The sequence below is a fragment of the Nicotiana tomentosiformis genome, chromosome 2, assembly GCF_000390325.3.
Source record: "Nicotiana tomentosiformis chromosome 2, ASM39032v3, whole genome shotgun sequence".
NCBI classification, from domain to species: Eukaryota; Viridiplantae; Streptophyta; class Magnoliopsida; order Solanales; family Solanaceae; genus Nicotiana; species Nicotiana tomentosiformis.
The window spans coordinates 32,810,022-32,954,200 of record NC_090813.1 but is presented as its reverse complement, the minus strand read 5'-3'; the positions used below and the strand labels follow the sequence as shown (position 1 = coordinate 32,954,200).

Sequence of the window (144,179 nt, the reverse complement as noted above, 5' to 3'; positions counted from 1 at the left end):
ATTCTTGGGGCACGTGGTGTCCAGTGAGGGTATTCAGATGGATTCTAAGAAGATAGAGGCAGTTCATAGTTGGCCCAGGCCATCCTCAGCTACGTAGATTCGAATCTTTCTCGGCTTGACCGGTTATTATCATCGCTTTGTGGAGGGTTTCTCGTCTGTTGCATCGCCCTTGAATAAACTGACCCAAAAGGGCGCTTCTTTCAGGTGGTCGGATGAGTGTGAGGAGAGTTTTCAGATGCTCAAGACTTCCTTGACCACAACTCCAGTTCTAGTTTTGCCATCAGCTTCAGGCTCTTATACAGTGTATTGCGATACTTCTCGGATCGACATTGGGTGTGTGTTAATGCAAGAGGGTAGAGTGATTGCTTATGCTTCGCGCAATGATTTGGAGTTAGCTTCCATCGTTCATGCATTGAACATTTGGAGGCATTATCTCTATGGTGAGTCGTGTGAGGTATTTACTGATCATAGTAGCCTCCAACACTTGTACAAACAAAAGGATCTAAATTTGAGGCAACAAAGATTGTTGGAGCGGCTAAAAGACTATGATATCACCATTCTGTATCATCCCGGGAAGGCCAATGTGGTGGCTGATGCCTTGAGTAGAAAGGCAATGAGTATGGGTAGTCTTGCATTCATTCCCGTTGGGGGGAGAACTCTTGCAGTTGATGTTCAGGCCTTGGCCAAACAGTTCGTGAGATTGGATATTTCGGAGCCCAGTCGGGTTCTTGCTTGTGTGGTTTCTCGGTCTTCCTTATATGATCGCATCAGAGAGCGCCAGTATGATGATCCTCATTTGCTTGTCCTTAAGGACAAGGTTCAGCATGGTGATGCCAGAGATGTGACTATTGTGGATGATGGGGTATTGAGGATGCAGGGTCAGATTTGTATGCCCAATGTGGATGAGTTACGTGAGTTGATTCTTGAGGAGGCCCACAATTCGCGGTATTCCATTCATCCGGGTGCCGCAAAGATGTATCAGGACTTGAGGCAGCACTATTGGTGGAGGAGAATGAAGAAGGATGTAGTGGGGTTTGTAGCTTGGTGCCTTAACTATCAGCAGGTGAAGTATGAGCATCAAAGATCGGGTGGATTGCTTCAGAGGTTAGAGATTCCAGAGTGGAAGTGGGAGCGGATCACCATGGATTTTGTAGTTGGACTCCCACGGACTTCTAGGAAGTTCGATGCTATTTAGGTGATTGTGGATCGGCTGACCAAGTCCGCGCACTTCATTCCAGTTGGTACTACCTATTCTTCGGAGCGATTGGTTGAGATTTACATCTGGGAGATTGTTCGCCTTTACGGTGTACCAGTTTCCATCATTTCAGATAGAGGCACGTAGTTTACATCGTAGTTTTGGAGAGTGGTGCAGCAAGAGTTGGGCACTCAGGTTGAGTTGAGCACAACATTTCACCCTCAGACGGACGGACAGTCCAAGCGCACTATTCAGATATTGGAGGACATGTTGCGCGCTGGTGTCATTGATTTTGGGGTTTTTTGGGATCAGTTTCTACCACTCGCGGATTTTGCCTACAATAACATCTACCAGTCAAACATTCAGAAGGCTCCGTATGAGGTTTTGTATGGGAGACGGTGTAGATCTTTGGTGGGTTAGTTTGAGCCGGGGGAGGCTAGACTACTGGGTACTGACTTGGTTCAGGATGCCTTGGACAAGGTTAAATTAATTCAGGAGCGGCTTCGTACGGTGCAGTCCAGACAGAAGAGCTATACCGACAGGAAGGTCCATGATGTGTCTTACATGGTGGGGGAGAAGGTTCTGCTGAAGGTTTCACCCATGAAGGGTGTTATGAGGTTCGGGAAGAAGGGCAAGTTGAGCCCTCGGTTCATTGGGCCTTTTAAGGTACTTCAGAGGATTGGGGAGGTGGCTTACAAGCTTGCCTTGCCACCTAGCTTGTCAAGTGTGAATCTAGTATTTCATGTTTTTATGCTCCAGAAGTATATCGGCGATCCGTCTCATGGTTTAAATTTCAGCACTGTTCAGTTGGATGGTGATTTGACTAATGATGTGGAGCCGGTGGCCATTTTGGATCGGCAGGTTCGTAAGTTGAGGTCAAAGGATATAGCTTTAGTGAAGGTGCAGTGGATAGGTCAGCCCGTGGAGGAGGCTATTTGGGAGACCGAGTGGGAGATACGGAGCAGATATCCATACCTAGTTGAGACTCCAGGTATGTTTCTAGACCCGTTCGAGGACGAACGTTTGTTTGAGAGGGGGAGGATGTAATGACTCGGCCGGTCGTTTTGAGAGTTGTAGCCCCGTTCCCCCATTTACTGCTCCATTTATTCTTTATAGCTGTTATATGATTATCAGGTTAGTTGGTTCGGGTCCGGAGAGAATTCAGGGTGAATTGAGACACTTAGTCTCTTAATTGAAAGCTTAAGTTGGAAAAGTCGATCGGATGTCGACTTATGTGTAAACAACCTCGGATTTGCTTTTTGATAGTTTTGTTAGCTATGTTGGGTGATTCTGGACTTAAAAGCGTGTTCGAATTATGATTTGGAGGTCGGGAGTAGAATTAGGCTTGAAATGGCAAAAGTTGGAATTTTGAAAAGTTCGACCGGTAGTGGACTTTTTGATATCGGGGTCGGATTCTGATTCTGGAAGTTGCAATAGGTTTATGGGGTCATTTGTGACTTGTGTGCAAAATTTGAGGCCAATCGGATGTGATTTGATAGGTTTCAGCATCGTTTGTAGAATTTGGAAATTTCGAAGTTCATTAGGCTTGAATCCATGTGTAATTCATGTTTTTGATGTTGTTTGAGGTGATTTTAGGATTCGAATAAGTTTGTATGATGTTTTGGGACTTGATGGTATGTTTGGTTAAGGTCCCGGGGGCCTCGGGTGAGTTTCGGGTGGTTAACGGATCATTTTTGGACCTTGGTTGATGGCTGATGTCTGCTGTTGTGTTTTTCTGGTTTCCTCTTACGCGTTCGCGAAGGGTGTTTGTAAGCTGGGAATTTTTGTTTTTCACGTTCGCGAAGAAGAGGATGCGAACGCGAAGGTGTGGTCTATGTGTGCATCGCGAACGCGGGAGTGGTGTCACGTTTGCGAAGAGGAGTGAGGCAGCTGGGGACACCCAGCCTTTTGGTCTACTCGTCCGCGAGGCATGGGTCGCGTTCGCGAAGGTCAGAGTTGGTAAAGCATCTCATTCGCGAAGCGTGGGTCACGTTCACAAAGAGTTAAACTGATAGGCAGTCAAATTGGTCTATCCGAACGCGAGAGGACGGTCACGTTCGCGAAGAAGGAAATCTGGCAACAATATTTAATTTCAAAAACCAAGGTTTGAACCCATTCTTCATATTTTGAGCTACAGACCACGGATTTGGGCGATTCTTGAAGGGATTTTCATGGAGTTGATTGGGGTAAGTGGTTCTTACTTGGTTTTGGGTAAATTCCATGATTATGTCTTTAATTCCATCATCTAATTTGTGATTTGGGGTGGAAAATTAGGAAAAAAGAGGAAGTGTTCTTGAGTTAGATTTTTGAGGTTTTGAATGGGATTTTGTTATCGGATTTGAGTAAATTTGGTATGGTTAGACTCCTGATTGAATGGGCTTTCGGGTTTTGTGACTTTTTTCGGATTTCGAGACATGGACCTGGGGGCCGAATTCGGGCCAATTTTGGATTTTAGGCTATAATATAGTACTTTTCTTGTGGAATTGGTCCCTTTAGCCTATATTGACTGTATTGTACCACTTATGGCTAGATTCGGGACATTGGGGGATCGATAAATCATGCTAGATATCATGTTTAGGCTTTATGCGGGTACTGTTGGGGACCCTAGTGGTCGTTTCTTGCTGTCATCTCACTGATTTCATTGATATTTTGTACTCAGTCATGTTCATGCATTTCATATCATATCTCAGTCTCAGTTGTTATTTCTTGATACGTCATATCATTGTTTTGGGCTATATTCACTGTATTGTACCACTTATGGCTAGATTCGGGACGTTGGGGGATCGATAAATCATGCTAGATATCATGTTTAGGCTTTATGCGGGTACTGTTGGGGACCCTAGTGGTCGTTTCTTGCTGTCATCTCACTGATTTCATTGATATTTTGTACTCAGTCATGTTCATGCATTTCATATCATATCTCAGTCTCAGTTGTTATTTCTTGATACGTCATATCATTGTTTTGGGCTAGTTTTCATGATATTGTGAGCCCGTGAGTGAGAGTGGAGATATTGATGACTAAGAGAGGCCGAGAGCCTGATTTTGAGTGACAATTATGGGATTGGGCTGCATGCCGCAGCGGTTATACTGATTTATGATAGCGCTTGGGCTGAAGCAGCCCCTCCGGAGTCTGCACACACCCCAAGTGAGCGCGGTTGATATTATTGAGGGATGGATCTTCCCTGGACGTGGATCTTGTCCGAAGCATTTTATACCTGGAGATGGATCTTCTCCACTGGCTAGATTTGCCCTACTAGGTACTAGGTGACTGATGGTCAGTGATGTATATATTCCGGGATGGATCTTCCCTGGGCCGTTTTGGGCCATATACAATACTGAGTGATTGAGCATTTGAGAGTGTGAGCACATGAGGCTGTCAGCATGGTACATCACATACAGCATGCGCATTGGCATAGTAGAAGAGGAGGAGTTATATTTTTCATATCATTCATGTTGATCCATTTTACTATTTTAAGATATCTATCGAACTTGAAAGCATGTCTACATTTCTGTACTGTTATTTTTTTATTGAATTGTGTTGGTTGAGTTCGTCACTACTTTCAGCCCACAGTTTGGGCTTGTTACTTACTGAGTTGGTTGTACTCACGCTATACCCTGCACCTCATATGCAGATCCAGGTACTTCCGGTTACGGCGGCTGCTGATTGGGGAGACAGGATCTCGGAGACTATCGAGGTAGCTGCATGGCATTCGCAGGCCTTGACACTCCATCATTATCTTTATCTGTTCTTCAGTTTTTACTCCTTAGACATTGTAGTAGACTGTATTCTGACATAGATGCTCATGTACTCGGAGGGATTTGTATTGTGTTGTGGTTTTATTTTGATTTTAAATGGTTTCTTAAATATTTACTGCTTCCATTTTATTTTCAAAGTTTTTACTGGGTGATCATGGCTGAGTAGTTGGCTTGCCTAGTTCCACGATAGGCGCTATCACGACGATTGGTTTTGGGGTCATGACAAGTTGGTATCAGAACTTAGGTTACATAGGTCTTACGAGTTATGAGCAGGTTTTGAGCACACATGTGCATATCTTTTTCTTCTAACAAAAGTATGATTAACTAAATAGAAGTTACTCTAAGAATTTATATTAATTTACAAGTTTAAATTAGTTTCTAATTTAACTTTTACGATATTATGTCTAACATATTAAACCATATACTATCATGAGTTCACTTATTTAAAATGCTAATATTTAAGTTAATTACTAATTTAGTTATTAATTTAATTTATATTTGCTATTCATCCTAAATTCAATAGATCGGATCATTAGAATATTTATGTTATGGAAAAAACAGACAATTAATAATATTTTAAGTTATTGCTTTTTGAATTGCAATTGATATGTCTATTTTTATTACTAGCACTTGAAACTGATTTGATTATCCTACGGAAATAAGAATTGATGCAAATTTGTGTTGATATTCCCTCAAAAAATATATCTTACACACAGTTATTATTCATAACTATCTTTAACATTATGCTCAAATTTTAAATATAATAACTTTGTCTAAACTTTTAGCTAAAATTATTCAATCCCCTATTAGTATATAATATTTAATCTAGAGAAGTTGAGACATAAAGAATATTTTAAGGAGTAAATATTCATTAGTTAATATACACAAAGCACACCTAAGCAGTTAAGATTTTACAAGGGTTTTCCTTGATACTTGAGAACATTGATTAAAAAATTTAAAACAAATTATGCGGCGAGATAAAATTGTATAATATTAGATTCTTCTTCTTTCATCATAGTTTTAATTGCAATGTTGGGCTCGTGTGCAACACGGGCTTTACTTCCCTAGTATTAATAATATACGGGACATATGTCTATCATATATACATTTATCCTTTAATTATAGTAAAATGACATATATTTTTATATTAATTTATAAGTACTAAGATTAAATTATTTGGTTTGACGTAAACATCAAAACCACCCATCGGGGTGCGGCCTTTTTTAGGACCTTGCGTGAACGCGGGATGCTTTGTGCATCGGACAACAATTTTTTTTTGTGAACACCAAAATTGTTTTCTCACTCAATATGTGTGTGCATATGTATACGGAACATGTATATGTATTGTCACGACCCGAAATTTCCACCTTCGAAATCGTGATGATGCCTAACATTTCACTTGCTATGCAAGCAAACGTTATAATTATTTTAATCATTTTTAACAATTTATTTTAATTAAGTAGTAAAGAAACCAAATAACTAGAATAATGTCTGAATTAAAGTAAACAAACCAAAATGATAACGATGTCTAAACACAACCCAGAACTGAAGTCACAAGTGCACGAGCTTCTAAAATAATACAAATAAGGGTCTCAACACAATAACCTTGTCTAAAAGAAAGCACACATCTAAGATAAAATAGAAGAGGATTTCAGAGCTGCGAACGATGTGCAGCTATACCTCAAGTCTCATTTGATAGTTGAATACTAGCAAATCAACAGTACGCTGCTAGGACCAACTCCGGTATCTACACAAGAAGTGTAGAGTGTGGTATAAGTACAATCGACCCCATGTACTCTGTAAATGCCGAGCCTAACCTCGACGAAGTAGTGAAGAGGCTAAGGCATGTCGCTTACATTAACCTGTGATGACCCAAAAGGTCGTCTTATATTTTAGAACTCGAATATACGCTCTTAAGCCTTAAAAAATCTCATTTTTACCCTCATCGATTTGCGTGCACAGTCCGGGTATGTTTCCGGAAAGCTTTTATGTTAAAAATTGATGAAAATAAGAATTTATACCTTAAAAGTTAATTTTAGTTGACATCGGTCAATATTTTTGGTAAACGGGCCCGGATACGTGCTTTGATGGTCCCGGTAGGTCCGTATCAAATTATGGGACCTGGGCGTATGCCCGGAATCGAATTCGGAGGTCCCTAACTTGAGTTATGAATTTTTAATGAAAATTAAAAGTTTGAAAATTAGTTATTTTTAAGAATTGATTGATGTTTGGCATTGTCAGTACCGGGTCCGTATTTTGGTTCCGCAGCCCGGTACAGGTTTATTATGATATTTAAGACTTGTCTGTGAAATTTGGTGAGAAACAGAGTTGATTTGACGTGATTCGGACGTCCGGTTGAGAAAATAGAAATTTTAAAATGTTCTTGAGAATTTCATTTGATTTGGCGTTAAATTCGTAGTTTTAGGTGTTATTTTGGCGATTTGATCCCGCGAGCAAGTTCGTATGATATTTTTAGACTTGTGTGCATGTTTGGTTTGGAGCTCCGAGGGCTTGGGTGAGTTTCGGATAGGCCACAGGATGTTTTGGATTTTGGAAATCTATTTTTTTTTCTGCAGAGTCTGGGTTCTGGCATGTCCTTCTTCGCGTTCGCGAAGGTCCTCTCGCGAACGCGAAGAGTAAACTAATGAGGCAGGGATTTCTTCTTCGCAAATGCGAAGCAATGGGGGTGTTACCCTTCGCGAACGCGACAAGCCCATCGCGAACGCGTAGTGTTAGGCACTGGGGAGGGGGAGTCAGCCTTTTCTTCATCGCGAACGCGAATACTGTCTCACGAACGCGAAGACCAGGGAAGGGTAGCCTACGCGAACACGAGCAATGTATCGCGAACGCGAAGGCTTGGCAGCCTATACTCTTCGCGAACGCGACAGCGCTCTCGCAAACGCGATGAACACTGTCGCCCAGCACTTAACAGAATCCAAACACGGGTTTAAGCCATTTCTTCAACATTTTTCAAGAACCAAATGGGTAGAGGCGATTTTCAAGTCATTTTGCTTCCCCAAAGTGTTTGTAAGTGATTCTAAACCATTTTCTTTCAATTACCCATTATATTTCTTAAATTATCAACTTAAAATCTAGAGTTTTCATGGTAAAATTAGGGGTTAGGGTAGAAACTAGGAATTTCGGAAATTTGGGGATTTAGACCTCAATTTGAGGTCGGATTCCAAAACCAATTATATATTCGGGCTCGGGGGTGAATGGGTAAATGGATTTTGGTTCGAACCTCGGGTTTTGACGAAGCGGGCCCGGGGTGAATTTTTTGACTTTTTGGTGGAAAATTTGAGAAATTTAATTTATGCAATATAATTAATTCTTTTAGCAGTATTTGATATTATTGAGTCATCTTTGAATAGATACGAGTGGTTTGGAGGTGAATCCCAAAGGAAAAGCTATGATCGAGAATTAAGTGGCCTTCAGAACGAGGTAAGTGTTGTGTCTAACCCTGACTTGAGGGAATTAGAAACCTTAGATTAATTGCTAAGTGAAATCCATGTGAGCGGCATATATGTGAGGTGACGAGTACTTATGCACCGCCAATTTACCTGTTTTCCATGTTTCTTTATTTTTCTTATATTGTCTCTTTCCTATGCCAAATTGCTACGTGTTATACTAGTATTTTTTAATTTATCGTTCTTATCATGTTTGCGGATTTTCTGGTGATAATTGAGTTTAATTTCAAAGTTGAGATTGATATTATGGAACCAAATGTTGAAGTAAGGTTTGTACTTGTTATTCTATCTCACTGTTATTATTTATGCATTGCATTATGGTAAGGGAGAGTATTAATGCACGAAGGGTGATGTCATGCCATATTGTGAGTGTTAATGCACGAAGGGTGATGTTGTGCCATATTGTGAGTGTTAATGCACGAAGGGTGATGCCGTGCCATATTGTGAGTGTTAATGCATAAAGGGTGATTCCGTGCCGCTTCTATTAATTTCATGGTGAGATTGAGAGTAAAAGTACGAAGTGTTAATGCACGAAGGGTGATGTCATGCCATATTTTGAGTGTTAATGCACGAAGGGTGATGCCGTGCCATATTGTGAGTGTTAATGCACGAAGGGTGATGCTGTGCCATATTGTGAGTGTTAATGCACGAATGGTGATGTCGTGCCATGATATGAGAGTTAATGCATAAAGGGTGATGCCGTGCCGCTTCTATTAATTTCATGGTGAGATTGAGAGTAAAAGCACGAAGGGTGATGCCGTGCATTTTTCCTTACTGTATTCACTATTCCTATTGATTTATGGTATATTGACTACTCCGGTGATCATTTTGTTGTAGTTATTTATCTTGTTTTCCCCTCAGTATGTTCCCCTCCCGACAATTCCTGTTTAATTCTTCATTTCTATTATTTGTATATACACTGTTAAATTGTACAGATTAATTTGTAGGTGCCTTGCCTTAGCCTCGTCACTACTTCGTCGAGGTTAGGCTCAACACTTACCAGTACATGGGGTCGATTGTACTGATGCTGCACTCTGCACTTTCTATGCATATTTTGATACCGACTCAGGTTGATCGAGATTTTGTTATTGGTCCGTTGTTCGGAGACTCAAGGTAGATCTGTCGGTGTTCACAGACCTTGAAGTCCCCGTCTATCTTTTATGCCCTACTGTTTTCTTTCATTCAGACAGTTGTATTTCTTTCAGACTATTATTTGTAGTAAATTCTATAATGCTTGTGAATTGTGACTCCAGATTCGGGTGGTAGTGATTAATACAGTTTTATAATATTCTGCACTTATTATATTTCATCTTAGTTAATTATTATTAATTACTGAATGGAAATAAGGAATTGGTTTAATGATTCTCTAACGTTGGCTTGCCTAGCAAGTGAAATATTAGGCGCCATCACGGTCGTAGGAATTCCGGGTCGTGACAAGTTGGTATCAGAGCACTAGGTTACATAGGTCTCACGAGTCAAGAGCAATCTTAATAGAGTCTGAAGGATCGATACAGAGACGTCTGTACTTATCTCTTAAAGGCTATGAAGTTTAGGAACAATATCACTTCTTTCATTCCTTATCGTGCGGCATTGATTTAGCTTGAAACATATATCTCGTATTCCTTTGTATCCACTCGTGTATGACATTGCGCACTCGGTATCAGTTGTGTGTCAACGGTTCGTCATGCCGCAGGTGGACTACGAGAAAGCCATTGATGCTCAAACATTGCCTCAACGTGTGGTTCCCATTGAAGATGCGGGTGCATTGAGAGACTACCCAGTGAATCATGTGGGGGGTACAACGGACCTTGGCATGTGGTTGATTTATACAAGCTGTGAAGGTTAATATTATGGATCATCGGACGTGGCGGACTATGACTTCGCGCCGAGTGGGGGGAGTCCACTATCAATGGATGGATTGCGGGGTCATGTGTTATATCAGTTTTGGCCTGAAATGCATATATGTGGTACTGAAAGGTTCCCCAAAAACATTTACAAATGTTTAAGTCCTGATATTTTGTAGAGGATAAGGTTGGAACTTGCGGTATGTCCGCCTACTTAATAATCCTCTACTTCAGTACCAAAGGAGTTAGAGAAACAACTTTAAATTTATAGAATGTCTACTCAGTGTGGACGCTATGGTTGCGGATTTTAGGGTGCTTCGGAGGAAGTATAGTGGTTGACAAGATTCTGGACTATGTGGTTCGTGCCAAGATTTGTCTGTATGGAGCTCTACTTTTGTGATCGTTGTGTATAGTTACCTCTGAGAAGAATCGAAGAGTATGTTAAGAAATGGGTCAGCTCAATAGTGTTAAGTAAGCATAACAAAAGAAGAAATTGGCCTTGGGAGAGATAATTCTGCACAGGTGTCCATGGCAAGCCTATGAAGAGGGCAGACCAGCCAATGCAACACCACCCATTTGGCTCAGTTCTCATAAACACTTTTGAAAATATTTGTTCCCGGACTCTCCGTAATGCATGGCGCATAGTGTTTGAACGGTTGCGTCAGGTCACCATGATGGTGTCATAATATGCCATCAGGTTTAATAAGTTAGCCTGTCATATTCCTACTTTGCTTCCTACAGCCAGAGAGTGAGTCCACAGACTCATTGAAGGACCCAATTATAATCATAAAATTTTGTACGACTCGGGAGCTACAGGCTTATACTTCATTTCCGCTAGTGGTAGAAATTTCCAAGATAAGGAAACCAAGATGTTTCGAAGTTCTGGGGGATTCAGTGGATTCTACTCTGCAGGTAAAAATCATTATGGCAGGGGCTCGGGCAGTCCGCTAGCCCAGTCCGCACATCAGATTACCTGGGGTGCTCCAGTAAGTTCTTTTAATGCACCACCGGCATGAGTTCCAACAAATGGTTATTCTGGTTATCTGGCACAGACTCAATATGTGCAGCTAAACCCGCAAAGGGGTTGTGATACCAGGCACATCATGAGAAAATTGTCCCAAACTTGGGAGAGATATATTTCAACAAAGCACTCAGGCTATAATTGTTTTATGGTATGGCAGATGTCGCTACATCAGATGGTGTCATTACAGGTACGACTTCGATTTAATATAAAGGAATAATTTTCTTAACTTGATTCGGTTCTGAGTATCGAAACGATTCCTCCTATTGTGCTCCACTTATGAGTGAGCTTCGTGATTCTATAATCTACTTATGTGTTTACTCCTGTTGGGAGGTTCTATGGAGATAACTACGCCTATCATTCCATGTTGGTCACTAATAAGAGCTATGAGGCTAAATGTGGCTTTCTGTTACCCATTTCGGAAAGTTTTGATGTAATTTCCGGATAATTAATTACAAATTATGAATTATATGCCCTACCAGTGTGGGGTTCATTATGCGTTGTGATTTGGTGTAACCGAATTTTTTTTTTAAAAGAAGAAAATGGAAATTTTTGATTGGCACGATGTGCATATTATTTATGATTCAAACTGAGGATGAGATCCTCACAGTTTAATATAAATTGATATATTTAAACCGGGCTACGAGCTGCGGTGGAAGTTATATAAGGATGAGATCCTTGTGAGCAAAATTCTTGTGTTTAAGTTCTCCTTTGTCAAATTAAGGTTGTACTATAGCAATAATAGGGATTCATGCCTATTAGGCCTAATTGAAAATTCTTGTATGAAATTCTCTGGGCATACTTGCCAAATTCGTGTTGTAATTATTGAGTTTTAACCTACGAGATAGGTGCCCGCCCAGGTGGTATTAAATATGACTCGTTAATTCGGGTAAATAATTATGAGGTCCGATTACCATCAGTTGAAGATTAGGGCATCTGGTGTCCCTAAGACAGTTTTTCGGACTCGGTATGGGCATTACAAATCCCTAGTAATATCATTTGTGCTCACCAACGCCCTAGCAACACTAATGGATTTGATGAATCAGGAGTTCAAGCCCTATTTGGGTTCTTTTGTGGTTATATTCATTGACGATATCTTGATTTACTCCAGCAGTCGAGAGGAGCATGGGCAGCATCTTCGGAGTGTGCTTCAGACTTTGAAGAATAATCAGTTATATGCCAAATTTTCAAAATGTGAGTTTTGGTTAGACTCAGTTGCCTTTTTGGGGACATGTTGTATCGGCCAAAGGCATAAAGGTGGATCCTAAGAAGATTGAGATTGTTCAGAATTGGCCTAGACCTACTTCAGTTACAGAGATCCGGAGTTTCCTGGGTTTAGCAGCTTATTATCGTCGGTTCGTGGAAGGGTTTTCATCTATAGCAAGCCCATTGAGCAGACTAACCCAGAAAGGTGTCCCATTCAGGTAGTAAGACGAGTGTGAGGTGAGCTTCCATAAGCTCAAGACAGCTTTGACTACGGAACCGATATTGGTGTTACCCACAGGTTCAAGAACTTATATAGTATATTGTGATGCATTTCATATTGGTCTGGGTGCGGTATTGATGAAGGGTGGCAAGGTTATTGCATATGCTTCGCGGCAGCTGAAGGTTCACGAGAAGAATTACCCTGTTCATGATATAGAGATGGCAGCCATTGTTCGCGCGCTTGAAGATTTGGAGGCACTATCTTTACGGCATTCCATGTGAGGTATTCACTGATCATCGGAGCTTGCAATATTTGTTCAAGCAGAGGGAACTCAATTTGAGGCAGAGGAGGTGGCTGGAGCTATTGAAAGACTATGATATCACCATATTGTATCATCCCAGGAAGGCCAATATGGTGGTCGATGCTTTGAGTAGAATGTCAGTCAGTATAGGTAACCTTGCATATATTCCAGTTGGTGAGAGACCGCTTGCATTGGATGTTCAGGCCTTGGCCAACCAGTTCATGAGATTGGATGTTTCTGAGCCCATCCGTGTTCTAGCTTGTACAGTTGCTCGGTCTTCTTTGTTTGAGTGCATCAGAGATCGGCAGGATGATGATCCTCATTTCCTTGACCTTAAAGACACAGTGCGGCACGGTGGTGCCAAGCAGGTTACTGTTGGAGATGACGGAGCTTTGAGGATGCAGGGTCGTATTTGTGTGCCTAATGTGGATAGACTTCTTGAGTTGATTCTTGGGGAGTCCCACAGTTCCTGGTATTCTATTCATCCGGGCGCCGCCAAGATATATCAGGACTTGAGGCAGCATTATTGGTGGAGGTGAATGAAGAAGGACATAGTTGCCTATGTAGCTCGGTGCCTAAATTGCCAGCAGGTAAAGTGTGAGCATCAGAGACCTGGTGGTTTACTTCAGAGGTTAGATATTCCTGAGTGGAAGTGGGAGCGTATCACTATGGATTTTGTTGTTGGACTCCCATGGACCCAGAGGAAGTTCGATGGAGTTTGGGTAATTGTGGACAGGCTGACTAAGACAACACATTTCATTCCTGTGGCAGTTACCTATTCCTCGGAGCGGTTGGCAGAGATTTACATTCGTTAGACCGTCCGTCTTCACGGTGTGCCCGTATCTATCATTTTTGATCGAGGTACGCAGTTTGCCTCGCACTTTTGGAGGGCAGTTCAGCGTGAGTTGGGTACGCGGGTTGAGTTGAGCACAGAATTTCATCCTCAGACGGACGAGCAGTCCGAGTGCACTATTCAGATCTTAGAGGATATGCTCCGCGCTTGTGTTATAGACTTCGGAGTATTGTGGGATCAGTTCTGGGCCCTTGCAGAGTTCGACTACAACAACAACTACCAGTCAAGCATTCAAATGGCTCCCTATGAGGCATTATATGGTAGGTGGCGTCGGTCGCCAATTGGGTGGTTCAAGCCGGGAGAGGCTCGGTTATTGGGCACAGACTTAGTACAGGATGCCTTGAAGGTCAAGATTATTCAGGATCGACTTCGCACAGCTCAGTCCAGGTAGAAGAGTTATGCCGACCGAAGAGTTCGTGATGTTGCATTCATGGTCAGAGAGAGAGTGTTACTTCGGGTATCACCCATGAAGGGTGTAATGAGGTTCGGAAAGAAGGGTAAGTTGAGCCCTAGGTATATCGAACCTTTTGAGATTCTGGAAAGAGTGGGAGAGGTAGCTTACAGGCTTGCGTTGCCACCTAGTTTAGCAGTTGTTCATTCGGTATTCCACGTGTCCATGCTTCGAAAGTATCACGGCGATCCGTCCCATGTGTTAAATTTCAGCTCTCTCTAGTTGGACAAGGATTTGACTTACGAGGAGGAGCCGGTGGCTATTTTAGCCCGGCAAATTCGCCAGTTGAGATCAAAGAGTTACCCTTCAATGGAGAGGTCAGCCTACTAAGGCAGCTACTTGGGAGTCTGAGTCTGATATGCGGAGTAGATATCCCCACCTTTTCACCAACCCATGTACTTTTCTATGTCCGTTCGAGGACGAATGGTTGTTTTAGAGGTGCAGAATGTGATGACCCAAAGGGTCATCTTATGTTTTAGAACTCGAATTTGCGCTCTTAAGCCTTAAAAACCTTATTTTTACCCTCATCGATTTGCGTGCGCAGTCCGGGCATATTTCCGGAAAGCTTTTATGTTGAAAATTGATTAAAATAAGAATTTATGCCTTAAAAGTTGATTTTATTTGACTTCGGTCAACAATTTTGGTAAACGGGCCCGGACCTGTGCTTTGATGGTCCCGGTAGGTCCGTATCGAATTATGGGACCTGGACGTATGCCCGGAATCGAATTCGGAGGTCCTTAGCTTGAGTTATGAATTTTTTATGAAAATTAAAAGTTTGAAAATTAGTTGTTTTTAAGATTTAATTGATGTTTGGCATTGTCAGTACTGGGTCCGTATTTTAGTTCCGGAGCCCGGTACATGTTGATTATGATATTTAAGACTTGTCTGTGAAAGTTGGTGAGAAACGGAGTTGATTTGACGTGATTCGGACGTCCAGTTAAGAAAATAGAAATTTTAAAGTGTTCTTAAGAATTTCATTTAAATTAGTGCTAAATTCATTAGTTCTAGGTGTTATTTTGGTGATTTGATCACGCGAGCAAGTTCGTATGATGTTTTTAGACTTGTGTGCATGTTTGGTTTGGAGCCCCGAGAGCTCGGGTGAGTTTCGGATTGGCCACGTGATGTTTTGGACTTTAGAAATCTGTTTTTTTTTTTTTGCATAGTCTGGGTTCTGACATGTCCTTCTTCACTCTGATGAGGCAGGGATTTCTTCTTCATGAACGCGAAGGCTTGGTCGCGAACGCGAAGCGATGGGGGAGTTACCCTTCGCAAACGCGACAAGCCCATCGCGAACGCATAGTATTAGGCACTGGGGAGGGGGAGTCAGCCTTTTCTTCATCGCGAACGCGAACACTGTCTCGCAAATGCGAAGACCAAGGAAGGGTAGCCTACGCAAACACGAGCACTGTCTCGCGAAAGCGAAGGCTTAGCAGCCTGTACTCTTCGTGAACTCGACAGTGCTCTCGCGAACGCGATGAACACTGTCGCCTAGCACTTACCAGAATCCAAACACGGGTTTAAGCCATTTCTTCAACATTTTTCAAGAACCAAACGTGTAGAGGCGATTTTCAAGAGTCATTTTCTTCCCCAAAGTGTTGGTAAGTGATTCTAAACCATTTGTTTTCAATTACCCATTACATTTCTTGAATTATCAACCTAAAATCTAGAGTTTTCATGGTAGAATTAGGGGTTAGGGTAGAAACTAGGAATTTCGGAAATTTGGGGATTTAGACCTCAATTTGAGGTCGGATTCCAAAACCAATTATATATTCAGGCTCGGGGGTGAATGAGTAAATGGATTTTGCTCCGAACCTCGGGTTTTGACCAAGCGAGCCCGGGGTCGATTTTTCGACTTTTTGGAGAAAAATTTGGGAAATTTAATTTATGCAATATAATTGATTCCTTTAGCAGTATTTGATATTATTGAGTCATCTTTGAATAGATACGAGTGGTTTGGAGGTGAATCCCAAAGGAAAAGCTTTGATTGAGAATTAAGTGGCTTTCGAAGCGAGGTAAGTGTTGTGTCTAACCTGACTTGAGGGAATTGGAACCTTAGATTACTTGCTAAGTGAAATCCATGTGAGCGGCGTATATGTGAGGTGACGAGTACTTATGCGCCACCAATTTACCTGTTTTTCATGTTTCTCTGTTTTTCTTATATTGTCTCTTTCCTATGCCAAATTGCTACGTGTTATACTAGTGTTGTTCAATTTATCGTTCTTATCATATTTACAGATTTTCTGGTGATAATTGAGTTTTATTTCAAAGTTGAGATTGATATTATGGAACCAAATGTTGAAGTAAGATTTGTACTTGTTATTGTATCTGCCTGTTATTATTTATGCATTGCACTATGGTAAGAGAGAGTGTTAATGCACGAAGGGTGATGTCGTGCCATATTGTGAGTGTTAATGCACGAAGGGTGATGCCGTGCCATATTGTGAGTGTTAATGCACGAAGGGTAATGCCGTGCCATATTGTGAGTGTTAATGCACGAAGGGTGATGTCGTGCCATGATATGAGAGTTAATGCATGAAGAGTGATGTCGTGTCGCTTCTATAAATTTCATGGTGAGATTGAGAGTAAAAGCACAAAGGGTGATGTCGTGCATTTTTCCTTACTGTATTTACTATTCCTATTAATTCATGGTATATTGACTGCTCCGGTGATTATTTTGTTGTAGTTCTTTATCTTGTATTCCCCTCAGTATGTTTCCCTCCCGACAATTCCTGTTCTGTTCTTCATTTATGTTATTTTTATATACACTGTTAAATTGTAAAGGTTGATTTTTAGGTGCCTTGCCTTAGCCTCGTCACTACTTCGTCGAGGTTAGGCTCGACACTTACCAGTACATGGGGTCGGTTGTACTGAGGCTGCACTCTGCACTTTCTGTGCAGATTTTGATACCGGCTCAGGTTGATCGAGATTTTGTTATTGGTCCGCTGTCCAGAGACTCAAGATAGATCTGTCGGCGTTCACAGACCTTGAAGTCCCCGTCTATCTTTTATGCCCTACTGTTTTCTTTCAATCAGACAGTTGTATTTCTTTTAGACTATTATTTATAGTAAATTCTAGAATGCTCATGAATTGTGACTCCAGATCCGGGTGGTAGTGATTAATACAGTTTTATAATATTCCGCACTTATTATATTTTATTTTAGTTAATTATTGTTAATTACTGAATGAAAATAAGGAATTGGTTTAATAATTCTCTAATGTTGGCTTGCCTAGCAAGTGAAATGTTAGGCGTCATCACGGTCCTGTTGGTGGAATTCCGGGTCGTGACATAACTTGTACGCAATAATAATAATAATAATAATAATAACAGAAATAGAGGTAAAACCATTAAATCTTATCAATAACTGAAGTCAATTCTGCAGTCATAAACCTTCAATTAATTTTTGTTGCAGCGTGCAACCCGCTCCAACAACATAAACTTAGAAAACAATCCGTTGCGGCGTGCAACCCAATCCAACAATATAATCTTTTAATTTAATTCCGTTGTGGCATGCAACCCGATCCAACAATATAATCTTTCAATTTAATTCTGTTGCGGCGTGAAACCCACTCCAACAATATAAACTTTCAATAAATTCGTTATAATCTTTCAATTTAATTCTGTTGCGGCGTGAAACCCACTCCAACAATATAAACTTTCAATAAATCCGTTGCGGCGTGCAACCCACTCCAACAATATAAACTTAACATAAATCCGTTGCGGCGTGCAACCCGCTCCAACAATATAATTTAATAATTCTTAAATGTAAAAATACTCCAATAAATACCAATATTTAATAAGAAATTATTAGGCAACAAGGCATATAAAAATTATGATTTATTAAGGAAACAAGTAATGACAAATATCAATTAATTGTGGAAATCAGGGAGAAAATAAGCAATTTAATATTTAATATGCTAAATGTCAAGTAGCAATTAAGACACATAGGTCAAATAAGCATGTGGCAATTATAGCAGGAATTCAAGCCATAATATTGGACAAGGAATATGAGAAAAATAATTAATATAATAATTAATTCATGATTTAAAATAATTTATGGTTTTCAGATAAATATGCAGACAATCAATTTGACGACGTATAGGCACTCGTCACCTCGCCTATACGTCATTACATATGAAATTCACGTAACCAATAATTCAAGAGTTCTATTCCCTCAAGTCAAGGTTAACCATGACATTTACCTTGTTTTGCAATTCAAGTAATCACTCGACCACGACTTTTCCTTTCGAATTATACTCCAAACCAATCAAACCTAGCAATTTATTTACCAACAATTCAATTTAAACTTTAAAAATTATTCACAATTCAAAAGAGACTTAATTTAAGTCATTTTCGGAAAAGTCATTATGGGGCCCACTTTACGGAACCTGGCAAAAAATTACGGAATCTGGACACCCGTTCCGATACGAGTTCAACTATACTAAAATTATCGAATTCTAACATCGGATTGTCTTACAAATCCTAAATTTTTGCTTTTGGAATGTTTTACAAAAATTCTAATTTTTTTCATCTAAATCCGAAATAATGATGAATATAGACATGGATTTATGAAATACCATCAATATATGATAAGGAACACTTACCTAGTCCGAAGTCGTGAAAAACTCCTTCAAATCGCCCAAAAATCGAGGTTTTAAAACTCAAACAAAAATGGCAAAATGACTGATTTTCGATCCCTTATGTTTCTGTCAATTTTTGCTTCTGCGACGAAATGGCCGCATCTGTGCGTCACTTATGCCAAATGTGCATTTGCGCTGCCTTGCGCTTTTGCGAACGAAATGTCCGCTTCTGCGGACTCGTGGAAGCGTCCAGTTTTCCGCTTCTGCGGCTTCTTACCCAGTTCTTCTGCTTCCGCTTCTGCGGCCAAGGCTTCGCAGAAGCGAACACACCAGAAGCAGCAAATTCCAGAATTTGCTTAAGTCCAAAATTTGATCCGATTTCGATCTGAATCATACTCGGGGTACTCGGGACCCTGTCCGAATATACCAACAAGTCTCGTAACATAGTACGGACTTACTCGGGATCTCAAATCACGTCAAACAACATCGAAATTACAATTCACACATGGATTTGGACTTATGAGTTCATAAAACTTTCACTTTACAAAACCCGTGCCGAAATGTATTAAATAAATCCGGAATGATTTCAAACTTGGCGCACAAATCATAAATGTCATAACTGATCTATTCCAACTCTCAAAAATCTCAATCCGTGTCCGAAATCAATAAAGATAAATTTTTGGTCAAACTTTGGAATCATTAAGCTTTCAAACTTCCAATTTTCAATAAATTGCGATAACTCAAGCTAGGGACCTTCAAATTCGATTTCGGGCATATGCCCAAGTCTCAAATTACAATACGAACCTATCAGAACTATCAAAATACTATTCGGGTCTGTTTGCTCCATATGTTGACCGAAGTGAACTTAAGTGAGTTTTAAAGCACAATTCACATTTTTATTAATGTTTTTTACATAAAAGCTTCCTAAAAACTATACGAACTATGCACGCAAGTCGAGAAAAGCTGAATAGTGCTATTTGAGGTCTCAGAACACAGAAGTAAATATTAAATATAAAGATGACCTATTGGATCATCACATTCTCTACCTCTAAAACAAACATTTGTCCTGGAATGGAATTAGAAAAATACCTGAGCTGGTGAAAAGGTGTGGATATCTACTCCGCATGTACGACTCGGACTCCCAGGTAGATGCTTCTACCGGCTGCCCTCTCCATTATACTCGAACTGATGGATAACTCTTAGACCTCAACTGTCGGACCTGCCGGGCTAGAATAGCTATCGGCTCCTCCTCATAAGTCAAATCCTTGTCCAATTAGACTGAGTTAAAATCTAACACATGGGACGGATCACTATGATATTTTCGGAGCATAGACACATGGAACACCAGATGAACTGCTGATAAACTAAGTGGTAGTGCAAGCCTGTAGGCTATTTCACCTACCCTTTCGAGAATTTCAAAGGGTCCGATATACCTAGGGCTCAACTTGCCCTTCTTTCCTAATCTCATTACACCTTTCATAGGTGAAACCCGAAGCAATACTCTTTCTCCCACCATGAATGCAATATCACTAACTTTACGGGTCGGCATAACCCTTTCTCCTAGACTGAGTTGTGCAAAGTCGATCCTGAATAATCTTGACATTATCCAAGGCATCTTGTACCAAATTGGTACCCAACAACCAAGCCTCTCCCGGTTCATACCAGCCAACTGGCGAACGACATCGCCTCCCGTATAATGCTTCATATGGAGTTGTCTGAATGCTCGACTGGTAGCTGTCAAACTCCACAAGTTGAAAGAACTGATCCCAAGAACCTCCAAAGTTTATAACACAAGCGCGAAGCATATCTTCCAATATCTGAATAGTGCGCTCTGACTGTCCGTCTGTCTGTGGATGAAATGTTGTACTCAACTCATCCCGCGTGCCTAACTCACACTGTACAGCCTTCCAGAAGTGCGAGTTGAACTACGTACCTCGATCAAAAATGATAGACATGGGCACACCGTGAAGGTGGACAATCTAGCAAATGTAAATCTCCGCTAACCGCTCTGAAGAATAGGTAACTGCTACTAGAATGAAATGTGCTGACTTGGTCAACCTGTCCGCAATGACCCATACTGCGTCAAACTTTCTCTGAGTCCGTGGGAGCCCAACAACAAAATCCATAGTGATATGCTCCTACTTCCACTCAGGAATGTCTAACTTCTGAAGCAAACCACCAGGTCTTTGATGCTCGTACTTGACTTGCTGACAATTTAGACACCGAACTACATATGAAACTATATCCTTTTTCATTCTCCTCCACCAATAATGTTTCCGCAAATCTTGATACATTTTGGTGGCACCTCGATGAATAGAATACTAGGAACTGTGGGCTTCTTCAAGAATTAATTCACGAAGCCCATCAACATTAGGCACACAAATACGACCCTGCATCCGCAGAACTCCATCTTCCACCATAACAAACTGCTTGGCACCACCGTGCCAAATCGTGTCTTTAAGGACAAGCAAATGAGGATCATCATGTTGTCACTCTCTGATACGCTTATACAAGGAAGACCGAGAGACTGTGAAAGCTAGAATCTGACTAGACTCTGAAACATCTAATCTCATGAACTGATTGGCCAAAGTCTGAACATCGGCAGCTAATGGTCTCTCACCAACCGGAGTATACGCAAGGCTGCCCATACTCACAACCTTTCTACTCAAAGCATCGGCCACCACATTGGCATTTCCGAGGTGATACAAAATGGTGATATCATAGTCTTTCAACAGCTCCAACCATCTTCTCTGCCTCAGATTGAGGTTTTTTATTTAAACAGGTACTGTAGACTATGATGATCAGTGAATACCTCACACAAGACACCGTAAAGGTAATGCCTCCAAATCTTCAGCGCATGAACAATGGCTGCCAATTCTACGTCATGAACAAGATAATTTTTCTCATGAACTTTCAACTGTTGTGACGTATATATAATCACTCTGCCATCTTGCATTAATACTGCACCAAGCCCAATGCGAGATGCATCACAATACACCATAAACTATCCTGAACCTGTGGGTAATACCAACACTGGCGCAGTAGTCAAAGCGGTTTTGAGCTTCTGAAAGCTCAACTCACACTCATCTGATCATCTGAATGGGGCACCTTTCTGGGTCAATTTGGTCAGTGGGGATGTTATGGATGTAAACCCCTCCATAAACCGGCAATAATAACCTGCCAAACCCAGGAAACTCCGGATCTTTGTAGTTAAAGTAGGTCTAGGCCAATTCTGAACGGCCTCAATCTTCCTAGGATCCACTTTTGTGCCTTCTGCCGATAAAACATTCCCCAAAAAGGCAACTGAATCTAACAAAAATTCGCATTTTGAAAATTTGGCATATAACTAATTATTCTTCAAAGTCTGAAGCATAATCCGAAGATGTTGCTCATGCTCCTCTCGACTACTGGAGTAAATCAAGATATCATCAATGAATACAATCACAAAAGAATCCAAATAGGGCTTGAATACCCGGTTCATCAAATCCATTAATGCTACTGGGGAATTTATTAGCCCAAATGACATCACTAGGAATTTGTAATGTCTATACCGAGTCCGAAAAGCTGTCTTAGGGACATCAAATGCCCTAATCTTCAACTGATGGTAACCAGACCTCAAATCAATCTTTGAAAATACCTTGGCACCCTGAACCTGATCGAATAAGTCATCAATTCTTGGAAACGGATACTTGTTCTTGGCACCCGGTAATCTATACACATCCGCATTGAACCATCTTTCTTCTTTACAAATAACACTGGTGACCCGTGGTCAAGCAAGTCTTGTAATTTTTCCTTCAATTCCATTAGTTATAGTGATAGAATCCCCCACCGGCATGGACACGTACACAGAAGCACTCAAAGAATCACGAGGCACAACTAAATATGAAGCAAAGTTGGAGGACACATGGGATTAAGTAGATCCTGGATCAAACAAAATTGAAGCATCTCTATGGAAAACTGGAACAATACCTGTGATCACGGCATTGGATGACTTGGCCTCAGGCCTAGCTGGAAAAGCATAAAATCGGGGCTGGGCCCCACCAGTCTGAACTATATCTCTAGGACAAGCCACAACTTGCTGGCCTCCACCCTTAACTGTCTGACCTCCACCTCTAGCAGTCTGACCTCCACCTCTAATAGTCTGACCCCTGCCCCTAGCTGGTCGGGCAAGCGGTGGAGCAACCGGTGCCGGTATGATTGCACTAGAATCCTGCTGAGATCTATTTCTCGACAACCTAGGGCAACACCTCCTGATGTGACCAATGTTCCCAAACCCATAACACCTATCATGTTGTTGTGGCTGCTGAAGCTGACCCGAACGGTCCGGAAAAACCGTTGTAGTGACTCTGGAGCGGCGGTGCACTAATAGGAGCTGAATGTGCACTAAATGCTGCCTGCCCAGAATAAGGCGTAATATGACCGTGACTCCCTGAAGCACCGTGAGATGCCTGAAGTGCTAAATAAAATGGCCTGGGAGGATGGCCCCTACCATAAGTATCCCTTCTTCCAGATGAGGCACCTCTAAAATTACCGGAATGATGGGGCCTCTTATCTGGCACTGGCGCTCTCTCCTGCGCATGAACTAACTCGATCCGCCAAGCAATATTCACAGCTGTTTGGAAGGAAATATCACTCCCTGTCTCCTTGTCCATCTGAAGCTTGATAGTATAAGTGAATCCATCAATGAATCTTCCCACTCTCTCCTTTTCAGTAGGAAGTAAGACGATGGCATGACGTGCTAAGTACACAAATCGGGTCTCATACTGGGTAACAGTCATACTACCCTGCTGGAGACGCTCAAACTGCTTGCGGTATTCCTCTCTCAGTGTAATAGGAACAAACTTCTCCACAAACAGTTGTGAGAACTACTCCCAGGTAAGTACAGGCGAATCAGCTGCTCTAGTAAATACATGATCTCTCCACCACCTCTTGGCGGACCCAGTCATCTGAAATACAGCAAAATCGACCCCGTAGCTTTCAACTATCCCCATGTTCCGCAGCACCTCATGACAGCGGTCAAGATAATCCTGTGGGTCCTCAGTAGATGTACCACTGAAGTGAACGAGAAAGAGCTTAGTAAACTTGTCCAATCTCAATAAGACCTCAGAAGACATAGCGGGCCAATCACCGGACTGTGCCGCAACAACTGGCCAAATTACCCCAACTAGCGGGACTGCTGGAGCCTGATTCTGGGGAGCCATCTGCTCCAGAGTAGGAGTAGTGGGTGTTTGTGCTCCTCCCCCAGCCTGTGAGACGACTGGTGCCACTGGAAATGTACCATTCTGGGCCACCCCCTTCATAAGGCTCACCAAATGGACTAGAGCATCCTGAAGCACTAGAGTAGCTATGAATCCTTCCGGGACCTGAGGTTCTACAATAGGTGCTACTGCTCGAGCTCTAGACTGAGCTCTACCTCTGCCTCTACCCCTGGTCATAGTTGCCACCGGGGATTCTGGCTCATGTCCGACGGTAGGTGTATTACATGTTCTCGCCATCTGTGAGAGAATAAGAATAGAATGGTTCAATCATCGATTATAGAATAAAATCGCACGACAGAATAAGAAACAAGTGATATTGTTCTTAAACTTCATAGCCTCTGGAGGATAAGTATAGACATCTCCGTACCGATCCTTCAGACTCTACTAAGCTTGCTCGTGACTCGTGAGACCTAAGTAACCTATTGCTCTGATACCAACTTGTCACGACCTGAAATTCCCACCTTCAGGACCGTGATGACACCTAACATTTCACTTGCTAGGCAAGCCAACGTTAGAATTATTTAAATCATTTTTAACAATTTATTTTAATTAAGTAGTAAAGAAACCAAACACCTGGAATAATATCTGAATTAAAGTAAATAAACCAAAATGATAACGATGTCTAAACACAACCCAGAACTGATGTCACAAGTGCACGAGCTTCTAGAATAATACAAACAAAGGTCTGAATAAAATAAAGTTGTCTGAAATAAAACACACAATTAAAATAAAATAGAAAGGGACTTCAGAGTTACGAACGCTATGCAGCTATACCTCAAGTCTCCTTTGATACCTGAATTCGAGCAAATCTATAGTACGCCGCTGAGACCAACTTCGGTATTTGTGCAAGAAGTGCAGAGTGTAGTATGAGTACAACCGACCCCATGTACTCTGTAAGTGCCGAGCCTAACCTCGACGAAGTTGTGACGAGGCTAAGTGTAACGATCCGGTCGATCGTTATGAGTATTATAATCCCGTTCCCCCATTTACTGCTCAATTTATGCTTTATAGTTGTTTTATGACTTACCGGGTTAGTTGGTTCGGGTCCGGAAGGAATTCGGAATGAGAGAAAACACTTAGTCTCACAATTGAAAATTTAAGTTAGACAAGTTGATCGGATGTGGACCTATGTGTAAAAGATCTCGAATTTGAATTATGATAATTCCAACAACTCCGTGTGGTAATTTTGGACTAAGGAGCATGTCCGGAAAATTATTTGGAGGTCCGTAGTGGAATTAGGCTTGAAATGCCGAAAGTTTAATTTTTGGAAAATTTGACCGGGGGGTTGACTTTTTGATATCGGGGTTGGAATCTGATTCTGAAAATTGGAATACCTCTGTTATGTCATTTATGACTTGTGTGCAAAATTTGAGGTCAATCGGACGTGATTTGATAGGTTCCGAAGTCGTTTGTAGAATTAGAAATTTCAAAGTTCATTAGGTTTGAATTGGGATGTAATTCATGGTTTTAGCATTGTTTGAGGTGATTTGAGGGTTCGACTAAGTTCGTATGATGTTTTAGGACTTGTTGGTATATTTGGTTGAGGTCCCAAGGGGCTCGGGTGAGTTTCGTATGGGTAACGAATCAAAAAGTGGACTAAAATAGCTGCTGCAATTTTCTTCTGCTGCAAATTCCATCTCCCAGAATCGAGCCCAGAATAGGGCCATGATCGAGCCCAGAATCTCCCAGAATCAAGCCCTGAATCGTGCCCAGAATAGGGCCATGATCGAAGCCACGATTGAAGGCAAGATCGAAGGCCAGGGTCGAGGGCCATGATCGAGGGCCCAGGATCGAAACCACGATTGAAGGCAAGATCAAAGGCCAGGGTCGAGGGCCATGATCGAGGGCCCAGGATCGAAGCCACGATTGAAGGCAAGATCGAAGGCCAGGGTCGAGGGCCATGATCGAGGGCCCAGGATCGAAGCCACGATTGAAGGCAAGATCGAAGGCCAGGGTCGAGGGCCATGACCGAGGGCCAGGATCGAGGGTTAGTATCGAGGCCCAGGATCGGGGGATGTCTGGGCAGAATTATAAAGCAGGAACTTCGTCCTATTCTCCATTTTTGACAAATTGGAGCTTGAGGAGAGGCAATTTTTGATAGATTTTCCAGAAAAACTTGAGGTAAGTCCCTTGTGATCATTTCTACTCCATAATATTGAATTATCATCGAATAATCCGACTAGATTACATGACTTTGAGATGTAAATCGGAGATTGGAACTTAGAAATTTGAAAATAAGATTTGTATATTTGAGGGTCAAGTTGAGGTCGAATTTTGGTAAAATTGGTATGGGTAGACTCGTGGCTGAATGGGCTTTCGAATTTTGTAACTTTTGTCGGGTTACGAAAATTAGAATTTTCTTATGAAATTAATTCCAATGAATTTTATTGACTAAAATGAATTATTTCTGACTAGATTCGAGGCATTCGGAGGCTGATTTGTGAGGCAAAGGCATAGCAGAGTAAAAAAATTTCACGTTTTGAGGTAAGTAACAGTTTTAAATCTGGTCCTAAGGGTATGAAACCCCGAATTATTGGATTATGTGAGTATTCTGGAGGTGACACACATGCTATGTGACGGGCATGTGGGCGTGCACCGTAGGAATTGGGACTTGGTCCATTCCGTGAAACTATAAAGTTGTATACTTGTTGCTAGCTATATGATCTCTCTGTGTTATAGAGATTTGACTATAAATTATGTTATAAACCATGTTTAGGCTACATGTTGGTACTGTTGGGACCCACAGAGGTCATGTACATGTTGAATTATCTGCTTAATTATTGTTTGTACTCAGTCACAGTTTACTTGTTTATTTTATCTCAGTCTCTATTTTTTATTATTGATGCATCATATCATTGTTGTTTGGGCTGATTTCATGATTATTGAGAGCCCGAGAGACTGGAGAGATTTGTTACTGAGTGAGGCCGAGGGCCTGATTGTGAAATATTATATTATAGCACGTGATATGTCCGTGCGGGATATTATAGCACGTGAGTTGGCCGTGCGGATCCAAATATTGATACTATAGCACGTGAGTTGTCCGTACAGCACGTAAGTTGGTCGTGCGGATCCATAGATTGATACTATGGCACGTGAGTTGTCCGTGCAACATGTGAGTTGGCCGTGCAGATTATAGCGCTTGGGCTGTAGGAGCCCCTCCGGAGTCTGTACACCCCCAGTGAGCGCGGGTGCCCATTGAGTGTGAGTGCTGAGGGATGAGAGCCGAGTGGTTGAGTTGTTGTGACGAGTGGAGTAACTGTTGCCCGGAGAGGCTGTACTTGCTTTTCATTTGTTGTTGCACTTAGTTGCTATTTATCATTATTGTGAAATTCTCTGAAAGATTTTATATCCGGATTACATGAACTTGAATTGTATAAAATTGATTTGACTTAAACTGCCGGATTTGAAAGCATGTTTATTCTTTGTTGGAATTACTGAAAGTGAATTATAACTGTGTAGCTCGTCACTGTCTTCAGTTCTTTATTTATTATTGTTACTTGCTGAGTTGGTTGTACTCACACTACACCCTGCACTTCGTGTGCAGATCCAGGTGTTCCCAAACATAGTGGGTGTTGATTCTTTCGCACAACTAATTTTACAGAGATTCTGAGGTAGCTCCGTGTTTCGCAGACCTTGCCTCTCCTTTCCTATCTCCTTATTTACTGTATTTGGTCTCAGACTAGTATGGACCGTATTTTCCAGATTTGTAATCATATTAGATGCTCATGTACTCAGCGACACCAGGTTTTGGGAGTGGTTTTATCGGTATTTGTAGGATTTGTGGATTTTATTTAAATATTATATTTTTAAACTTAAAAGAAATTGTGGTTTATTGAGATTTTCGACTTGACTAGTTTTGAGATAGGCGTCATCACGACAAGTTAGAATTTGGGTCGTGACACTAAGGCATTTCACTTACATTAACCTGTACGCAATAATAATAATAACAGAAATAGAGGTAAAATAATAATAATTTGCTCGGAAACACGAAGAGTTTTCGGGCAAGGATAAAGTGAGCAAATACGAGCAATTTTTGCCCGTTTGGACACTCCATGGGAAATGTTTTGAAAAAGTTTGACCGAACCTTGCTTCGGAGGTTTCCTACATATCCTTGGCTATAAAGGAATCAGGTCAGTGTAGTTCTGGAAGTTTCGGTAGCTGGGCCTACCGAGAAGTAGTGATTCCACTACTGTTGCTACTGCTACTGCTTGCTGAACTCCTTATTACACCAAAATCAAAATGAAAAGAAACTAAGCAAGTCTATCAGCTATGAGTTACAAGATTCCTATATATAGGTCTTTAGGAATTTGATCTTGAATCTTCTATAGTTCTGTTGTCCATCTCGAACTACCGACTCGCATTCTTGAGGCGAGCATCTGTTACCTCTAACTTGATCTTGAAATAAATTCCCTCATTCTCCAGGTAGGCGTCTGATGCTGACTTAAAACCTAAAATGAATTTCCTCGTTCTCCATGTGGGCACCTGATGCTGAATTAAAACCTGAAATGAATTCCCTCGTTCTCCAGGTGGGCGCCTGATGCTGACTTAAAACCTGAAATGAATTCCCTCGTTCTCCAGGTGGGCACCTGATGTTGACTTAAAACCTGAAATGAATTCCCTCGTTCTCCAGGTGGGCGCCTGATGCTGACTTAAAACTGAAATAAATTCCCCCGTTCTCCAGGTGGGCGCTTGCTGACTTAAAAATGAAATAAATTCCCTTGTTCTCTCGGTGGGCGCCTGATTTTGACTTAAAACTGAAATAAATTCTCTTGTTCTCCAGGTGGGCGCCTACTGACTTAAAACTAAAATAAATTCCCTCGTTCTCCCGGTGGGTGCCTGATTTTGACTTAAAAGTGAAATGAATTTCCTCGTTCTCCAGTGGGCGCCTGCTGACTTAAAACTGAAATAAATTCCCTTGTTCTCCAGGTGGGCGCCTACTGACTTAAAATTGAAATAAATTCCCTCCCTCTCCAGGTGGGCACCTCATATTGACTTAAAACTTGAAATGAATTCCCTCCTTCTCCAGGTGGGTGCCTGATGCTGACTTGAATTTGATATGAATTCCCTCGTTCTCCAGGTGGGGCGCCTAATGCTGACTTAAACCTGAAATGAATTCCCTCGATCTCCAGGTGGGCGCCTGATGCTGACTTAAAACCTGAAATGAATTCCCTCGTTCTCTAGGTGGGCGCCTGATGCTGACTTAAAACCTGAAATGAATTCCCTCATTCTCCAGGTGGGTGCCTGATGCTGACTTAAAACTGAAATAAATTCCCTCGTTCTCCATGTGGGCCCCTGCTGACTTAAAACTGAAATAAATTCCCTTGTTCTCCTGGTGGGCACCTGATTTTGACTAAATATTGAAATAAATTCCCTCGTTCTCCAGGTGGGCGCCTGCTGACTTAAAACTGAAATAAATTCTCTCGTTCTCCCGGTGGGCGCCTAATTTTGACTTAAAACTGAAATGAATTCCCTCATTCTCGAGGTGGGCACCTGCTGACTTAAAACTGAAATAAATTCCCTTGTTCTCCAGGTGGGCGCCTGCTGACTCAAAACTGAAATAAATTCCCTCGTTCTCCCGGTGGGCGCCTGATTTTGAATTAAAACTTAAATGAATTCCCTCGTTCTCCCGGTGGGCACCTGATTTTGACTTAAAATTGAAATGAATTCCCTCGTTCTCCAGGTGGGCGCCTGCTGACTTAAAACTGAAATAAATTCCTTTGTTCTCCAGGTGGGCACCTGCTGACTTAAAATTGAAATAAATTCCATCCTTCTCCAGGTGGGCACCTGATGTTGACTTAAAACTTGAAGTGAATTCCCTCATTTTCTAGGTTGGGTGCCTGATGCTGACTTGAATTTGAAATGAATTCCCTCGTTCTCCGGGTGGGCGCCTGATGCTGACTTAAAACCTAAAATAAATTTCTTCGATCTCCAGGTGGGCGCCTGATGCTGACTTAAAACCTGAAATGAATTCCCTCGTTCTCCAGGTGGGCGCCTGATGACTTAAAATCGAAATAAATTCCCTCATTCTCCAGGTGGGCGCCTGATTTTGAATTAAAACTGAAATACATTCCCTCGTTCTCCAGGTGTGCGCCTGCTGACTTAAAACTGAAATAAATTCCCTTGTTCTCCAGGTAGGCGCCTTCTCACTTAAAACTGAAATAAACTCCCTTGTTCTCTAGGTGGGCGCCTGCTAACTTAAAACTGAAATGAATTCCCTCATTTTCAAGATGGGCACCTGATTTTGACATAAAACTAAAATGAATTTCCTCATTCTCCAGGTGTGCGCCTGCTGACTTAAAACTGAAATAAATTCCCTTGTTCTCTAGGTGGGTGCCTGCTGACTTAAAACTGAAATAAATTCCCCTGTTCTCTAGATGGGCGCCTGATGTTGACTTAAAACTTGAAATGAATTCTCTCGTTTTCCAAGTGGGCGCCTGATGCTGACTTATAACCTTAAATGAATTCCCTCATTCTCCAGGTGGGCGCGTGATGTTGACTTAAAACCTGAAATGAATTCCCACGTTCTCCAGGTGGGCGCCTGATGTTGACTTAAAACCTGAAATGAATTCCCACGTTCTCCAGGTGGGCACCTAATGTTGACTTAAAACCTGAAATGAATTCCCTCGTTCTCCAGTTGGGCGCCTGATGCTGACTTAAAACTGAAATAAATTTTCCATTCTCCAGGTGGGGCTTGCTGACTTAAAACTGAAATAAATTCCCTCGTTCTCCATGTGGGCACCTGATTTTGACTTAAAACTGAAATAAATTCCCTCGTTCTCTAGGTGGGCGCCTGCTGACTTAAAACTGAAATAAATTCCCTTGTTCTCCAGGTGGGTGCCTACTGACTTAAAACTGAAATAAATTCCCTTGTTCTCTAGGTGGGCGCCTGCTGATTTAAAACTGAAATAAATTCCCCATTCTCCAGGTGGGCGCCTGCTGACTTAAAACTTGAGATGAATTCCCTCATTTTCCAGGTGGGTGCCTGATGTTGACTTAACACTTAAAATGAATTTCCTCGTTCTTCAGGTGGGCACCTGATGCTGACTTAAAACTTGAAATAAATTTCTTCATTCTCCAGGTGGGCGCCTACTGACTTAAAACTTGAAATAAATTCCCTCATTCTCCAAGTGGTCACCTGCTATCACAACAACACAGACAAAACAGAGAAAGTTTTCTGCCCCAGTTTGTACCAGGAACATTCATTGATTGTTAGTTGAATCCCATTATCCAGAAGGGTCCTGAAAATTTAAAACTAGATCCCATTATTGAGGAGGGTCCTGAAAACCTGAAATTAAATCCCATTATCCAGGAGGGTCCTGAACAGTTGAACTTAACTCCCATTATCCAGGAGGGTCCTGAAAACTTAAAACTGAACTTATCTAGAACATGCTTTCCTCATGGGGAATTCCTGGCAAAGCAAACAAGATTTCTTGCCCCTGCTTAAAACAAAGAAAATTTTGTCAGTTTGAAAATGTGGTGGTTAGTTTGTGGCATCCTTACTGAAAGTGTCTGCTTCTGCCACTACCCCGCTTCATTTTGATTAGATGCTTCGAGCTACAAAGAATTGTTTGACCTTTTGATCGGACCTCGACCACAAAACCTCTGAATGTCTTGAATCCCTTACATTCAACTCATCGTATGGCACTTTTATTCTGACAACTATTGAACCTTTACATTTCCTACAAATTCATGAATCACTTGACCACCTGAACTTCAGTTACCACCGCATTGCTCATTCTAAATCATGTCACTTGTGATGTTCCTGGCCGAATTTTGCTTGGTGCAAATAAAAATCTGGTAATGAGCTTTGAAGTCCTTTCTTGCTTGCTTAACAAAGACTAATTTGATTGAGACTTAGAAAAATAGACCCAAAAGAAACGAAGCGAAGTGACTTAGAGAATTAGGAATTAAAAGGAAAAAACAGAGATGACTATTTGAAGAAAAATGGAAAAGAGACTAACCTGAATAAAGCAACTGGATCCAATGATCATGACATGCATTTCGGATTGATCAGCCTAATCCATCCAACTAATCACATTTCAGTTCATGCCATGTCTTCATACTTCAAAACCGGGGTTTCCATAATTCAATTTCTCTGTAAAGTCATGAACCCCATTCGGCTTGTAATGCCTCGAGGGGTTTTCACTAGCAAGCCTCTCTTATTTACTCCTCTCTCAACTCACTGTCGCCTTATAGTGCCCGTAAGAGTTTTCTCCAATAAGACTCTCTCATTTGAATTTTCTCTCGACTCACCATCGCCATATGGTGCCTGTGAGGGTTTTTACCAATAAGACTCTCTCATTTATTCACTTTTCCTTATGCCCATGAACAAAGGTGCTACCCATGAAGTAAATCATACCTCCATCTCACTTGACTTGGCATCCACAAAGTTGATCAGAAGGTCTTTCTTTGGACTGTAGTGTAGGTTTTGGACAGGGTTAGAAAGAAAGGGTGGCATGCAGGCTCAAAATAATTTAAGATGAAGGGGTTCAAAATTACAACTTTTGGAATCAGATCTTTTTACAAAACTAAAACTTCTGCCCCAGTTTCTTCGAATCTGGGGAATTTTGGATTTTTATTCTGATGGGACCGAACCGTGTAAGGCTGCCTACGTATCCTTAAAAGGAATCAGGTCGAACGTAGTTCAAACTAGTAAAAGTTGTTTTGTTTTTGTTACTTTGCTTTTCTTTTCCTTTTTCTCCTTTTTTCTCTTTTCTTTCTTTTGCTTTTCTCTTTTTCTTTTTTTTCTTTTTTTTTTGTCTTTTCTTTTTCTTTTCTATTTCCAGCTCTACTTCTGATTCCAAAAGAGGGGTGTGAAAGAAAATAAATAAGGCTCAAAAAAAGGTAACAAATGATAAAAGTGTTTGGGATAGCAGAATAAAATGCCTTCGTTATTCCAATTTTGAACATGCCTAGTACAAAATGCGATTGAAGATAAGCAAAGAAATTATACATAATATCTCTTGACTACATCAGAATTGATAGCCATATCCACACATTTACCTTCTATGTCTGTTAAATACAAAGCACCATTGGGCAACACCTTTGTCACAATGAACGGCCCCTGCCAGTTTGGGGCGAACTTGCCTTTAGCTTCAGCCTGATGTGAAAGGATGCGTTTCAATACCAACTGGCCCACTTCAAATTTCTGGGGACGCACCTTCTTGTTGTATGCTCTTTCCACTCTCTTCTGATACAATTGACCATGGCATACTGCTGCCAATCGTTTTTCATCAATCAAACTCAACTTCTCTAGCCGGGTTTTGACCCACTCATCATTATCAATTTCAACTTCAACCACGATCCGAAGGGATGGAATCTCAACTTCTGCAGGTATAACTGCCTCATTTCCATATACCAGCAAATAAGGAGTCTCACCTACTGAGGTGCAAACAGTAGTGAGATAACCCAGTAAAGCAAAAGGTAACTTTTCATGCCATTGCCTGGAACCTTGCACCATCTTACGAAGTATCTTCTTTATGTTCTTGTTAGCAGCCTCAACAGCTCCGTTTTCCTTAGGACGATACAGAGTGGAGTTTCGATGCATAATCTTGAACTGTTGGCATACCTCTTTCATCAAATGACTATTGAGGTTAGCAGCATTGTCTGTGATGATTATCTTGGGAATTCCGAATCGACAAATGATATTTGAATGAACAAAGTCTACCACCGCCTTCTTGGTTACGGACTTGAAAGTTACAGCTTCGACCCACTTGGTAAAGTAATCAATGGCCACCAGAATAAACCTATGCTCGTTTGACGTTGCTGTCTCAATTGGTCCAATGATATCTATGCCCCAAGTAACAAATGGCCAAGGTACAGACATTGTGTGCATCTCAGATGGCGGGGAATGAATCAAATCACCGTGCACCTGGCATTGATGACATTTGCGAACAAAGCTAACGCAATCTCGTTCCATGGTGAGCCAATAATAACCTGCTCAAAGAATCTTCTTTACCAAGACATACCCACTCATATGTGGCCTGCAAACTCCGGAATGCACTTCGGCCATGATAGTCGAAGCTTGTTTAGCGTCTATGCACCTTAGTAATCCTAGATCTGGAGTCCTCTTGTACAAGATTCCCCCACTTAAGAAAAATCCACTAGCCAGACGTCGAATGGTTCTCTTTTGATCACTTGTGGCATGTACCGGATATACCCCTGACTTGATGTATTCCTTGACATCGTGGAACCAAGGTTCACCATCAGTTTCCTCTTCAACCACATTACAATAAGCGTGCTGATCACGGACTTGGATATGCAGAGGGTCGTCGTACGTCTTATCTGGATGGTGTAACATTGACGCCAGAGTAGCCAAGGCGTCGCGATCTCATTATGAATCCTGGGAATATGCTTGAATTTTACTGACCTAAATCGTTGACAAAGATCATGCAGACATTGTCGATACGATATGAGCTTCAAATCCTGAGTATCCCATTCTCCCTGAATCTGGTGAACCAACAAATCTGAATCTCCCAAAACCAATATTTCCTGAATTCCCATGTCTATAGCTAGCCTCAAACCCAGAATGCATGCTTCGTATTCAGCCATGTTGTTAGTGCAATAAAATCAAAGCTAAGTTGTTACGGGGTAGTGATGTGTTGTTTCAGAAATGAGTACAGCCCCTATTCCGACACCTTTCATGTTAGCAGCTCCATCAAAGAAGAGTTTCCAACCTGGCTTTTCATCATGATCAGCCTTGTCAACATACATCACTTCTTCATCAGGAAAATAAATCTTCAGTGGCTCATATTCTTTATCCACCGGATTCTCGGCCAAGTGATCGGCCAGGGCTTGGGCTTTCATCGCGGTCCAAGTCACATAGATGATGTCGAACTCTGTGAGTAAAATCTACCACTTTGCCAGTCTTCCTGTGGGCATAGGCTTCTGAAAGATATACTTTAGAAGATCCATGCAAGAAATGAGGTAAGTAGTGTAGGATGACAGATAATACTTCACCTTTTGTGCCACCCAAGTCAGGGCGCAACATGTCCTTTCAAGAAGAGTATACTTAACCTCATAAGGAGTGAACTTCTTGCTGAGATAATAAATGGCTTGCTCTTTCTCGCCCGTGATGTTGTGTTGACCCAACACACAACCAAAAGAATTATCCAAGACCGTCAAATAGAGAATTAAAGGTCTCCCAGGTTCCGGCGGGGCCAGTACAGGTGGGTTTGACAAGTAACTCTTGATCTTATCAAATGCTTCCTGACACTCATCAGTCCACTTAACCGCAACATTCTTCTTCAGCAACTTAAAGATGGGCTCATAAGTTGTCGTGAGTTGAGCAATAAACCTGCTGATGTAGTTTAACCTTCCGAGAAGGCTCATCACCTTGGTTTTTTTCTTTGGCAGTGGTAATTCTTGGATGACTTTGATCTTTGACGGGTCCAACTCAATACCGCTTTGACTGACTATGAATCCCAACAGTTTCCCGGACGGGACACCAAATGCACATTTTGCCGGATTGAGCTTGAGGTTGTACCTACAGAGCCTTTGGAAAAACTTTCTCAAGTCTCCAACATGGTCGAACTGCTTCTTTGACTTTATGATCACATCATCTACATAAACCTCAATTTCCTTGTGTATCATGTCATGAAATATGGTAGTCATTGCCCTCATGTAAGTTGCCCCAGCATTCTTCAAACCGAATGGCATTACCCGGTAGCAATATGTCCCCCATGGCATGATGAATGCTGTCTTTTCTGCATCTTCCTCATCCATCAGGATCTGGTGATATCCCGCATAGCAATCCACAAAAGACCTGATCTCGTGCTTGGCACAATTGTCAATTAGAATGTGGATGTTCGGTAATGGGAAGTTATCCTTTGGACTTGCCTTGTTGAGATCACGATAATCAACACATACCCTAGTCTTACCATCCTTCTTTGGTACTGGCACCACATTAGCTAACCAAGTGGGATATCGAGTGACCCGAATGACTTTTGCATCAAGTTGCTTTGTGATTTCTTCTTTGGTCTTCACACTCATGTCAGTCTTGAACTTCCTTAATTTTTGCTTGACAGGAGGGAATGCCGGATCAGTTGGCAATTTATGAACTACCAAATCAGTGCTCAAACCCGGCATGTCATCATACGACCATGCAAAGACACCTTTATATTCGAACAGTACTTTAATTATTTCTTCCTTGATTTGTGGTTCCATATGCACACTTATCTTGGTTTACCTGGTATTATTTTGATATCCTAAATTGATTGCTTCAGTTTCAGTCAAATTAGGCTTGGGTTTTCCTTCGAAGTGTTTTAGTTCTCTACTGATTTCCTCAAATGTTGCTTCTTCATCATATTCTATTTCATCATCACACTCTACTTCTTGGATTATTATTTCAAAATTAGATTGACTTTTAAGATTTGGCTGAAAATTCCCCGTGCATGTCATGTCATTGAAACCAGCATAAAAAGAATTGTACAGAAGAAAAACAAAAAATGAAATGCTATCAGGAATAATGGAAAACGGGAAATTGTATTTCATTGAAATAAAAGGATAGAAGGGTTTGTACATCAAAACAAGCAAAAAATAAAAATCTGGATTACAACCATGGAATAACTCAGATAACAGAAAGGAAAGCAAAGCAAACTACCAAAACTCCTTCTGGGTGGGGAGAGGAGTAGCTTTCCAACTGCTAAGCTTCACATTTAGCCCAACAAGCTGTACATCGGCATTACTAGAACCTTCCCCGATTTCCACCATATTAACCTCATCAAACAGACTCTGGAACCTCTTGATTAGCTCTTCATCGAAGTCGACCACAGGTTTTGGGACCGCTAATAGTGGGCGTTTTGCGACCCCTGGCTTGATAAAAGACTTAGAGATATGTGGAACAGGCTTAGGAAATGACCATGCCTTCCTTTTCAAATTTTTAGCCTTTTTCACGTCCTTCCCTATGAGTGTGAATCCCAAACCAAATGTACCGAAACTTTTACGTGGACACACCGGATGCGCAATACACTGCAGAGACAAACCCAGACCTTTTCCCGGCACAAAACCATGCTTCAACATTTCATTTTCTACCATGATGGACGCGGAGGGTAGCTTCGGACCTGGAATGCATTCTCCCTCAGGAATCTTCTCGACAGACACTATTTCAAATGTTTTATCATCTTCAACTTCAATAAATGGAACAGTTGTGTCATTGTAAGCAGATAAGTTCTCATCACCGTGCACAACTATTTCCTACTTGTCCTATTCAAACTTTACCATTTGATGCAGAGAGGACGGGATTGCCTTGGCAGCATATATCCAGGGCCTGCCCAACAACAAGTTGTAGGAGATAGCCACATCTAGCACTTGGAACTCCATAATGAACTCAACTGGCCCTATTGACAATTCGAGCATTATATCACTGACAGAATCTTTCCCTCCTCCATCAAAGCCGCGAACACATGCATTGTTCATGTGGATCTTTTCAGTGCCATTTGCAAAGTGGACAGAGGGCAAATATTTGCACTAGAACCATTATCAACCAGTACCCTTGAGACAGCAGAATCCTCGCACTTCACTGTGAGATAAAGAGCTCGGTTGTGTTCGGTACCCTCCATAGAAAGTCCATCATCTGAGAAAGTGATCCTGTTTGCTTCAAAAATCTTGTTAGCAATCTTTTCCAAGTGGTTCACCGTGATCTTATCAGGAACATGGGCCTCATTCAAAATCTTCATCAGGGCTTTGCAGTGTCCATCTGAATGTATCAGCAAAGACAAAAGGGAGATATGAGCTGGTGTTTTCCTTAACTACTCTACAATGGAATAGTCTTGCATTTTCATCTTTCTCAGGAACTCTTCAGCCTCTTCTTCGGTGACTAGCTTCTTTACTGGGATATGGCCATTCTTGAATGGCTTGGCTTTCCTCAAATCCTCTAGGGTAAAACATCTCCCAAAACGAGTCAGTCCTCCGGTTTCATTGACTTCTTCCTCTACTTCTTTCTTTTTATATGTTACTATCACCTGTTTGTAATTCCACGGGACGGCCTTTGTGTCAACCATTGGTAGCTGGGTCACTGGCTTAATAATAATGGGGGTAATATGAGCCCCTTCCACGATTATGACAGGCTTGCCCGGGACCCCTGGCACGACCACTTTTTGCTTTTCCTGGTTCGCTTCAACATCAATCGTAGGCCCTTTTACAACCAATACAGATGGCTTCACGTTGAGCGTGCTTAGCTTCTCTGACGCCCCTTCAACTTTCAAGGGCATTGCTTTTGCAGAATCTAGAGCTTTAACTGGATTACTTTCGCTAGCCTGGATCATCATGACAGACTTGGAAGAATTCTTGGGCTCCCCATCCTTATGAACTATCTCAATCATATGTGTCTCTGCATAGGCCGGCGAAGGATTTTGGTTGATGTTTGGCGCCTCCGGGCTCTGGACCACAATTTGATTTGTATCAATAAGCTCTTAGATCTCCCTCTTCAAATTCCAACACTTCTCTGTGTCGTGCCCTGGGGCATCAGAACAATATGCTGATTTGAGGGAATAATCAAGGTTCCTTGGAGGTGGATTTGGTGTCTTTGGCTCAATCGGCCTCAAAACGTCCAACTGCCTCAACCTTTGAAACAAACTGGTATACGAATCTCCAAGAGGGGTGAAGGTTTCTTTCCGCTGGTGCCTCTCTTTTCTATAATCTGGCCTTGGTCGAAAGCTTGGACCAGTAAGGTTTCGGCCATTGCGGGTAAGGAGGAGGTTGCGCATATGACTGTGCGTGTTGAACATGGTATTGGGGTGGTCTGACTGAATATTGAGGGTCTTGTGGTGGGAAATAATGTTGGGATGGATTATATGGAGCTTGGGTATAGGCTTGATGTTGGGGTTGAGGTTGGGTGTACTGGTGAGGCGAACCCCTTGGGCCACACCATGATCCAGAGACAAACATAGCGACATCATCTTTCTTCTTTTTGCCTAACAGGCTTCCGGTGCCACTTTGAATTGCCTGTGTGGTTGCTTTTATGGCGGAGTAGCTCATGATCTTGCTTGACTTGAATCCCTCTTCCACCATTCCTCCCATATTTACCACATCGTTGAAGGACTTACCTATGGCTGAGATCAAATAGCCAAAGTAAGTAGGCTCTAGGGCTTGAAGAAAGTACTCGACCATCTCATCTTCTTCCATTGGAGGATTGACCCGTGCAGCTTGTTCTATCCATCTGAAACTATATTCCCTAAAGCTCTCATTGGGCTTATTCTCTACCTTGGTCAAAGATAGGCGATCCGGGACAATGTTTATATTGTACTGAAAGTGCCGAGGAAAGGCCTAAGCCAAGTCGTCCCATATGTACCACTTGCTAGCGTCTTGGCGGGTGTAGCATTCCAAAGCCTCCCCACTCAGACTCTGACTGAAATACGCCATTAATAATTCGTCTTTCCCACCGGTGCCTCTCATCTTGTTGCAAAAGCCTCTCAAATGGGCCACGGGATCTCCATGTCCATCGTACAGGTCAAACTTGGGCATCTTGAACCCAACGGGCAGTTGGACATCAGGGAATAAGGATAAATCCTTGTAAGCCACACTTACTTGGCTTCCTATCCCTTGCATGTTCTTCAAACATTGCTCTAAACTCTTTACTATCCTGAATATCTCATCCTGCTCCACGTTCTAGGATGGTTTCTCAGTTTCAACAGGAGGTTCAAAGTGAGGGGTGTAGGAATAGTGATCCGTAATTTTGAAAGTTGGTTCTGGAGCATAATATTGGGTATCTGGAGCTTGAAACGTAGGTTCACTAGAAGATCGGTGGAGGGTAGCTCGTGGAGGGGCTACAAAAATAGAAGCAGATGTCGGAGCAGGGTATGCGGTTATTTTGGCTAGTGGAGCATGAAAAGTTTGGGAAGAGGTGCCGAGGTAGTGGTGGAAAGGGGTAAAACCCAGTGCATGCTGAGGGGAAAGATCAACGGTAGTGGGATTCTGGGCTTGTGCCAGTGGTGGGATGAAAGCGAGATTTTCTGTGTAGTTAGCGGGGAATGAAGGTAGAGGATGCCCCCTGATCCAGGCTTGATACATTTCTACCATTTGATGCTTCAACCTGTGGACCTCCTCTTTCAATTCAGACTCCGATTCTACAATCTCCCTCGGTGGGTCAACAACACCTGTGTCTGACTCTTTGCTAGTCATGACTGCCTTGCACTTTGATCTGGTGTTATAGGGGTGACTTGCCAGGATGCCAACAAACTAACCACCTAAACAGAACCTGTCTTTTTATACACACACAATAACTTGGTCAGTTTTGAAGCATTTAACAGATAGGGAATCAAATATTGGGGATGCAATGCACCTAAGCAGTTAAACGTTTCTAAATGCTTTGCGACGGATTATGTGTTTCATCCCGGCTCTTTTCCCAAATTTCAAATCCTGATTTTTTTTCCTCTCCTTTTGTTGTGTTTCGCTCTTTTAATTCTTATTCTCTTTTCTTCCTTTTGTTTGGCCCATCTTTTCTTTCTTCCCTCCCTTTTTCTTTTTCTCTCTCTTTTTCTCTTTTTTTTCTTGTTTTCTTTTCTCTCTTTTTTATTTTATTTTAAGACTATGATCGAATCCTATAGAGATTGTCTACGTATCATGACGCCGCATGAATCAGATCATTGTGTAGTTCAGAGATATAAATGCGAAATGAAAGAAATTTTTTTGTTTTTTGTTTTTTGTTTTTTGATTTTTTCAATATTTCATTAATAAAAGACATCTTTTGGATTTTCTATTACAAGGACTTAAAAGTAGTGATGACAACAAAAGAAAAATCTACATACTCGAAATAAAGCAATAAACAGCTTTGACAAAGACGAACAAAACTCGAGGAAAGTAAAATACAGACTCAAAAACTAAAAAAAATCAAAAATACATAAGAGCCTCCACTGGTACTCGGGGGGTTGCGGGACATCAGCTGGTCTCCGCACGGGCCTACGGGCAATATCTTCTTGAAGGTGGTCTAGGTCAACTATCACCTGTCGAACGAATGTCATCACAGAAGCAAAAAACATAGACTTGGTCATGTCTTCACATTCATGGCATTTCATTACAACATAATCAGTTGTCTCTTTAATCATCATTCTGATGACACCCTTTTCTTGAGGCAAACGTCCAATCTGCTGGGCCCGGGCCTCCAACACTTGTGTATCTGTGTTGTTTTAGTCTTGTAACTGATGCAGGCTTTCTTGTAGTTGGTAAATCAATGCATAGCAATGCTCTCTTTCTGTCTTGAAATCCTTTGTTTGCTTGACCATTTCATTTTCCAGGGCAACCAGCATTTTCTGTAAAATTGCTACTTCTTTGTCATATTTCTGCTTCAACTAGTGGGCTAATCTAGCATGTTCTTCCGCACTTTTGGCCAACTTTGCTTGAGCATTTAACAAGCCCCTTTCGGCCTTTGTCAAGTCAAAACCATAATCATGCACTTTCCGCCTTAGGTTGGTTATAATTTTCTCATCTCTCTCACTTCTTACCGGTGTCTCGATGGCTATTTTTATTCTCTGGATTTGGGTTCAAAGGGCTTCATTTTCCCTAGCCAACCTCTTCTTTTCCCCTTCATCTTCAGCTACCTGCAAACTACTATCAAATTTGATTTTTTCAATTTGTTCTTCTAGTTTGTTTAAAGTAGTCCGGTATTCCTTTTCTTTAGCTAACCAAACCCATTGCTCTCGTGCTCCATCGGTGAATTGTTGGACATGGGGCCTTTTGGCGAGCTTTTCTGGCTCTTGATCGACCCGACTTCTTTTACCATACCATGTAGCGTAGTTGGATCCTACTTCACCCGTAGACAAATCCCGTACTTAAGTTTGTGGCTCCAGGAACCTACATTGGTGCCAAATCTGGCTAACCCTTTCTTCTGGGAATGTGGATTTTGGGCATAGTTCAATAACCTATGGACTCAAATCTTCATCATAGGGGACTGTTTGGTATCTGCCCAATTGGCATAGGACCTGATGCGGGTCATATGGCTGAATACTCCGAAGACCCATTAATAAAATAAAGCACACTCCGGTGGACATGTACATAACTTCGTCGACCGGGAGCCAACCGAAAGTCCACTCAATTCGATTTGCGTTTAAAGAAACCAAATACGCAAACCATGCCTCAATACCTTCTGGCAACTCATGACCATTTACCCAGTTTTCAAATTCTTCGATGCAATTGAGTCCGGTCAGACCGTAGTTCATGTAACCTGGGCGATGACAAAGATATTCTACCAACCACATTTGTAAAAGCAAGTTGCAACCCTAAAAAAACTTTATCCCGGCTCGACAAGCGATTAAAACTCGGTAAATTTCTGCGAGAATCATCGGTATAATAGTGCCATTAGCCTTTTTGACCATAAAGTCGGCCACTCCAGCGAGTCCCAATTCTATATGTCTGTCACTCCTTGGGCATATCAGAGTGCCTAAAAATGCCACCACAAAGGCCAAACCCCTACGTGCTTCCCATTTGTCTTTATTTCCCTGATGATTCAAACCAGTGTCCGGAGCCTCAAATCCATGGGGGTCCCCATACCGGCTGTATAAGAAACGGAATGTGCAGAATCCTCCGATTAAATTTTCATCTTTAACCTGCCGGCTAATACTGAGGAGGTCCAAAAACTTATGAGGGGTTACAGTTCTTGGTGCTACTGGATATTGATGCCTTAACTTCCCTTCGAAACCAGCATAACCTACTATCTCCTTTAGTGTATGGGTCAACTCGAAATAAGAGAAGTGGAAAACATTGTGTGTCGGATCCCAAAACGGTATCAAAGCTTCGATTATATCAACCCTTGGTTTAATCTCTAGAAGACCAGTGAGCCCACCTAAAGCCTTTGTCACAGAACGCTTGGCAACCTCCCCCAGGTCGTTCCACCACATGTGGAGTCCTAGTGGAATCTCGTCTACGACTCGAAAAGGTATATTTTTAACAGTGCGCATCCTGCACATTTTTATTTAAGGCGACTGATGAAAAACAAGTGATTTTTTATATATGTTTTTTTTTATTTTTGACCCCAAAAGAAATATAATTTTTGCAAAATAAAACTCAAATAACTCAAGGCCACCTTTGCAAATACGGCCCTTCATAAATGAAGATTTTAAAGTTGTGCTTGCTAAGTGAGCAAATTTAGAAAAAGAGCCATAGGTGGCTATTCTTGCAATACAGCCTTTCGACCTCCCGTCAGAACGTTTCTGTCCATTTGGACAGAAAATGGCATCCCCTAAATTTATTTATGCCAAAATGATGAATTTTTTATATTTTTTGGTTATTTTTGCAAAAACGGGGCCGGACCCGATGAGGGTTGCCTACGTATCTCACATCCGGTGAGAATCAAACCCGCATAGTTCGGTCAATTTTGATGCACAGACAAATATGATTTGTTTTGAAATGCTTTTCTCTCTTTGTTTTTGAAATTTTGACAGAGTAACGGGGTTTTCTTTTTGAATATCGGAATTGTCAAAACCATGCATTTTTCTATCCTACCTCACTCTTTGGTTTTTCTCTTCTATTTTTTTTTTTATTTTGATTTTTTTTTTCTAACTCAAGAAGCCGGTCAACATACAAGCCAAGCAAATTAATGCACAAGTAGCACGTAAAGAATGCATCAGGATGGTCCTTTAATGTTGGGTACACCTATCCTAGACGGACCCAACCTCTGTATTGAGTCTCCTAAGTCAAATGCATGTGATTCAAGCAAACGTACCTACAAGGGATCCGGCATGAGGCTGTGTTATTCTAAATTTAAATCCTGGGTGTATTTCTCTAGACCTGGCTTACCCGAACGGACAACTCGAGCCGAGGTGGGGCAGCGTACCGGGAATACAGAAGCTTCACCGGCTTTGCAACTTGTCTGAACCTCGTTCTGAAATTAGGATATGACTCTAACAGAAAAGAAGCCACGCGAAGCGCACGCTCCCCAGAAGATTTAGAAAACTCAGAGAAAATTTGAGTTTCGTAGCAGTTTATATACAGTTCACATAATATCAAAGCGGTAAAAAGCAACATTTAGCATATTGGGTTTAAACGCGTAAAAATCAGATGATAGACAAAAACCAAGTATAACAGTTATTCTAAGCTCGAATTCTGAACCCTGAACCAGAGATTCTGGGTTCTTGTCCCCAGCAGAGTCGCCAGAGCTGTCAAATCTCCTTTTTCCGAGGGGATATAGGAATAGGAAGTTTTTTCAATTAAAGTGACATTAATCGAAATGGGATTATTTATTTATTCAGAGTCGCCACTTGGAATAATTTATGGTGTCTCAAGTTACCGGTTTATTTTTAAATCCCAAATTGAGGAAATTGACTCTTATTTATGATCTGCGAACACAGAAGACCGGGTAAGGAATTCTGTTAACCCGGAAGAAGGTATGAGGCACTCCCGAGTTTTGTGGTTTTAGCACGGTCGCTTAACTATTATTAATTTACCTAATTATCTGATTTGTTATATATTTAAAACCTATTATGCATTTTTACTTTTCAACCGCTTTTAATTATGTATGAAATTATTTCTGGAATAAGTCACGATGTCGTACACTTGTCGTTTTGGCGCTCGTCACAAATCGCGCCACATGAAATGCACCCGCGAGTTACGACATGCTTATTTTATTATTGTTTGGAGTTATGGTCGGGTCACATGAAATTCACATCCGAATGAGATTTACGTATCGTGACCATACCATGGGAACCGTACCCATGGCCGCGATGATTTATTAATCGCACATAAAGCAAGCTACGATGTTTATGAATTATTTCTAAACTACTTTGATATTATTGCTAGGCCGTGACTTTTGGAAATTAATGTAGAAGAATGGTTCGACTTTTGGAGCAGTGATGGACTAATAGCTAAATGCTCTTGCTTGAAATTTTGTTAGTACTCAAAAACAATAATCCAAAGACACTAAATGTCACTTTCTCAATAGCACGGCAAAATAATGTAGTAAGCCAAATACATATGAAAGAGATTGTGCCAAGAATTAGCAAAAAAAACATAAAGCTGAAACATATACTGCAATAAGATTAAATCTTCCAACAACTTGTTTGGTCTCAAATAACCAATAAGTGAGATATATGGATAAGAACAAATGAACCAAAAAGAAACTAAAAAAAAATGAAAAGAATGAAGGAAACAAAAATGATATCATAGCTAAATCCTATTATTTGTATCAATAAAAGACGCAGACCCCAAACATTCTTAGTAAACCTTGCATTGACTTATATGACCCAATTTATTAACTTTAAAGTCCATGTTTGGAACAACACTATAAAATTATAAGCACAATAATAGAGAATGATGCATTAAAATCACTGCTAACACTCAAACAACAAAATCTTTGAGCCTTACAGTAGTTCACTTTCAGATTATGTTAAGCAAAGATCCCAATATTATTACAACTTTGTACCACTATGTAGATAGAATGATGAATACATACATTTAATTTCAAATTTCAAACTTGCTAAGCTAATGACCATATACAGAACACAATGAAAAAGAACATTGACATCAAAGATAAAACAAAATTCATGGCTGCACTTCACCCAAAATAATAGCAGATGGCTTCCAAACTTTCATATATAATTCAAGGGTAAAACAGGTATTCAACTCCATACCTGTTCACAGCAGATTTAGACTAAAAGAAATTAAAGCTCTGAAACTGAGAAGATGTAACAGCAAGGAGCAAAGCAACAGTAACAAACTAGCTCACAACAGCTTCAGACTTGACCCCGAAATCCAGAAATTGCTCAAAAACAGTATGATATGAGAGCAGAAAAATGGAAAATAAGAGAAAATTTTCTATTTTTCTTTTGAGAATGACTGCAGATTTGTTTTTCGAAAAACAAGGAAGAGACCCAAAACTAAACTGAAATTTCCCCACTCCCTTTTGTGTCCGTGAAACTAAAAAAATGAAAAGAAGAAACTCATCGATTAAAACAAACTCTCTGAAATTTTGTCCTCAAAATTTTTAACCGAAAATTTCTCTAATTTTTTATCCCCCCCCCCCCCTTCTTCCTCAAGACCTCAGATATATATAGCCCTGCCCTTCTTCCAAATCCGAAAATCCTCAACTCTTTATGTGGATGATTTTTGGGACAAATGAAAGGCATGGATCGATTGTCAATCAATCTATGGCCCCCATTAATCTAAAAATCGCCTCAAAAAGAATCTAAACGTGCAAAAATTCGGAAGAAATAATTCCGTTGTCAGAGTTAGTTAAGCTACGTGGCAAGAGGAGAGAGGAGGGAGCACGTGAGGCGAGTGGGTTGATTTTTTGGTGGGTTCGGGGGGTCGTTTGGCAGCAGAGAGCAGAGGAGGGGTGGGGGCGCCGTGGGAGATGAAGAATTAGGTTTAGATTTTTTTTTGTAGGTGTTATAATTGGTATTTTATATGAGGTGTGGGAGTTGATTGTGTCCATTGGATGGGGATGGATTGAAGGGCTCAGATTGAAGAAGGGAGTGTGGCAGGTTTGGACAGACGGGTCAAAAGCTGGGTAGGGGGAAAAGGTGTTGGGTTGGACGGATTTTTGGGGTAATTTTTGGGGCAACTGGGCCACTGAAAATGGTTGTGGCCCAAACCGGAATTAAGCAAGCTTTCTTTCTTCTTTCTTTTTTCTTTTTTTGTTTTTCTTGATTTTTAGCTTAATAAAATTAATTAAAATCCTAAACTAAGTCCTACATTAAATCTAACTTGTAACATTAAATTAATTATCTATTTCTAACATAAAAATAATTAATTAACTTAAGATTAATGAAAGAAAATTACTAATTTGCAATTAAAAGCTAAAATGTAAAAATGACCAATATTTTTTGATTTTTTGTTTAATAACGCAATTAACTTATGTAATTAAATCCTAAATACAATTAAGACCTAAAATGCTATGCAAGGAATTCTTTAGACATTTTTGGTATTTTTCATAATTTTAAATATTAAAAATGCAACTAAATGCACACAAAAATTAACCAGAAAATCCTAAAAATTCTATGAAAATTAAAATAATTAGAAAAATCTATTTTTGTGAATTTTATAGGAGTATTTTCAGTCAGGCAAAAATCACGTGCTCACAGCGGCGTGCAACCCGATCCAACAATATAAATTTTGAATAAAATTTGTTGTGGCGTGCAACCTGGTCCAACAATATAATCTTTTAATTTAATTCCATTGTGGCGTGCAACCTAATCCAACAATATAATGTTTCAATTTAATTCCGTTGTGACGTGCAACCCACTCCAACAATATAAACTTTCAATAAATCCGTTGCAGCGTGCAACCCGCTCCAACAATATAAACTTAGCATAAATCCGTTGCGGCGTGCAACCCGCTCCAACAATATAATTTAATAATTTTTAAATATAAAAATACTCCAATAAATAACACATTTAATAAGAAATTATTAGGCAACAAGACATAAAAAAAATTATGATTTATTTAGGAAATAAATAATGACAAGTAGCAATTAATTTTGGATTCATGGAGAAAATAAGCAATTTAATATTTAATATTCTAAATGCCAAGTAGCAATTAAGACACATAAGTCAAATAAGCATGTGGCAATTATAGCATGAATTCAAGACATAATATTGGACAAGGAATATGAGAGAAATAATTAATATAATAATTAATTCATGATTTAAAATAATTTATGATTTTGAGATAAATATGCAGACAATCAATTTGACGACGTATAGGCACTCGTCACCTCGCCTATACGTCATTACACATGAAATTCACGTAACAAATAATTCAAGGGCTATATTTTCTCAAGTCAAGGTTAACCACGACACTTACCTTGTTTCGCAATTCAAGTGATCACTCGACCATGACTTTTCCTTTCGAAGTATCCTCCAAACCAATCAAATCTAGCAATTTATTTACCAACAATTCAATTTAAACTTTAGAAATTATTCACAATTCAAAAGAGACTTAATTTAAGTCATTTTCAGAAAAGTCAATGTGGGGCCCACTTTTCGGAACCCGACGAAAAATTATGGAATTCAGACATCCATTCCGATACGAGTTCAACCATACTAAAATTATCGAATTCTGACATCGGATTGTCTTTCAAATCCTAAATTTTCGTTTTTGAAAAGTTTTACAAAAATTCCAATTTCTTCCATCTAAATCCGAAATAAATGATGAATATAGACATGGATTTATGAAATATCATCAATATATGATAAGGAACACTTACCCAGTCCGAAGTCGTGAAAAACTCCTTCAAATCGCCCAAAAACTGAGGTTTTTTTAAAACTCAAACAAAAATGGCGAAATGACTGATTTTCGATCCCTTATGATTCTGTCAATTTTCGCTTCTGCGACGAAATGGCCGCATCTGCGGCGTCGCTTTTGCGATGCCAAATGCGCATCTGCACTGCCTTCCACTTCTGCGAACGAAATGTCCGCTTCTGTGGACTCGCAGAAGCGTCCAATTTTTCGCTTCTGCGATGGACTTCACGCTTCTGCGGCTAAGGCTTCGCAGAAGCGAATACACGAGAAGCAGCAAATTCCAGAATTTTCTTAAGTCCAAAATTTGATCCGATTTCGATCCGAATCACACTCGGGGTACTCGGTTCCAATTCAGACCTCGATTCGGACTTATGAGTTCATGAAATTTTTACTTTACAAAACCGTGCCGAAACGTATTAAATGAATCCAGAATGATTTCAAATTTGGCGCACAAGTCATAAATGACATAACGGAGCTATTCCAACTCTCGAAAATCTCAATTCGAGTCTAATATCAATAAAGTCAAATTCACAGTCAAACTTTGGAATCTTTAAGTTTTCAAACTTCCAATTTTCAATAAATGACGATAACTCAAGTTAGGGATCTCCGAATTCGATTGCGGGTATATGCCCAAGTCCCAAATTACGATATGGACGTACCGGAACTGTCAAAATACTGATTCGGGTCCGTTTGCTCCAAATGTTGACCGAAGTCAACTTAAGTGAGTTTTAAAGCACAATTCACATTTTTGTTAATTTTTTCCTCATAAAAGCTTCCCGAAAATTATACGGACTGCGCACGCAAGTTAAAGATGACCTATCAGGGTGCGGCCTTTTTTAGAACCCTGCGTAAACGCGAAATACTTTGTGAATCGGACAACCATTTATTTTTTTTTTGTGTGAACACCAAAAACGTTTTCTCCCTCAATATGTGTGCGCATATGTATACGGAACATGTAAATGTATATCCATGCAACATGTTAAAAGATAGCAGCGCTGATGATGATCATAATTATATAAAACTTGATTGGGACGATCAATTAGTAATATTTAAAGGATGAAAGACGACAGACATACCCATTCTCAAAGAATGCTAGATCCGCATTAATAGGCACTCATATTCCTAGCTATGGGGCCTTATTATATAGTAGTACGTAATATTTTGCATCTTATTAAAGAGTCTAAAAGAAAACAAAACTTGTGTCGGGGTTGACTTCTCTGGATGCTGTGCTACTGAGAATCTTTTCAGACTTTGTTTCTGAAAAACATTTCCCAAAAAATACATTTTGTCCTAACTCCTACCAAAACACACTCCAGAAAACTTATACTATGGATCACTTTCGTTCTGTAATGCAAAAAATAAATACTAATAAAGAAACTCCAAAGATTCTAAACATTTGACAATGTTGAATGTGCACTCAGATTCAATACTCTCTCCGGTCCACAGTAAGTGACTAATTTATTTTTTTATTTTGGTTCAAAATAAGTGTACATTTATATAATCAAGAAAAAATTTAATTTGTTTTTATTCTTTTACCCTTACGTGCATATCCCTAAAAAGTTTTCTTACTCCTCACATTAATATTTAACTAAGGATAGTTTAGTCATACTAGGTATTTTTGTATAGAATTTAGTATTTTCTTAATGGGCGTGCCTAAAGTAAATTGGTCACCTATTGTGGACCGAAGAAGTCGATATTATACAATCAAGAAGTGTATGACTGAATTTAAACAAGTTCGATTTTTGTTTTCTTTTTTAAGTTTATTGATTAGGTTAAGGAATCCTACAGGTGGACGAATTTCTCAGCAAACAAACCTTAAAATGTTGACCTCTGTAATCTGAACAAGTTCCTTTTGAATTGGTTTACATATAGTTTGTTTTGATACTTGACTAATTAGTTCTTCTAGGATAAATCCTATTAGCTTAATCAATTTAGATAAACTTAGCCTGCATCATGATTATTCAGGTCAAATCGACTCGTACCACTTACTCAACCCATATACGACATTGATTTTCTTCATATACACCTCACTTAAATGCTGGAACGCTTTGATAATGGATTTAACTCACGCTGACAGTGTAAAAAATTTATACTATCATATGATTTAACATGTTGTGGGCTAGTTGTTACTTTTTTAAAAAAAGTTATTAATTGTTTTATATAATGACAATTACCTATAGTCATTTTTCATGTAGCCTAATAATATAAAAAACTTAAACTCTTAAATATTCATAAATTAAATTGATTAGTATTAATAATTGGTTGAATGTGAACAATCTATGAGAATAAGTATTTATCATGCCCACAAGGATTGGCTGTGTTGGTTGGGTGAGTGGTTTCCCACATGGAATACCTGGGATCGATTTTCCTCACTAGCAGCTTCCTCAGTCAGAGCTCGTTGCACCAGACGTGCCTAGTGTGGTTTACATTTCATGTGTGGTTTGCGAGGTATTGCACAGTGAGCAGGTTACTCAGTGCGCACCCAAAGGGTTGCTGCTTCGATTTTTCCTGGAAATTTTCCAAAAATAAGTATTTATCATGTGGTAGTGAAAGCAGCTAAGCAAATGTAGGTTAGGAACAGAGCCCGTGATTCCCGTCGCAAAGGAAGCTGCAAACATATGCAAAAACAAATTAGTTTTCCTTTCTTAAAGAAATTATAGAGATCAACATCAGCTAGCAAGGCATCACACATACCTGTATAAGCACTTCAGCAGTACGTACAATCAACTGTTAGCACTCTACTTAATTGACTCATTATTGAAGTTAAAACAATTTTTTATAATAACTAGTCTTATGGTACGCGCTTTGCGTGTGTACTCATATTAGATTATATAACTTTTTAAAAAATGGCATCGATATTATTAAATAATATATTTGTATTAAAAATATGAAATTTCCTTAAAATGATGGATATTGATTCTATTTAGCTAGTCTAATAAATAAATAAATATGAATTATTATGATTTTTGGTGTCCTGCGAGTGACCGAAGTAATCTGAACTATATTTTTAATTTTTTTTGTTATTTGTTTTGATTGTTGAGTATCATCTTAAAATATTATACAAAACAATCAATAAAGAGAAAAATATTATTTGAGTAGAAAAGTATAAGAGTTCAAATAATATCGAATCAATTACAGTTTTGTTATTTTTAAAAAATTATGGACATGTTACATTATTTAAATAAAAAAATAATTTATATAAGATAAAATCTCGATTGCTCTTAAGATCCTAATCATCAAGACTTTCAACATAAATCAAATAGGAAAGAATTCAAAAGGTAACAAAATTGATGAACATCCAGCTCTGAATCTTAATCACTTTTGTTTTCACTTGTCAATTAGGGGTTAGGCAAAGTTGAGACTGACCTCGGAGAGAGACACTTATAAAATTCTCTTGGATTTCATGTAGGCTCTTGCCATATGAAGCTTCTGCCTCAAGCCCCGGACGTATGCTTGGTATGCACCCAACACCTTGCGCACGAGCTTGTCCAAAATTTTTGCGCAATCGTGTGTAAGTAGCTTTGTATGTATATCATTAAAATTCCATTAACAATCATTTGACTCGTCAAAAACTCTATTCATTAATCATATTTCCGAAGTTGAAATTGAACACTAATATCGCGTCATGAAAATGAATTTGATAAAACCTTTCATCCGAAAATTTCACATATTTTAACTTTAGTTAGATCTTCATTATTCAATTCTTTATATTTTTACTTCAAATTTTGTTTTTTGATTTATTTCGTTTGGTAACAATATTTTTGTATTTGTGGGTTATGAAACTTATTATTTAATAGTTAATGTTAGTGTTAACAATTTATAAATAATTATATTCATTAGTGTTCTTTTAGTAATAGATTAGAGTATTGAATTATTCGTCAATTTATTACTTCTAATATCTTATTGGAAGCACACAATGGTAAGTTATATTATGTAACTTATTTTTCTAAGATTAAATGCCGCTTCCTAATTTTTTAATTTTTAATTTGATTGCTTCTAAAAAAATATCAATAAAGAAAATAGTAATCTTTTGAGCAGAATAATTAAATTGTTGTGTTAAAAATTTGTTTTTGTATCATTTACTTGCCGTCCAAGCCTATGTGAAAAAACGATGTCTTATGTTTAGTTTTTAAATTCTATCTATTAGAATAAAGTATTAGTTTTCCTATTCGGTTAGGCTCAATCTTTGAAATTTACATGTAGTAAAAGGATTTTTACTACAATTTGACGTCCTAAATACACTTGATGTAAGCCTTTATAAAAAAATTATGTTTGATATGTAAATAGGAAAAGAATTTATAGAAGGTAAACTCTTTAAATTCCTAAATATTAGGATCTTATACATAGTTCAAATAAGAAAAAAATTTATAAGTAATTTTTTTGTTGATTTTGAAGTCCTAATTATTAGGAAAGTAACTTAAATCATAATTTTATCTAATATGAAATTTATTTTTAAAGGGTAAAAAAAGGCGAACGACAGTTCGCTAAGGGGATTTTGTGCTTTTAATATAGTACTAGTCTCATAATACGCGCATTGCGCGTGAACCCCGTCATGCATAAACTTTTTAAAAATCACATAAATTTGATTATTAAATATGTATTTGTGCTATAAAAGCAAGTTCATGAAAAAAAATATTCACATTAATAATTAACTAACTCAGCAAAGGATCCTCACAAAATCATATGTGAAAACGTAACGCACGAACGGAAATAAATATAAGATGTTTCATAAAGCTAAAGTATAATTAACAGTGCAAATAACCAGGAAATAGTGATGAAAGATGACAAGGGGAAAGAAGAAAGAGACATCCAAGAGCTAGGAAGATTAAGACAAATAGTTATAGTCCACTGAATAACTTCTAAAAGCAATAGAGGGTTTTGATCATGTCTTAACGGTATGAGGAAGGCTAGCAGCAACTTGGCTGCCAATATGTTTTACTGTGAATGTGTGTAACTCTGAATTAATATTCACAAGTAAGAAGAAAATTGATATTTTACTAGTATCGTAAACTTTTGGTTAAATATGGTAATGGAAAATAATAGTAAAGTCAAGTAAAGCTTTCTGTGTAAACAAAAAAAAATGAAGTAAGCAATTTCATGTGACACTAGTCTAATAGCCATGAATTTTAAAATTTTAAACTACAAAAAAAGTAATCTAAATTACTAAAAAATGAGGATTTCAAGGTTTACGACAGAAATCTAACTATGTAAGCCGACAAATAATTACAGCATAACTTCTAAGCCTTGTTCTGTGCGGCAATGGTGTTTAAGCAACATAACAATTTGAATACCTTTATTTTATTGGAGAAAAGAGTGTTTAATGTGGAAAGTGGAAACCAACGTTTAATCAATTTCAGCATGAGCTTCTTTTTAAAAATTATTATATTTCTCGCCATTGCAGAAAAAGATACAGTTGACTCCCCATGCTAACTTATCTGTTGTTTTTTCTCCGTTTTACATTGAAAACGTATATTTTGACTTAATCAGTTTGAACGATTAATCATTTTCTTTAACTACGAAAAGTCGGAAATATTGGTAGTTATATGTAATTATATATTTGTCATGCTAGGCTAGATTGCTCAAGAATTAAACTAAATTGGACGGGCCAATGAGACAATTAAACGAGAAAGGGAGATTTTGGAAAATAAATTAATAAAAGCTGCAATATTCATGTTGGAATCTTTTGATAATGATGTTATATAAAAATTGAAATTTTTTAATCTTCATTAGGGTGGTCCCAAGACTTGTTTCTATAACTAAAACGACAAGAGTAACAAAAATTTTACCCTGAACTTAATTGGACTCAATCAATAAACAAGAGTATTTTAAAGTTTTACTGGCCTTTGTAATCAGAAAGTGGTGGAGAGTTATGTTTTCAATGGTGTTGAAGCAGTCCACAAAATTGCCTAAGTACTTGTTTCAGAATTTTTACGCAACACATTTAATGTATATTCCAATTAGTATCTACTATAGCTGTATTTATAAATAGGTTAAATTTAAAGTGTTATGGAATGATATACGAAAATATTTTCGTATGACCATTATTTTTCTTCTAAAACTATTTTGTACATTTTTCAGTGTTTCTTGAGTTATTAAGGTAAGTTACTTATACTAATCGTAGAATGTGTTGGTATGTGGTATGGAGATAGTGTTTGGTGATAATTTTAGTATTAATTAAACATTATTAATATTTACGTCTGTTTAAGAAAGTGTTGTGGAGTAAGAGTCAAGATAGTCAAAATAGTCCTATTGAAAAATGAATTATTCACGTAAATTAACTTTGTTCATTGGTTGGAAATATTTTCAACAACCACAGAATAAAAAAATGATTCAGGGAAGACATTTTGGACCATATCAAACAGAGAACGAGCTGCTTTTCTACAGAAGCTGTACAAAGAAGAGCTGGTCTCACATGATTAGTTTCATATCTTTTTTTCCTTTTTATTTTGCGTCAACATATATGTGGATTTACGTGAATCCAATAGCTATATATATTAAAAATTATTAAATATCTATAAATATTTGACCGTTGATCTAATTATTATTGTATATTTTTACTTGAGGTAGCACGAAATAACTTATACACTTCAAATTCTAGACTCATCTCTATAGCGTACTTATTACATCATGGAGGAATGGTTGCATTTACTATATATTCATATGCATGAAGAGTTAGATAGATAATTGGAGAGAGAGAGAGAGAGAGAAGTTTTCAATCTTCTAGGTGAAGTCCAGGGTTTGATTTTCAATTGTTTCTATGTAGAATATTTTTCTTGTATAGTTAAGTTCACTTCAAATAGAAAGAAGAACAAGTAAAGTTGTGCAGTTTACATAAGTCATAAAAAATTTGATCATAGGCGATGCATTTACTTTTTTCTTTCTTTGTTCCCTATTTGTAATTATATTCTAGGAATGATGGAGGATAGTGATGACACTGTATGTTCCAAGAGAAGCCCTAATTATTCAGAAAAAAATGAAGAAGAGGGCAATAACAGCTCGATCAAATTGCCTAAGGATGGAGGAAGTTCAAGCAACAGTAGTGTTGAAGTGGGCGAGAAGGTGAGGCCTTATGTTCGATCCAAGATGGTTAGACTTCGTTGGACAACTGATCTCCATCGCCGTTTTGTTCATGCTGTGGAAAGACTTGGTGGACAAGAAAGTAAGTTTCTACAATTTCCTTGATTGTTTTTTTGGAATTTTCTGCTTTTATTCACCTTTGTTTAAATGTTTATGTTTCTTCTTTTCTTTCTTTTTTGGCGCAGGAGCAACACCCAAATTAGTTCTTCGATTGATGGACATAAAAGGACTCAACATTGCTCATGTCAAGAGCCATCTGCAGGTAAATTTAGGTGCCTAGCTAGAACAAAACCAAGTATATCTAAAAGATTTCGTCATTCATATAAATTCAAGAAACAAATAATAAGGTTATTTTCAATGAATATAAAAAGTTTTATATAACTGCTTATCCTTTTATTTTTATTTTTCCGATTAGTATGTTTTCTTATCTTGGTTTGTTTCTAATAGATGTATAGAAGCAAGAAGATTGATGACCCAACACAAGGTATGCTTGTTATCCGATCCTTTTATCTTTTTAATTTTTAAATTTAGGGGTAATAAATTCACTAATTTCAATTCCTTACCTCACAGGTGTTGCAAATCATCACAGGCTTTTTATGGAAGGTGGAGATCCAAATATCTACAACTTGAATGAACTCCCAATGCTCCCAACCTTTAATCAAAGATTCAATTCCACTTTTAGGTATGCAAATTTATTGTGCTCATTATAGGCTTCTTACCTTTCCTTTTGCTTTTCTGATGGGCGCACAACAACAACAACAACTGCGCCTGAATTTCAAGCAAGTTGTAGACGGTTGCCTATATAAATCTTTACCGTTTATGTCGCTCTATTTAAGTTCATCTCAATCCAAATTAAACTGATGAGATATTTTTACTCTTTTACCCAGATATGGAGATGCTTCAAGGAATTGTCTACAAAGCACAGCTGAGAGGATTTTTGGCAATAATCATAGTAGGGCAGTTGATCAAGATTCCATTACTGGGATTCCTTCTTTCATTAGTGAAAGATCCACTTGGAGAATAAACGAAATGAAAAAGCTAACTCCATTATTCCAGAGAGCTGCAAAAGCTAAAGCAAGATTGAGTCTTTTGAAAAGGAAGGCTATAGATTGTGACCTAATTGACCTGAATTTATCTCTAGGAGTAAAGCAAAAGAATAACAGCCACAATCATGACGATGGGAGTACCATATCATTGTCATTAACCTCAGCAATATCTCCTTCAAGATTGAAAGAAGGTGCTCATTGTGCTACAAAAGAAAATGCAAGAAGAGGGGCAAGTACTCTGGATCTGACTCTATGAATGGGACATGATTCTAAGTGAGATCTTGAGGTACTTGTTTCTGATTAGAATGCATTTTGTTGAGAATCTCTTAATATGTACCATTTACCAAGGTAATATTACTAGTCCACAATAGTATTTGTTCTAGTATCTTTGTCAATACTCTCTTCGTTCCATTTTATTTTAAGCTATTTTTTTACTAGTCTGTTTCAAGAATCTTTGTCAATACTTTGTTCGTCCCATTTTATTTGACACTATTTTCTTACTAGTCTGTTTCAAGAAAAATGATACATTTTTATATTTCCTGAATATGAAACTTTTATAACCATACAAATGTTATATTATATTTTAGATCACAAGTTTCAAATGTCCTATGACCACACAAATATTATAGAATATTTAAGATCATAAATATTATAAGTTCTTATTTCTTTTTTAAATTCCGTATTAATCAAACTATATCAAATAAATTGAGACAAAAGGATTATTTGTTTTGCTAGTATATTACTTCATCTTTTTGGGTGCTTCTCCAAATTACAAAGATTATCTTTAAGAAGAAAGTGACAAAGTGAATAAGGGATAGGATGACCAATCTTGATAGGAGGAAAGTTATGGGTACTTGTGCAGGAATAGTGTCTAAACCTTTGCATAAGGGGTGTGTAAGTTAACATGAAACTATTCCCTTCTGCTGATAATAATTCCAAAATACTAAGTAACCTACAAAATTCATCTTTCCAATCTGAAACTTCCAAGGAAAATAAAAAAATTCTTTCAAAGACGGTTTTTGTTGCTCGAGCCGTGACTATTGGAAGAGCATTTCTTGGGTCAGAACATGATGTTTGTATGGAAAAGGACAAAATATTCAACCACATGGTACTTCACTTCTGAAGTTGTAATTCCAAGATTACAGGTAATGTCAGCAGGAATCATTCTTATATATAATACATTGCCTCTTATATGGACTCAAACTTCATGAATACCATATAAGAGAAACAAAGAATTTCTTTGAACAAAGGGTATTGAATGTGATGGCAATTTTAAATATATCCATGGGCGAAGAATCTCAGCTTACCATGTCAAATCTTAGCTAACCAACATTAATACTCCCTATATGTCTTACTTCGACTTGACATGAAGTTTAAAAATATATAAAAAAAATTGATTCTTGTGGTATTAAGCTAAAGGTGTGCATATCAAAAATATCCTTTGATGTGAAAAAATAAAGTTGATTTTTTGGAAGAGTAAAAATTATAGATAGTTAGAAGAGTTTCTAGAAAGTTATAGAGTAATATCTTTAATATTTGTTGTACTTAAAAAATATCTAGATATTCTAGAGTCTTGGATATTTAAGGAAGATATTAGTAGAAGATGATAGAATTGTCTAGATTAGTTTTGTATCTAGAATTATCCCTAGATAAGTATAAATAGGAGTAGTCTTAGGCATTTGTAACGAAGCCAAAAAAATCAAGAAAGCCTTCTTTCCTAACAAAGTTTTCCCCTCCAAAACTTTCCTTATCTTTTCAAAACTTCCTGTTCTTTAGTTGAATCTTCCTATTTTTAGTTAACGATCCTGGGCTAGTATAAGATCTCCAAATAATACTTTTCTTCTGCTATTCTTCACATGGTATCAGAGTCAAAGTTGGCTTCTAGATATATTTGCAAGGTCGGGTTAGTGGTTGATTCAACTGGTTTCTCTAAATGGATTTGGATGATCGTGCTAATGGACTGGGGATGGAGTTGTTGAACCAGTTCAACTACAAGGTATGGAAGACTTGTATGGAGTCATACCTTGTTGGTGAGGATTTGTGGGAAGTTTTCAATGGGAGTAACACAAGTTCTCCTACTGACGCACCAAAAAATAGCAATGCGCATAAGAAGTGGAAGCAGATTAATGTGAAAGCGGAGTTTATCCTAAAGAGGTTTATCTCTCCTAATTTATTTGATCATATTATAAGGTGTAAATCAACTCATGAATTATGGAGGACCTTCGATCGGCTGTTCAACAAGAAGGATGAAGCTCGGCTACATATTTTGGAGAATGAGTTAGCTAACACCACTCAAGGTAATCTCTCTACCGCCGAGTATTTTTTGAAGGTTAAAAATTTGTATTCCGAAATTTCTCTATTGAATTCGGACCAGACTATCTCTGAAGTATGAATAAGAAAAATTATTATCCGTGGTTTAAAGCCAAAATATATTCCCTTTGTTACATCGATTAAAGGATGGGTTCAACAACCATCTTTGGAAAAAATTGAGAATTTATTGTCGTCACAGGAGCTACTAGCCAAACAGATGGTTGGTGTATCTATCAAAGAAGGGGAAGGAAATTCTCTTGTCGCCGATAAGAGGAACTTTAAAGGGAAATCAAGAGATAACATGCACTTTCTATCCTCAAGTGGTTTAAGCTTGCCAGGAAAGAAGGGGAGTCTTCCAGTAACGGTAAAAAGACTTTAAAATATTATAGTTGTGGTAAAGTTGGACACATAAGAAGATATTGTCGAGCCAAAGAGAGCAATATGGCTCAAACCAAGAAAGCTGGTGAAGAAGAAGAAAAAGAAGAAGACTGGGGAAAGTACTTTGCAGCGGAGACTCTATCAATAAATGACATGGCTTCAATAAATTTTGAAAGAGACTGGATCGTGGATTCAGGATGTGGACACCATCTCACTGGACATCAATCCAAATTCTCCACCTTTCGTGAATACAACGAATATGATATCATTATTACAGCAGATAATACAATCCATAATGTGGAGAAGGAAGGCACTCTTGTGATCAACGAGAAGCAAAAATACACTATCACTCTCAACAGTGTCTTTCATGTTCCAGGTATGAAGAAAAATATTTTCAATTGCAAATGTTGTAGATGCTGGAAACTATTTGCTATTTGGCCCACGTGATGTGAAGTTCCTCCGAAATATTAAGGTGCTCAAGGGAGATATCATTCACTCAGGAAAGAGAGTTAATGATTTATATGTCTTATCTGCCTCTAATTTATATATTGAGAAGATGAGTAGCAATGATAACACACATCTTTGGCATGCTAGACTTGAACATCTTAGCATGGATAAATTAAATATAATAAAACGATTGCCTAACTTAAGAAATTTTGGTGGAGGAGAGGTTTCTGAAGGATATCAATATGGAAAGGATATCAATATGGAAAGGCACATCGTCTTCCATTTGACAGATCCTTGTCAATGTGCAATGCCCTACTAGAACTTATTCAAAGTGACTTGATGGGGTAACGAGAACTCCTTCATTCTCCGGCTATTCTTATATGCTAATTTTCATTGACGATTTTACTAGATTCACTTGGGTTTGTTTTGTGAAGCACAAGTCATAAGTTTTCAATAAGTTTGTGGAGTTCAAAGAAACAGTTGAAGGCGAACTCGATTCCAGAATAAGGCAGCTGCGAACTGATAATGGCAGTGAGTTCATTTCAGATGAATTTCTTTCCTTTTGTCGTCGACATGGCATTAAAAGAGAACTCACATGGACTAAAAGTATGTCATTCTTTTTTGTAAGAATACTAGCTGCGATAAGCCCGGGCTGTGGCCGGGCCCAAACTCACGGAGAAAAGTGGTCCTTTTGTTTTAATTTTTGTGACATTTTTTGTTTCTCAATAGTCTATTTGATTAACCTTTAAAATTAAATAGAATTAGATCAACAGAATATTCTAAAATTAAAATGCAGATATTTAAACACTATATGAAAAAATCACAGTCGCAATTCTATAAGAAAATATTTTTAAAATCTCGATCAAAATTTATATAATTTGAATTTCGAAAAAAACGAATTATGCCACACCAATTGAGTTAGGGAGTAATACTTTTGTTTGGAAAAGAATAATTTGCATCACGTTCTTAAGTTTCCACCAAATTAACTAAATTTCTGTATATCTTGTTTTGATATTTGACACGGGCAAAAGCTGAGAGCACAATAAATGTGCTCCCTCGGGTCCGTTATAATTATCATATTTATCTCTTGCACACCCCTTAAAAAAATATTAACTAAAAGAATAATTTGACTAAGTTATCCTTATTTATTTTTTGATCTTAAATACTTTTCTTTCTTTCATCAAATTTATCTCTAATGTGAAGAAAATTACTTTCTCCCTCAAACTATTTTTTGTGTTTTTCTTTCATATGTCTCTTCTAAATATTAATTAGGAGTTTTTTTTTTATAACTATTTTACTCTTATTAATTATATCTTAAAATATAATATCTGTTCATTGAATATTTAAGCTATCTATGCGTCTAATTGAGGTGTTTGCGGTCTTCAAGAATAATTACTACTAAGGTTAAAAGGGAAAAAATAATTAAGTTGTCTTGAACTTATAAAATAACAAATAATTTAAGACAACTATTTTTTAAAATCTCAACAATTAATTTGAGAGAAAAGAAAGTAATTAATCCTATTGATTTTTAGACTATCAAACACTTACACTACCAATTTGTTTGTAGTAAATCATGACAATAAAATGAACTGAAAATAGTACTTTGATAGAGTAAAGGACTACTAAGGACACGTGGCTTTCAAATGTGCTCCTCAAACCTCTGCTCTTGTTGTGGAGATAGGAAAATACAACATGTTGGGCCGTGTTCGTCTTTCCCTTTCGTACACCCAACTCCCGTTTCTAATATACACGGGCCCAACACAGTTAACATACGTTTCTGAATTCTTCTAGTAAAAAATTATACACAACCTTTTGAGAACACCATATTATTGCATGATATAAAAAATTATTTCATGTACCATTAGTAAGTTATAATTACACAAAATTTGAAAGTTTAAAAACCAAATATATCTTCTAAAGTTAATGCAACACTGTGTTCTGTCAATCTGAAACCGTCATCTGTTTGAAATCTCAAATAAATGTGATGAAAGCTTTTTAGGATAAGGTAGAACTTTTTCTCCTTTGCTAGAGTACCTGCAATGCATTTCAAATAAAAATTATCCAAACCTTTTTTTACATTATATGTAGGAAACAAACCAAACAGTTATATGGTCTTAAGCCAAACATCATTCTGAAAGAACCAATATCACAAAAAATTTAACTTGACAGTAAGAATTAGAAATGCACATGGTCAAAGCAATACACAGACCAATATTTTATGTAAAACACTAAATAAAGCTTCTTGTTTATTCCTCCTTTTTTATCATCATACAAACCAAAATCACATTTTATTTAATACCACTAAAACCATGGAAAAGTAAGCTGGGAAGTTATAGATTTAGGCAAGCCTCACCTTCAACCAGAGCTCTATCCCTTCCCACTAACAAAGAGAGAAACAATGCCCTCTCAGTTATCAAAGTAATTCAAAATCCTCCGTCTCTTCCATGGATGAGGAAGGCTCTTCTTGTACACCAATTTTACTTCTTCTCCATTTTCTAGCTCTATTGACTTCCAAGCAGATCAAAAGCTCAATAGTTCATGGCCCACCCAAGAACCATACAGCCTCCAATGTTGCAACAGCTTATTCCGAGTAAGGTTCAGAGATATTGTCTATGAAAACACAAGAGTAGTTCATATAGCTGATAATTCCACAGAAAAGCAACAGTTCTAAAGAAGAAATCTTCTCATGAGTAGAGGTGTCTTGTGAGCTCTGCTATATCAAAAGACAATTGTTAGTTCCACTCACGCTACTACTCCTTGAGGCATGCAATTTCGGAAGGTCCCTCGATGTTAAGAGTGTCACATGATAAGTTAGTTCGAGCAAGTAGGCAGTATGATAATTTCACTATATGAACACTATCGTCAAATCTTTTCCATCTTCTTCTTTAGTTTCACTGTCAATTTGTGGTTATACAATGAAAGTTTAACGACGTATTGATTAGTAAACTAAAATTGAACCACAGATACCCTCTCCCCAAGGTCAACTGTATGTGACTTCCGCGAATCTGGAGAAGTTTTTCCAAAAATTGAGAGCTTGAAACATCATTAGGCAGTTATATATGCTGGTAATCTTTTTTTTTATCCTTTATGCTATTTTTTCCTCGTTCACTTTTCGAAATACTGTCCCACTTTATTTAGATCCTGAGATTTAAGTCCATTTCTTTTTTATTTTCTTTCCTTGGAAAAATCACCCCTTGGCAGAAACAGATTTGTTGATATTCTACAGAATCAAATCAAAGTACAGGAAACGGTCTCCATATGCGCATGCTCAATGTAGATAGTCCATCTTGGATAAAAGAAAAGAACCAATAGAGAGCTGCAAGACATAGTTAATGGAAGATAGTCTCAAAGGAAACTAAGTGTTTAAGTATCAAAACCAGCTCCATTCTACCTCATTATTGTAGAATAAAGAGACAACAATGAAAACTACGCCTTAGTTCCAAACAAAGTTGGGATCGGCGAATATTATACGACAAAGACAATATCTCCAAAAATAAATTAGAAATATACCAATACATCAAGAATCAAGAGCAAAAGAAAAGTAGTGCATGTACTTGTATGAAGAAGTAAGGTTAATGCATTGACCTTTTAATAAATTTTTTGCTCGTTTTTCCCTGGAAGACTAAATTAGACATTGACAGTGCTGCTGCAATTTCAGAACGTCTGGGCTCCACGAAGCCAATAAATCTACCTTCAATTATAATCCAATCACCCAATCAAATAAATTAGATATTTAAAGAAAAGATGTTACCGTAGAAGTTGGTTCACCATATCCGACGACTCAATGTGAGACCTTTTATTATACTTAGTAACAGTTGCATCGATCATGGCAATAAAAAAGACGACTGGCATTTGAGCACCACTATCTTAGTAAATAATTAACGAAGGTACAAGTTATATAATTCTGCACTTCGTTTTCAATGTGCTTAATCACAGAAAGAGTTGATTCTTTTTACAGTTTGACCTTCAAGCATAAATTTAGGCTCCCCCACGATTTAATATTAGCTACACAATCAAATTTAAGAAAACTTAATGTAACAAATAGAAAAAATATAGTTCTTCTGAATGATAAATTTCAGTCACAACTGATCATCAGCTAGAGGAGCGCGCATCAATCTCTTCCAATATTGGCAGAAACTGATAAAAAGGCCATGCTACTTTGCAAATTTTACTTCACCATAAATTCCGAAAAAGCAATAGAGCAAAATGCACAAACAACTAAATTCATTGTTTAAAGACAGAAGGCTGCAATTGAAAGAGAAATTGCCATATATCTAAAATTGACTTGCATGCAACTTCAGGGAATCTCTAGAAAACAAATAACACCTACAATCGTTAATGATTCTAAAAGGCTCACCTTGCACTTTTGTCTCAGAGAATCTCTGCAGCACCGTCGTCATCGGACGAACTCAAAATATCAGGAGTAACATCACCAGAAGTTTTTCATCTCTAGCTATGGAATTTCAATGACTTAGTGTCAAAGGAGTCGGCTTTCTTGGCCTTTGGGTCAGCAGAACTAAACTAATAGAAATAAGAAAAAGAAAAAAATTAAAAGAAATTGATAGAGACAATCAAGAAAGATGAAGTGGAGGAATGAGAGAAACAAATGAAAATTCAATGAAATGCAACAAAATGTTGTTACCATGTCGACCATGGTAACTACATGCTCCCAGAATCCACCCGTGGAAGGTCGAAATACAACGCATTGTTACTTCACAGGGAAATAATCAAAACTTTTCATCATGAATTAGATCTTTACCAACACGTTTAATCTCAATATGGCGTTCAATTCTTTGGACCAACTCTGAGGTAAAACTTTGATTGAATGCTCAAAACCTTAAGTTCTAACCCTAGGTCAAATTACCAAATTCCTTAATGAAAATATAAGGCAATTGAAATTAGTTACAATTAGTGACATGCATGAGCAATTTCTTGCTAGAAATTCATTCAGAAGAATATAAACTATTATATACCCAACAATCCAAATTACCAACAAAGGAACTGAACCAAAATAAAGAAAAATTATCAAAACAGAGAGTCCAATCAAGAAAATAAATAGAATAAAGATAGGCAAACATTGAAATAGTGAGACCCATATTCTAATTACTGATAAAAAGGTGCAAGAAGCAAAGAGAGATTGCAGAAAAAACTCACCAAAGCGAAAAGCTTCACTGAAAGAGTGGAGTAGAAAGAGGAGGAGAGGAAATGTGAAAATGGGAATGGAACGAAAATGAGAGAGAATAGGAGTTCTAAATGTGTTACTATGAAAATTTGTGTAATTATAAATTTAACCCTAATTATAAGCATAATTTCAGGTATACCCTTGTTCGTCCCCCAAGTCCCGTTTCTATATTATATTATAAAAAGTATGTCATTCTTTTTTGTAACATAGACTAAAAAAGCAAAGACACATAAACTACTGAAACAAAGGGAGTATCTAGTATTGGTGTTGCCAATTCTCACGAGGCCATTGGATACAAGTAACAACTGAGTTTTCCTCTACGTGCCATAGAGAAGGAAAATAATGGTAGTATTCAAGTCCATTTAATCAACAAATCATGTATTCACATCTTTTCTGGATATTCAATCATTTGGAAATGTCTCTGACTAAAGAAACCATCAGCATTACGAAGCATATGTTCCATCTAGATTCATTTTTTTAAAGGAATTTCAGCATCCTCAAACTTCCTAAAATGGCCTCAAAGAAACTAAGTTTCATCCGTGATTACTTTACTAAAAGCTTATGCATTTCTTAAGAAGCTTTCAAAATTCAACAAGTAATCCTACTGGAAAAGTGATCAACACTCCCCAAGTAATTGCATAAACAAAAGCTTTTCATATTATTTTGATTTTAAAGAAGTAATGAGTAACCAAGTTAAAATATATACTGCATCGTTGTTACCAATTGACACTCATACGCACAAGGAAAAGGTTTGGTTTTTCACTCAAATACGTTGCTAATTCGTAGGTGTCTGTTCTTCGATCCAAACTGGTAATTCACTGCATTAATTTTAGTAATTTTCGCGAGTATTAATGATTCTACAGTGACATAGCTCCAGACATGGGCTTCTTCCCTACATTATATGGCTAGCCGGATGTTTATAGCAATAGGGTACCATTACTTAAGTAACTCGGCACTTGGGCATAGTATAGGTTTGCCACTTAATCCACTATCAATGTATCAATGGTGGTGTAAATATTTTCTTTTAAAAAAAGCATCAGATTTGAAAATCCACACCTTCGTATATACGAACTGCTTAGGCTGTATCAAAAACGAACTGCTTAGGCTGTATCAAAAACGAACTGCTTAGGATTTCATTCCGCCCCTCACATTGCAAAGAGAAAAGTAACAAATTAATGGTGGAAGAAAACATTGGAGGAGTGGAACCGTTTTATCTACCCACTCTTCGGCCAGAACAAAAAAGAACATTTTTGGCCCATGCAGGTCTCGAACCTACGACCTTCGCGTTATTAGCACGACGCTCTAACCAACTGAGCTAATGGGCCTTTTACTTTCAGAGTCTATTTAATTTTACATAACTGCATGTATTATTGGTTGCCATCGAAGCTTGCAATATTTTAGTACTTTTGTGAGACTAACAATATTTTAATAGGGAATGTTATAAATTTCAAAAATCAATTCATCGTCCAATAATATCAAAGGTGACTTTAGTTATCAAATGCTATTTTCTTATTTGGAAAATGAGATGGAAATCTACTCCTTAATTCTAATCTCGTTGTTATGAACTTATGATACATATCGCCGAAGCCCCACATGTATGTAAATAGTAATTAATCTCTAATATTCAAAAGTCTGGAGCAAAAAACTTTCATGTACAGATGACAGGTTTTGAGAGTTTATAAGTTGTCGAACTTTATTCTAACTTCACTGATTCTGACGGCGCACTACCAGAAAATACCTTTTTTCGATTATAAAATATCAATAGTAAATTTCTGACTACTGTAGTCGTAAATCTCATATTTATTTTTTTATTTATTTCTAAGAATTATTCCGACTATATTTTCGACTAATATAATCGTAAAGTTTCGCGAAAAATTTCACGCATAGAATTTTCCGACTACTGTAGTCGAAATATTATATAGGAAAGTCAAATAACTTTTGACCAAATGGTCCCGACCGTGGTAGTCGAAATTTTTTTTCAAAAAAAAAATTTAAATAATATATTTTTTCCGACTACAGTAGTTGGAATATTGTCAGACCTTATTTTGTGACTACTGTAGTCGGAAACTTAAGTTTTTTTCTGCCTAATTCCCTTACTTTTCTAATATTTTTTTCCCACACACGCTCTCTCTTACTCTCTGTCTCTCTCTTTACACGCTCTCTTCGGCTCTCCAATTAATCAACAGCGCCGGCGAAATCAAATCCAACGACACCGACAATATCAAATTTGGGCCTCGGGTGTGTTTCGGATGGTTAACGGATCAAATTTGATTTTGGAAGAATAGCTGAAGTTGCTGCACCTGGTATAATCGCACCTGCGCAACATTGACCGCGGGTGCGAGCCCGCAGAAGCGAGCCAATGAACGCAAGTGCAGTTTGGAAGGAAGAGGCCAGAGGTCGCATGTGCGGAGATATAATCGCATCCGCAGATGCGGAAGATGGAGCGTAGAAGTGGAAGGGGCCAGGGCGTGAGGGATCGCAGAAGCGGAAAAATTCCGCATAAGCGGGCGCGCAGGTGCGGCCCATTGCTAGCAGATGCGGACCCAGTCCCTTTAAGTCATTTCCGCACCTGCGATGGAAATTTCGCAGGTGCGACTATGGCCCGCAGGTGCAAGATTTCTAGACAGAACATTTAAATGCAAAGGTTCGCGATTTATGCTCATTTTTAACATTTTGAGCTCGGGTTTGGCGTTTTCTTAAGAGCATTTTTGAGGGGTTTCTTGAGGTAAGTCCCTTGTGCTTATTGTTGATCAATAATATTGCTTCCCTATTTTTTTTCCACCTAGTTAGTGTGTATTTAAAGTGGAATTTAGGAGTTTGAGACTAGAGATTTGAAAAGTTTGATTTGAGGATTTGAAGGACCATTTAGTGTCGGATTTTAGTAAAATTGATATGGTTAGACTCGTGAGTGAATGAGCTTTCGGATTTTGTGATTTTTGCCTGATTCCGAGGCGTGAGCCCCGGTCGACTTTTTAAAACGAATTTTAAAAATTTTGTTAAAGTCTTGATTTCATTAATTAGATTAGTCTATTATAGTTGTATTTATAATATGTAATTATTTTTTGCTAGATTTGGGCCAGTCGGATATTCGTTGCAAAGGTATTGTTACCGATTGATTGAGCTTGGTTCAAGGTAAGTGGCTTGCCTAACTTTGTGTGGGGAAAACCCCCTTAGGATTTGAAACTATTGTGACATGTGAGCGCCGTGTACGTAAGGTGACGAGTACGTACACATGCTAGTTGTTGAAAACCCCGATTTTTATTGAGCAGCAACATGTTTTTCTTTATTTTGGGTTATACCATTTTTATGAGTATTAACCTGTTTTCATTCTTAATTGAGTTATTCCAATATGTGTAGCTATCATGTTTAGTCTAATGTCGCATGTCTACGTGCTTTAACTGCTTACTTGAACTCTATGAAGCATGCCTAGTTATTTTTCTGCTTTTTCCTTGTCCTTTATCAGTATAGCCGTAGAAATCTTACTGTTAACTATTGTATTAATCGTTTGATCTGTGTATTTACTTTTGAGACTACGAGGCGGTTCCTCGGGAGTTCTCCCTGCATATTTACTTTGGGACTACGGAACGGTATTCCGATAGATCCTCCTGTCTTGCATTTTTACTTTGGGACTACAAAACGGTATTCTGGGAGATCCCCTTGTCTTGCATATTTACTTTGGGACTACAGAACGGTATTCCGGAAGATCCCCCTGTCTTGCATATTTACTTTGGGACTACGAAACGGTATTCCGAGAGATCTCCCCTGTCTTTCATATTTACTTTGGGACTACAAAATAGTATTCCGGGAGATCCCTCCTACACATTTACGTTTGGGACTACGAGACGGTATCTCGGGAGATCCCCTGTTGTATTTCTGTGTATTGAGATGTTACCTTCTATAAATTCTTTCTTGTTAAATTTCAATCTTTATTTTACTGCGATATTTCTTTCTTGCCTTGCTCTATTATTATATATACCAGTAGGGCCCGGACCTGACCTCGTCACACTCTACCGAGGTTAGGCTTGGCACTTACTGGGTACCGATTGTGGTGTACTCATGCTACTCTCTGCACATATTTTTCGTGTGCATATCCAGGTGCTCCTTATCAGCTGCAATATCAGTGAGCCGGGACAGCTACAGAGACTTCAAGATATATTTGTCGCATCCGCAGACCTCGGAGTCCCCTTCTACTCTTCCCCATGTCCATTATCTTCTGTATTTTTCTTTTGTTAGACTGATGTATAGAGACACTAGATTTTTATTTTATAGTTTGTGATTCATGATGTTCCGGATTTTGGGATTTGTTGTGTATTTTTGAATAGTTGGTTAAATTTATGTTTTTATTTCATTATTCCGTAAAATATTAGGCTTACCTAGTTGTAGAGACTAGGTGTCTTCACGACGTCACACGGAGGGGAAATTGGGTCGTGACAAGTTGGTATTAGAGCTCTAGGTTCATAGGTGTCGTGAGTCACAAACCGGTTTATTAGAGTATCGCGGATCGGTACGAAAAAGTCTGTACTTATCTTCGGGAGGCTATGGAACTCTTAGAAAAATTTTACTACTTTGATTCCTTGTCTTGCGAAAATTGTTGACTTCAAAAATTCTAAACATTTATATTCTATTCTCTCACGAAGTTCGGAAATTTTGTTAAAGTCTTGATTTCATTAAATAGATTAGTCTATTATAGTTGTATTTATGATATATAATTATTTTTTGCTCGATTTGGGCCAGTCGGATATTCATGGCAAAGGCTTTGTTACCGATTGATTGAGCGTGGTTCGAGGTAAGTGGTTTGTCTAACTTTATATGGGGGAAATTCCCTTAGGATTTGGAACTATTGTGACATGTGAGCGTCGTGTACGTGAGGTGACGAGTACGTACACATGCTAGTTATTGAAAAATCGGATTTTTACTGCGCAACAACTTGTTTTCCTTTATTTTGAGTTATACCATTTTATGAGTATTAAGCTATTTTCATTCTTAATTGAGTTATTCCAATATGTGTAGCTATCCTGTTTAGTCTAATGTCGCATGTCTACGTGCTTTAACTGCTTATTTGAACTCTATGAAGCATGCCTAGTTGTTTTTCTGCTTTTTTCCTTGTCCTTTATCAGTATAGCCCTAGAAATCTTACTGTTAATTGTTGTATTAGTCGTTTGATCTGTGTATTTACTTTTAAGACTACGAGGCAATTCCTCGGGAGTTCTCCCTGCATATTTACTTTGGGACTACGGAACGGTATTTCGGGAAATCCCCTTGTCTTGCATATTTACTTTGGGACTACGAAACGGTATTTCGAGAGATCCCCCTGTCTTGCATATTTACTTTAGGACTACGGAACGATATTCCGGGAGATCTCCCTGTCTTGCATATTTACTTTGGGACTATAGAGCGGTATTCCTGGAGATCCCTCTGTCTTGCATATTTACTTTGGGACTACGGAACGGTATTTCGAGAGATCCCTCCTACACATTTACGTTTGGGACTACGAGACGGTATCTCGGGAGATCCCCTGTTGTATTTCTGTGTATTGAGCTGTTACCTTCTATAAATTCTTTCTTGTTAAATTTCAGTCTTTATTTTACTGCGATATTTCATTCTTGCCTTGCTCAATTATTATATATACCAGTATGGCCCGGACCTGACCTCGTCACTACTTTACCGAGGTTAGGCTTGGCACTTACTAGGTACCGATTGTGGTGTACTCATACTACTCTCTGCAAATATTTTTCGTGTGCAGATCCAGGTGCTCTTTGTCAGCCGCACTATCAGTAAGCCGGGACAGCTACGGAGACTTCAAGGTATATCTGCCGCGTCCGCAGACCTCGGAGTCCCCTTCTACTCTTTTTCATATCCATTATCTTCTGTATTTTTCTTTTGCTAGACTCTGATGTATAGAGACACTAGATTTTCCTTCTGTAGTTTGTGATTCACGATGTTCCTAGTTTTGGGATTTGTTGTGTATTTTTGAATAGTTGGTTAAATTTTTATTTTTATTTTATTATTCCGCAAAATGTTAGGCTTACCTAGTTGTAGAGATTAGATGTCGTCACGACATCACACGGAGGGAAAATTTGGTCGTGACATGATGACTTAGGGTTTCGTTTTTAGTGTGCAAAATCAACGGCACTAATCCTTTAGTGTTAAAAACTTAGTTTGAAAAATAATTTGACTGGGTTTGCTCTCTCATGGTCAAATAACCAATTGTTGTTGACTAGGTTTGTGATATTTTGAATGCTTTGTTATTGTTCTTAAAATATAAGTAGATCTTAGAAAGAATATTATGATGGAATAATTAAATGATAATGAGGTTTGCACTTTACATTTGGTGCGAAAATTAAGAGTACCTAACAAAATATCACAAACAAACCCATTTGATTTATTCAGAGTGCGTTGATTTCTGAAATTTTGGTGTTCCTTTCTGTATATCATTCAACATCACATGGTATTTTACACTATAATTTATAAGTTTAGTGTAAATTGAGTAATTTTATCTGTTAATACATTTTTTGAGGAATTGAGGAATCATTTATTTTTTTTGAGCTCGTCCCCTAAATATTTTACCAATCGAGTATGTTTACTAGGCTGATTGCTGAGCCATTTTAGGTTCGTGAAAGAAATTCTTGTTTGATTTTAGGATCATTTTGACTGCAGTGGGCAGCCTCCTTGGAGTGAAATTAGAAGTTGACTGTATAGAAATTTGTCTCCAATAAGAGGAAGTTGCAGGCTACAAGGCAGAGGAGAGATAACATTTCGGTTAGCAATTTCATTGTTATAAGGTACGAAAATCTTTACCAGTTTGCAATTCTAACTAATCTTGAACTAGAACTACGAATATCCACTGTGAAACTTTTTGCCTAGCTTACTTATGATGCGAGGTATAATTCTTGTAATCTCTTGATGAAGAAGAATCTGGAACTGCACCTTTTTAAAAGCTCGTTTCTTTTTCTAAAAAAAATTGTCTGGGTTAAGATAGATTAGTAGTGGTGTAGTACCATAACAAAAAAAAATAGATCGGTAAAATATGGTAAAGACGATGGTAAAGATACACAGATGGATTGAAATTTGAAACTTTTTACTCAAGGATATCTATTAGTAGTATAATTGTAATAATAACACTAATTTTAAGTTTCATCTCTTGAACGTTGCCCTCAGGAGAGACAAAATTTCTTTACTTAGTCAAGTCACATTGAAACTTTGGTGCAAAAGCAAATGCACTATGTTGATCCATACGTTTTCATTATATTGTAGTAATTCATGTTTAGGGATGCATATTCATATGATGTCCAAAAAAATAAAAGAAAAATAGTCATACTTCATTGCTTAGTTGATACCACTACTGTTGCTACTTGTAATTCAAAGGGGAAAAAGAAAACAAAAGTAGTATCAGAAAAACATGGAGGAGAAGAAGATTCCTAGAAGCTAGCTAATAAACATGCAGACCTATATATCTTTTTTTCAAAATAATTAAGCATATCTCAAAAACTCTGTCGCTGTTTGAAAGATCTTCGAAAAGTAATTAACAGAGAATGCTAGTGTGAGAGAATTTATGTAATCAACCTAACTTTTATTGTGAAATTTTAAATTTATAGAGTCATTCATAGTTAAAATTTTGAAGGTATTACAATTTTTCAAAATGGGAACCTATAGAAGAATATCTCAATTTGTATTATTTTCTCATATTTGGTGGTGAGGGTAGTAAAAATAGCAGAGAATAATTTTGAAAATTCTCGACTCAATGAAATGATGAGAGATGCTTTTGAGATGTTCCCAGGGGCTCAATCTGAACCAAATGATGAGGCTAAGCGCTTTTATGTACAACTAGAGGAAGCTAGTCATCCTCTGTATGAAGGCTCAATGCATTTCACCAAACGTAGTTGTCGGAGCGGTATGAAACAACCGAAGTTCACATTGCTAGAGTGAAAATATTCATGAAAAAGCACATGTCCCACTCTTATGATGATAGAAGAGACTGAATCTGATGTCTAGTAGCGTGTTTTGGTTGATTAATGTTCTTGGATGTTTAGACTTTATTTGTAAGTTTAGATGTTGTGGTATACATGTTTAGACTTTATTATATTAGAGTCGATGTGTATTAGCTACTTAGACTTGATATTGAATATTTAGATTTTAATTAATATTTTAGTTTTGATATTATGGGAGTTGAATTGGTTGGTTGAAGTTGGAATTAGTTGGTTGAAGTTAGAATTGGTTGGTGGAATTGGTTGTATTAGTTGTTTATTGTTGTAGTATGCTAATAAAATGGCAGTATTCTGCTAAAAATCAACTCAGATTTCTGACTAATGTAGTCGGAAAATATGTCCAGAATTTATGATTTTTCGACTACAGTGGTCGAAAACCTCATTGAAAATTTTCACAAAATTCAAAATTCCGGGGTCGAAAAATAAAATAAATATGAATAATAAATTATTATTATTTATATAATATTCCGACTACAGTAGTCGGAAAATATTTTTTTAAAATAAATAATTATTTTATTAAGTTTCCGACTACTGTAATCAGAAAATAGCTCCCTTTTTGAATTTTTGGCGGAACAAACTTTCCGACATACCATTTTTCGACTACTGTAAATCAGTCGGAAAGTAGTTGAAATAGGTACTTTTCCGATTACTTTCCGACTATTTTGGTAGTCGGAAAATAGCGAATTTATAGGAGTGGCGCGGGCTCGCTAAAACACTACTCCATGTTCGGATTATGTATACATAAGCACAGAAAAATAAATACAAAATTAAAGCTATAATATAATTTAATGACATTTTGTAATTAAGATCGGCAAAATGGGCATGACGACAGTTACTTTTCTTGACTTGGCATGTGAGAGACATAGTAAAATTCCTCGTAAGAATCCTACAGAATTACTTTTTATTGCCGTCCGACTTAATAATGAACAAACAAAGCCAAAAACAAAAAAGGATAAAAAAGAGAGAATAAGATGGTTGATGCACCTAGTCGATCACAAATTGATGTATTAACTGAGCAAATATAACAGCATATATGCTAGAAAAAAATTTTAATGACCTTAATCTAAACGACATAGCTTTGAAGCCTTAATAAATTATATTCTCAAATATAGTACAGAACATTATTGATAGCCTCAAATTTATTCCCCATTTTGAGTGATAGGACTTAGGAGCCACACACCGACGCAAGTTCTTGTCCACTAGGCTAATTAACAAAATTACAGACTGAGAGTAAATCAGTTTCCCGGAAAGATTAGGAACAGCCTCAAATTTATTTACACGACAAAGAAAATAACTCAGCCTTAGTATGCCTTAAAACAATACTCTAGAATATGGAGTCATTTCGAGAAGACCTAGGAACGACTTAAATATATATTTTCAACAATCAGATTTTTAGCGAAGTTTAATCAAAGGCTCTATGGGGGCTCATAGGCATAAAACAGATCATATTTGAAAACTATTACAAGAAAATATGAGTTCCACACCTGGTACGTGCACTATCAATCTCACTTATAGTCTGTTTAGCCAAACTTCTAAAAAAGTATTTTGTTTTTCTTTTAAAATTGAAGTGTTTGGCCAAGCATTTAGAAGAAAAAAAATACTTTTGAGTAGAAGTAGAAGCAGTTTTAGAGAAGTAGAGCAGTTGATCTTCCCAAAAGCACTTTGAGAATAAAACACTAAGAAGCTTGGTCAAACACTAATTGTTGTTCAGAAGTGCTTTTCGAATTAATTACCTAAATACAACCTGCTTCTCACTAAAAATAATTCTAAAAAAAAACGCTTTTGAGAAAAATCCTTTTTCAAAATAAGTTGATTTTAGAAGATTGGCCAAATAGGCTATTAGGGCGATACAAGGGCTTACTTGACATGGGAAAACGTTGGTGGATATGTCGATGGAACGACCTCCTCCGGTGGATTCATGTTGGATTTGGCAGTACAATTGAGATGTAAATGCTTCATACACAGCAATAAAATCATAGACAATAGAAAAATGGTAAAGAGCAATACAAGTACGAGCAACATAATTTGGCCATGAAGAGCAAAACTATGATTTCCAGAAAATAGCAGCCTATCATCCTTCCCTGAAAATCCATCTGGAGCTATGGATGGTGTTTCTTGAAAGGAAGACATTTCAGCTTCGTCACTCTTATTTAAATACGTAACTGCTTATTATAATAAATCAGCTCCAACAAGCTTCTTATTCGGCTAATCCAAACGGGCTAGCTCAATAATTATGAAGAATTTATTTGGTGTACCTAGTAATTATTATTTCTTGGTACTCATTAGAGATAAAATATAAGTGCAGCTCTAGAGATGGTGAGGTTATTATAATGTTCTAGTTTCTTGGCTTGTCATGCAGTGGGATGGTTTATCATGAGTTTTCCATTTTCTTGAAATAACAACTCATCTGATTTTGACGCAACTTGGAGGATTTTCAGAAAGAATATAGTCTGAAATAAAATAAATATAAAAGAAGAAGAAGAAAGTACGTGAAAGTGGTTTCATTAATTAAAATTTAGGAAAAGGACTAAAAGGAGGTCAATGTCACCATAGAATTGGGCCATGATAAGGTACGTCAAAGCAATATGATTTCTACTGCTGTATATGGTACTAAGGTATCAGACAAATGCGGGAAATATATATATAATGAAATATCAAATCTGAAGCTTGGATGTCGAGAAAGAAAACAAGACAGAGAAGAGGAAACTGATGTTTCTAAACAAATTTATGTACACACGGTAGCAACATCAAACCTTTCTATAACAGCCCCATTTATTCTGATATTTTTTGACTGCTACAGTAAAGTATTGTTATATAAACGTACATTATAACATAACGGGAAAAAATAATTCCAAATAAAACTTGACCGTTATAATGAAATGTTGTAATAGAGGATAATTGTTATAGAGAAGTTTGACTGCATCTAAAAATATCTACCTCATTACAAGTCCCGTATAAAATATTAAAAAAAATAATCCTACAAAAATCTCATATATTTTTCTTTTATTGATTAAAAAATTATGTTACTTTTTAATGATCTTCTATTTAAATGGTCATATAACTAAAATATCATTTATAATGAACTGCAAAAACCAAATTTTACCACGATACTATAACTGAAATAATAAGATACAATATCATTTTTTCTTGCTACAAAATTAGACGCAGGATGTTAACCTCTATATAAATATTAGGGCAAAGATTACTATTTTATATTCGGTAGCTGCAAAAGTATATAAAATTTATATATATATATATATATATATATATATATATATATATATATATATATATATATATATATATATATATATATTGTATATTTTTCGGCTATATTTCGAGAACTGCTGAACAGTGTTATTTTCCCTAAATATTGACTTGGAGGTTTGGACTAATTCTAATGGGCTGCTTCACTGGGCTGCTTCAGCTGTAGGCCCAAAACAGCTTCGCCATATCTTGTGGGCTGGCCACGTTTCTTTGAAAAAATGGCATAGTATGACAACGCATCAAGAGAATTGATAATTTTTTAGCCTTCTTTTATGTTTGGCAAAGGCAGCACCAAAAAATTAGAATTACATAGCCAAATCCTTAAAAACCCTAGTTCCTTATTTATTCTCTCTCCCCGTATATCTTCTTCACTTTTCCCATATTTCTTTTTCAATATTTTCTTCTTTTCTCTTCCCGTATTCTTCTTAAAGTTGTACAACCCCATCAACCAACTCATTGCTTTCAAACGAATCACTCAGCAATTCAAATTACTAAAATACATTCCATCGAAAAGCTTGTTGAATACACCATCAGATCCTTAAACGAAGAAATACACATAATCAGGAAAGAGAATTTCTTTAGGCTCAAGTTCAAAAAATACAAGACTACTTTACTGGGGCTTTTCAGTCAATGACCTTAATAATGATATTATGACGTGAATTATATATGAAAATAGGCTCACTCCAAGACATTTCCTCTTCTTCTCTTTCTTTTTCAAGAAGCGGATTCCAATTTTTTTTCCTCTTTTTTTAATTGTGGGAAAACAAATATATGTGTTTGAGATGGTGTACATCTATGTATATCACCATGTATACCTATGTGTATATTATATTATATATCATGATATACATTATTGGAATTGGTACTATAAGGTTAAATCGTTCAATTTAATTTTAAGAGGGCGAAATTCATTCCGAATAAACTTACTTCAATTTTGTTCGTGATCTAAGAAGGAAAATAAATTTTTGATATAACATATTTAGAGCAAGTTGTGAGAGTAAATAATTTTTTGATATACAAAGAAGAAAAATAAATTCTTGATATACACAAGGAAGGAAAACAAACTTGTGATATCCATTTTGGTATACACATATTCGATGTGTTATACACTGCGGTATATAAATAATATAATTATTTTTATGTGATATATATACATTGATATAGAGACAACAATAAATTTTAAACAACAATATTTATAATTTTATATTTTAGATAAACAAAGAATGAAAATAAAATTTTATATACATTTTGATATACACAAAGAAATAAAAATAAAGTGTGGTATATACCTTTTTATTGTGATATACATTTATTTGCTACTTGGTGCTAATATTTAAAAGTAGGGTTTTTTTCTGCTAATTATGTGAGTACGTTGTCATACCATGCCAAAAACCACTTTTTTTTTGTATCCGGACCGGAGAATTCAAAAAGGAATTTTTACCTTCCTATGCTACATATGAAACTTTATTACCCTCCCTAATCAAGTTTTGTTTAATTACATGACCATATATAATTTACCAATTATATACAAATTAGTTTTAAATGAGTATCCCTTTAAATTAGGAATTGAATAAGGATTCGGTTATTTCTCATCCTTGTTCTCTCTTTCTCCTGCGCTCTCTCTCTCCGTCTCTCTCTCATACGCTCTCTCTCCGTCTCTCTCTATCTCTCATTCTCTGTTATTTTCCCAATTTTTCTTCCTCTAATGTTCTCTACTTTTTATCCTTTCATGTTGTATATATTTTTAATAGAATTCATCAATGGATTTCAATCGTTTTACTATAGAGTTTTAACTTATCAATTTCCTTTCATGTGTGCACAATTGGTGTTCAAATTGAAATTGCCAATCAATAAATTTTGAAGGTGTTTGACTCTCCACCATTGACAGCCATTAAAAAGCTTTGAAGCTTTAAAATCGAATTTGGGTTTTCGAAAAATTATTATTTGTTTGGATTGGGTGTTATTGCAAATAATTAAAATTATTGTTTGGAGTTTATACCTCAATTTTGAGGGTATTTGGTGAAGATTAGACTTGATTTTGGTTGAATTTCAGATTGAAACTCGAAGAAGAAGAAGAAGAAGAAGAAGAAGAAGAAGAAGAAGAAGAAGAACACGTGACATACAATATTCTTACGAAATTGTAGTAAATTATATTATAATTGTATGTAAATTGTATTCTGTTACAGTTATATATTATAATTATAATTGTATGTAAATTATATATATATATATATATATATATATATATATATATATATATATATTTAAATGTTGTATGAAAGTTAAAAAATAGTTGTATAATGTATGAATCGTTGTATAAAATTTGTATTTATATTATCAATACTATATTTTTACATAAATTTATTGATATGTATCAAAATTGTATTAAGAGAGTAAGTTTTGATTGGAATTTTAGAGAGGAAGAAGCACACACCACATACAAAATATATACAAATCAGATACAAAATATACAAAAGACATATTGTATAAAGTTTGCATGAAAATTATATTTAAATTATATGATATTGTAGTTGTATTCAACTGGGTAAGAAGGATGTATAAAAGTTGTAGATAAGTTGCATATTGCATAATTAGTTATATGAAACTTATTTTTATTATGTATGTTGTTGTAGATATTTTAAATTTTGTATTAAATTTGTATGAAATTTATTTTTAATTTATATGATGTTGTACCATGCATTATTCTTTTCTTAAAATAGGTAATTATGACAAAGAGAGAGAAGAGTATAATGTATTCAACCGCTTCTCAATTTGCAGCTTTTTCTTGTCAAGGTTGTTGAAGTTAATACTACTTCTCATTCTTTAGCACAATTAAGATCTCATCAGCTGCCGCAATCACAATGTTGAAGGGTTGTCCTCCACACAAAAGATACTGAATTATAGAAAGCATGGTTTTATAAACAGTCCTAGTTCCCTTTGTTTTTGGTTGGTAAACTCCCCATCCTTCCTTTGTTTCCAAAGTAAGAACACTTTTTTCATGAATCCTCCGTCTCTTCTCAGTGGGCTCAGAGACAAATGGATATTTTCGTTCCTTCTTCTGAATTTTCTTGGGAGGCTTGCTCCTATAAACTCGATCCCCATAAGTTTTGGGGGCAATTCTTCCATATAGAGACTCTGCTTCACTAGAGGTTGAATTGTCCAATATGTAATTGTAGGTTTTCATTGGCTTGGTGGTTAACACCAGGAATAAGGTTATGTACGATTTCCTCTTCATTTTGCTATTTTTCGACTTTTAGTATCTTTATTAGAATATATTGTGCAAATGTTATAGGGTTCAGGGGTTGTTTTGTGTCAGTGTCATTTTATTTGGTAATTGGCTTTATTAGTGCAGTTTCTCTATATTAATTTCAATACTTCTGTGCTACATAATTATAAAGTTGAATTTGTTCTTATTGTTAATTATAATACTCTTGTGCTTCATTATCATGGAGTTGATTTATTCGTATTATTTGTTGTAATTTCAATTACAGATTGGGCTAAATTTGCTGCTTACTATTTATGTCTGAATAAGGGCCTAGAAGTGAAAATTTCTTTGAGATGACTACTCCAACGGGTTCAGGAAACATAAAGCTTAGGAAGAAACTAAAACGGGAGCTGTTATTGCCACCATCAGTTACTCAAACGTGGCGTGATGACCCAAAATGTCATCTTTAAATTTAATAATTAATTATGTGATCTAAGAACTATTTACCATTACTCGACTTGCGTGCGCAGCCCGTAAAATTTTTCGAAAAATTTTCAGGTAAAAAATTGATTAAAATATGAATTAGATGTTTAAAACACAACTGAGTTGACTTTGTTTAATACTTTGAGCAAACGGACTCGTATCAGTATTTTGACAGTTCTGGTAGGTCCATATCGTGAATTGCGACTTGGGCGTATGCCCGGAATCAAATTCCGAGGTCCCTAGCCCGAGATATGGAATTTTGATGAAAAATTTAAAGTTTAAGTTCAAATGGTGACCGGATATCGAATTATGTGCAAACGACCCCGGAATAGAATTTTGATGATTCCAACAGCTCCGTATGGTGATTTTGGACTGAAGAGCGTGATCAAAATTTTATTTGAAAGTCCGTAGTGAAATTAGGCTTGAAATGGCTAAAATGGGAATTTAAAGTTTGGAAGTTTGACCGGAGAGTTGACTTTTTGATATTGGGGTCGAAATTCGATTCTAAAATTTTTTATAGTTCTGTTTTGTCATTTATGAATTGCGTGCAAAATTTGAGGTCAATTGGACTGGATTTGATAGGTTCCGGTGTTGTTTGTAGAAATTGAAAGTTTCAAAGTTCATTAGGCTTGAATCTATGTGTGATTCGTGATTTTAGCGTTTTTGATGTGATTTTAGGTTTCAAATAAGTTCGTATGATATTTTAGGACTTGCTGGTGTATTGGGTTGAGGTCTCGAGGGCCTCAGGTGAGTTTCGGATGGTTAACGGATCAAAAACGGTACTTAAACAGCTGCTGCAAAAAGCTGCTGCAATTTTCTGTTGGAAATGCTGTCAAAATCGAACTACCTGAGGATCAAAGGCAGGCTCGAGATCCATGATCGATGGCAGGCTCGAGAGCCATGATCGAAGGCCCAGGATCGAGAGTTATGACCAAGGTCAGTGATCGAAGGCCATAAAGATCGAAGCCATGATCGATAGCCAGGATTGATGGCTGTGATCGAGCCCCAGGGTCGAGGGCTATAATCGAAGCTATGATCGAAGGCCATGACCGAGGTCCATGATCGAGGACCATGATCGGACTCCCCTTAATCGGACTCCCCATGATCGGACTCCCATGATCGAGGTCCAGGATCGGACCCCACGATCGAGGTCAGCCTGGTCAGATCCGTAAGTTATAAAAACAGGGGGGATTTGTCCCATTCGCCATTTTTAACAACTTGGAGCTTGAGCAGATGCGCTTTTTGATATATCTTCAAGGAAAAAAATTGGGGTAAGTGTTCTTAACTCAATCTTGGTTAGATTACCCGAATCCATCACTGTTTTTAACATTTAATTGGTGATTTAAGTTGAAAAAATTTGAAAACCCTCTTGGATAGATTTGTGGATGTGAGGGTCGAATCGTTATTGGAATTTAGTCATTTTGGTATGGTTAGACTTGTGGTTGAATGGACGTTCATATTTCGTAACTTTCGCCGGATTCCGAGATGTGGGCCCCACTGGCCATTTTTGAATTAATTTCAGATTTTTAAATGAAAAATGTAGTATTTTCTTATAGAATTAATTCTATAAACTGTATCGAATTAATTATGACTAAATACGAGTCGATCAGAGTCGAAAAATCGAGAAAAAAGCATAATACTTGACTAAATTGGAGCAAGTCGAGGTAAGTGACTTGTCTAACCTTGTGTGGGAGAAATTTCCCCTATAATTGATATTAATGTGATTATTGAAATATGTTGAAAGTGGTGTACACGAGGTGACGAGTGTGTACACGGGCTAAATATGACAGATTATATTTTTAAATTGTGTAGATCATTGTTGCGCATTTATTAAATTATTTTATCTTGTTATATTCTTCATCATTGATATGTGATATATATTTTTAATTTGTTTGCCTTTTTTCTGCTAATTGTTTTACCTGTTTAATTGAAACTTGGTTTCTTTTATACTGTGCATTATTTGAAGGTTGATTTTCTTTAAATTAAATATTATTAATATGAAGTATTTGACATTTTTAAATTTTATATTGAAGCAACGTATTAAAAATTTAAAATATTATTTTTCTGGATTATTTATTCTTGAATTGGGCACTTGAGGTGCAAATTGTGATATATTGTGATATTGATACGCATGCAGTAGTATAAGGTCTGGGTATTGAAACGCATGCGGTGAGATAAGGGTGGCTTGATACGCGTGGCTAGTAGGGGTGACTACTAGAAGTCATGCGGTGTGATAAGGGTGGCTAAAACACGGGATGCTATTTCGGAAAAAATATTTTCTTTAAATAAATTGTGAAGGCTCTCGCGGTGATATAAGAAAATGAGATATTGTGAAATTATTTATAATTTGGGACTACGAGGCGGTACCTCGGTAGTGCCCTTGTTGATATTGATTTATGGCCATAGTTCCTTTCGATTAATTGTTGTGATTTTCATAAAGTTGAAGGAAATTCTGTTTTGATTCCACGAGATATTATTTGTAATTATTTGGTGTCATTAAATATGACATACTATTTGATTCATTTCCAATGTCATTCTATTTTACTACATTGATAAACATTTTACCATGCCATTATTATATTCCAGTAGGGCCTCACCTGATCTCGTCACTACTCTACTGAGGTTAGGCTTGGCACTTAGTAGGTACCGCTGTGGTGTACTCATACTACGCTTCTGCACATCTTTTTGTGCAGATCCATGTATATTTTACCAGCCTAGACGTCAGTGAGTTACCTGCGCACAGAGACTTCGAGGTATATCTGCCAGCGTCCGCAGACTCTGGAGTCCCCTTCTATCATTTTATGTTGCTTCCTTATATTTTTTTTAGACCTTGACATATAGAGACATTGAGAATAAATACTTAGAAACTTGTGATTTATTTCTACCGGGTTTTGGGAGTTGAAATTGTTTGAATTGTAGTTTATTTATTTCAGATATTTATTATTATTCCGCATTGATAGGCTTACCTAGTATTAGAGACTAGGTGCCATCATGACATCCTACGGAGGGAAATTGGGGTCGTGACACGTGGTTAACACCATTATTCCCTCCAGTTATGCTTTTTTCCAAGCAAAGAATCTCCTAATTTAAGTCACTAATAATGGATTGTATATAATTTGTGAGTAATCCTTGTTTAGGATGGGTAATATACAAAATTAGGACAATTTTAATAAATAAGTTTCAAATATTGTATAGTAAGGAAAAAATCTCACTCGAAAATTCTATAATCTACCAATCAAATAACGCAACACCAAAATATCCATCAGCACGATTAAATACAAACTATTCACAAATAAATGTTATTTTACGGTTTAAGTAAGTTAAATGTTTATTTCTTTTGCAGTGATTTTAGGTTTTAGATTTTAGATTTTAGGTTTAGTGTTACATTACAATTTGTTTTAAGTTTAATTAGCTTTTTTAGTTGACATGGAAAATTCAGAAGAATATTATATATCGAGACCATTCCAATAATTTTATTAACAACCAATCAAACAATACGTACCACCAAAACATACAGCACCTCGAATCACAAACCATTCAATGATCATCCCCACTCCAATCAAACCATTCAATAGTCATTATTTGTCGTTTTGATTATTCATTAATTACCAACACCTAGAAGAGAAGAAGCTAGAAGAGAAGACCAGCTACATTTAGGTGATTTGTTTAGTCCTATATTTGTGAAAATGAGTCGAGCACAATAATATACATGTCGTGCTTAGATACGCCTCTTATCTGATTATGTCGGCTCAAAATTTATAATTTACAAAATTTACACTAAGATATTAAATTAAAGAGGACTAGGTACCTAATGTGGAGAAAATTAAATGCATATAAAAAGCAAAGTAAAACTGAAGAAGAAAACTTTTCAAACATATTGAGTACTATATTCTATCAAAGTCACATACCACTTTTATTTTTTTTACTCTCTCTGTTCCAATTTATTTCAATTTATGTGAATCTGTTTGATTGAGCACGTAGTTTAAAAAAAAATAATTTTTTTAGAATTTATGGTACTAAACAATTCAAAAAGGACCTAGAATATTTGTGTGGTTATAAAAACTTCTCATTAAGGGTAGAATTGTAAGTTTAAGCAAAATTATTTTCAAATTTAGAAAGAGATCATTCTTTTTGGAACAGACAAAAAAAAAAAAAATAGGTTCAAAAACGGAAGTAGTACGATAATAACTTTTCTCTTTTTCTGTTGTCTCAAAATAAAAGATAATCGTATGGCCTCATGTTTTCCCTATCTAATGCTCTATTTTAATGATTATATAATTATATAATTAGAAAGCAAGAATTATTATTATTTCAAACTGAGAAAAGTTTACGCAAGTCAGTATCGATTACTCAATCGTTGGCAAAGGATAACTAGTTGGAATGTTCCTTAAAAGAATAGTCAAAGCAAATGTACAAAATTTGACTTCTCAAATTGAAGCTTCCTCATCACTTTCATTCTTCCGATTCCACACCTGTCTGCGTACCAGTGAGGGTCCACCACTACTTCATCACTCTTTCTCACCAATTTCTATACTTAAGCCCCGTTTGTGCATATATATATATATATATATATATATATATATATATATATATATATATATATATATTTTTTTAAAGAAAATGTGTTTGTCCATAAAATTTTATAAGTTTTAAAATTTTTTTGAAAAATTAAAATTTTCAGAAAAGGTTTTTTTTCTCACTCACAAAATACAATATTTTTTCAAGTGAAATGTATGTCCAAATATAATTTTATATTTTAAATACTAATTTTCAATTTAACTTCAAATACTACGTTTTTTCCTTCAAAAATTATAATTTTTATGTCCAAAACGCCTACTTATTCTCAGGGGCGGAGGCACAAGCCGGCTTACGGGTTCGGCTGAACCCAATAATTTTTGCTCAAACAGTATATTTGGTGTCTTGAATTTATAAAATATGTATAAATATTAAATCTAGAACCCAGTCATTAATACTTGAAATTGTGATCCTAAAATGCAGAACTCATAAGGTTAAAATTCTGCTCCGCCTCTACTTATTCTATTACTTACCTAGAACTTTTCTATATTCTCATATGCACCGACAATGTAAACAATTTTTCATCTATTATTTATATATGCAGCCTAACTTGCTAAAACAAGCTGTTATTTTATTGCAAGTTACCATATTGAATTGCTTTGAAGAGAAATATGGTAACTTTAGCCAACTTAATTTGATAATAATGTAAGAAATTTATACGCTATTATTGTATAGAACTTCAATTATATTCGGGGTTTGCTCGTGGGTCAAACGACTACGTCCTCACACTTTCGCACCAAATTTTGTACTTACTCTAGTAACTTACCTACCATTTTGTTTACGTCCTAAAGAATTGGAATTATATACACTAATAGTTTAAAATATTTTATACGTTTAATAGGTCAAAAAGTTTGTTTACTATTTTTCAGATTATCGTATATATCGACTTGATGTAAGAAATTAGTACTCCCCCGTTTCTATTTATGTGTAAGAAAGATTTTTTTTTTTGAAACTTTATAGTATGAAACAAACAATAGATATTTATGTAGTTATAAAATAACCTCGTTAAGTATAAAATTGAAAGTTTAAGGTAAAATTAATTTAAATATAAAAATATATCCTTTTTTTGAGCATGAACCGAAAAGAATATACCACATAAATTAAGAGTATATGTTATTGTAAAACAATGTAATTAACCTGGTGATTAAAAACTTATAAACAACTAGTGTCCAAAATTAAGAGCATGTTTGGCCAAATTTCTAAAATCAATTTATTTTGAGAAATATTTTTTCTCAAAAACTTTTTTCTCATAAGTGAGAAACAGTTTGTGTTTGACTAATTAATTTGAAAAACACTTTTGAGCATCAATTAATGTTTGACAAATCCTTTAAAAAGTATTTCTAAGTGTATTTTTCTCGAAAGTGCTTTTGAAAGAAGCTATTACTTTTTTCCGCTTCTCTAAAACTGTTTCTGCTTCTATTCAAAACCTCTTCTTTTTTTTTTTTTTCCAAAAGTTTGGCCAAATATTAAAACATTAAAAAAAAAATAAAAATTTTTGGCCTTTGAAAGAAATCTGGCTATTAGTCAACTCTAGTTTCTCCACTTAACAACACATTGATATAAAACAGAAGAAAAGACATAATTTGATGAAGAATTATTGAGGCCTCTCTGAAACAAAAGCCATGTCCATACCAGGAGCATATCAAACAGACTTACCTGCAGTACCGCCATGGCTAAACAAAGGCGACAACGCATGGCAAATGACCGCCGCGACCCTCGTCGGCCTTCAAAGTATGCCCGGACTCGTCATCCTCTACGCTAGCATAGTAAAGAAAAAATGGGCAGTTAACTCTGCTTTCATGGCTCTTTACGCTTTTGCAGCAGTTCTCATCTGTTGGGTTTTAGTTGGCTATCGTATCGCCTTTGGCGATAAGCTTTTACCCTTTTGGGCAAAAGGGGCTCCAGCTTTAGGCCAAAAGTACTTAATCGGACGTGCAAGAGTACCTGAGACAACACACTATTATACCAATGGGAATATTGAATCTCCTATGCTTGAACCTTTTTATCCTATGGCTGCACATGTTTATTTTCATTTCACTTTTGCTGCAATTACGATGATTTTATTAGCTGGTTCTGTTCTTGGTCGTATGAATATTAAAGCTTGGATGGCTTTTGTTCCTCTTTGGCTTATTTTTTGTTATACGGTTGGAGCTTTTAGCCTTTGGGGTGGTGGTTTTCTTTATCACTGGGGTGTTATTGATTATTCTGGTGGCTATGTTATTCATCTCTCTGCTGGAATTTCTGGATTCACTGCTGCTTATTGGGTATTACAGCCTTCTAATACCATATTTTTTTCTGTCTTTTCTTTCCTTGATTCCTTCTATATAACTCTGTTTTACTATGTTATGACACATGATTGACCGAGTCAGATCCAAAATTTGAAGTCAAATTTTTTCCTAGTTAGAGTGATCAGTTTATTAGGAGTGGGTATGATTTAGAGCTTGATTCAGAATTTAAATTTGATGAGTTTGACTTTAGGTTCTACTACTAATTAAACTCATTACATTTTGATAATAATATGTTCAAAATTTGTTATTTTTTGGAATTTTAGTGACTTTTTACATATATATATATATATATATATATATATATATATATATATATATATATCTCCGAAAATGCTTCAGTTCAGCATGTTGATCTCATGCTCCATCCACTTTTAAAAAAAATTGTATATAAGTATACATGGTTCGAACTGAAAGTAATTGATTATGTTCAACTCGAAATCGACTCCTCCTCTTATTCTTGTTTCCTATATATGTTCCTCCAACATTTATATATGTGGAAGAATAGAGTCTTATAGACTTTTGAAGTTCCAAAATTTACCAATTAGTGTTATTGTTCTTTTTTGCCATTACTCTTTTTCATCCTTTTTCCAACCGAGTGCCAATCGAAAACAGTATCTCTTCCCTTCCAAAGTAGAGGTAAGATTGTGCATATCTTACCCTTCCCAGAACCCACCGTGAAAAATCACTGAATTTGTTGTTGTTGTTGTTGTTTGTTTGTTATTGTTCTTTCTTAATCTTCTTTTAGTTATCTTACTCAATTGGATATTGATCTCAGGTTGGGCCAAGATTGAAGAGTGATAGGGAAAGGTTTCCACCAAACAATGTGTTGCTTATGCTTGCAGGAGCAGGGCTACTTTGGATGGGTTGGTCAGGTTTCAATGGAGGAGCACCTAATGCTGCAAATGTAACTGCTCCTTTGGCTGTTTTAAACACAAATATTTCAGCAGCTACTAGTCTTCTTGTTTGGACAACCCTTGATGTTTTTTACTTCGGCAAACCATCGGTCATTGGAGCTGTTCAAGGAATGATGACTGGCCTTGCCTGTGTAACTCCTGGAGCAGGTAATTTCAATTCTTTATGATGCTAAAAAAAAGGCTGAGTTCAAGTTCTATATACTAACTGGCCGTATTTAGCTCGTAAACACTAGTCAGGAGACTCACGGATTTCTCCTGGCGGAAGCGGATCGTCTGTAGCAACCACGACACGAATTACTGGTTGCTGGGAATCATCACAAGACAAATGAAATCTCTTGTTTCCACAACCTAACAATCTCTTCGATGAATACAAAGAATATCTAATCTTAGCCGTCTTTAGTCTAGTGAAAAACGTCCATTTTCAACACCCATAGTTGTGCTTATATATGCTCGTACTAGGATTTTAGAAGGAGCATTAGCTAATGGGTTAACAAGCTAATTAGCACATCTTATGGGTGGACCCGACCCAATAACAATTTTCCAACACTAACAATATAAATGATATTTACAGCCCATAATGTCAGGTAATTAAAGCTATATCTCTATGATTAGATTAATTGATATCCTGATAAAAACATAACTAAGCTATTATAATATGTTCTTATTATTGCTTGTTGATGTAGGAGTGGTACAAGCTTGGGCAGCCATAGTAATGGGAATGCTTTCAGGTAGCATTCCATGGTTTTCCATGATGATCCTCCACAAAAAGTCTGCTTTTCTACAGAAGGTACTATATATTGTACTTTAGTATTCCATTCTAAAGACTTATCCTAGAAAAAAAATATAATAAAGACTTTAATATTTCATTCTAATGACTTGTCCTAGAAAAAAATAAAATAAAGACTTGACTTAGAGTTGGTAATTGTATTCATATATGGTTGTTGAAATTGAATAGTCTTATGTCAAAATAAGTTGCTATATCCAACTTTCCCCTGTCCCTACGACTCTTACCATGTCATACTCGAATGAAGGAGAAAAGTAGGTCAGCACTATTAAGTACTTCACGTGTGAACAAGGCGGAGTCAGCCTTGACTAGGCAGAACCAATAGCTTTAGCTCATATACTTTATTTGTGTAAAGAAGTTTATTCAATATGGATAAATAATCTATTTAGAACCTAATAAGTATTATTATTTAAAATTCATAAACTAAAAATCCTAACTCAGCCTCTATGAACAACTTTTTATTTTATTTTATTAGGTACACAAGCAAAATCTATAGTATAACAACACCCATCATACCCCACTCCGTTTACTTGCTGATCCAATACTTTAAGTCTATTGTAACCATTGGAAGATATTTGTTCACACCCGATATTTAGGTCAAATCATATTAATTTATCATGTTTAAATGATAAATCAAGTAAAAAAGCATGTTAATTAGTCATAGTTTAATGATAAAGTTTTATGGGCAGACACATGTGAAATAGGATTTAGCTTTTACACAGTACAATATAAAGAAATTTTACCCAATTAGTGTATCTTAAACGGTTGCTGACCGTCTTATTTTACTAGTTGCTAATCCCACTTGTTATAGACGATTACCAAATAGTTATTTTTTAAATCATAACATGATAGTATACAAATTCTTTTACGCAGCAAGTGTAGCAGATTGTGTATCTGTGTTGATAATTTCGTTGTTGTATAACAACAGGTGGATGATACACTGGCTGTGTTTCACACACACGCTGTAGCAGGACTTTTAGGCGGTCTATTAACTGGGCTTCTAGCAGAACCAACTCTTTGTAGTATTATTCTTCCAGTGAGCAACACAAGGGGTGCATTTTATGGTGGAAATGGTGGAATGCTTTTCCTTAAGCAAATAGTTGCAGCTCTCTTTATCATTGGTTGGAACATAGTTGCAACCACAATAATACTGCTCGCAATAAGGTTGTTCATCCCGTTAAGAATGTCAGATGAGCAGCTAATGATTGGGGACGACGCGGTACATGGAGAAGAAGCCTATGCCCTTTGGGGCGATGGCGAGAAATATGATCCCACAAGACATGGTTGGCATGGCTCAGATTCTCCACAAGAAACAATACCAACTGGTTTTGTCAATGGAGCGCGAGGAGTAACAATTAATTTATAATTAACATGTTACATCGATTGACAAGGACTTCAAGACTTAAGTTCATACATTTCTTCATTGGCATTTCATTTGGCGCCCTGAGACACATACGTCTAATGGTTTACGCATTACAGGATTAGATTTGTATATTTTATATTTTATAAGGTGCATATGGAAATTAGTGGAATTTTAGAGAAGGCATCTGGTTGTGAGTAAAAGTGAGTGCAAGATATCCTGTAAATATCCTTGAAATCCCCTCAGTTTGTACACTATTCCTTTTTATAGGATATTTCATGATTTGCGGTTCTGTAATATTCCCATTCCCTTAGGCCTTAGCTATTATTATCATTCCTTTTTTTTCCTCCTAAATTCTCAATCATCACATTTAGAAGGGGCCGAAGTTCTGAGACTTTGATCTGAGTAGCTTTGGTACTTCATTTCTTCAATAACAAAACTTTAAGAAAGTGTTATTGGTTAACCTTTCTATTTAACCAGCTAGCTAGCAAAATCAGAATAAAGTAAAAGAGCTAATTTGTTTTACAGAAGCCAAGTAGCTGAAAAATGATAAACACGTCGTCATCACAATCCTCTGAAAATTATTCCTTAAATTCTAAATTCAAACACCCATTCCTCAGTAGGCACTATGTCTACGTGGAGGAAATTCAAGAAAACAACCCCTTCCCCATACAGAAAACAAAGCAAAAACAATATGAACAAAGTATTATAAACTCCTTCAAACAGAATGTAAAAGATCAAACTTCAAAGCTTTTATAGTTATACTTATCTTGACCTCCTTTGGTTTGTAATCCTGCCACTCTTGTTGTGCTGACCAAAAATTCTGAAGAGAAGTCCGTCAACGAGCTCATTGTATCTTTGGCTATACAAAAGAAGCCAGGTTACGATGCCAAAACACGCAAATGATCCCAAGGCAAAACTTATGTACTTCTCATCAATTTCATGTTCAGAATGGCTGCTAGGTCGTGACAATCCATTCACTTTGGTGTCACTACATGTTTTCTTTAAAGGAAAATCACACAACCCCGTGTTCCCTTCAAAGGAATCTGCTGAGAACGTCTGAAGTTGGTTGCCTCTTGGAATCCTACCAGAAAGTTGATTAAAAGATAGGTTCAAGAAAGAAAGGAATGTGAGACCTACAAGCTCATCTGGAATTCTCCCACTTAACTGGTTAACTGAAAGATCTAAGGATCCAAGTTGAGCCAACTTTCCAAGGGCCTTTGGTATTCTTCCCATCAAAGCATTGTATGATAAGTTAAGAAGGTAAAGCGATTTGAGATCACCCAATACATCTGGTATTTCTCCTTGAAGGTTATTGTTAGAGAAATCAATGGATGTAAAAACTTCAAGAATATTCACAATTTCCATCTCCCAACCTTTGAGAGTTAAAGTAACTCTGGCTTGATAATATATGCTCAAATGTTCAACATTCAAGTACTCGTGCTCGGGCTTTGGATTGCTACTCTGCATCATGCCTTCCCAGTTCGAGAAGTATTGTGGTATCAGAGCTCCCCTGAAATTATTGGAAGAAATATCTACAATTTGAAGCCTTGACCAGGTTTGATTCGCTATAGGACACTGGAGATTCCCATTGAATTTATTCGACCTTAAAACTAAGACATGCAAACTGGGTAATTTCGACAACATGCATGGGAATGTATCTCGAATCTTGTTCTTTCCAACGTCCAAAACCTTCAAAAATGCACATCTTTCCAAGGATCTCGGAACTTTTCCTTCTAAATTATTGCTGCTGAGGTCTAAAATTTGCAAACTGCAACTCAATGGAAATGTATCAGGAATACTTCCACTTAGATTGTTTCTACCTAGATTCAGTACCTTGAAATAGTCAACTTTTTGGAATAGACATGGAGGTATTTTGTTGTTTAAGGCGTTGTTTGACATATCGAGGATTAAAAGCTGATCAAGATTGCATATGGTAAAGGGTATTGATCCGGTAAATCTATTATTGGCAAGTGAAAAGTAGACAAGAGAAGTAGAGAGGACGGGGGGATCTCCTTTGATTCTGTTGGAATGCAAGTCAATGATCTTAAGAGTGGTAGATATGGGGTAAGGTTTTTCAAGAGAATCCAAGAGATTGTAAGAAAGATTCAAATGAAACAGATCTTCATTTCCTACTCTCCAAATCCACCTTGGTATTTCCCCTTGAATGTTGTTGACTGAAAGGTCTAATTCTGACATCCTCGACTGGTTTTTAAGATCCGGAAACTTCTGCAACTTGCAAAAGGCCAATCTAAGTACTCTCAATTGGGGAAAGGGAAAGGATGTCGAATTACTGTCTTGTACATCAATTCTCAAGTTGTTGTAAGAAAGATCAAGCACGGTTAATCTAGGAAGCCCCTTGATCATTTCGATACTAATGCTCCCGCCAAACGAGTTGGACAAAAGTATTAGTTCTGAAAGCCTTTTGAGTTTGAAGATAGACCGAGGGATCGATCCATTTAGATGGTTATTGCTCAAATCAAGTGTTTCCAGAATAGAAGAGGATGCATTCACAAATTCATGGAGTTCTCCACTGAAGTGATTATTCTGAAGTTGAAGTACCTGCAATGAAGGGAGGGAAAGGAGAAATGATGGTACTGTCCCACTGATGGAATTCTTTTCTAACTTTAGATAACCAAGGTCTAAAAGGCCTTCAAAATGAGCAAAAGAAAGTGGACCTGTTAGATTGTTATGAGAAAGGTCAATGTAATATAGCTTCTTTGCCTTATGAAACAGTGGGATTAAACCAGTAAAACTGTTGAATGACAAGTCTAAATAAGATAGGTTTGTGAGATTTTCCACTGTTAATGGAATATGTCCACTAAAATTGCATGCACGTATGTCAATCCTGGTCAAGGTTGTGAGGTTAAAAATTGAATCTGGAAGTGAACCGGTGAAACTCGTGTAGCTAAGGTCTACATCCCTTAATAAACCATCCCTCGGAAATTCAGGTAAAATGCCAGTGAGGTTTTCATTATCATATAAATCAAGCTCCTGTAAAGTTGGTATTTGAAAGATTTTACTTGGAAATACACCTCGCAAGTTGCACTTACTAAGACTGAGAGTTGTCAATTTTGTAAAATTTGCTAGAAATTCTGGAACGACAGTGGATAACATGTTATAATCGAGATGAATGATTTCAAGGAAACGAAGATTTACAAGGGCGGGATCAAGAGGTCCTGAAATGTCACAACCTATCATGCTTAACACTGTTAACTGAGGGAGAGATGAAGATAAAGCCGAGCACCAATCACTCCCCTTCAATGAAATGTTCACGCCGTTAAGATAAAGTTCTCTAAGATTTGATAGGTTTCCAACCAATGTTTTCAGATCTGGGCTGTCAAGCTTTAACTTGATGCTAGAAAGGTCAAGGAACACTAACTTTGTCAATCTTGACAATTCCATTGGAATCTGCCCAACAAAACCAGCATATGACAAATTCAGGTACGTCAAGTTTGTGAGCTTATAAATTTCTGTTGGTATTTGAATAGAGTACAAGTAATTATAAGCCAAATTCAGCTTTTCAAGATACTTAAGATCAAATAGACTGGCTGAGTTCTCAAATCCAGAAGAAATTGTTTCATCATCCACTTCCAGAACAAGCACATGACCTTCCTGATCACAACTTACACCTGGCCACTGGCAACAGTCCGCGTTTTGATCCCACCTGACTAGTTTGGTTGACAAAGAAGAATCGAAGGTAAGGCTATTCTTGAGTTTAAGCAACAAGGATTTTTGATCCCCCGAACATTGGCCATATACTCCAGAAATATTAATACTGATCAGAAATACCACTAGTGTGGTGATGAAAAAACGTTGTAGCAAGAGTGCTATTTTCATAGTGAGGCAATAATATGAAGTGTAGTAATGAAATTTAATGATAGGCTGCCTTTATATAAATAGAATCAGGGGGTGACAGATAATCTTGCCCGGCACTCGCAAAGAAATATGAAGCAAAAGACAAGGAATAAGCAACCAAAAGCAAGGAGTTGCTGATTTTTTCAAAAATTCAAGACAGCATCACCATTTTTTCTTATTTCAGACATTTTTAAGTCTGAACAAAGTTGATGTTTCTGTTTTTTCTCTTCTTTAGTCCTTAGTCTCTAACAAGACAAATTCCAATTTGGTTTACTCTCTGTAGTTTTCTGTTGACTTGATTTGTGCATGTGCAAGTCAACCTAAAGGAGTATCATGCATGAAACTTAATTATTCTTAATTAGGTAGAGGAAATAATGGTTTTCTTGAATCGAAATGACAGTAATAATGTACATATTACATGCAAATCACATAAATACCATGTATTGCTCCCAAACTATTTTAATTCTATCACTTAAATTACCCTCCTTTCACCCATAAGCAAATACTACTCCCTCCGATTCAGAATATTAGTCCTCTTAAAAAATTGAATTAGTTATAGAAGGACAGCAAAATGTTGATTCTGTCACAAAGTAGGAGTAACACCTTAAAACTAGCAGAACAACAATGACGGGAAATGGACCAATACCAACTGATTTCCAGACATTTTAGAAGTTGCCTCTCAAAGCCAATCATTCAGCTACTCGTTTGATGGATTTTAGCCTGTTTGAATTTTCTGATAGTCGAAGTCATAACATTATATTTCATTGCTACTTCACCTAGAGCAGGGTAGAGCAAATAGAATGGAACACTCATACTTTGAGTTAGAATACTCAGATTAGCTGCCATATTTCCAGGGAAATTAAATCTGAATATTGCTAACCCTGGAAACACCTAACACTCCAATTTCAACTAGGATACACCTATGGACCAAATATCATGAAGGATTAAACTTATACGCACTGGCAGTGTAAAATTTACTATCAGTGTATTTTAACAGGTTATAGCATGTCGCCTGCCTTAGTTTTGCTGTCAGTAAGACAATTCAGCTATGAACTGGAAGCCTATCTTATGCACTGATCAGTGCGAGGGGTGAGAAACAATTTAAAGGTGAGGATGAGAACAAAATGATTGGATTAATTCCATTACCTGAATATAAGCAGGTTCACATCTACAAAACAATTGTGAACGATGTGGAGAAAAAACACACACAAAAGATTGAATTATCAAAACCGCTATTAGAACTGCTTTTAGAATCATACATTTGCCAGAGATGAGGTGAAGAATACAAAAATAAGTCATTTGAGCATATTTAGTCTTAACTTAGTTCTAACCAACACTTCTATAAGGTTTAAACCTGTATGTTTACTCAGTCATCAGTACGCAGTCAAAAGGGTAATACTTAATCTGTTGGTAGTTGAATGAATTTGACTAAAAAATAATCTCTATTGCACCTAAAAATTGTGTATTCTGTGCCAGTTTTTTTATTTAATAGTGCAATTGGTTCCTAGAATTTCAACTCCTTATGCACTATTCACAATAACCTGCCGATTGGCATGGCGTAGTTAGTTAAACTGAACTGATATTTGGAACAACGATCATCTACTTTTCATAAACAATAAAATATTTGAGGTTATATAAATTAACAAAACTAAGATTTTGATCTAGCTTGCTACTTAATTTCTTCAGTAACAGAACTTTCAGCAGGTGTTATTTCTTAACCTTTCTTTCTAAACAGCTAGCTAACAAAATCAGAATAAAGTAAAAGAACTTGTTTATTTAGTAGGAATCCTAATAACTGAAAAATGATAATCACATTGTCATCCCAATATTCTGAAAACTATTCTTTAGATTCAAACTTCAAATACACTTTCCTAAAAACATTCAACAGGCACTAATTTCACACTAAGATATCTTAAGGAACACATCCGGCCCAGGCCTTTACAGAAAACAAAGAAAAAGAACAAAGTTAATTGAGTTTTATGAACTCCTCCAAACATTAATGTTGGCCCAAGAAAGAGAATAGTTTTGAAGATTGACAAAAGAACTCAGATATGAACCAAGTCCATCACTGGCAGACATAGACACCGGCAGAGTCAAGGCACGTGAGGTGCACATGCAGGAGATAAGCGTATTCTGGTAGAATGAGATATCTCCTGATCGAAAAGATTACAAAAATAATAAGGAGAAGGACTCCTTATTCAGTAAGAACAGTATCTAAGATAAGGAAGGATTTAGGAGTTGAGTTTAACTAGAACTCTTCCACCAAGGAAGAGTAGCATTAGGATTCTAGTTAATTCTTTATCTACTAACTCCTATATATTGCAGAATGTTCTTATTGTATAGTGACGCACAAAACCAGAAGTTAAGCAAGAATTGAGAGACAAACAGCGAGGCACTTTTGCAAGCAGTTTGAGTGATATTTGAGTGTGCGAATCTGACGCTACTTGAACCAGCTAGAAAAACCAGTTCCAACTGTTGTCTTTTAGTCTAGTTATTTATAGTAGGTGGTTTTAACTTGTACCTTTTTTAGCTTAATCTAGAAGCGTCTGTAATAGGTACTTTGTATTTTCAAGTTAGAGTTAACTTGAAGTTTGTCGCAAATAGCTAGAGGCTAGTTTGCTACAAAGGGTTAGAGGTAATCCTAGGTTTACAAAAGAGTATTTATAAATGCTATTTTGGCTCACTGATTTAGTAAAGAGTTTTGGGAAAATCCTACTGGGAAGTAGGTCATGTTTTTTTTACCTTTTGAGCCAAGTGTTTTTCACGTAAAAATCTCTGTGTTATTTATTTTCTGTACTTATTATTCCGCAACAGTAGTAATTGGAACACATAGAAGAACCAGGTCCTTCTATAATCTGTGCACGCAAAAAATTAGACACCACACAAATCACCCCCCTCTTGTGTGGTATTGACGTATAAAACATCAATTGGTAACAGAGCAGGCTATCCTTGAATAGGCTAACAACTTAGGAGAAGATCAAGATGAGTGTACCACCTGAAAACTGGGAAGGGCAATCCAGGCCACCACTCGTCAATGGCCAGTACTACTCCTGGTGGAAAACCAGAATGAGAGACCACATCATAGGAGAAGACTATGAACTATGTGACATTATCACAGATGGTCCATTGGCTACCATGAAGATAAATGCCGAAGGAGAAGAGGTCCCAAAAACAAGAGCTGACTACACTGCTGACGACTTAAGGAAATGGGAGAAGAATGCTAAGGCCAATAAATGGCTTGTGTGTGTACTTGGTCCAGACGAGTATAACAGAATTCAAAGTTGTACTACTGCTAAGGAGATTTGGGACACCTTACAAGTGGCTCATGAAGGAACTGCTCAGGTGAAGAGGTCCAGAGATACTTTACTATATTCTCAATATGAGAATTTCTCTATGAAGGAAGGAGAGACTATCCAAGAGATGTATACAAGGTTCACCACATTGACTAATGAACTGAAGTCTCTTAGAAGGACTCTTCTTGAAGAAGACAAAGTTGAGAAGATTCTGACTAGGGTTCTACCAGTTTCTTGGGAAAGAAAAATCACTGCAATTCAGGAAACTAAGAACGTTGCAACTCTTAGGTTGGATGAGCTAATTGGAAATCTCACTGCTTATAAACTTAGAAGGCAGACCATGAAGATGGATGTGCCTAAGAAGAAAAGGAGTATGGCACTCAGAATCACTGAAGGTGCTGATCTGGAGGAAGATGAAATGGCTATGATCACCAAGGATTTCAAGAAATACCTTATGAGAAGAAAAGGTTCTTCAAGAGGTGGAAATTACAACAAAGCAAGGGTTCCTGAAAAAATGACCAATAAGGGCTGCTATACGTGTGGGAAGACTGATCTTCACATCAAGAACTGCCCTCAATGGGAAATTTATTAGAAGAAGGAAAGATCCGAACGAAGGAACAGGAAGAAGGAACAAGTTCATCCCAAGAAGAACAAAGGATCAACAAAGGTTATGGTTGCTGCTTGGGGAGAAAGTTCAGATGAGGAATCATATGATGAAGATGAAGATGAACAAGCACTTATGAAAATTGGAGAATCAGATGAGGAATCTGAGGTAAGTATAATTCATCTTAAAGACAAGATTAAGTTTTTGTCTAAAGAAAAACTCTCTGAATTATTGCTTGATTTCATTGATGAATCTGAGCTAATAAATAAAGAAAAACAACAACTGTCTAAGGATTGTGTGATTTTAAAAGTAAAGTGTAAGAACCTGGAGCTCAGAGTTAGTGAGACTGTGAGTGAAAATACTACTCTGAAGAACCAGGTTCATACATTTGAAGCAAATGTTCTTGAGTTAAAATCTGAAAATCTAAAACTGAAACTAGGAACCAGTAAGAAGACAATTGATTGCACACAACTAACTTTAGAAGAAAATTTAGGCAAACTGAAAGATGAGTTGTATAGGAAGAATGAGCAGGTAAGAGTGCTAAAGGAGGATCTAGGCAAGGTCAAGCATGAACTAGACAAAACTAGAAAATGGAACAGGTCCTCCGATGCTTTGTCATGGCTACTGGAACATCATAGTAGCAATAGAAGAGGATTTGGCTTTGGGAATCAGCTACCTAAGTGGGACCCTAAAAGCAAGTACCTCACTCTTTCTGATAACAAGATTTGTACTCACCGTGGTAAGACTGGTCACTATAAAAGTGAATGTAACGCAAAAGAAAGGGCTAGTCAAAAGAACAAAATTTTGTTCAAGGGAAGAATTGGTTACCAAGTTGGGCTAAAAAGAACTTAATTCATCCTTTTGCTTATAGAAAGGGACCCAAACTAGTTTGGGTTCCTAAGACTAACCCCTGATTTCCTTTTGTAGGCTCAAGTGAAGGGGAGCAGCCAAATATGGTACATGAACAGTGGCTGCTCAAAGCATATGACAGGAAGCAAGGACTAGTTCCTTTCACTTGAGGACCTCAAAGGAGGAAATGTCTCCTTTGGAAATGGAAAGAAAGTTTAAATCATTGGGGTTGGTAAGGTAGGTAAGGATGACTCTCATTCCATTGAGAATGTCTACTTGATAGACGGCTTGAAGTATAGCTTAATCAGTGTGTCACAATTGTGTGATAGAGGTAACTTGGTAGCATTCACCTCTACTAAATATTTTATGATAAATCTTATCACTAACAAGATTGTTTTGCAGGGTAAAAGAGTGAATAATATATATATTATAGATCTGTCCACACTCTCAGAGAATGAACTAACTTGCTTAAGCGTGCTGGATAGTGATCCGTTCCTTTGGCATAAGAGGCTTGGACATGCAAGTCTAAGTCAACTCAACAAATTAGTCTCCAAGAACTTGGTAATAGGACTGCCTAACATTAAGTTCAAGGAAGATAAAGTTTGTGAGGCTTGTGCAAGGGGAAAGCGGGTAGGATCCTCTTTTAAATGCAAGAAAGTAGTAACTACCACCAGAACGATGGAACTGGTTCATATGGATCTCTGTGGTCCAATGAGAACATTAAGTAGAGGTGGTAAGAGGTATGTGATGGTGCTTATTGATGATTATTCTAGGTTTACCTGGACACTATATTTAACATCTAAAGGTGAAGCATTTGACATGTTCACTTCCTTTGTTAGAAAAACTCAGAAACAATTAGGAAATCAACTTGCATCAATTAGGTATGATCATGGTACTGAATTTCAAAATGCTAAATTCGCTGAATTTTGTGATGTGCATGGCATAGATCCTAATTTTTCTGGCCCTATAACTCCACAACAAAATGGAGTAGTTGAAAAAAAGAATAGGACTCTTGAAAATATGGCTAGGACTATGCTTCTTTCTAGTAAGCTGCCCCACAACTTCTGGGCAGAAGCTATATATATTGCATGCTATATTATAAATAGGTGCATAACAAGACCTCTAGTAGAGAAGACTCCCTATGAGTTACTTAAAGAGAGAAAACCAAACATATCCCATCTTAAGGCATTTAGATGCAAGTGCTTTGTGCACAACAATGGTAATGACTCCCTAGGTAAGTTTGATCCCAGAAGTGATGAGGGAGTATTCTTGGGATATTCTTCACATAGTAAAGCTTATAAAGTTTATAACAAAAGAACTATGTGTGTTGAAGAAAGTGTACATGTGGTTTTTGATGAAACTAACATTCTTTTTGAGAGACAGGAACAGGATGATGAAGCAATTAGGCTGGTTAAACACTTAAATGAAACCACAACCCAGGCTGAAGCATCTCTGGAGGAAGGAATAGGTGATAGAACATGTTCATCTATCCCCGACAACATAACAAGGGGGAATAGAACAAAACAATTCTCAAACTTCAGTGGAACCGGTACCTGAACGTGTTCCACAATAACAAAGTTTATCAAAGTTTTTGAACCAGCTAGATGAACCAGTTCCAACTATTGTCTTTTAGTTTAGTTATTTGTAGTAGGTGGTTTTAACTTGTACCTTTTTAGCTTTATCTAGAAGCGTCTGTAATAGGTACTTTGTATTTTAAGGTTAGAGTTAACTTGAAGTTTGTCGCAAATAGCTAGAGGCTAGTTTGCTACAAAGGGTTAGAGGTAATCCTAGGTTTACAAAAGAGTTTTTATAAATGCTGATTTGGCTCACTGATTTAGTAAAGAGTTTTGGGAAAATCCTACTAGGAAGTAGGTCATGGTATTTTCACCTTTTGAGCCAAGTATTTTTCACGTAAAAATCTCTGTGTTATTTATTTTTTGTACTTATTATTCCGCAACAGTAGTAATTGGAACACATAGAAGAACCAGGTCCTTCTATAATCTGTGCACGCGTAAAATTGGACACCACACAAATCACCCCATCTTGTATGGTATTGACGTATAAAATATCAATTGGTATCAGAGCAGGTTATCCTTGAATAGGCTAACAACATAGGAGAAGATCAAGATGAGTGTACCACCTGGAAACTGGGAAGGGCAATCCACTGCTAGGCCACCACTCGTCAATGGCCAGTACTACTCCTGGTGGAAAACCAGAATGAGAGACCACATCATAGGAGAAGACTATGAACTATGGGACATTGTCACAGATGGTCCATTGGCTACCATGAAGATAAATACCGAAGGAGAAGAGGTCCCAAAAATAAGAGCTGACTACACTGCTGACGACTTGAGGAAATGGGAGAAGAATGCTAAGGCCAATAAATGGCTTGTGTGTGTACTTAGTCCAGACGAGTACAACAGAATTCAAAGTTGTACTACTGCTAAGGAGATTTGGGACACCTTGCAAGTGGCTCATGAAGGAACTGCTCAGGTGAAGAGGTCCAGAGGTACTTTACTATATTCTCAATATGAGAATTTCTCTATGAAGGAAGGAGAGACTATCCAAGAGATGTATACAAGGTTCACCACACTGACTAATGAACTGAAGTCTCTTAGAAGGACTCTTCTTGAAGAATACAAAGTTGAGAAGATTCTGACTAGGGTTCTACCAGTTTCTTGGGAAAGAAAAATCACTGCAATTCAGGAATCTAAGAACGTTGCAACTCTTAGGTTGGATGAGCTAAATGAAAATCTCACTGCTTATGAACTTAGAAGGCAGACCATGAAGATGGATGTACCTAAGAAGAAAAGGAGTCCGGCACTCAGAATCACTGAAGGTGCTGATCTGGAGGAAGATGAAATATCTATGATAACCAAGGACTTCAAGAAATACCTTATGAGAAGAAAAAGTTCTTCAAGAGGTGGAAATTACAACAAAGCAAGGGTTCCTGAAAAAATGACCAATGAGGGTTGCTATACGTGTGGGAAGACTGATCATCACATCAAGAACTGCCCTCAGTAGGAAATTTATAGGAAGAAGGAAAGATCTGAACGAAGCAACAGGAAGAAGAAACAGGTTCATCCCAAGAAGAACAAAGGATCAACAAAGGTTATGGTTGCTGCTTGGAGAGAAAGTTCAGATGAGGAATCATATGATGAAGATGGAGATGAACAAGCACTTATGAAAATTGGAGAATCAGATGAGGAATCTAAGGTAAGTATAATTCATCTCAAAGACAAGATTAAGTTTTTGTCTAAAGAAAAACTCTCTGAATTATTGCTTGATTTCATTGATGAATCTGAGGTAATAAATAAAGAAAAAAAACAACTGTCTAAGGATTGTGTGATTTTAAAAGTAAAGTGTAAGAACCTGGAGCTCAGAGTTAGTGAGACCGTGAGTGAAAATACTGCTTTGAAGAACCAGGTTCATACATTTGAAGCAAATGTTCTTGAGTTAAAATATGAAAATCTAAAACTGAAACTAGGAACCAGTAAGAAGACAATTAATTGCACACAACTTACTTTAGAAGAAAATGTAAGCAAACTGAAAGATGAGTTGTATATGAAGGATGAGCAGGTAAGAGTGCTAAAGGAGGATCTAGGCAAGGTCAAGCATGAACTAGACAAAACTAGTAAATGGAACAGGTCCTCCGATGCTTTGTCATGGCTACAGGAACATCACAGTAGCAATAAAAGAGGACTTGGCTTTGGGAATCAGCTACCTAAGTGGGACCCTAAATGCAAGTGCCTCACTCTTCCTGATAACAAGATTTGTACTCTCTGTGGTAAGACTGGTCACTATAAAAGTGAATGTAACGCAAAAGAAAGGGCCAGTCAAAAGAACAAAAATTTTGTTCAAGGGAAGAATTGGTTACCAAGTTGGGCTAAAAAGAATTTAATTCATCCTTTTGCTTATAGAAAGGGACCCAAACTAGTTTGGGTTCCTAAGACTAACCCCTGATTTCCTTTTGTAGGCTCAAGTGAAGGGGAGCAGCCAAATATGGTACATGAACGGTGGCTGCTCAAAGCATATGACAGGAAGCAAGGACCAGTTCCTTTCACTTGAGGACCTCAAAGGAGGAAATGTCTCCTTTGAAAATGGAAATAAAGTTGAAATGATTGGGGTTGGTAAGGTAGGTAAGGATGACTCTCATTCCATTGAGAATGTCTACTTGATAGACGGCTTGAAGTATAGCTTAATCAGTGTGTCACAATTATGTGATAGAGGTAACTTGGTAGCATTCACCTCTACTAAATATTTTGTGATAAATCTTATCACTCACAAGATTGTTTTGCAGGGCAAAAGAGTGAATAATATATATATTATAGATCTGTCCACACTTTTAGAGAATGAACTAACCTGCTTAAGCGTAATGGATAGTGATCCCCTCCTTTGGTATAAGAGGCTTGGACATGCAAGTCTAAGTCAACTCAACAAATTAGTCTCCAAGGACTTGGTGATAGGACTCCCTAACATTAAGTTCAAGGAAGATGTTTGTGAGGCTGGTGCAAGGGGGAAGCGGGTAGGATCCTCTTTTAAATGCAAGAAAGTAGTAACTACCAACTAAACGATGAAACTGGTTCATATGGATCTCTGTGGTCCAATGAGAACATTAAATAGAGGTGGTAAGAGGTATTTGATGGTGCTTGTTGATGATTATTCTAGGTTTACCTGGACACTGTTTTTAACATCTAAAGGTGAAGCATTTGACATGTTCATTTCCTTTGTTAGAAAAACTCAGAAACAATTAGGAAATCAACTTGCATCAATTAGGTATGATCATGGTACTGAATTTGAAAATGCTAAATTTGCTGAATTTTGTGATGTGCATGGCATAAATCATAATTTTTCTGGCCCTAGAACTCCACAACAAAATGGAGTAGTTGAAAGAAAGAATAGGACTCTTGAAAATATGGCTAGGACTATGTTTCTTTCTAGTAAGCTGCCCCACAACTTCTGGGCAGAAGCTGTAAATATTGCATGCTATATCATAAGTAGGTGCATGATAAGACCTCTAGTAGAGAAGACTCCCTATGAGTTACTTAAAGGGAGAAAACCAAACATATCCCATCTTAGGGCATTTGGATGCAAGTGCTTTGTGCACAACAATGGTAAGGACTCCCTAGGTAAGTTTGATCCCAGAAGTAATGAAGGTTTATTCTTGGGATATTCTTCACATAGTAAAGCTTATAAAGTTTATAACAAAAGAACTATATGTGTTGAAGAAAGTGTACATGTGGTTTTTGAAGAAACTAACAATGTTTTTGAGAGACAGGAACGGGATGATGAAGCAATTGGGATGGTTAAACACTTAAATGAAACCACAACCCAGATTGAAGCATCTTTGGAGGAAAGAACAGGTGATGGAACATGTTCATCTATCACCGACAATATGACAAGGGGGAATAGAACAAAATAATTCTCAAACTTCAGTGGAACCGGTACTTGAACCTGTTCCACAACAACAAAGTTTATCAAAGTTTATGAACCAGCTAGATGAACCAGTTCCAACTGTTGTCTTTTAGTCTAGTTATTTGTAGTAGGTGGTTTTAACTTGTACCTTTTTAGATTTATCTAGAAGCGTCTGTAATAGGTATTTTGTGTATTCAAGTTCGAGTTAACTTGAAGTTTGTCGCAAATAGCTAGAGGCTAGTTTGCTACAAAGGGTTAGAGGTAATCCTAGGTTTACAAAAGAGTTTTTGTAAATGCTGTTTTGGCTCACTGATTTAGTAAAGAGTTTTGGGAAAATCCTACTGGGAAGTAGGTCGTGGTTTTTTCACCTTTTGAGCCAGGTGTTTTCCAAGTAAAAATCTCTGTGTTATTTATTTTTTGTACTTATTATTCCGCAACAGTAGTAATTGGAACACATAGAAGAACCAGGTCCTTCTATAATTTGTGCACGCGAAAAATGGGCACTACACAAATCACCCCTCTCTTGTGTGGTATTGACGTATAAAATATCAATTAACAACATGCAGGTTTATCTTAGAACACATAATTTAAAACATTGAATTTAAATTCTAATAGTCATACTGCAACAAATTTACTAGCCTTTTGTTCTACATCAAACCTTAACTTACCTTGACCTCCTTCGTGTTTTATTCATTCCACTCTTTTTGTGCTGGACCCAAAATTCTGAAAAGTAGTCTATCAACTAGTTCATTGTATCTTCGGCTATGCAAAAGCACAATGCCAAAACTCACAGAAGATCCCAAGGCAAAACTTATATATTTCCCATCTACTATATCATGGTCTGACTGGCTGCTAGGTTATGGCAATTCATTCAGTACTTTGGTGTCACTGCACGTTTTCTTTAAAGGAAAATCGTGTTGGGTTTTTAAGCTTGATTTAGCTTAAAAGAGGGTGAACGGGAAATGAAGGGAAAAATGAAAATTTGATTTTCACAAAGTATATTGGAGGGGGAAAGCTCATTTGTTGAGTATATATATGATTACACTTCTTCTAGCTCTTAAAGAGTTGAGAAGCAGCAACAAAATTTATTTGTCTATTTACGTAATAGCCATTTTACGCGAACGGTCATATTGAAGATTTGCACCTTCTTATTTAAACCCAACCTGCTGGCTATATATAGGTCATTCCTCAGATTTTTCTTACGAAATTTCTAAATTCTCCTCTTCCTTTCTGCATTGTTTTCTTACAAAACAAACAACGTACGTGTGATTTGCTGCGTGTTAATTCGCTGAAACACTGGGGTTTGAAGTACCGCTACACCAGTGTGTAATCCGTTCTATCCTGGGAGGAAATAATCCACACCCTCAAGTACTAGGAGTGGATTAAGTTTCTCAAGAAAATACTGTCAATTCAATGGGCTCGAATTAAATTCTGTTTCTTCTACATTTTTGTTTATACGTTGTTTTTCTTCTTCAGAATTATTTTACAAATACAGTTTACTAACAAGCTTAAGGAACTTAATTTTATATTCTGTATTTGTGTTATACATACTGTTCTGGAGACTAAAACATGCGTGATTTTCTACTCCCGTTTTGGAGATTAAAGCCTTCGTGGTTTTCTACTCCAATAGTAAACGTATATTCTGTTTTGGTTTATTATCTGTTATTTGGAGATTAAAATTCTAGCGATTTTCTACTCCATTGGAAATTACAATCTACGTGATTTTCTACTCCAGTTTTATTCGATTTGAAGATATAAAAACTTCGCCGTATATTAAATATTTGTTTGTGTTATTCTTTTTACAGAAATGATGACTTGTTCCTATGGTGACTGCCAATTCATCGACAAGTGGAACAACACCTGCATTGGCACAGACACGGCAGAAAAGCCCAAAATTATTTTTGGGATTGATTTCAAGCGGTGGCAGCAGAAGATGTTCTTCTACTTGACGAATTTAAGTCGGAAAATACAAGGGGGAGGGGTGAATTGTAGCCGATTTTAATTGCTTAGTTGACTGAGTGTGAATTTAGTCGACTAGACTTTATACAATGTTTGACTTCAGTAGAGTAAAATGAAAAGAACATAAGGTAAAAGAGACACAACCGTTTTTATACTGGTTCAGTATCGGTGTGTTACCTACGTCCAGTTTTCTTGGGTCACAAGGGTTCTCTTAGATCTTTGATAAATATTTGCAGTAGTAATGATATTGTGAACGTTCACTACCAACGTTGTACAATAACTTTAATGCTTTGTATAGTTGACACAACTTTCTTTATGTGTTCTACCTCTTCCTATCTTTTGAGATACTTGTAGATTCAAGAATACAATGTTTGTACTAAGGATTAGAAAGGCTTAGAAATAGATGTTATAGTTGTGTATTTAATCCTTGAGTTTGCCAATCTTCTTATAGGAGAGTTTTGAGAGCCGTTGTAGATTGATCTTTGATTGAGACCACAATATTCTAATGATATTTGACCCAAGAGGTGCCTCCGATTCCTTCATGAGAGATGAGCTAGATTCACTTAAGTGCTTGCTTTCCATACCCGAAATCCAGGGAGTGATTTGTGGTTATTACACTTGATTTGTTTCACTTTATTTTTGATAGCTTTAAGGAAAAAGGACAACACTCAAATTGTCTTCCATTATGTTGTGTTTCCCTTCCATTTTGAATCTCCTGATTTACTGCAATCATGTCTTCCATGATATCGTTTCACTTTGTTTTGGATCTTCTCGAATTACTGCAATCAATAAGATAAAGTGGGTAAGTTAGATTTGTCCTATTGTCATCATTGAAACTTAAGTGTGACAATCTCTCCCTTTTTGATGATGACAAAACAAAAAAAAAATTAAATAGAGTAAAACAGAGTGTACTTCCCTTTCATAGCTTAAGATGCATGCTCCCCCTGAGTTTTTGCTCTGGTTGCTTTGTTTTATCTTCCTTCATGTTTTATCCCCCTTTGGCATCAATCAAAAAGAAAAAAAAAGTGCAGATAGAACAATCATAATAATATAGGTCACAAGTAAACTAGTTAGGATGGTAACGTTTATGCCTTCAACAGAGGCATACTATGATGGTTCTTACAGACCAGCGCAAAAAAATACCAAATGAACAAACTAAAGACAAGCAGGGAACAAAAATTGTTTTAAAACACACACACACACAGTGCCTTTGTTTCTCTCCAGGAAGTACTTCAGGGTATTTATCACTTTGGTGCAGAAAAAGTCATAAGAGGTATCAATTTCTTTGGTGATTTTGTTCATCTTTTCTGTCATGGAGTTGAAAGCCCTGATTCCTTGCCTCCTTGTAGCTCCTATGTCAATCCTGAGCTTAGCCACATCTTTGCCTGTTTCTTTGGTGACTTCCCTGATCTTGTCCACTTGTTCTTTCATTATGGTGAGCATGATTTTTATCTCATCTAGACTTTGCTGAATATGCTGTAGGTTATTTGTGGTAGTCGACAAAGGCTCTATTGGTTCAGTGGGTGCTTCAACTTGTACTGAAGCACTTTCAACCTTGGCACACATGAACCATCCGTTTTCATTTAAGGTGTAACCCATCATAGCAAATGTTGTCTTATCATAAGTGCTTGTAATTTGCTTAGGTGAAAAATGTGCCAAATCAACCTTCATGACTTCAAGTATATGAGATGAGCAAGCCATAAGGTAAGCAATCAGCAGAAGAGGATATATCCATGATACTTTCGAGCATATACTGACGAATCCATACAAACCAGTCAAGTCTTTTATTGTTCACAAGACAGTAAAGAACGAATATGTCTCTAGTAGTCAAAGTGCCGAGAGACCCAGTCCTAGGAAGCAGAGTAGTAGCTATCATATGGGCTAAAATACGGTGTTCAAACTTGAAATTTTTAGGACCAATGTCAGGAGGGTTTTCAGACATAAAGGCTTTTGCTTCTTCTAAAGAAACTTCAAAGTCTTTAGGCTAGGGATTTTGTACAAAGACATCATAACAATGAAACTTAGCAGAGAATATCTTTTCAAATTGATAGGGATCAAGAACAATCCGAGTGCCTAACACCATTGATTCTAAGTCATCTTTGTCAGTAACAAACAGATTTGCATAAAACATCCTTACAGGCTCTTCATATACAGAGGTTCCAATAGTATCAAATAGAGAGGAGAGACGTTGAAAATCAAAGATAGTAATTACATCACAGTGTAAACTTTTCATAAGAGGAAGACTTACAGAGCGTCCATAGGCCATAGATTTAGACTTATAAGACTCAAACCTTGATTTTTCACTTGGTCCGTAGAAGATCAGTTTATCCGCTGGCCCAAAATCTGAGCTTTCCACTTTCACTTTCTTGCATGCAGGCCTTTTGGGGGTTTGCTCCATGGGACTTTTTCCTTCCCTTTTTTGACTAATATGAAGTTCCTCTGATGATTCACTGCTTTCATTATCGGTTTTGATAAAGTATGAATCAAGAGATGATTCAAGATCAACCGTTTCTTCAGGATTTTGGATTTTCTGAAATCGTCTGCTTTGTCTTGAGGCGGTCGATGATGAGAGATTTATTTTTTCCATGGTAGAGAAATTTTGTGAGAAGTGATGGAGAATGAGAGAGAAAAGGGCTATTTATCTAATCTCTTGAGAGGTTGAAGAGGTGCACCGGTTAGAGGAAAAGGTGAATCCAAATGGAAATGACCCTTTTGGGGAGTTTCTTCGGCGACACCAGTGTAATAATAACACCTACATCAACTTAATACATTCACCAATTAAGCAGACCAAGAAAATATTTTATAAGGATATGAAGGATTTCTTCACCAAATAGATATAATACCAATCTTTTTACGCAATATACAAAATCTTTATTCCAAAAGAGGTTTTGTAAAAATATCAGCAAGTTGCGATTCAGTACTTATGAATTCTAACAATATATCACCTTTTGCAATATGATCACGAATAAAATGATGTTTAATTTCAATGTGTTTTGCCCTAGAATGATGCACATATTTTTTTGACAACACATATAACACTTGTATTATCACAGAATATAGGAGTAGAGGTAAAAGATAAATCATAGTCTAGAAGTTGATGCATGATCCAAAGGACTTGTGTACAACAACTCCCTACAGCTAAATATTCTGCTTCAGTAGTTGATAGAGCAACATAATTTTATTTCTTACTATGCCATGAAATTAGAGCATTTCCCAATAATTGGCATGTGCCACTAGTACTTTTCCTGTCAATCCTATCACCTGCAAAATCTGCATCTGAAAAACCTTTTAAAGCAAAATTGTTAGAATGAGCATACCATAGTCCTAATTCAGTGGTCCCAATGAGATATATAATAATACGTTTAACTGCAGTAAGATGAGATTCCTTTGGAGCCGACTGAAATCCTGTACACTTACATACACTGAACATTATGTCTAGTCGACTAGCAGTTGGATATAATAGTAATCCAATCATTCCTCTATACATTGTTTCATCCACATTTTTTCCATTTTTGTCTTCTTCAAGCAAAGATGTTGGGCTCATTGGAGTTCCAATAGACTTTGCATTTTCCATGCCAAATTTTTTTTATGAGTTCCTTGGTATACTTGGTTTGGCTAATAAAACTCCCTTTTGAAAATTATTTGATTTGTAATCCAAGAAAGAATGTTAGTTCTCCCATCATGCTCATTTTAAATTCTTCTTTCATAATATGAGTGAATTCTTTACATAATACAGGGTTAGGACTCCCGAAGATGATATCATCAACATAAATTTGAGTAATAAGATTACATTTATTTGAGTGCTTAATAAACAAGGTTGTGTCGATATTACCTCTTTTGAAGCCTTGATTTAGAATAAAGGAGCTTAGTCTTTCATACAAGGCTCTAGGAGCTTGCTTGAGTCCGTATAGAGCTTTAGACAACTTGAATGCATGGTTTGGGAAGCTGGTAGTTACAAAACCAGGAGGTTATTTCACGTATACTTCTTAAGAGATATATCCATTTAAGAACACACTTTTTACATCCATTTGAAATAGCTTGAATTCTTTATGAGCAGCAAAGACAAGTGGTATTCGAATGGATTCTAATCTTTCTACAGGTGCAAAATTTTCATCGTAGTCCATTCCTTCTTGCTGAGAGTAACCTTGAGCAACTAGCCTTGCCTTGTTACAAACCACCTGACTAGACTCATTTAGTTTATTTCTGAAGACCCATTTAGTTCCTATAGTGGAAGTGTTTGATTGTTTTGGAACAAAATCCCACACTTTATTTCTTTCAAATTGATCGAGTTCATACTTCATAGCTTTGACCCAGTAGACGCCTTTAAGGGCTTTATCAACCTTTTTTGGTTCAAGTTGTGATATTAAGGCCATGTGAGAGTTGAGCTTCTGGTAGTGATACATTCTTGTGGATTTCCAATGATGAACTTGTGAGGATATCCAGGTTCACTTTTCCATTCATTTGGAATATTTGTGATTGACTGTTCAGTAGAAGCTGGTTCCTGGATTTCAATGTGTTCTTCAGTTGACTGATTTTGCTAATCAGTCGACTGATATTGACTATCTTTTCCTGCAACAACAAACTTTGGAACAATAGAGATTTCCTCATCTTCAGGAAGTTTTACATTCCTTAAGTGAGTGTTAGTATCTACAAAAACAACATGAATGGATTCCTCAATGCAAAGGTTATTTTTATTAAAGACTCTATATGCTCTACTTGAAGGAGAATAACCAAGAAAGATACCTTCGTCACTTTTTGGATACCATTATTGTGAATGAAACATTTACATCCAAATGGGTGGGAAGTAACTGATGTTGGGTTTCTTACCATTCCACAGTTCATATGGAGTCTTTTTGAGAAGGGGTCGAATCAGACATCTAATGATAATATGACATGCAGTACTTACAGCTTCCGCCCAGAAGTGGTGAGGTAGAGAGTTTTCCACAATCATGGTTCTTGCCATGTCATGTAAAGTTCTGTTCTTATGCTCTACCACTCCATTCTGTTGAGGTGATCTTGGCGAAGAGAAGTTATGAGATATTCCTTGATCATTACAAAAGTTTTCAAAAACTCTGCTTTCGAACTCTCCTCCATGGTCACTTTTGATAGTAAAAATGTAATATCCTTTTTCACGATGTACCTTCTTACAAAAGATTTCAAAATTCTTTTGAGCTTCATCTTTATGACCCAGAAACATAACCCAACTGAAATGAGAGAAATCATCTACGATAACAAAGGCATATTTTCTACCACTAATGCTAGCAGTTCTAGTTTGACCAAACAGATCCATATGCAGGAGTTGAAAAGGTTTAGTAGTAGATACAATATTTTTGATTTTAAAGGATGATCGAGTTTGTTTTCCTAATTGACATGCATCACAAATATTATCTTTTGAAAAATCTAGTTTTGGAAGACTAATGACAAGATCGAGGTTAGAGATTTTTTGAATAATATGCATGCTAGCATGGCTTTCTGTGTGCCATACCCAAGGATCATTAATCATAGAATCTAGACATATTTGATTACCAAGACTGTCCATGTTGCATATAGTATATACATTTTTGTCTCTATTTTCAGAAAGAATAACTTTACCTAATTCGTCTTCAATAAGCCAACCAGATTTTTTTAAAACGAGCCTCATAGTCATTGTCGCATAGTTGACTGATACTGAGAAGGTTGTAACCAAGTTCATCAACTAGGTATACTTCATCTACATCACATGTTGAGCTGAGATGGACTCTTCCAACTCCAATTACATTCCCTTTTGATTTATCTCCAAATGTGATAGTTCCTTCATCGAATTTGGTGACTGTTTTGAACACTTGTTTGTCACCAGTCATATGACTGGAACATGTGCTATCAAGATACCATTTCCCTTTTCTATTCCTCTTGCGTTGTTCCTGCAATAAAAAATTAATTGTTCTTAGTACCCAAGCTTGCTTGGATCCTAAATGGTTAGCATTCTGAGTGTTAGCTTGACTTGAGGCCTTGGGTCGCCAGACCCATTTCTTGTTGTTTTTAAGCCTGCAATGGTTAGAGGAATGACCAAATTTTCCACAGTAGATGCATAAGGGGTTATTAGAATTTTCATAGCCTTTCTCTGTTTTAATTCTATACCTGCAATGATTAGATTTGTGCCCACTTTTACCATAATGAATACATGAAGAAGTATTTCTAGTTGTAAATTTATGAGAAACATATTGATTTGATTTAACAGAACTATGACTAGCGGATTTTCGTAATCCACTCAGTTGAAGTTGAAGTTCATTAACTTCCTCTTGAAGCATATCCCTCTCAATTTCACATACTTCTAATTTTAACGCCCAATCTTTCTTTTCTCTTTGAATTTTTCGAAGTTCATTTAGAACTTTCTCCATATCTGCAAGAGCAATGTCGATAAATTCTTGAAGTTCATGACAATTTGGACATGTAGGAAGACGTACCTCACTTGTACCTTCGTCAGCCATGAGACCAAGTTCACCTGAGTCTTCATTGCTATCATCATTGATGACCATGAAGCATATGTAGGCAATTTCTTCTTGATCAGATTCTTCTTCATCACTCCAAGCTCCAAAAGATTTCTTCTTTTGAAAGTTTCTACTAAGTTTCTTTTTCAGTTCAGGACATCCTGCTTGGATGTGTCCATGTTTCCCACACTCACAGCATCTTTCATCGTTTTTGTCGTTATCATTGTTCATCTTATCATTTCTGAAGTTTGATTTGCCTCTTCTGCTGTATCTGTTCTTCTTCATCATGTTTGTTATCACTTTGGAAAGCATAGCAATGTTCATATCATCTTCTCCTCCTCCTCCTTCTTCTTCTTCTTCTTCTTCTTCTTCTTCTTCTTCTTCTTCTTCTTCTTCAGCCACAGTTATTTTGAATGCGTCTGTCTTCCTTTTTTCTTGTTGAACTTGCCTGCCTAAATGTAATTTTTCAAATGATATTCTAATGATATTTGACCCAAGAGGTGCCTCCGATTCCTTCATGAGAGATGAGCTGGATTCATTTAAGTGCTTGCTTTCCATACCCGGAATCGAGGGAGTGATTTGTGGTTATTGCACTTGATTTGTTTCCCTTTTGTTTTATGGCTGTGTTTCCCTTCCATTTTGAATCTCATGATTTACTGCAATCATGTCTTCCATTATATCGTTTCACTTTGTTTTGGATCTTCCCGAATTACTGCAATCAATAAGACAGTGGGTAAGTTAGATTTGCCCTATTGTCATCATTGAAACTTAAGTGTAACAAAGTCTATAGAAGTTCATTAAAGAAGTTGTTCATGTTCAGCGTGACGAAACTTCAGAAAATGAACGCTTTCTCATGACTGAGGCGTGGAAGTATTTTGATTTTTTGTGCATGAATTATATTCTTAACGGACTGGAGGACGATCTGTATAATGTCTAGAGTAATGTGGAGAAGTCAAAAGAACCGTGGATTGCGCTCGAAAAGAAATTCAAAACTGAGGATGCCGGGTTGAAAAAAATTGTTGGCGCAAAATTTTTGGCCTACAAAATGGTAGATAGCAAGTTTGTTATTATCCAAGTCCAGGAATTGCAAGTGATTATTCACCATCTCCTTGGAAATTGTTTCATTGTCCAGTTCTAGAACAAGCACATGACCTTTCTGATCACAACTTACGCCGGGGCACTGGCAAAAATCAGTGTTTTGATCCCATCTGACCAGTTTGATTGACATAGAAGAATCGAATGTAAGGCCATTCTTGAGTTTAAGCAACAAGGCCTTTTGATCGCGCAAACAATGGCCAAACATGGGAGAAATATTAGAACTAATCAGAAACACCACCAACACGACGATGAAAGAAATCTGTAGCAGGAGTGATATTTTCATAGTGAGGCAATATTATAAGTGCAGTAATGAAATTGAATGATGAATTGCATTTATACAAATGGAATCAGGGGCAACAGATAATCTTGGCCGGCACTCGGAAAGACAAGGAATGAGCAACTAAATTGAATGATTTGCTCCGATTTTGATTTTTGAAAAGGTCAAGACAGTATATCACCATTTTGTCTAATGAGGTCCTACCTCAGATGTTTTAAAATCCAAACAAAGTTGATGTTTCTGTCTTTTTCTTTTAGGCATTGCATGGGTGAGGACGGCTGTTCTTTGTCTCTACTGTAGTTCTTAATCTCCAACTAGACAAATTCCAATTTGGTTTAATTTCTCTGTAGTTTTCTGTTGACTTGGGTTGTGCATATGCAAGTCAACCTAAAATGTCAATCACATAAGGTAAGATCTGAAAACTTCCCATAATTTACTTTGTCTGAATTTACACTACTTGAGCTTGTAATAGACAGTGACATTAAAATAGGCATAATTCCACGTAGAGGGAATGTAAGGAACATCCCCTTCCCCATACAAAAAACAAAGAAAAACCAATCTGAAGAGTATTATATATGAACTCCTTCATACCACAGAAAGTACGTAAAATATCTTACTTCATAGCTTATAGTCATACTGCTGCAACTTCCTTGGCCTATGTACTTTACATTCTACAACAAATTCCTTAACTTACCTTGACCTCCTTTTGTTTTTATTCCTACCACTTTTTTTGTGCTGACCCAAAATTCTGAAAAGAAGTCTATCAACAAGCTCATTGTATCTTTGGCTATACAAAAGCAGCCAGGTTACAATGCCAAAACACACAGAAGATCCCAAGGCAAAACTTATATACTTCCCATCAATTTCATGTTCAGAATGGCTGCTAGGTTGTGATAATTCATTCACTTTGATGTCACTGCATGTTTTCTTTAACGAAAAATCGCACAACCCCGTGTTCCCTTCAAAGGAATCTGCTGAGAACGTCTGAAATTGGTTGCCTCTTGGAATCCTACCAGAAAGTTGATTAAAAGATAGGTTCAAGAAAGAAAGGAATGTGAGACCTACGAGCTCGTCCGGAATCCTCCCACTTAACTGGTTAACTGAAAGATCTAAGGATTCAAGCTGAGTTAACTTTCCAAGGGCCTGTGGTATTCTTCCTGTCAAAGCATTGTGTGATAAGTTAAGAAGGTAAAGCAATTTGAGATCTCCCAATACCTCGGGTATCTCCCCTTGAAAGTTATTGCAAGAGAAATCAATCGACGTAAAAATTGCAAGAAGTTTTACAATCTCTATCTCCCGACCTTTGAGAACTACAGTTACTCTGTCTAGATAGTACTTGCCATAGTTGAAGACTTCAACTCTCAAGTACTCTGGCTCTGGAAATTTGCTACTCGGCATCATTTTTTCCAAGTTTGAGAAGTATTGTGGTAGCAGATATCCGTTGAAATTGTTTGAAGCAAGATCTATAATTTGGAGCCTTGGCCATGTTTGATTAGCTATAGGACATTTGAGATTCCCATAGAACATGTTCGACCTCAAGACTAGGACATGTAAATTAAATAATTTCTTCAACATGCATGGGAATGTATCTCTAATCTTATTATTTCCAATGTCAAATACCTCAAGATATGCACATCTATTCAAGGATCTTGAAACTTTTCCTTCTAACATATTGTTGTTGAGGGATAAAATTTCCAAATTGCAATTCCGCGGAAATGTATCAGGAATAAGGCCACTTATCTTGTTTCTACCTAGATTCAACACCCTGAGATGGTGAATCTTTTGGAATAAACAAGGAGGTATTCTGTTGTTAATGGAGTTATTTGACATATCAAGTAACTGAAGCTGATGTAGATTGCATATCGAAGTTGGTATTTGTCCCGTAAGTTTACTATTAGAATGCAAGTCAATAACCCTCAGAGTGGTAGATATATTATAAGGTTTTTCTAGAGACTCCAGGAGATTGCATGAAAGATTCAGATATTTTAAGCCTCCATTTCCAACACTCCAAATCCAGCTTGGTATTTTCCCTTTAATATTATTGTCCGAAAGGTCTAATTCGGACATATGGGACTGGTTTTTAAGGTCTGGAAAATTCTGCAACTCGCATGAAACCAACTTCAGTACTTCCAACTGGGGAAAGAGAGATGAGGTTGAATTACTACCATGTATATCAATTCTCAAGTTGTTGTAAGAAAGGTCAAGGGACACTAACTTTGTCAATCTTGACAATTCCATTGGAATCTGCCCAACAAAACCAGCATCTGATAAATTCAGGTATATCAAGTTTGTGAGCTTATAAATTTCTGTTGGTATTTGAACAGATTTTAGGTCATTATAAGCTAAATTCAGCTTCTCAAGATACATAAGATCGAAGAGACTGCTTGAATTCTCAACACCACCAGAAATTGTTTCGTTGTCCAGTTCGAGAACAAGCACATGACCTTCCTGATCACAACTTACACCTGGCCACTGGCAACAGTCAGTGTTTTGATCCCACCTTACTAGTTTGGTTGACAAAGAGGAATCAAACGTAAGGCTATTCTTGAATTTAAGCAACAAGGCTTTTTGATCCCCCAAACATTGGCCATATCCTCCAGAAATATTAGAACTAATCAGAAGTACCACCAGTGTGGCGATGAACGAAAACTGTAGCGGGAGTGCTATTTTCATAGTGAAGCAATAATATGAAGTGTAGTAATGAAATAAATGATGAGTTGCCTTTATATAAATGGAATCAGGGAGACACTCCTAACTTCTCACTATGTGGGATTACATTGGGTATGTTGTTGTTGTTGAATCAGGGAGACACAGATAATATTGGCCGGCACTTGCAAAGAAATATGAAGCAAAAGACAAGGAATAAGCTACAAAATTCATGAATGAGTTGCTGATTTTTCAAAATGTCAAGATAGCATCAAACATTTTTTCCTACTTCAAACGTTTTAATTAAAGTCCAAACAAAGTTGATGTTTCTGTCTTTTCTTCTAGGCATGGGTTGGGTGAGGACCGCTGTTATTTCTCTCTTCTTTAGTCCTTAGACTCCAACAATGACAAATTACGATTTGGTTTACTCTCTGTAGTTTTCTGTTGACTTGAGTCTTGCAAGTCAATCTAAATGAATGTCGTGCATGGAACTTTTTTTTTTTTTTTTTTGAGTTTCTTTGGTGAGGCTGAGTAATTGGAACTAATGGTTTTCTTGAATTGAAAGGACAGTAATACTATATCTAATGCATGTAATCACATAAGGGTTAGATCCGAAACAGTTTCCCATAATTTACTGTCTCTGAATTTACTCAACTTGAACTTATACGTACGTAATTCACAATGATACATTAGGAAGTGTTTACACACAGCATATTTTGATGCCTTGCAATGCATTGTTCCTTCTCCACTTTATTAACAAGGTAATTTTGTTCTCTCTTATTTAAGGCGGATTTAGAAAATATACACACACATACATATATAAGAGTAAGAAGAATATATGCTGAGTGATGGGTAATAAGCAAAAAATTGGGAAAATTTTCATCTGTTTACTAATTGTCTAATGTACATCTTTTATCGAAAATCCTGAAAAAATAAAATTTTAATGATTGCAAGCTTGTTGTAACTCATATTGATTCAAATGTTCACTCATTTCTTGTTCAAAATGAAACTGATGTGATAAATCAAAAGAAACATGCTGGCTTAATTAGAAGATTAATTGAGATATGTGACTGATTGCATCCGACATGATATATATTGCATATGCAGTAGGAGTATTTAACAGATTTACAAGCAAGGTAATGAACATTGACATTATGCCATAACGAGAGTTATAAGATATCTACTTGGTGCCAAAACCTATGACTTATTTTATAAAAATATCCCGCTCGAAGGCTTTTGTGATTCAGATTGGAATAGTGAATCCTACTTAACTACTAGTTATATTTTTACTTTGGGGTGGTACTATTTATTGAAAATAAAAATAAAAACTAATTATTGCTAACTTTACTGTCGAGTTAGAACTAATTGCTTTTGCTTCAGTGAAGAATGAGAATTGATTGATAGATTTTTCTTAAATACCTTGTTTGGAAAACTATTTTTTCTATATTAATTCATTATTCGAGCAGATTTTCTTTTCAGAAAACAATTCTCTAAAGCATCATTCACCTCTACTCCAAAAATTTTCAGGACACAATAACATAGACATAACAGAAATATTCATATAACACAAATATAAAGCAAAATTTGACTAAGTACGAAGTGGATTGATTCCACAATAACTCATTCAGTTCTTAGCTATAATATCTAGTTGAATCCAAAGACTTCTTCTCTAAGTAGGGTATTCAAGTTTAAGGTATCAGAGATGCTTAGAGAGCCCCAACACTAACTTGGGATGATTATTAGAGAACCTTGAACCGCAACCCTAATATATCTAACCCTCTTGGTCAAAACATGTAAAATCACTTTTCCGGCAAACTAGCTCAGAGGGGATGTACTCAAGAAAATTAATGCTAAAATGGGTAAGTTGTGTTGCATTGTCCATGTTGCATAGAACACCCTCCTACAAAATCCATAAAGGATTGTGCTGACCTTGGTGGACCATTGAAAAAAACAATCATAGACAATGACTGATGGATACAAGAACCACCAATACATTGATAAGACATACGTTAGGACTACTCTTCTAGTATCAAGAGGGACAGAATAATCATCAAAACACACTCGAGAAACATACTTAAATGGTTTGACATCTTTGATTCTTCGTGCTCTGTAATAAATATCTTCCCGATTCCCCAACAAACTTAATATAAAGTATGGAAAGTTATCGATTTTTGTAATGAAAGTATGAAGTTTTATCAATTCTTGGAAAGATAGTAATGATGGTTTATGGATTTTTGAAAAAGATATGACTATGCATTCTTGGAAAAAAGTTGTAAAGTGGGATTCTTTCCAAAGTGGAAGAAAAGTTTACACAAAGTTAAACGGCTAGTAAACTTTGTATGTTTAGACTCTTCAAAATTTTGAATTGTTATACATTAAGATGACATAGGCTAATTAAGATAATTTTTATATACTAAACATGTAACCTCTACAACACATAATAAAATGTATAAAATATAATAAAGACTTTGTTACATAATAATAATTTTTTTGCCAAATTAAATAATAATTATAGCTAAACTTAATTCTATTTGTTAACCTAAGATGCAGAGAAAAAAAATATCAGCCATGAATAATGAAAAATCAAAGAGAAAATCCGCCAGAAATTCAACCCGAAAGATATAGAGAATATCTACCTTGAGCGTAAATATCCTTCAAGGTTAAAGTATTTCGAGCGTAAATATCCTTCTACCTTGAGAACATCTACCTTGATCCACTACTGACTCTGGAATAAAGATCGTTATTTTGCTAACTTGAGATTTAATATAGAGCATACCTTCATTATTTGTATCATAGGTTGCCAAAGATCCGTGTCCTTAAATTTGTTCCATGTGATAATCTTATATTTTTAAGGAATAGTCAATCACTTAAATACTTTGATTTTTAATTCGGTACAATGCACTTTTAGAGAGTTAATTTAACTGTTTAGACTCATTCGTGCAGATTTTCTTTTCAAAAAAATACTTCTCTAAAGCATCATTCAACTCTAATCCAAAATATTTCAGGACACAATAATATAGACATAATAGAAATGTTGAGATAACACAAACATAAAACAAAAATTTGACTAAGTAAGAAGTTAATTGATTCCATAATAACTCATTTAGTTCTTAGCTACAATATCTAGTTGAAATATAGATGTCGAATTTCTTAAATACCCAAGATCTAGCTAGAATGTTTCAACTTGCTTGGAATATTAGAGCATTAAACAGAATCAACTTTCATGAATTATTTTTTTGGATAAATGTCACATCCAGACCTCTGGTACAAAAACTCAACACCTCAGTGTAACTAATAGAATAAGAAAACTAAAACTATTTAAAGATTTACTATTATGTAAAAGCTTTATCATCAAAGCCTGAAACACCCCTTACATTTTTTTCCGATCCTCAAAGTTTTTATATCTGAAATTCTTTCTACTATTTTGCTGATACAACCTTCAATATGACGGCCACTGAATATCCGGTTCAACTATTTAGCTGATTTAATATCATATAATGAAAATTTCACTGCCTAGTAGCAAAAATATAAAATGTCAGACTCTTAGAGACATATAATACCAATAAATCTATTAAGGCAAAAAGATAAAAATAAATACCTTAAGTGTCTCCAAAGAGAGGATAAGATGTATCAACGTTGGGATTTTCCATTGATTGGAAATCCAAAGACTTCTTCTCTAAGTTGGGTATTCAAGTTTAAGATATCAGAGATGCTTAGAGAGCACCAACACTAACTTGGGATGATCAGTGGAGAACCCTGAACCGCAACCCTAAGATATCTAAGCCTCTTGGTCACAACATGTAAAATCACTTTTCCGACGAACTCAGAGGGGATGTGCTCAAGAAAATTAATATTAAAACGGGAAAGTTGTGTTGCATTGTCCCTGTTGTATAGAACACCCTCCTACAAAATCAGTAAAGGATTGTGCTACATTGGTGGACTATTGAAAGAAAAATCACACACAAGGACTAATGGATTCAAGAACCACCCATACATTGATAAGACAGACGTTAGGACTACTCTTTTATTATCAAGAGTGATAGAATAATCATCAAAACACACTCGAGAAGCATACTTAAATGGTTTGACATCTTTGATTCTTCGCGCTCAGTAATAAATATCTTCCCGATTCCCCCAACAAACTTAATATGAAGTATGGAGAGTTATCGATTCTTGGAATAAAAATTATGAAGTTTTATCAATTTTTGGAAAGATAGTAATGATGGTTTATGGATTCTTGAAAAAGTTATAACTATGCATTTTTGGAAAAAGTTGTAAAATGGGATTCTTTTCGAAGTTGTGGAAGAAAAGTTTACACAAAGTTAAACAGCTAGTAAACTTTGTATGTTTAGCCTATTCAAAATTTTGAATTGCTATACATTAAGGGGGCATAGGTTAATTAAGATAATTTTTATATACCAAACCTATAACCTCTGCAACACATAATAAAAGGTATAAAATTTGATTAAGACTTTATTATATAATAATGGAAATTTTGCCAAATTAAATAATAATTATAGCTAACCTTAATTCTATTTGTTAACCTAAGATGTAGAGAAAAAACTTATTAGCCATGAAATAATGTAAAAGCAAAGAGAAAATCAACCAGAAATTCAATCCCAAAAAATCTAGAGAATATCTATCTTGAGCGTAAATATCCTTCTAGGTTAAAGTCAAAATTTTTATTTCATGAAATGAGAGTTTGTTCCACTACTAACTCTGGAGTAAAGATCGTTATTTTGCTAACTTGAGGTTTAATATAGAGCATACCTTCATTATTTGTACCATAGGTTGCCAAAGATCTGTGTCCTTAAATTTGTTCCACGTGGTAATCTTATATTTTTAAGGAATAGTCAACCACTCGAAATACTTTGATTTTTGATTCGGTACAATACATTTTTAGAGAGTTAATTTAACTGTTCGGACTCATTCGTGCAGATTTTCTTTATCAGAAAATACTTTTCTAAATCATCATTCAACTCTACTCCAACAAATTTCAAGACAAAATAATATAGACATAATAGAAATGTTGATACAACACAAATATAAAGAAAAAATTTAACTAAGTAAGAAGTTGATTGATTCCACAATAACTCATTTAGTTCTTAGCTACAATGTCTAGTTGAAATCTAGATGTAGAATTTCTTAAATAACCAAGATCTAACTACAATGTCTAGGAATATCAGAGCATTAAATAGAATTAACTTTTATGAATTTTGTTTTTTGGTAAATGCCACATCCAGACCTCTATTACAAAAACTCAATACCTCGGTGCAACTAATAGAATAAGAAAACACAAACTATTGAAAAATTTACTATTATATAAAAGTTTTATCATCAAGGCCTGAAATACCCCTTTCATTTTTTTCCGCTCCTCAAAATTTTTATATCTAAAATTTTTTCTACTATTTTGCTGATACAACATTCAATATGACGACCATTAAATATCAGATTTAACTATTTAGCTGATTTAATGCCTCATCTAATGAAAATTTCACCGCCTAGTAGCGAAAATATAAAATATCAAACCCTTAGAGACACATAACACCAACAAGTCTATTAAGGCAAAAAGATAAAAATAAATACCTTAAGTGTCTCCAAAGAGAGGATAAGATGTATCAACGTTGGGATTTGCCATTGATTGTAAATCCAAAGACTTCTTCTCTAAGTTGGGTATTCAAGTTTAAGATATCAGAGATGCTTAAAAAGTCCTCAACTAACGTGGGATGATCAATGGAGAACCCTGAACCGCAACCCTAAGATATCTAACCCTCTTGGTCACAACATGTAAAATCACTTTTCCGACGAACTCAAAGGGGATGTACTCAAGAAAATTAATGCTAAAATGAGAAAGTTGTGTTGCATTGTCCCTATTGATTCCTCCTGCCTCTATATATCTGTAATAAATATCTTCCCAATTCCCCAACAAACTTAATATAAAGTATGGAGAGTTATCAATTCTTGGAATGAAAATTATGAAATTTTATCAATTCTTAGAAAGATAGTAATGATGGTTTATAGATTCTTGAAAAAGTTATAACTATGCATTTATGGAAAAAAGTTATAAAATGGGATTCTTTCCAAAGTTATGGAAGAAAGGTTTACACAAAGTTAAACGGCTAGTAAACTTTGTATGTTTAGCCTATTCAAAATTTTGAATTGCTATACATTAAGGGGGCATAGGTTAATTAAGACAATTTTTATATACCAAACATATAACCCCTACAACTCATAATATAAGGTATAAAATTTAATTAAGACTTTGTTATATAATAATAAAATTTTTGCCAAATTAAATAATGGTTATAGCTAACCTTAATTCTATTTGTTAACCTAAGATGTAGAGAAAACAATTATCAACCATGAAATAATGTAAAAGCAAAGAGAAAATCCACCAGAAATTGAACCCTAGAGAATATCTATCTTAGGCATAAATATCCTTCCAGGTTAAAGTCAAAATTCCTATTTGATGAAATAGGAGTTTGATCTATTACTAACTCTGGAGTAAAGATCGTTATTTTGCTAACTTAAGGCTTAATATAGAGCATACCTTCATTATTTGTATCATAGGTTGCCAAAGATTTGTGTCCTTAAATTTGTTCCACGTGGTAATCTTATATTTTTAAGGAATAGTCAACCACTCGAAATACTTTAATTTATAATTCGGTACAATATACTTTTAGAGAGTTAATTTAACTGTTCAGACTCATTCGTGTAGATTTTCTTTTCAGAAAATACTTTTCTAAAGTATCATTCAACTCTACTTCAAAAAATTGCAAGACACAATAATATAGATATAATAGAAATGTTGAGACAACATAAACATAAAGAAAAAATTTGACTAAGTAAGAAGTGGATTGATTGCATAATAACTCATTTAGTTCTTAGCTACAATGTCTAGTTTAAATCTAGATGTAGAGTTTCTTAAATGCCCAAGATCTAGCTAGCATTAAATAGAATCAACTTTCATAAATTATTTTTTTGGGTAAATGCCACATCCAGACCTCTGGTACAAAAAACTCAATACCTCAGTGTAACTAATAGAATAAGAAAACTCAAACTATTTAAAGATTTACTATTATGTAAAAGTTTTATCATCAAGACCTGGAACACCCCTTACATTTTTTCCGGATCCTCAAAGTTTTTATATCTAGAATTGTTTCTACTATTTTGCTGATACAACTTTCAATATGACGGCCATTGAATATCAGGTTCAACTATTTAGATAATTTAATATCATATAATGAAAATTTCACAGCTTAGTAGCAAAAATATAAAATGTCACTCTTAGAGACACATAACACCAACAAATCTATTAAGGCAAAAAGATAAAAATAAATACCTTAAGTGTCTTCAAAGAGAGGATAAGATGTATCAACGTTGGGATTTGCCATTAATTGTAAATCCAAAGACTTCTTCTCTAAGTTGGGTATTCAAGTTTAAGGTATCGGAGATGCTTAGACAGTCCTCAACTAACGTGGGATGATCAATGGAGAACCCTGAACTGCAACCCTAAGATATCTAAGCCTCTTGATCACAATATGTAAAATCACTTTTCCGACGAACTCATAGGGGATGTACTCAAAATATTAATGTTAAAATGGGGAAGTTGTGTTACTGTCACGATTCAAAATCTCACCTGTCGTGATGACGTCTATCTCAATACTAGGCAAGCCGACAATCTCAATAAAATACCATATCTTTTAAATTTTAAAACATAATACTTAATTTCAGCAGAAGAGATCTCACAAGTACAATTATAAACACTCCCAAAACCCGGTGTCACTGAGTACATGAGCATCTAAATGATAATAAAGTCTGACTGTCAAAAACACTGGCTGAAAATATAGAACAGTACAAAAAAACTGAAAGAAAAGAAAGTCAAGGTCTGCAGATGCCAAGCAGCTACCTTGATAATCCCCAATAGATAAAACCCCGAAAAACTAGCAACCACCGTGTCCGGAGGTACCTGAATCTGCACACGAGGTGCAGGGTGTAGTATGAGTACAAGCAACTCAACAAGTAACAATAATAAATAAGGAACTGGAAGTAGTGACGAGCTTCATAGTTGAGTCCAATTATAGTAATTTCAAACATAACAATGTAAGCATGCTTTCAAGTTCAACATTTAAGCCCCAAACAGTAATTTCATGTCAAGTTCAACTGAAACATAAGATAATATCTCTCAGAAATTTCCAAACAGTGATATATGATAGCTGAAGTGCAACCATAATGAAATCATATGGATCCTCTTAGGACCATAGTCACTCAACCATTTCATTCACTCATCACTCATCACTCACACTCAATAGATACCTGCGCTCACTGGTGGTGTGTACAGACTCCGGAGGGGCTCCTACAGCCCAAGCGCTATAATCCTCACGGACAACTCACGTGCTATAGTATAATATCTGGATCTGCACGGATAACTCATGTGCTGCACGGAAAACTCACGTGCTATAGTATAATATCTAGATCCGCACGGACAACTCATGTGCTATGGTATAATATCTCACAATCAGGCTCTCGACCTCACTTAGTCATAAATCTCTCCAGTGTCTCGAGCTCTCAGTGATCATGCAAATCAGCCCAAACAACAATAATGTGATGCATCAATAATAAACAATAGAGACTGAGATAGAATAAACAAGTAAACTGTGACTGAGTAAAAAATAACAAATTAGCAGATAATTCAACATGTGCACGACCTATGTGGGTCCCTACAGTGCCAACACATAATCTAAACATGATTTGTGTTTCAATTTTTGTACTATATAGAGAATGTACAGATAACCACAGATTATTCAACTACACAGTTCCATGGAATTTGACCAAGTCATAATTTCTACGGTGTACGCCCACACGCCCGTCACCTAGCATGTGCATCACCCCCAAAACCGATCATATAACACATAATCCGGGTTTTCATACCCTCCGAACCAAATTTAGAACTGTTACTTACCTCAAACCGTGTAATTCTCTATTCCGCTATGCCTTTGCCTCATGAATTGGCCTCCAAATGCCTCGAATCTAGCCACAAATAATTCGATTCAGTCAATAAAATTTGTTGGAATTAATTCCATAAGAAAATACTAATTTTCCAACAAAATCTAAAATTTAGCTCAAACATCGCCCGTGGGGCCCACATCTCGGAACCCGACAAAATTTATAAAATCCGAAAGCCCATTTAACCACGAGTCTACCCATACCAATTTTACCAAAATCCGACCTCAACACGACCCTCAAATCTTCAATTTAAACCAAGAGGGTTTTCTAAATTTTTCAACTTATTTCACCCATTAAATGTTAAAAACAACCATAGATTCGGGTAATTTAACCAATATTGAGTTAAGAACACTTACCCCGTTGTTTTCTCTAAAAATCTCCTAAACATCGCCTCAATCCGAGCTCCAAATCGGAAAAAATGGAAAATGGGCCCATTTTTAGAACTTAAACTCTCTGCCCTGTCATTTGCTCTACGCGATCGCGGACAACCATACGTGATCGTGAAGAACAATTTTCCACAACCCAAAAAAGACCCTACGCGATCGCGGTGTCCTTCACGCGATCGCGATGAACAGGATCCCAGCTCTACGCGATGGCATCCCTCTTCACGCGATCGCATAGAGCAAATGCTTGGCCCAGCTTCCTCTCAAGTTCCCCTATACGAACGCGGAATTTCCCATGCGTTCACATAGCACAGACAGGCCCAACCTGCGCAATCGCGGTTGACCTCACGCGATCGCGAAGAACAAAAATAAACACTGCCTCAACAAGCCTACGCGATCGCGGGTGCCTTCATGCGATATCGCATAGAACAAATTTTACCTCTGCCCAAACAAGCCTATGCGATCGCGGACCTTCTCACATGATCGCATAGAAGGAAACCAGTGATAGAAAACCAGCATTTTTAGCAGTTTATCAAGTCCACATTTCGATCCGTTAAGCATTCGAAACTCACCTGAGGCCCCCGGTGTAACGACCCGACCGACCGTTTTGAGTTCTAGCGTGTCATTCAGCAGTTTAAGACCATGCGTAGCTTCACTTCAGGTATTATGACTTGTACGTGTGGTCGGAATTGAAATTCAGGAAGTTCGGAGTTGATTTGGAGAAAAAACAATTCTAATTTCGGAAGCCTTAAGTTGGAGGAATTGACTAAAATATGAGTTTTGAGTAAACGACATTGGAATCGAGATTTGAAGGTTTTAACAGGTTCGTATGATGATTTTGGACTTGGGCGTATGTCCAGAGCGGGTTTTGGATGATCCGGGAGCTTTTCGGCGCCTATTATGGAAGTTGGCATTTTGGAAGAATTTCATAGATTTGTGCTGAAGTGCATTTCAATATTATCAATGTCTGTTTGGGATTCCGAGCTTGGGAATAGCTCCGTATGGTGATTCTGATCTTAGGAGCGTGTCCGTAAATTTATTTGAAGGTCCATAGGTCATTTCGGTGTCAATTGGGAAAAGTTGGAATTTTGGATGATTTTTGAGAAGTTTGATTAGAGTGGACTTTTTGATATCGGGCCGGATTTCGATTCCGGTAGTTGAAATAGGTTCGTAATGTCAATTATGACTTATGTGCAAAATGTGAGGTCAATTGGACGTCATTTGATAAGTTTCGAAATCGATCGTAGAAGTTTGGAATTTCAAAGTTTATTAAGTTTGAATTGGAGGGTGATTCGTAATTTCAATGTTGGTTGGCATGATTTGAGGCCTCGACTAAGTTCGTAATGTATTTTGGGACGTGTTGGTATATTTGGTTGAGGTTCTGAGGGCCTCGGGTGGATTTCGGATGGTAAATGGATCAAGTTAGAATTTTTGAAGAGCAGTTGTTGCACCAGGCTTCTGGTGTAACCGCACCTATGGAGGGATAGCCGCAGGTGCGAGCTCGCAAAAGCGAGCCCAAAGCTCGCAGAAGCGGCCAAGTGTTGGCAGCCCAGAAGTCGCAGGTGTGGACGAGAGGGGTGCAGATGCGCGACCGCAGGAGAGGTCCAAGGACCGCAGAAGCAGGATCCAACGTAGGTGCGGCGCATGCACCACAGAAGTGGTCGCACAGAAGCGAGCCGCTGATCGCAGAAGCGGACAAGCCGGCTAAAGGGGAAATCCGCATCTGCGAGGTTATTTCCGAGTAGTTTAGGACTCAAATCATGAATTACTTGTGATAATTGCATCTTTTATTGAATTGTTAATAGAGATTGAACATCCTAGGTGTTAATATTATAATAACTTCTCATTCCGGAGGTTCATAAGAAAATAACCTCCTTTCTTGTTGAGCGGGCCGAACGCCTCGGCAGTATAGATGCATCTATGGATCGTGCCGCACGTCCCTCGACAGTGTACACGACACTCTGGATCGGGCCGTACGTCCTCGGCAGACATCGTGCCTAATAATAATAATAATAATTACATGATACCTTGATATTTTAATTGCAGCTTGTGAAGCTAATTGATAAATTAGAAATTATTGGAATTTAAGGAATTATTTATTTCTGCTTGTCAAGGAATTTATTGTTGTTCTTATAAATCATGTTTATTGAAATATTTATATTTCAAATATTATTGACCCATAGTGAGTGTCAAAGTCAATTTCTCGTCACTACTTCTTCGAGATTAGGCTTGATACTTACTGGGTACACATTGTTTACGTACTCATGCTACGCTTGCTGCACATTCTTGTGTAGGTACACATATGTTTAGTGATCTTTTGGCGCATCTATTTCGGGGACTTACGGTGAGCTGCACTTCCATGTTACGAATCCGCAGCATACAAAGTCTCCATCAGTGTTATTTACATACTCTTGTCTAATTTGTATTTCGAACAGATGCTGTATTTTATTTTTCTTCCTAGTTGATACTCATGCACTTGTGACACCGGGTTTGGGGGTACTTATGGGCTGTTCAGTATTGTAGTTGTGAAAATATTTCCATTTATTCTGTAAATTTTATCTCTTACTATTTAATTGAAGAAAATTTCGATTCAAAAATACTAAAAAGAGTAATTACATTAATTAGTCAAGGTTGGTTGGCCTGACAGCGGTGTTAGGCGCCATCACGACCTTTAATGGATTTTGGGTCGTGACAACATGGTATCAGAGTACTAGGTTCACGCAGGTCTCACGAGTCATGAGCAAGTCTAGTAGAGTCTTGCGGATCGATACGGAGATGTCTGCACTTATCTTCGAGAGGCTACATGACTGTTAGGAGCACTTCCCTTCTTAATTCCTCATCGTGCGAATTGATTCCTTTGAGGCTTATGCCTTCGTTTACTTCCTATTCAATCTTATGCGATGTGAAGCGCTTGTTATAAATTGGGAATCAAGGAAGTTTAATGGTACTACAGATGTGGAACAGGGCGTTTCTCCCTGCGTATTTGATTGAGCTATTGTCGTCGCCTTGCGGAAGGCTGCTCTGTCGTTTCAGCTCAGTATCAGTATTACTTAGGGTTTTGAGATTGGGCATTGATTGTTATGATGATTTGTGCATTGCTATCGCACAATGTTATGTAATGGTAGGATGCTTGTCTATGCGTTGAGGCAGTGAATGACTTGAAAGGAGGTTTTACTCGGTGCATGATTCAGAGATTCTGTATTTTATTTTCGGCGGAGAAAAGACAATCGGACTACGAATGCTCAAGTTTAGGTCAATGGGGTAACGAGACTTGGTATTTTTGAGCGTGGTGGAATTTATCATCTGTGATGTGGTGACGTTGTCCTTGATGGAATGTGTTAAGTTCGCCGGTGTTATGGTCCTCTTCAATTTGCCTTTGGGGTAGAGTATTGTGAATGGTGCCGGGGAAGCGGCTGTTAGGGGTCGCAGTGTGCTGTGGTTCAGAATCGAATCGGTGATCCTAATGTTGATGGTTCAAGGAAGATGATCTTCGGGGATGTTTAAAGTTAGTGGCGATCTATTAGTTCAAGTGATACAGAGATAAATATTGATTTAAGGCAACAACTGGGCAACGAAGGATGAGGAAGGACATGTGGGAGGTGTCTCGCGGTGGTTAAACTTCTAGAAGGCCAAGCGTGAGAAACAGGAGTCGAGTAATTGCTTAAAGGAGTGAGTTTGACCAAAGTGGGAGAGTGGCAGAGTAGCATATGGGTTCTGTGGTAGAATAACTATACTCCTTGAGAAAAGTTTGGAGTGATTTGGGATTCATGGTGGACAGTGACTGGGTCTACGGACTTAATTTGGAATGTTGGCTGTTATACTGGGGAAAGATTTAGGTGCGGCAGAAATGAGTTTGCTTGATATGAAGAGGAATGCAACATGACTTTGGATTGGAATGTATTGTCGCACCTTTAATTGATGTCCATGAGGAGTGAACGGACTTGTACCGTTGGTGAATGGGCACGAGCTTGGGATAGTTTATTGGTTTCGTGGTAATTGTACTCGGTGCAGCGTGGTTGGAGGATGTTGGCATGGAATTTCCATAGGTGGAATATCTCCTGTGAGCAGGTTAGCGGTTGCATGGTGTTGATGGAGCTTCTACAAAGAATTTTACTGGCTACCCAGTAATATGTGAATGTGTTTAGTGATTCAGAATGTTCATGAAATGTTTAACATAAGAATTTCGAGGAATTTGGTGGGTCGATTATACGATATCATGTCAACGGGGTGTAAGGAGTCTTGGTGGGTTCCAGAGTTATGCAATTGTAGCTTCAAGTTAAGTGGGAGAGCCCCACCATCTACGATTGGATTGCATGGTTGTCTACTTGTGAGGATTCTGGTTATCTGCATATTGGTGATTTATTAGGACTAAGGAAAGAAAACGTCAGTGGTAGTTTGAGCGAAGGATTGGAGGAATGTGTGCTATACTTGGGCTTTATCAGTTCATGTTCAGTTTTGAGAAGACTCAGGGTTTATGCTTCATGTGGAGGTGATGTACAAGGAAAGTGATCCAACCGGGTGCTTCTTTGAGAAGGTGTTCATGTGCTAGCAGGGCCTTGGAGTTTGATTATAGTTGAGACCAAGTCAGGGTGAATGACTCTCAATAACGGTCTTAGTGGATTCAGAAATTTAAGTGCGGTGCCTAAGGATTTCGAGTCCGTAGTATGGTTAAGCATCGAGCTTTTGCGGCAGATTATGAAAGAGGCTTGGAGTGTTCTACGTTATCTTCGGGTTGCGGTGTAGCATGGGAGGAATGGAAGAAAATGACTTCGGATTCACAGAGGAATTATCACAATGGGTGTACCAGTTGAGGATGTAAACGTGCGCACAAAGAGGGTATGAGATGGTACGTGGGTTTTGAGGCAATGTGGGCTCGTGAAATGGAGTCACTCGGGGCGAGTGCGGATTGAGTTCGATATAATTTAAATGGAGCTATTGTTATTTCTAAGGAAAATCTAGGGTAAAATTAGAAGAAGTCGGATCGGTTAGCAATGGTTGAATTGGCAGGATGGTGGTACGTCACCTGAGATCGGTGTTAAGTGTAAGAGGCTTTAAGTACTGATCGCGGATTCCAGATTTGCCTTACATCATTAGTGTGGCCGGTGGTATGGACGTGCGGACTAGTTACCTGGTACGGAAGATCGTGGGAGTGTATCCCACGGGAATATTGTATAAGTGTGACATGTAGTCACTTGATTGATAAAGATTTAGAATCAAGTATGGAGATTGTGGTACTATCGCTAATGTGTGAATTTATTCCTGAAGGGCGCTCTATTTATTTGGTTTGGGAATGTGGAAGTTTGTTTCGGATTTGACGGTTGTTCTTGTGTGTCATAGGAAAAAGGTTTATTGTGGATCCTTGAAAGGTTATTAGCCCAGTGCGGTACGATCAAAATCGACTTGAGGTCCGTGGATGGATCTAAGTATGAATGTGGGCTCTATATCAGGCTGGATGTGTTTATTTCAGCATAACGTTGTTTTCGGAGAGGTCTTCGGGCCTTGGATGTTATTTCTATTGTCGGCCCTTCCGTGTGGTCTCTATTGCGCCATGTGGGTTGTGAGGCGGTTTGATTATTCATACTCGTATTAAGATCCCATATAGTTTGTGGTGTTATATGAGCAGGATGGCTCTCGAGATACAGGTTATTTATTGCACCTTAGTCGTGCTTGAGTTTTGTAGCGTATGGCGCTATCTGTCTCCCCAGGGATGGTATTGTGCACTTGGCGTGCTTGTGGTTGATATTCGGGTATTTCGTAGGTATAAGCATTTTGGCTTGATGGGTACTTCCCTATTTATTGTCATGTGTGGATCGGGTGGCACGCCGCCACGAGTATGTTATTTGGATCAGGTTGCACGCCACAATGGTATCATGTGTGGATTGGGGTGCACGCCGTAACAGTGTGATGTTGAGTGCAGTTCCCCATATCTATTCTTGTGTGTCTTATTTCTCATGTTCTGAGAAAGGTTCATAACACCTTTTCGGTTGTTTAAATTGCTATGTGGGTTGAGTAGTTCCTTCCAGAGTTCGTTTTTCCTTATGTATCACATTCGAGTATGTAGCTTGTTGGCACATTATGGCATCATATGAGATTTTTGGCAGTATCCGAGGTGGTTTATTGCCTGAGCAGCTTATGCTGGGTGAGGCGAGATCTTTGGACCTGGGATCAGGGCGATCAGTTTTATATGAAGCATATTAAAGAGCAAATATCATTATTTGGTTCATAATGAGGTAATGGTTCTTGTCAAGAGGAGAAACTCAATGATTTATTGACTAGGCAGTTGGTTATGAATCTCTACACATCTCTTCCGTCCTGGCAGCATTGCAAGTGTTAGAACAAGACTTATATGTGCTGTGAGCACCTAATTTTTTACCATACTTGTAATTTTTCAACACTTTTTAGTATGTAAATAATTTTAAGTTTAATCTACATATTTTAATCTTAACTTCATTTTTAGTAGGTTTTATTTAAGAAAATTAAAAATCACAAAAATTATATGTTCTTGATTTTAAAATATTTAGCTAGTATTTTTATTTTACACTCTTAAAAAAATATATATTAATTAAAGCAAGAGTCAATGAGTCATTTCCATATGGCAAGATTCTTCCTTATCTTTTGTAACAAACTCACATGCTCTCTCTCAAAAAATGCACATGCCCATACACACTCTTTTTCTTGGCCACCAATTAATCCCTATACCTATACCTATATATTTTTCACTCACCCAACACACAAAAGGGGGATAGATAGTGAGAGCAAATTGGGGAGAACAAATCTGGGAAAGCTAAGGGAAACAGATAGAGCAAAGAGAGAAAAGAGAGGCCTGGAGAACGAGAGAAAAGCAGAGGAGTTTGGGAACGGGTTTAGAAAAAAGAGAGGGATGCCACAGTTCAATTCCATGGACGCCACCTAATTTTCCACTCTACATTAATCTCTATTAAGCATCCATTACCACCACCTTCAATACTTACCTTCTTCTCCGCACCCGTCTCGTCATCTCCTTTCATTAATAGAGTTTCACATCAATTAAGTCAGAGACAGAGCACCTTGTAACAGGCTCAAAACGAATTCCCAATCCATATCGCAGCTCAAGATGGTGTGAGTCGATTAAAAAAGTTTGCGAGGTAGCCATGTCGTCGCTGAGGTATCTCGTTAGAGGTTTTCCGGTCCAGCTTGGGTTCTGGTTCGTGACTTTGATGGTTTGATTTTATTATATAATTCAAGTTTGGGTTCCTTAAATTCTTCAATTTCAAGGGAAAATCGCTCTAACTGAGGTTCAATTCTTCAATCCTCTACTCATTTTATTCTAGCTTAATGTTAATTGTTGGTTTGGTGATTTGATTATGTGATTTGTTTAATTGTTGACTAAGGTTTTGAATTTGTTCATTTAGTTATCTGCTCGCATTCTACTCGAATTGTTTGTTGTTGAACACGATTTTATCACAGTAAAGTTGTGGGTTGCGGAAGTTATAAATTTCGAAATACTTAGCATGATGGGAATTTTCTGTTGCATGTTAAAGGAATTATATCTGGTTGTCCATATTTCTGTTTGCCTCGAGTGGTTTTCCATTGTCCTACACTATCTGTTTCACTTAGGGAAAAATGGTTCAGAAATGCGCTAGTAATTTTAGGCACGATTAATAATAAATCATCACGGCTATGGGTAGGTTCTCGTGGCATGGTCGTGATATATAATCCTCAATTCGAGTGTGCGTTTCACGTGACTTGATCGTAACTTCAAATAGTAATAAAAATAAGCATGTCGTCAATCGCGGGTGCATTTCATATGGCGCGGTTTGCGACGTGTGCCAAAACGACAAGGGTACAACATCGTGACTTGTTTCAAATAAATTCCATAAATATTAAAAGCGGTCAGAAAGCTAAAAAGCACAATAGATTTTAAATATGTAATAAATCAGATAATTAGGCCAATTATTAATAGTTGAGCGACCGTGCTAAAACCACGAAACTCGGGAGTGCCTCACACCTTCTCCCGGATTAACAAAATTCCTTATCTGGTCTTCTGTGTTTGCAGACCATAAATAAGAGTCAATTTCCTCGATTTGGGATTTAAAATAAATTGGTGACTTGGGACACCATAAATTATTCCAAGTGGCGACTCTGATTGAATAAATAATCCCATTTCGATTAATATCACTTTAATTGGAAAAACTCCCCTACCCCCACGGGAAAAAGGAGGTGTGACAGCTCTGGCGACTATGCTGGGGACAAGAACCCAGAACTTCTGGTTCAAAGTTCAGAATTCGAGCTTAGAATAACTGTTATACTTGGTTTTTGTTTATTATCTGATTTTTATGTGTTTGAGCCTAATGTGCTAAATGCCACTTTTTACCGCTTTGATATCGCCGTGAACTGTATATAAAACTGCTACGAAACCCTCCTTTTCTCTGAGTCTTCTAAATTTTCTAGGGAGCGTGCGCTTCACGTGGCTTCTTTTCTGTTAGAGTCATATCCTAATTTTAGAATGAGGTTCGGACAAGTTGCAAAGCCGGTGAACCTTCTGTATTCCGGGTACGCTGTCACGCTGCCCCCCCCCTTCCGGCTCGAGTTGTCCGCTCGGGTTAGCCAGGTCTAGAACAATACACCCAGGATTTAAACTTAGAATAACACAGCCTCATGCTGGATCCCTAGTAGGTACGTTTGCTTGCATCACGTGAATTTGACCTAGGGGACTCAACACAGGGGTTGGGTCCGTCTAGGATAGGTATACCCAAAATTAAAGGACCATCCTGATGCATTTTACTTGCTACTTGTGCATTTATTTGTTTCGACTTACATGTTGACTCGCTTCTAGAATAGGGAAGAAAAATCACACAAAAAAAAAAAGAAAATCACAAAAAAAACACAAGAGTGAGGTAGGTATTTGAAACATTTCGAAACTCTGTCGAAAATTTGAAAAAAAAAGAAAGAGAAAATAAGCCAATATTTTCAAAAGTCATTATTTCCTTTGTTCCGTCAAAACTGGCAGAACTACGCGGGTCTGATTCTCACCGGATGTGAGATACGTAGGCAAACCTCATCGGTTCCGGTCCATAATTTTCAAAAAATCCATAAATATTTTCTTTACCTCCTCTTTAGAAAGTCTTTCTTTTAGACCACAATTTTCAAAAACAAAATCCAAAAATATTTTCCTTTATCTCCTCTTTAGAAAGTCTTTCTTTTAGACCACAATTTTTCAAAAATCCAAAAATATTTTCCTTTACTTCCTTCTTTAGAAAAGTCTTTCTTTGAGACTCCATTTTTTAAAAAATCCAAAAATATTTTTCTTTAATTCCTTCTTTAGGAGTCTTTTTTTTTAGAAAATCCCAAAAAATATAAAAAAATAAGAAAATTTTTAAACCAAAAAAATATTTTATTTGTAGGAGTCTTTTATTAGAAAAAGAAAACAAATGAAATCAAAATCCAAAAAAAAAATATTTTCTACATTTGTTTTAGAAAGTCTTTCTCCCAAAAATCCAAAAAGAAAAACATCAAAAGCCAAAAAATATTTTTCTTTCTTATATAGAAGTCTTTTTGGAAAAAATTAGAAGAAAAAAAAAACAAATCAAATTCCAAAAATATTTTCTTTCTTCTTTATAAGTCTTTCTTTCGGAAATAAAAAAATAAAAAAATAAAAATCTAAAAAGAGTTAGTTTATTTACCTTTTTTCTGATCTCCCGAACTATGCACGATCTGATTCATGTTCCCACATGATACGTAGACAACCCACATCAGGTTCGATCGACCAAAGAAAAAAAATGAAAAAATTGATGATGATGACAATAAGGACCGACTGAGTCCATTCTAACGTGTCTCTTATTTTGAATCATAGAAGAAAGTTTGAGGTGGTCGGTTTGTGGCAAGCTGACAACACAAAATCCAAAGGAAAAATGTCATTGACAACTAACATTGAAGCTGTTACGAATGGTCAAGAGACTCGGGGTCAGAGGGTTCGACAAGAGTCTACTGTGGTTGAGGTAAAAGAATACCGAAGCAGCAAATGACTGAAATGTGTCAAGCATCGGCCAATGGTCAAGGACTACCCCTTTCTCATGTTTTCCCAAAATTCACACCCATCTCGACTATTACCACTCTTGTCTCATTGTCTGATCGATCTTATCCATTTGGGTTCAGTCTTTATCCCAACTGTACGACTACAACTGGAACTTCTGTTGCGCGCTCCGAAAGTGTGCCATTGACAACCAATCAGACAATCACTGCTGTTATGCCCGTTTTCGCTATCCCACAACCAACAGTGGTACAAAAGAAAAGTCATGAGTTACAATTTGCTACCCAGCAAGAACAATACCATTCTCCCGAGTATCACTCGTACCTATTTGATCTTCCTTCAAAGATTGAGAAGCCTATCCGAAAGATGGCACAAGAAGAAATGACCCAAAGAGTGAAAAGCTTAGAACAAAAGTTGAAAAACATGCAAGGGTCGGCAGGTCAGAAGAGTATTGCCTTCAAGGATCTATGTATATTCCCCGGTGTTCGTTTGCCACTTGGTTTCAAGACTCCCAAATTTGAGAAGTATGATGGATATGGATACCCCATAGCCCACCTGAAAAGGTATTGCAATCAGCTAAGAGGTGTGGAGGGAAAAGAAGAACTAGTAATGGCTTATTTCGTGGAAAGCCTGACAGGGGTAGCCTCTGAATGGTTTATGGATCAAGAAACCTCTCACTGGCATGTATGGGATGACATGGCCCAGGGTTTTGTCAAACAGTTCCAATACAACATCGATATCGCCCCAGACCGCAATTCCCTTTCAAACCTGAAGAAGAAACCAACTGAAAGTTTCAGGGAATATGCCATTAAATGGAGAGAGCAAGCGACTAGAGTTAAGCCAACCATGGATGACCACGAGTTAATCACTGTCTTCCTTCAGGCTCAAGAGCCAGATTATTTTCAAAACATGATGTCCGTAGTGGGCAAATCCTTCTCGGAAGCAATCAAAATTGGGGAAATGGTTGAGAATGGCCTTAAGACAGGCTAAATTATAAGTCAGGCAGTTCTCAAAGCTACAACTCAGGCTGTCCAGATTGAATCTGATAATTTTAGTGACACAAATGAGAAGGGTGAAGAAACCATGATGACAATAAGGTCGAGAAGAGGTCCTAGGAGAACATCTCGAAGGTATGAGCAGCCTTATCAGGTTTCCGATGATTCCCCTGAGCACTACTATCCACCTCAGAACCCACAATACTCTATTGCTCCACTTCAGTATGTTGTCCAACCATCAAGACACCCCAGAAGGCGAGCACCAGCACCACAAAATTTTCACCAGCTTCTACAAAATTTTCAAGTGCCCTATAACCCACATCCAAGCCAGGGGTATAAAGGGGAACAAAGGTTGAAAGATAATTTTACACCAATAGGAGAGTCCTATGCAAGTATGTTTGAGAAATTAAAGCATTATGACATGATTGCACCTATTCCTCCAAATCATGTGGACCCACGTGCAAGAAGCTTTGATCATTCTAAAAGGTGTGAATGCCATTCCAATGCCCAGGGGCACAATGTTGAAAGTTGTCGGGATTTGAAAAGAGAAATAGAAAGGATGATCCAGGAAAAACTGATTGTGATCCAAGATAATGACACCCAGAATATCACGCAGAATCCTTTACATGCACATGATGATGTACACTTTGTAGGGATGATGTGTGGTGATATGGAGTATGAGAATCCTCTTGGGAACTTGCCGACTAAAATTTGAGAAGGCCATGGTGATTTTGATGAGCAAATTTGTGGCTAAATGTCAAGCTTAGCAATTGAAAAGTCATTCCCTCATCACTAGGAAGGAATCTTGGTAGCTCGTTTTGATGTTTTTTCTATTATCTGGGTTATTCCAGGGTGTGATCCAGATTTTATTTATTTTATTGAGTCAAACCCTTCTATCCCTCTATTTTGTTTGTGTGAGTCTTGTCTGTCCGTTTTGTTGCTATTTTCATTAGCCGGGTTATTTTAGGGTTGTGACTCGGATTTTAGGTTGTTTGTCTTGTTGTTTACTCAATGAAAAATAGTTTGTCCTTTTGTGTCATTCTATGCTTAGTTCTTTTCCCGCTAGTTTTAGTGATATGACATGCATGCGGAATTTTTGGCCAGATCTTAGAAAACTGATTTGAGCTTGAATTGGATAAATGAGAAAAAAGAACTTTTGAGGATGAATAAAAAGTTGAAACACTTTGGAATTAAGCTCGAATAAAATGACCCGTGGAGGTTAATGATCTTTACCTTCAAATCATTATGAAGGTCGGGTTTGAGGAAGAATCAATTGAAGTTTATTGGAAAGTTTGACATTAATGGGTGAAAAGTGTCTTCCAACCACGACACACCAAGAAGACAGACATGTTCATCAATGCTGTGTCGCGAAAGGGAACATGTTTGGCATTCTCGAGGCTAGGAGGCCATTTTTCTGCTACCCAAACACTTTATACCCTTTGTTACCCCTTTTGAGCCTGCGTTATTTTCTTTGACCACCTTCTTTTGGAATCAAGTTTAGAGTCAAAAGTAAAAACAAATGATGAAATGACAGAAAAATGAAAAGAAAAGTCCATGTCCCAAGAGTACAAACTGGGGCGACTCTTAGAAAGTTCAAGTGAAAAAAAGAATAAGAAAAGAACAATCAAAGTCCATGCCCCCAGAAAATAAAAGCCGGGGCAACTTGTTTTAAAAAAAAAGAAGAAGAAAAAAGATAAGAACGAAGGAAGAAAAAAAGAAAAAAAAAAAGACAAAGAAAAAGAAAGAAAGATGAAAAAAATAATATTAGGTCAGATGTTTGAACTACGTTAGACCTGATTCCTTTAAAAGGGATACGTAGGCAGCCTTACACGGTTCGGTCCAACCAAATAAGAATTCAAAAAAAAAAAATCCAAAAATCTCCAATATCTGAAACTAGGGCAAAGATTTTATTTCACTTTTGAAAGAGTCGATTCCAAGAGTTGTAAGTCTACAACCCCTTATTTTGAATCTACTTTGAGCCTTCATGACGTCCCTCTTTTCCAACCTTATCCAAAATCCTTCCAAATAAAGACCTCCCGATATGCCTTCAAGAATGTCAAGAGAAGCATGCAAAGAGCAGCAATTGTCACATGACATAGAACACTGTCGAGTTGCTCATACAAAGAAAAAAGAAAGAAAAAAAAAGAAGAAAAAATGAGAGGGTCTTACTAGTGAAAACCCTCACGGGCACTGTAAGACGACGGTAAGCAGAGATGAATAAATGAGAGAGACTTGTTGGTGAAAACCTCTCGGGGCACCACTAGTCGAAAGTGAGTCATGAAGCTGATGCAAAGAATTGGCACAAACAAGCCCGACTTCAAATGTCATAGGAATGGTAAAAGGAAAGATTTGAACAGTTTGAAAGATCAGGCCGCTAAGTCCAAAATGCATGTCATGATCATAAAGGCTAGCTGCCCCCCTCCCCCCCAAAAAAAAATCTTCCTCCTTTCCTTCCCGACAGGGGTATTTCTTGTTAATATTGTTTCTTCGCATCATTGTGTCATTCGCTCTGAGTCAGTCCTTGTCAAAACAAGCAAGAAAAGATTTCAAAATCTGCTACCAGCTTTTCAGTTGCACAAAGTAAATTTGGCCAGCACACTCAGTTGTTACAGCCAACATGTCTTGAGGATTCGTGCAATACGAAGGTTTTCCTCAAAAGACTCTTGTCAGCCTATTTGGCTAAAGCAAGCAAAGATAACCTCAAGGTTAACCAGGGATTCCCTGTAGTACCGAACAAAGACTATGAAGTGGCACATTGTGCAAAAGACACTTACCAGTTGTGATTCTCCCTGAGAGACAAAATTGCTCCAAAAGCAAAAGCCATTCAAGATATCTGAAAAGGTTATCCAAGAAAAGAAATCTCTTTTTTTGAGATAAGGCTGATTGAGCCACAAAACACAAATGGCATTGGGAGCGAAACAATCAGGTTTGATACAGAAAGTAAAGATCCTTTGTAAGGAACAACAGAGTCTCCCAGCAGTGCAGCCAACTACCAATGCAGTCAGTCTTCCAAAAGTTGGATGATCACAAAGTCAAGCCACCCAAGACTCAAGGCCGCAAACCGACCACCACTTTTAAAACTGACAAAATTTTCTTTGTTTGAAACAGGAACAAAGCAGTGCAAGGAATTTGGGTTTCCAAAAAAAAAAAAAAAGAAGAAAGGAAAGAAAAAAAAGAAGAGAAGAGCCGACAAAAGGGAAGTTTCTCAAATCTTTGCCTTTATTTGTTTTGCTAGTGTGCATAAAATATTGTCATTGCTCTTCACATTTTTCCTCCTAGAACCGAAATCTTAGTCTGATGAATCTTTCTCCTAAGATAAGAAAACCTAGTCTGATGAATTTTCTCCTAGGATAAAAATATCTTAGTCTGATGAATCTTTCTCCTAAGATAACAAAAAAAAGATCTAGTCTGATGAACTTTCTCCTAGGATCGAAGTCTTAGTCTGATGAATCATTCTCCTAAGATAGAAAACCTAGTCTGATGAATCTTTCTCCTAGGATAAAAATATCTTAGTCTGATGAATCTTTCTCCTAAGATAGAAAACCTAGTCTGATGAATCTTTCTCCTAGGATAAAAATATCTTAGTCTGATGAATCTTTCTCCTAAGATAGAAAACCTAGTCTGATGAAGTTTCTCCTAGGATAAACGTCTTAGTCTGATGAATCTTTCTCCTAAGATAATAAAAAAGAGACCTAGTCTGATGAATTTTCTCCTAGGATCAAAATCTTAGTCTGATGAATCTTTCTCCTAAGATAGAAAACCTAGTCTGATGAATTTTCTCCTAGGATAAAAATATCTTAGTCTGATGAATCTTTCTTCTAAGATAACAATAAAGACCTAGTCTGATGAATTTTCTCCTAGGATAATAAGTTTTAAAAAAAGGGAAGTCTGGATAAAAAAAAAAGGTCAATTTTTAGTTTTCTTAAGTTATCAATCTTTAGTTTTCTTGAAATCAGGGGTCCCGCTTGGAGAATAGGGTCAGTTTTTAGTTTAGTTAAGCTTAGTTTATAATTTTTCGCAAGCTCAATCTCAAATTTAGGAGACACACTTCCTAGTTTGGGTTTTTCACATTTTTATTTCTTTAGGAGACGCACATCCTAGTCGAGTCTTTAATTTTACTCTCATCATTGCATCTTTCATCAATAGCATAGGTAATTTATAGTTCTGCTAATAACTCACAAATCTTCCTAGTGTAAACTGGGGCAGAAAAAGTTTCTTTTGTTGTTTCTGTTTTGTTGTAGTTGCAGACGCCCACCTGGAAAACGAGGGAATTAATTTCAAGTTTTAAGTCAACACCAGGTACCCACCTGGAGAATGAGGGAATTTGTTTTAATTTTCAAGTTATTATCAGGCGCCCATCTGGAGAACGAGGAAATTAATTTCAAGTTTTAAGTCAACATCAGGCACCCACCTGGAGAATGAGGGGATTTGTTTTAATTTTCAAGTCATTATCAGGCGCCAACTGGAGAACGAGGGAGTTAATTTCAAGTTTTAAGTCAGCAGGCGCCCACCTGGAAAACGAGGGAATTAATTTCAAGTTTTAAGTCAGCAGGCGCCCACCTGGAAAATGAGGGAATTCATTTCAAGTTTTAAGTCAACATCAGGCGCCCACCTGGAGAATGAGGGAATTTATTTCGAGTTTTAAGTCATCAGGCGCCCACCTGGAGAACGAGGGAAGTCATTTAAGAATTCAATTCAAGTTAAAAGTAGCAGAAGCTCGCCTCAAGAATGCGAGCTGACAGACCGAGATGACCAAAGGAAGAAGTCTCAATCCAGAATAAAAGAAAAAAAAAGAAAAAAGAAAAAAAGAGAAGTGAATCCAAAATGCATAAGCCGATAAAAGACATGAACTGCTCAAGACATGGCTGAATACACGAGCACTGCATGTCCGGTCTTGATCCGAAGAAGCTGTAGAAGAATGAATCAGCACCTGGAGTTAGCAAGCAGCAAGGTTCAAATCAAAAGTCTGCATGAAGAACCGTTCAAGCCTCAAGATCAAGCTTCAGAAGACTTATAGATAGGAATCTTGTAACTCATAGCTGACAGGCTTAGTTAGTCTTTTTTATTTTTTTTTTGATTTTTATGTAATAACAGGACCACAGACCGGAGCCTCGACGGAACCTCACTCGACTCCTCAACCCATCATTCCATCACTCCCCTTGAACTACACGCAATCTGATTCCCTTATGACCCGGGATATGTAGGCTATCCAGAACCAGGACTCGGTTGCACCCTTTCCTTTGTTTATTTTCCCTTTTGAATAAAGATTTGGTAAAACATTAGTCACACGGCTCACTTTTGTCTTTGCCAGAAAACTCTTTCATGTTCCCAAGCAAAGAGGGGCAGCTGTGAGCACCTAATTTTTTACCATACTTGTGATTTTTCAACAATTTTTAGTATGTAAATAATTTTAAGTTTAATCTACATATTTTAATCTTAACTTCATTTTTAGTAGGTTTTATTTAAGAAAATTAAAAATCACAAAAATTATATGTTCTTGATTTTAAAATATTTAGCTAGTATTTTTATTTTACACTCTTAAAAAAAATATATTAATTAAAGCAAGAGTCAATGAGTCATTTCCATGTGGCAAGATTCTTCCTTATCTTTTGTAACAAACTCACATGCTCTCTCTCAAAAAATGCACATGCCCATACACACTCTTTTTCTTGGCCACCAATTAATCCCTATACCTATACCTATATATTTTCCACTCACCCAACACACAAAAGGGGGATAGATAGTGAGAGCAAATTGGGGAGAACAAATCTGGGAAAGCTAAGGGAAACAGATAGAGCAAAGAGAGAAAAGAGAGGCCTGGAGAACGAGAGAAAAGCAGAGGAGTTTGGGAACGGGTTTAGAAAAAAGAGAGGGATGCCACAGTTCAATTCCATGGACGCCACCTAATTTTCCACTCTATATTAATCTCTATTAAGCATCTATTACCACCACCTTCAATACTTACCTTCTTCTCCGCACCCGTCTCATCATCTCCTTTCCTTAATAGAGTTTCACATCAATTAAGTCAGAGACAGAGCACCTTGTAACAGGCTCAAAACGAATTCCCAATCCATATTGCAGCTCAAGATGGTGTGAGTCGATTAAAAAAGTTCGCGAGGTAGCCATGTCGTCGGTGAGGTATCTCGTTAGAGGTTTTCCGGTCCAGCTTGGGTTCTGGTTCGTGATTTTGATGGTTTGATTTTATTATATAATTCAAGTTTGGGTTCCTTAAATTCTTCAATTTCAAGGGAAAATCGCTCTAACTAAGGTTCAATTCTTCAATCCTCTACTCATTTTATTCTAGCTTAATGTTAATTTTTGGTTTGGTGATTTGATTATGTGATTTGTTTAATTGTTGACTATAGTTTTGAATTTGTTCATTTAGTTATCTGCTCGCATTCTACTCGAATTGTTTGTTGTTGAACACGATTTTATCACAGTAAAGTTGTGGGTTGCGGAAGTTATAAATTTCGAAATACTTAGCATGATGGGAATTTTCTGTTGCATGTTAAAGGAATTATATCTGGTTGTCCATATTTCTGTTTACCTCGAGTGGTTGTCCATTGTCCTACACTATCTGTTTCACTTAGGGAAAAATGGTTCAGAAATGCGCTAGTAATTTTAGGCACGATTAATAATAAATCATCACGGCTATGGGTATGGTTCTCGTGGCATGGTCGTGATATATAATCCTCAATTCGAGTGTGCATTTCACGTGACTTGATCGTAACTTCAAATAATAATAAAAATAAGCATGTCGTCAATTGCGGGTGCATTTCATGTGGCGCGGTTTGCGACGTGTGCCAAAACGACAAGGGTACGACATCGTGACTTGTTTCAAATAAATTCCATAAATATTAAAAGCGATCAGAAAGCTAAAAAGCACAATAGATTTTAAATATGTAATAAATCAGATAATTAGGCCAATTATTAATAGTTGAGCGACCGTGCTAAAACCACGGAACTCGGGAGTGCCTCACACCTTCTCCCGGGTTAACAGAATTTCTTATCCGGTCTTCTGTGTTCACAGACCATAAATAAGAGTCAATTTCCTCGATTTGGGATTTAAAATAAATCGGTGACTTGGGACACCATAAATTATTCCAAGTGGCGACTCTGATTGAATAAATAATCCCATTTTGATTAATGTCACTTTAATTGGAAAAACTCCCCTACCCCCGCGGGAAAAAGGAGGTGTGACATGTGTCTTGATGTATGTTGTGGGCATCGGATTCATGGAATTTCGGCGATTGTTATCGAAGGATGTTATTATAGTCATGTGAATTATGCGGTACATGGTGTGAACTCAACAAAGGTATGCAATCATATATTAATGCATCGTGTAGTGATTGAAACGGTGTTCGTATGTTGGAAGCATGCCTAGTAGAGAATTTTGGATCTTGGAATTTGGCTTTCAGGCTTATTTGCCTAAATAAAAGGGGAGGGTCTTCAGATTTGCTCGAGCTAATATGCTCAGCTGAGTTGTGGTAGCACGGGTAGGTGCACGAGGGTTAAACAATGTTTTCGGACAACTCCAGAGCAGTTCTTAGCACGTTCGAGGACGAACGTATGTTTAAGTGGGAGAAAATATAACGAACCGACCAGTCGTTTTGAGTTCTAGCGCGTCATTCGGCAGTTTGAGGCCATGAGTAGCTTCACTTTAGGTATTATGACTTGTATGTGTGGTCGGAATTGAAATTC

General features: G+C 37.2%; 10 protein-coding genes, 2 long non-coding RNA genes and 1 other non-coding gene across 15 annotated transcripts; 7 read left to right on the top strand and 6 right to left on the bottom strand.

Moving 5' to 3' along the window:
• Positions 1 to 31,529: 31,529 nt before the first annotated feature.
• LOC138904586 (uncharacterized) lies at positions 31,530 to 34,450 on the bottom strand. The gene is made up of 4 exons (XM_070193093.1): positions 34,109 to 34,450; positions 33,311 to 34,021; positions 32,112 to 32,165; positions 31,530 to 31,586 (listed from the first exon to the last, which is right to left on the bottom strand). The coding sequence occupies exons 1-4, from the start codon at positions 34,448 to 34,450 to the stop codon at positions 31,530 to 31,532; spliced, it is 1,164 nt and encodes a 387-aa protein (XP_070049194.1).
• Positions 34,451 to 54,897: 20,447 nt separating this feature from the next.
• Positions 54,898 to 58,440, top strand: LOC104114139 (uncharacterized). 3 transcript variants are annotated; one of them, XM_033660753.2, is made up of 6 exons: positions 54,898 to 55,477; positions 55,581 to 55,657; positions 55,843 to 55,879; positions 55,966 to 56,077; positions 56,283 to 56,727; positions 58,308 to 58,440. In XM_033660753.2, exons 1-5 carry the CDS (start codon positions 55,231 to 55,233, stop codon positions 56,695 to 56,697), a joined length of 888 nt encoding a protein of 295 aa, XP_033516644.1. In that variant the 5' UTR covers positions 54,898 to 55,230; the 3' UTR covers positions 56,698 to 56,727; positions 58,308 to 58,440. The 3 variants fall into 3 exon arrangements, with proteins under 3 accessions (XP_033516644.1, XP_009622809.1, XP_033516645.1); XM_033660754.2 differs by lacking the exon at positions 58,308 to 58,440 and having other exon boundaries at positions 54,983 to 55,042; positions 55,229 to 55,477; positions 56,283 to 56,823; XM_009624514.4 differs by lacking the exon at positions 58,308 to 58,440 and having other exon boundaries at positions 54,899 to 55,477; positions 56,283 to 56,823.
• Positions 58,441 to 61,386: 2,946 nt separating this feature from the next.
• Positions 61,387 to 64,820, bottom strand: LOC104114138 (uncharacterized). The gene is made up of 5 exons (XR_690323.4): positions 64,731 to 64,820; positions 63,934 to 64,097; positions 63,162 to 63,267; positions 61,930 to 62,286; positions 61,387 to 61,610 (listed from the first exon to the last, which is right to left on the bottom strand). It is a non-coding gene; the product is annotated as an uncharacterized lncRNA (long non-coding RNA).
• Positions 64,821 to 66,009: 1,189 nt separating this feature from the next.
• Positions 66,010 to 66,083, bottom strand: TRNAI-AAU (transfer RNA isoleucine (anticodon AAU)). The gene has a single exon. It is a non-coding gene; the product is annotated as a tRNA-Ile (tRNA).
• Positions 66,084 to 85,847: 19,764 nt separating this feature from the next.
• On the top strand, positions 85,848 to 89,918 carry LOC104113015 (ammonium transporter 2). Its single transcript, XM_009623084.4, has 4 exons — positions 85,848 to 86,537; positions 87,337 to 87,622; positions 88,159 to 88,262; positions 89,188 to 89,918. Exons 1-4 carry the CDS (start codon positions 85,896 to 85,898, stop codon positions 89,623 to 89,625), a joined length of 1,470 nt encoding a protein of 489 aa, XP_009621379.1. The 5' UTR covers positions 85,848 to 85,895; the 3' UTR covers positions 89,626 to 89,918.
• Positions 89,919 to 90,250: 332 nt separating this feature from the next.
• On the bottom strand, positions 90,251 to 93,459 carry LOC104113016 (receptor-like protein 7). The gene has a single exon (XM_009623086.4). It carries the CDS (start codon positions 93,457 to 93,459, stop codon positions 90,385 to 90,387), a length of 3,075 nt encoding a protein of 1,024 aa, XP_009621381.1. The 3' UTR covers positions 90,251 to 90,384.
• A 3,000-nt stretch (positions 93,460 to 96,459) lies between these two features.
• Positions 96,460 to 97,362, top strand: LOC138904585 (uncharacterized). The gene has a single exon (XM_070193092.1). It carries the CDS (start codon positions 96,460 to 96,462, stop codon positions 97,360 to 97,362), a length of 903 nt encoding a protein of 300 aa, XP_070049193.1.
• A 78-nt stretch (positions 97,363 to 97,440) lies between these two features.
• Positions 97,441 to 99,780, top strand: LOC138904584 (uncharacterized). The gene is made up of 3 exons (XM_070193091.1): positions 97,441 to 98,205; positions 98,626 to 99,457; positions 99,557 to 99,780. The coding sequence occupies exons 1-3, from the start codon at positions 97,441 to 97,443 to the stop codon at positions 99,778 to 99,780; spliced, it is 1,821 nt and encodes a 606-aa protein (XP_070049192.1).
• A 570-nt stretch (positions 99,781 to 100,350) lies between these two features.
• Positions 100,351 to 101,247, top strand: LOC138904583 (uncharacterized). Its single transcript, XM_070193090.1, has one exon. It carries the CDS (start codon positions 100,351 to 100,353, stop codon positions 101,245 to 101,247), a length of 897 nt encoding a protein of 298 aa, XP_070049191.1.
• An 8,336-nt stretch (positions 101,248 to 109,583) lies between these two features.
• On the bottom strand, positions 109,584 to 110,000 carry LOC108945454 (uncharacterized mitochondrial protein AtMg00820-like). The gene has a single exon (XM_018771418.1). The coding sequence runs from the start codon at positions 109,998 to 110,000 to the stop codon at positions 109,584 to 109,586; it is 417 nt and encodes a 138-aa protein (XP_018626934.1).
• Positions 109,613 to 116,112, bottom strand: LOC104098007 (receptor-like protein 43). Its single transcript, XM_018771416.3, has 4 exons — positions 114,134 to 116,112; positions 113,167 to 113,272; positions 112,041 to 112,577; positions 109,613 to 111,497 (listed from the first exon to the last, which is right to left on the bottom strand). Exons 1-4 carry the CDS (start codon positions 116,110 to 116,112, stop codon positions 111,201 to 111,203), a joined length of 2,919 nt encoding a protein of 972 aa, XP_018626932.3. The 3' UTR covers positions 109,613 to 111,200.
• Positions 116,113 to 134,043: 17,931 nt separating this feature from the next.
• Positions 134,044 to 134,753, top strand: LOC138904450 (uncharacterized). The gene is made up of 2 exons (XR_011413441.1): positions 134,044 to 134,523; positions 134,660 to 134,753. It is a non-coding gene; the product is annotated as an uncharacterized lncRNA (long non-coding RNA).
• A 721-nt stretch (positions 134,754 to 135,474) lies between these two features.
• LOC138904582 (uncharacterized) lies at positions 135,475 to 136,473 on the top strand. Its single transcript, XM_070193089.1, has one exon. The coding sequence runs from the start codon at positions 135,475 to 135,477 to the stop codon at positions 136,471 to 136,473; it is 999 nt and encodes a 332-aa protein (XP_070049190.1).
• The last annotated feature ends 7,706 nt before the right edge of the window (positions 136,474 to 144,179 follow it).

What these genes read in the sequence shown, in the direction of transcription:
- LOC104114139 (XM_033660753.2), top strand. Translation starts at nt 55,231, where the DNA reads ATGATGGAGGATAGTGATGACACTGTATGTTCCAAGAGAAGCCCTAAT. An exon ending in ATGTCAAGAGCCATCTGCAG is followed by an intron (nt 55,658 to 55,842) that starts GTAAATTTAGGT and finishes TGTTTCTAATAG; the next exon opens with ATGTATAGAAGCAAGAAGAT. An exon ending in AGATTCAATTCCACTTTTAG is followed by an intron (nt 56,078 to 56,282) that starts GTATGCAAATTT and finishes TCTTTTACCCAG; the next exon opens with ATATGGAGATGCTTCAAGGA.
- LOC138904585 (XM_070193092.1), top strand. Translation starts at nt 96,460, where the DNA reads ATGAGTGTACCACCTGAAAACTGGGAAGGGCAATCCAGGCCACCACTC.
- LOC104098007 (XM_018771416.3), bottom strand. Translation starts at nt 116,112, where the DNA reads ATGAAAATAGCACTCCCGCTACAGTTTTCGTTCATCGCCACACTGGTG. An exon ending in AAACAATTTCCAAGGAGATG is followed by an intron (nt 112,578 to 113,166) that starts GTGAATAATCAC and finishes TCTCTCATGAAG; the next exon opens with GAATCGGAGGCACCTCTTGG. An exon ending in CTGACGAAGGTACAAGTGAG is followed by an intron (nt 111,498 to 112,040) that starts GTACGTCTTCCT and finishes TTTTTATTGCAG; the next exon opens with GAACAACGCAAGAGGAATAG.
- LOC108945454 (XM_018771418.1), bottom strand. Translation starts at nt 110,000, where the DNA reads ATGTATCACTACCAGAAGCTCAACTCTCACATGGCCTTAATATCACAA.
- LOC138904583 (XM_070193090.1), top strand. Translation starts at nt 100,351, where the DNA reads ATGAGTGTACCACCTGGAAACTGGGAAGGGCAATCCACTGCTAGGCCA.
- LOC138904582 (XM_070193089.1), top strand. Translation starts at nt 135,475, where the DNA reads ATGACTGAAATGTGTCAAGCATCGGCCAATGGTCAAGGACTACCCCTT.
- LOC104113016 (XM_009623086.4), bottom strand. Translation starts at nt 93,459, where the DNA reads ATGAAAATAGCACTCTTGCTACAACGTTTTTTCATCACCACACTAGTG.
- LOC104113015 (XM_009623084.4), top strand. Translation starts at nt 85,896, where the DNA reads ATGTCCATACCAGGAGCATATCAAACAGACTTACCTGCAGTACCGCCA. An exon ending in CTGTGTAACTCCTGGAGCAG is followed by an intron (nt 87,623 to 88,158) that starts GTAATTTCAATT and finishes TTGTTGATGTAG; the next exon opens with GAGTGGTACAAGCTTGGGCA. An exon ending in AGTCTGCTTTTCTACAGAAG is followed by an intron (nt 88,263 to 89,187) that starts GTACTATATATT and finishes GTATAACAACAG; the next exon opens with GTGGATGATACACTGGCTGT.
- LOC138904586 (XM_070193093.1), bottom strand. Translation starts at nt 34,450, where the DNA reads ATGTTACACCATCCAGATAAGACGTACGACGACCCTCTGCATATCCAA. An exon ending in ATATGAGTGGGTATGTCTTG is followed by an intron (nt 34,022 to 34,108) that starts GTAAAGAAGATT and finishes CATCAATGCCAG; the next exon opens with GTGCACGGTGATTTGATTCA. An exon ending in AAAGAGCATACAACAAGAAG is followed by an intron (nt 32,166 to 33,310) that starts GTGCGTCCCCAG and finishes TGGATGGATTAG; the next exon opens with GCTGATCAATCCGAAATGCA.
- LOC138904584 (XM_070193091.1), top strand. Translation starts at nt 97,441, where the DNA reads ATGGTTGCTGCTTGGGGAGAAAGTTCAGATGAGGAATCATATGATGAA. An exon ending in AGGGAAGAATTGGTTACCAA is followed by an intron (nt 98,206 to 98,625) that starts GTTGGGCTAAAA and finishes ATTGTTTTGCAG; the next exon opens with GGTAAAAGAGTGAATAATAT. An exon ending in CAATGGTAATGACTCCCTAG is followed by an intron (nt 99,458 to 99,556) that starts GTAAGTTTGATC and finishes TGTGTGTTGAAG; the next exon opens with AAAGTGTACATGTGGTTTTT.